General features: G+C 40.0%; 8 protein-coding genes across 16 annotated transcripts in view; 3 read left to right on the top strand and 5 right to left on the bottom strand.

Annotated features, from left to right (window-relative positions):
• si:dkey-71h2.2 (low density lipoprotein receptor adapter protein 1) overlaps positions 1-3,341 on the bottom strand; it is an 84,845-nt gene extending 81,504 nt beyond the window's left edge. For all 3 annotated transcript variants that reach the window (XM_061747096.1, XM_061747095.1, XM_061747094.1), the window contains exon 1: positions 3,087-3,341. In XM_061747096.1, the coding sequence (XP_061603080.1) occupies positions 3,087-3,171 (85 nt within the window). In that variant the 5' untranslated portion in view covers positions 3,172-3,341. The remainder of the gene's footprint in view (positions 1-3,086) is intronic.
• Positions 3,342-10,491: 7,150 nt separating this feature from the next.
• si:ch211-278j3.3 (E3 ubiquitin-protein ligase RNF19B) lies at positions 10,492-46,706 on the bottom strand. Of its 3 annotated transcripts, none has more exons than XM_061746652.1 (11): positions 46,410-46,706; positions 30,762-30,877; positions 30,311-30,616; positions 29,601-30,097; positions 26,732-26,937; positions 26,309-26,456; positions 23,737-23,899; positions 22,599-22,713; positions 13,085-13,216; positions 12,699-12,969; positions 10,492-12,107 (listed from the first exon to the last, which is right to left on the bottom strand). In XM_061746652.1, exons 3-11 carry the CDS (start codon positions 30,461-30,463, stop codon positions 11,831-11,833), a joined length of 1,962 nt encoding a protein of 653 aa, XP_061602636.1. In that variant the 5' UTR covers positions 30,464-30,616; positions 30,762-30,877; positions 46,410-46,706; the 3' UTR covers positions 10,492-11,830. The 3 variants fall into 3 exon arrangements, with proteins under 3 accessions (XP_061602636.1, XP_061602638.1, XP_061602637.1); XM_061746654.1 differs by having other exon boundaries at positions 12,699-12,948; XM_061746653.1 differs by lacking the exon at positions 46,410-46,706 and adding an exon at positions 44,814-44,880.
• A 9,292-nt stretch (positions 46,707-55,998) lies between these two features.
• znf513a (zinc finger protein 513a) lies at positions 55,999-66,683 on the top strand. 3 transcript variants are annotated; one of them, XM_061706892.1, is made up of 5 exons: positions 55,999-56,188; positions 59,128-59,237; positions 60,444-60,575; positions 63,056-63,841; positions 64,664-66,683. In XM_061706892.1, the coding sequence occupies exons 2-5, from the start codon at positions 59,198-59,200 to the stop codon at positions 65,605-65,607; spliced, it is 1,902 nt and encodes a 633-aa protein (XP_061562876.1). In that variant the 5' UTR covers positions 55,999-56,188; positions 59,128-59,197; the 3' UTR covers positions 65,608-66,683. The 3 variants fall into 3 exon arrangements, with proteins under 3 accessions (XP_061562876.1, XP_061562877.1, XP_061562878.1); XM_061706893.1 differs by lacking the exons at positions 55,999-56,188; positions 60,444-60,575; XM_061706894.1 differs by lacking the exons at positions 55,999-56,188; positions 59,128-59,237; positions 60,444-60,575 and adding an exon at positions 61,694-62,559.
• Positions 66,684-68,022: 1,339 nt separating this feature from the next.
• snx17 (sorting nexin 17) lies at positions 68,023-94,773 on the bottom strand. Its single transcript, XM_061747125.1, has 15 exons — positions 94,091-94,773; positions 88,013-88,087; positions 86,082-86,199; positions 84,648-84,712; positions 83,023-83,133; positions 81,920-82,010; positions 79,361-79,448; positions 75,220-75,289; positions 74,600-74,692; positions 74,175-74,378; positions 71,394-71,522; positions 70,954-71,031; positions 70,749-70,823; positions 70,136-70,177; positions 68,023-70,028 (listed from the first exon to the last, which is right to left on the bottom strand). The coding sequence occupies exons 1-15, from the start codon at positions 94,148-94,150 to the stop codon at positions 69,909-69,911; spliced, it is 1,419 nt and encodes a 472-aa protein (XP_061603109.1). The 5' UTR covers positions 94,151-94,773; the 3' UTR covers positions 68,023-69,908.
• Positions 94,774-96,673: 1,900 nt separating this feature from the next.
• atraid (all-trans retinoic acid-induced differentiation factor) lies at positions 96,674-100,593 on the top strand. Its single transcript, XM_061746753.1, has 7 exons — positions 96,674-96,801; positions 96,943-97,076; positions 97,936-98,004; positions 98,412-98,483; positions 99,267-99,388; positions 99,499-99,599; positions 99,696-100,593. The coding sequence occupies exons 1-7, from the start codon at positions 96,709-96,711 to the stop codon at positions 99,798-99,800; spliced, it is 696 nt and encodes a 231-aa protein (XP_061602737.1). The 5' UTR covers positions 96,674-96,708; the 3' UTR covers positions 99,801-100,593.
• A 375-nt stretch (positions 100,594-100,968) lies between these two features.
• Positions 100,969-105,830, bottom strand: eif2b4 (eukaryotic translation initiation factor 2B, subunit 4 delta). 2 transcript variants are annotated; one of them, XM_061707127.1, is made up of 13 exons: positions 105,705-105,830; positions 105,281-105,309; positions 105,008-105,188; positions 104,727-104,903; positions 104,529-104,611; positions 103,789-103,880; positions 103,549-103,663; positions 102,615-102,691; positions 102,365-102,467; positions 102,119-102,246; positions 101,718-101,895; positions 101,426-101,606; positions 100,969-101,282 (listed from the first exon to the last, which is right to left on the bottom strand). In XM_061707127.1, exons 1-13 carry the CDS (start codon positions 105,724-105,726, stop codon positions 101,083-101,085), a joined length of 1,566 nt encoding a protein of 521 aa, XP_061563111.1. In that variant the 5' UTR covers positions 105,727-105,830; the 3' UTR covers positions 100,969-101,082. The 2 variants fall into 2 exon arrangements, with proteins under 2 accessions (XP_061563111.1, XP_061563110.1); XM_061707126.1 differs by having other exon boundaries at positions 104,727-104,915; positions 105,705-105,829.
• A 7,687-nt stretch (positions 105,831-113,517) lies between these two features.
• On the top strand, positions 113,518-125,311 carry nme6 (NME/NM23 nucleoside diphosphate kinase 6). The gene is made up of 6 exons (XM_061746553.1): positions 113,518-113,560; positions 121,708-121,803; positions 123,397-123,499; positions 123,652-123,691; positions 124,433-124,593; positions 124,702-125,311. The coding sequence occupies exons 2-6, from the start codon at positions 121,711-121,713 to the stop codon at positions 124,845-124,847; spliced, it is 543 nt and encodes a 180-aa protein (XP_061602537.1). The 5' UTR covers positions 113,518-113,560; positions 121,708-121,710; the 3' UTR covers positions 124,848-125,311.
• On the bottom strand, positions 124,011-137,845 carry baalcb (BAALC binder of MAP3K1 and KLF4 b). Of its 2 annotated transcripts, XM_061746551.1 has the most exons (5): positions 137,673-137,845; positions 136,891-137,034; positions 134,865-135,086; positions 125,784-125,983; positions 124,011-125,541 (listed from the first exon to the last, which is right to left on the bottom strand). In XM_061746551.1, the coding sequence occupies exons 3-5, from the start codon at positions 135,043-135,045 to the stop codon at positions 125,377-125,379; spliced, it is 546 nt and encodes a 181-aa protein (XP_061602535.1). In that variant the 5' UTR covers positions 135,046-135,086; positions 136,891-137,034; positions 137,673-137,845; the 3' UTR covers positions 124,011-125,376. The 2 variants fall into 2 exon arrangements, with proteins under 2 accessions (XP_061602535.1, XP_061602536.1); XM_061746552.1 differs by lacking the exon at positions 136,891-137,034.
• Positions 137,846-143,314: the final 5,469 nt, after the last annotated feature.

Genomic DNA, 143,314 nt, shown 5'->3' with positions numbered 1-143,314 from the left:
TTGCTACGCAGCCGCTGCTCTTCTCCCCGGAGCAACGCTTTGTCTCCTCCCCTGCTACACGTCATTCAAGCAGCCAATCAGCGCAGAGCCTGTTTAACATAGCCCCCCCCATCCTCCGAATGAAGCACAGAAAAAGGCTTTAGAAGCGGTAAAACTAAAGACATCGCCCACAGGCTGAATTTCTGATTTATGTAGAAAAAACAAGCTTTAGATTGTTTTTAAGACATTCAAGGCCTGTTTAAAATATACATTAAAGGGGACATATTATGGCATTTAATGTATATTTTAAACAGGCCTTGAATGTCTTAAAAACAATCTAAAGCTTGTTTTTTCTACATAAATCAGAAATCCAGCCTGTGGGCCCTGTCACTAGTTTTACCGCTTCTAACCCCTTTTTCTGTGCTCCATTCTAAGGGAAGGGGGGGGTATGATAATGAGGCTCTGTGCTGATTGGCTCCCTGAATGACGTGTAGCAGGGGAGGAGCATAAACCTCGCTCCGCCAGAGCAGCCCGAGCCTGTAAATTATCACAACACTGAATTTTCACAAATGGCAACTTTATTGTTAAAAAAATAAAATATGAGTTGTATATAAATAACATTTATGCACTATTTCAGCCGGATCTGCCCGGCGGATGCTGAACGCTGGTCCAGCCTGGGACGTACCCCAGAAATCCCTGCTCCCAAAGCGGCTGGGAACCTGGACAATTTAGTCGGACGGACCGCGCTTTGGGAAAGGGGAAGTAGGCTGGAGCAGCGCGCATCACAGCGGCTTCAACCGGGGAATTTGACCGGTTCCAACCGGCCGGGACCGCAGGAACCGGCCTGGACTGGTAGCAGGGACTCCCGGGGACCGACCAGCGGAATTTCAGCCGGATCTGCCCGGCGGATGTTGCGCGCTGGCACTGCAACCCCACGGCGGGCGCACAGAGCGGCTCCGGGGCGCATCCTATGCGCATCGCCCGTTATCGGTGATCAAACCGACAGATTTGGCTGAAAATCTCGGAGGGTGAAGCTGGTCCAGCCTGGGACAGACCCCCGAGGACCCAGCTCCCAAACCACCCGGGAACCTGGATGATTTAACCCGGATCCGCTCCGCCGCGGCGCCGCGTCCGACTGGCTGAAGGAAGCACCGCTCCAGCCGGCGTAGAGAGCTGGTTGTGGGCGTGGTTTCAGCAGCGGAGGCTGAACCTATGGAAATGAGCGCCTATGGTGACGTCACCATAGGCGCAGATTCAGAATGGCTCAAAAAAAGGTCACGTGACACTGGAAGACTCAGTCAGGGGGGGGAGCAGACCCTGCAGAATTCCATGGTATTTTGTCTCCCCTGTGCTGGCAGGGTGAGGGGAGACCACTTTATATATGTTAAAACAAGAAAAAACTTGTTTTTCATAATAGGTCCCCTTTAAATGCAGTTCATGGCAGTAGCTCAGCAGGTCGAGTAGATGATTCTACAATTCTAGGTACGCCTGCGATAAAAAAAATTAAAAAAAACATATCAAATGCCGAAAGTGAGGAAATGTTTCACCTAAATAAGAAAAGAAAAAGTCAAATTTGAATGTGATGGCAGCAACACGTCTGAAAAAGTTGGGACATCTTATAATTTGGGAGACCTCAGTAGTGGAATGTTGGTGCTGTTCAGGATCCGAGCTGCTCAACGATCCTGGGACTTCTTTGTCATATTTTTTCATTTCATGATGCACCAAATGTTTTTAATCGGCGAAGAATCTGCACTGATGGCAGGGTAGATCAGCCCCTGGATTTATTTGTTCTAAAGAATATGCAATTTAGCATTATCTTGCTGAAAGATGCAAGGCCTTCCCTGTAAAAGAGGGTGTCTGAATGGAACCATACATTGTTGTAAAGCTTGTATAAGCCTTTTAGCATTGACATTTGTGGTGCAAGATGCCCATTCTATTGACACTATTGTGCCCCCTGTACCACCAGAGATAGCTTTTGAACTGACTCCTTTTTAGTCACGCGGATGTGGCATCCACGGTATCCAGAAGGAATTCCAGTTCTCAATTTGTCAGACAACTGAAAGGTTTTCTGCTTAGTGTCAGTCCATTTAAAATTAGCTTTGGCCCAGAGAAGACTGCAGTGTTTCTGGGTCATGTTCACATTTGGCTTCTTCTTTGCATGATGGAGTTTTAACCTGCATTTGTGAATGACATGGCCACCTGTGTTCTTAGACACGGATTTCCTGAAATATTCTCAAGATTATGCGCTGATTCCGATTAGAAGTAATGTTTGTTTTGATGCAGTGCCTTCTGAGGGCCTGAAGATCACATGCACATGCATGTGATCAAAAAGTTTTTTGTGGTCTACTTTTAGTAAAGGAACTTAAGGTTTTCCTTTTAATGCATGAGCTTAGAAATAAAGTTGTTGAATATTTTTATTACTTGCTGAAATGTTATATGAATGAGAGTAACTGTGTTCAATTAGCGTCTATCGATCACTAGCAGCACAATCAAATTGAATAAACATTGTATCGTGGCAATTTTGTAATAAAGAAACATCAAACCATCATCCAGTTCAAGTCATAATGGAATTTTTAATTCCTTTGTGTCTCTAAGAACTCAAATCAAGTGTCTGGTCTGCTGTCAATTAACCTAGTTAGTTGCCAGATGTTCCTCCAAGTGTTTCCTTATAGTATCACTTACTTTTCAAGCCTTTTGCTACACATGGCTGAACTTTTTTTTTTAGATGTGCTATTAATCACCTGATTCAAAATTAGCAAAACTTAATTGTAAGAAACAATCTGCAGAGGTTGCAGTTAGTCCACAACCTGCAGATCAATATCAAAACACTTACAGCCCACCGGCTTGTGGCTGTGGTTGATGCAGCAGCAGTGTCCTCCGTCTGAAGGCTGATTTATGGTTCCGCGTTACACCAACGCAAAACCTACGGCGTAGGGTACGCGGCGAATCGCACCGTACGTTGCGCGTCGCCGCGTACCCTACGCCGTAATCTGCGTCGATTTAACGCAGAGCCATAATTCAGGCTTCACGGAAAGCTCTACCGCTACATCTCCAAAAGTCTTGGCAACACTGCGACCGTTTCCAAATACAAGTGCAATCCCACTCACTCTCGTGCTTGGAGGCCCCCCACGTGTGCCGCGGGACCCCGGGGCTCTTGATGATCGCCCTGCCGGCAGATTTCAGAGCATCCATGTCGAGGTGTGTCCTCTCCCCGGCAGGTGGATCCCCCTCAGCCTCCGCAGCACAGGCAGACAGATATGCCAGTAGTCACAGGGAACAACCACAACAACAGTAACAAAAAGGTGATGTGAGAGGACACGGATATAAGTTCCCAGCGCGAGAGTCGCCGCCTCCTCCGTCCCCGCTGAAATGAGCAGCTGAGCAGCTCGGAGGACTCACTGCACCGGCTCTAAAGTTGAGGGCGTGTCCTCCTCACCTTCACCAGCCGTGCAGATGGCACTTAACGAAATAACAACAGCATAAATGACATAGAGAGCAATTACACACGTGAATCCATTCAGGCTTACACTGCTACTGCTACTTTATGCGTCCTGTGATGAAGCATTTGTTTTAATTATCCATTGTCGTCCATTTTCATAATTAGTTTTCTGATTTAAATTATGAATATGGTTTTTATATTTTAAAAAAGTGTACATTTTGTCGTTTTGAGCTTTGTATGATTATGAAGTACTGTACAACTAAACTGGTGGGTGCATATTATGTACATTGGCGCCCCCTAGTGTTTGCAAACTGGTATTGCAACCCAATATGCCACCGCACCCGTGTAGCCGGTGGTGGTTAACTTCTGCATCGTATATCTTTATTTATCCTTTATTTATCCAGGAAAGTCCCATTGAGATACAATATCTCTTCTGCCAGGGAGTCCTGGTCAAGATGGCAGCAGAAAAATAAATTCAGTTTCATATAAAAGAAAAATACATACAAGGAAAAGTAACTTTACAAAAAAAAATAAAAACATATCAAAACAAGAAACAAACAAACATAAAACATACAAGGATCAGAAAGCTAAAAAGAATTCATGACAAAGAATGACACTTGATTAAAAACAATGACATTGTTCTGTGAAAAATGATTTTAACATATGTTTGAACATGTTAAGAGAAGGTAAATATTTCAAGTTGAGTATGTGTTGTAGCTAATTCCAAGCTTGCGGTGCATAAAAGGAAAAGGCCGATTTACCCAACTTTGTTCGAGTGCTTGGGACCATGAGGAGAATTTTCTCTGATGATCTAGTGTTATAGCTACTAGAGTAATATTTTAATACATTGGATATGTACATATGTAGTTTACCCAGTAATGCTTTTGCAATAAATATTAACATATGTGATTTTCTCCTTAGACTCAGTGAAGTCCATTCAACCATTTGATACAAATTACAATGATGTGTATGTATATGATGTGTACGTATATCATGGATGACTGGACTCAAGCTGTTCAATTATCCAAATTTATTTTCATCCCCTTTCCCCGAAGATATCACAGAACAAAGAGCGTCACAATAATGTAAAATAAACATAAACACAAAAAATATCAGAATCAGAATCTGAATCATCTTTATTGGCCAAGTTTGAACATTGTCCAACAGGGAATTTGACTCCGGTTATTTCGCTCGCTGTACCCAGATTTAAAAATAGTAAACAGTAAATAAACAAATGTGGCACTTATTAACATATATACAATTAAAGAACTGAAAGGTGCAACAGTATGAGGTAGAAAAATGACGGCTCTAAGTAAAATAAAATAACATGTGTACAATTTTTTAAAAAGTGAAAGGTGAAGCAGAATGAGGCAGACATGATTGTTGCTGGAAGGTGCATTGTTACAGGATGTGATAGTTATTATAATTACTGCTAATATTGTTATTGCACGGTGATTGCATGGTGAAATATACATGGGAAATAGCCGGTGACATAAAATATTAAGATTAAAACAAATAAAATGTTAAATTAAAAGTACAAAATAAGAGCTCACCTTTCCCCGAAGACATTACAGAACAAAGAGGGAAGTTTTAGGCGGGACAGAGCCTTTTATAGGGGTGTTGCCCCCCCCCCCCTCTAAATAATGTACAAAAACAAAAACTCAGAAACTAAAGTTCCACCTGAGGAGAACTGTTGGGGGAATTCTTAATCGGTCAAATCAACCATTGTTACACCTGTTAAAAAATTGTGTACAAAATAGTGGTTTGCAGTTGCTGTTTGCAAACTGAGTATAGAAGCAGATGAGCAGTAAACTGCCCTATTTGATTTGCAAAAGCTGAGCTTTCTTCTGGAAACCTGCTACAGAGTATTATCATTCTCTAGAAGAGTATTATGTTTTACAGTGTAAAGACTTTAGGTAACAATGTAAGAATGTAAAAAAGTTAAATTAAAATGGAAATTGGTTGAGAAACTGTTGGATAGCAAAGTGTGGCTGAAACCTCCAGAGATCATCACAACTGCTTTACTGATGTCTTTCACCTGGTGACAACTTCAGCGATGACACCAACTGCATCAGCAGCAGCAGAACTCACAGGTAAGCTCTCTGCAGACAGCATGGACGGGATCTCTAAGTTCAGTTCATCATCTAGGGTGCAGAACTACTCCTCCAAAGCAATTTTTCCCAGATAATGCCATCTGTTTACGAGTAGGCTACTGCAAACACTCCTACGACACTTTTGTTGGTCTGTCTGAAGTTTTTAAGTCCAGTCCTGTATCATCTGAAATTCATGTAGAGATGCTAAAGTAAAAAACATACTGCTGCCACATCTTGAAAAATGATGTAACTCTGCTGTTTCCTTTGAATGTTCCATGATCATCCATCTCGCCTCTTGATCTCAGCTTTCACATGATTATCAACGTGGAAGAAAAATGCTCAAAACATTTTGGTTATCGGTTTCTCTTCTGCTAATCAGCATTTTAGATCTTCTTGTGGTCATTAGCTGGTTCTTTCTGCTGCTTCCACAGGTGAAGAACTTTCCGTTGTCATGGATACTCATCACAACAAATGTTGAAAAGTGTCAGAGTTACCAGAAGAAATCCTCCAGCCAGAACATCATCCAAACCAGCATGGGAAAATGATTCAAAAAAACATAGTTAGGCCTACATCATAAAAATGCTCAATAGAAAATATTAAAATACCAAGAAAGACACTGTTTGACAGTTACTGAACCAGGCTTTCACTTACCTTAACATGCCAGGTTGAAGTTTAGATGTTTTTTGTAGTTTTGATAGCTTATAATTATCTTTTATTTTGATTTATTTTCTTTATATACTGTACTGTATATAAAAGGGGTAACAAAAGCCTGGTGTATATTGTTGCCTCCCGCCATCAGTGAGGACATTTTGCCACCTGTTGGTCATTTTCTGTCACTGCAGCTCTTTGCTGGTCTGTCTCTAATCCACACTGTCTCTAATACCTGTCTGCTCCTCTTTTGGATGGCGTTCATTTCACCACTGCTTTGTACCACCAGCAGAAATTAAAGAAAGACAGACATAAGTTGAAAATAATTAAATAAATGAGATGCAAGAAATAAAGGTTGTAGTGCATTATGGTGGATTATTAAAATGCAGCAGTAAATGAAAAGGTTTTGAACCTTGACTTAAAACAACTGAGTTTCAGCTGCCGTGATGCATGGGAGTTTGTTCCACAGGTGAAGAGCATAAAAGCTGAATGCTGCCTCTCGAGTTTGCTTCCAATTCTGGGTACAGAAAGTAGGGGTGACCCTGGCGACCTGAAGGTTCTGGTTGGTTCATAATGGACCAGGAGATCAGAGATGTATTTTGGCCCGAGACCATTCAAAGATTTATAAACCAACAGCAGGATTTTAAAGTATATTCTGCGATAAACAGGAAGCCAGTATAAAAATGTAAGAACTGGAGTTATAATAATAATAATAATAATAATAATAATAATAATAATAATAATAATAATAATAATAATAATAATGATAATGAATTTAATTTATAATGCACTTTACATTCAATTAATCTCAAAGTGCTACAACATTCAAGGCAAGAAAATCAACACAAAGCAGCAGTATCATCACTAAAATGTAAAAAAGGTGACCATGGTGACTAGTTTAGTCTTGGGGGGTTTGAGGAGGTTGTTCTTGTTTGCTGAACGGGTGCGGGTGGGGGGTTGAGTATGGATCAGCTCCTTGAGGTAAGGGGGTGCGTTGCCATGGACACATTGGTAGGTTAACAGCGAGATTTTGTATTCTGTCCGGGAGGAGATGGGGAGCCAGTGTAGTGAGTGGAGGATGGGAGTGTGATGTGGTCGTATTTGCACACTCTCATCAGGATCCTAGCAGCACTGTTCTGAATGTATTAGAGCTTTTGAAGGCTCTTGCTTGGGATCCTGATGAGAAATGCATTGCAGTAATCGAGCCTGGAGGAGACGAAGGCATGGACCAATTTTTCAGCATCTTTCAGGGACAGGATGGGGCGGAGTTTGGCTATGTTTTTGAGGTGGAAGAAGGATGTTTGACATAGGTGTTTGATGTGGGCCTCATACTTGAGGTGGGGGTCCATTCTATCACCCAGCCAGGTTGGTGACTGCTGTCGACACCTGCAGTGGGCGGGGCTTCAAACTGCGCTGCAGAACTGGAGGGAACAGTGCATATAGCCTAGCCTACATATATATATATATATATATATATATATATATATATATATATATATATATATATATATATATATATATATATATATATATATATATATATATAGCTGCACATCTTCAGTTTCCTATTTCACCATGGATCACACTTTGGGAAGCCTTCTTTATATTTTAGCGTTATTTCCGCATAGATAAGAGTGAGTTTGATGCTCCTTAACAAGTTTGGTCCTGGATCAACAGCAACCGTCAGCTGGCCCCGGTGAAGCTGCAGTCTGTCTGCGGTGAACTCTGACACACCGGGTCGGAGCGGATTTGATAAAATAAGTGTGTTAGTGCACAGCTATGCTCATGTGCATGTGAATGAGTGTACGTTTGTGTGTACACGAAAGTACAATCTGCATTGATGGTTCTTGCTTCAGGAATCCCGGTCTGTGATTGGACGCTGCCTCGGCGTCGCCGCTGCTCATTTGCATAAAAGTTGAGATTTTTCAACTTCAAATTGACGCTCTGGACGCCTCCAACGCCCCCGACGTCTCCAATGCCTCTCGACGCGCGCTTTCATAGAAAATGAATGGCATTTATGACTCTGACGCCTGTGACGCTTCCAGTGTGAATCCATGGTAGGACACCCCGATTTCAGCAGCGCAGGTGCCAAAAAAAAGGACATCCCTAAAACTTCTAAAATGCATAGAAATGTATTTTTTTATGAAAAAACAAAATGCTTTGATTTAAAGTTTAAAGTGCTTTAATAGCATTGAACTTGCATGAGTGTACAGACAGCCAACCATACTAGCAACTGAAATAGCCTCCTATGCTATGTATGTCCACATCAGCTAAGATGTAGAATATAGCCTACAGGTGAAGAATATGGTGTAAAAGTTAATTTATTTCAATAATTCAACCTATAAAGTGAAACTAATACGTGTATATTACATAGTCTCATTACAGGCAAAGCAAGCTATGTTAAGCCTATATATGTATAGCCTATAATATATAATTTTGATGATTGAATTGTTTATTGATTTCATAATATATTCACATTTTTTATTTGGGGTTTTCATAAACTGTGAGCCATAATCACCGAAATTATAACAAATAAAGGCTTGAAATATCTCACTTTGCATGTAGTGGGAAATTATATATTTGTTTCACCTTAAGTTGAATTTACTACGAATTAAGTTTTGCAATATATTCAAATTTTCCGACCTTCCCCTGTATATTATGACATAAATAAATAAGAGCATAATATGTGTCTGTATTGGTTCAATACGGAACGCAGCTTTTAATTCCCAATTACGGAACAATTCCATATTTCAAGGGACGGGTGGCAACCCTAGTTACAGTAGTCCAGTCTACTGAAGATAAAAGCCTGGGCAAGTTTTGTAAGTCCTGCTGAGACATCAGTCCTTTAATCCTCAATAGGTTTTTTCGGTGATAATAGACTGACTTCACTACTGTCTTAATATGGCTGTTGAAATTCAAGTCTGAGCTAGCTGAGCTTAGCTATTGTTTAGCTTCACTGCTTTGAGCTCAGTGCTGACTTTTAATCGTTGCTCCTTGGCTCCAAACACTGTTATTTCTGTTTTGTCTTCATTCAACAGAAGAAAATTCTGGCACATCCACTCTTTAATTTGATCAATGTATGGATATGATTATAGTGCCCTGGTGAGATGGTTATATATAATTAGCATCACCATATATAATAGAAATAATAATTTTTGGAGCCAAGGAAGAAAGATTAAACGTCAGCACTCAGCTCAAAGCAGTAAAGCTACAAACAAATATCCAGGCCAGAAGTCGGGGAATGGTTCTGGACTCAGACCTGAATTTTAACAGCCACATTAAGACGGTAGGGAAGTCAGTCTATTATCACCTGAGTGACATATTGAGGATTAAAGGACTGATGTCTCAGCAGGACTTAGAACGCTGGACTTCTGTAACACTGTTGGGAACACTGCTGTTGGTTTATAAATCTCTGAATGGTCTCGGGTCAAAATACATCTCTGATCTCCTGGTCCATTATGAACCAACCAGAACCCTCAGGTCGTCAGGGTCACACCTACTTGCTGTACCCAGAGTCGGACCAAGCACGGTGACGCAGCATTCAGCTTTTATGCTCTTCGCCTTAGGAACAAACTCCCAGAATGCATCAGGGCTGCTGAAAATCTCCTTTGCTTTAACTCAAGGTTGAAAACCTTTTTATTTACTGCTGCATTTCAGTAATTTACCACAATGCACTGCAACCTTTTCATTTGTTTAATTCTTTTTAACTTATGTCCGTCTGTCTTTTGTTTGTGCTTTTGAACTTTTTACGTTTTTTACGCATAAAATAAAAAGGTTTGTGTAAAACACTTTGTTGTACATGAAATGTGCTATACAAATAAACTTGCCTTTCCTTGGGAGCACAGGACGAAGCTGCTGAATACTAAACAGGTTGTCATAATGCAGTTCACGCACAGGTTTTAAAAATCCAAGTGCTGCCATCCAGATGTCTTTTGGTTTTTTGGGAAGGTTACGCTTAACTGAGCAATGTTTTTTTCCAACTTCATTGTGAGGTATGGCTCTGTTGTATTAAAAAAATAACAAATGAAAAAATTGAAATCGCCAGTTAAAGCTAACAAAAGGTACCTGAGTTGATTTGGTAAAACTGTAATCAGTTCCTTAAGATCAAAAGGCATTACTGTGAGCATAGATGTGTAGGGACATTTTTCACATAACTTAATCAGTTTCACTTGGATTCATTCATTTTTCCCTTTCTTCTGTTTGTCTGCTCTGTAGTTTTTGTGGTCTAATAATCCCCTTAATTTTTATAATCCTTGAATACACAGGAATACGTCTCACGCCTCCAAAGAAATATAATTTTCCAGACAAGAACACAAGCATTGTCTCTGGATCCTTCAAGGTGAACTCTTTATTCAGTTTTTCTACATAACCCGACATAATTTCTCATTTCAAATCCAAGTTCACCTCACAGTTATTTAACACTCATGAAGCAAAGCAGTGCATGTACTTTATAGTCATGAATATCTCACAAAATTGTCTCCAGGGTTGTTTTTACAGTTTAGGCTGCGGTAGCATGCTGCTGTTGTAATTTCAGTGCTCTGTGACTACTTCAGAGAGACTTTAGTCTATATTTCAATGCTCTCAGCATGTGTTTTATTGTGGATGCACACCGATTTGTTGAATGTTGAAGCTTTCAAAGTTGAGACTGTGGCATCGCTTGCAATGTGGTCCTGCATCAGGGTGAGCATTTTTAACAAACTAAAGACACATCTCTCTCTAGGATTTAAAAAGAGACGTCCCCTCAAAAGCTGAAAGCTGCACTAGAACGATGCAAAACTTTTTATCCCCCACCAACTTTTTCCATGGAAGACTGTAGATCTGATTATAAGTTATAATTCCTGGTACTTGTAAGCCCTCTAGTCAACTTCATCCCTGCCACGTTGTCACAGAGCATGTCTAAGTCCAGTACATAACAGCAGCCACAGGTGTGCGCTTAAACTGTTTCGGGTTCATTTTCCATTGCATTTTTCTTTCACAAGAATAATCAAACAGTGCAGCATGCATCATCTGTTAAAGTTGCACAATTCATTTGTGAGCACTGCATCTTAAAAATCAAGGAAATTTTACTTCAGATAGAAAAAAAAATACTCCTGTTTTGCAGCATGGCTTGTGAAAGATTTTATATTACTTCACTGATAATACAGTTAATAGATTCTCAGTCTCCCCTTGCAAAACAGAAGAAATCACGCTTGCAATGGTCTCTTTAGTTGTGCAGGAGAGAAAGGAGGGAGGTAAGGTGGCTAAAACAAAACAACCGGATGAAGAGAGGGATTTAAGAAATAGATTTATAATTGGGGGAGAGCAAGGTAGTTTCAGAAAGGATTAAAAAAAAAAGGATAAAGAAAAGAAACAGTCTGAACTAGACAGCTATCATGCTCTCTCTCTTTCTGCCTAACAGTTCATAGCCCTCCAGTAATTTTATCATAGTCTTACGCTCATTCACACACAAACACACATTAATCTTTATCATTTTCTCTCTTCGGAACTGCATCTTCTTCAGGGGGTGGAGCTAGAAGGCATCTGGTGAGAGGGTCCGTCTTGGAAGCAGAAGGTCACCTTGGCTGATGATTCTCGTGGTCAGTCCCAGTGGCACGTCAGCTCACGGATTTCGGCGTCCCCCCCGAAACCCGGCCGAATCTTCAACCAAGTACAAAAGCTGCACTGCAGCACCTCATACGTCGACTATTTCGAAGACGTGGAGGACTGTCTCTTCGTCCGCTCCTGCAGGCCCTCCCGGTTTCTCTCTCCCCTCCTGCTCTCCCCGCTGTCTCCCTCTCCCCTCCCTTCTTTCCTCCAGTTCTGAGGCACACTGGTAGTCTTGGGAGTGCGATTTTCCCAGTGATTCTGCTGACAGGCTTCGGCTAGACAGGATGCTACTTAGGCTGGACTGGCGGGCACCTCTGGGATGGGTTTCAATTTCCACACGGACTTCAATATTAGTTCCTTCCCTGCAGTGAGAACGATGTATAGCAAGCAAGGCTATCAATACAGTGTCATGCTAAATACTTTTGTCCATGAAACAATAGAAGAACAAGATTTCTGACTAGGGCTGTGCGATTAATCGATTTTAAATCTAAATCGGATTTATTACCGGTAATCAAGACGATGTTAAAAAAAGGAAAATCGGAAAATCGATTTTCCTTTTTTTGCAACTGGCTGTATTACAGACAGAGCTCGTTTAGTCATCTTTGTTTGGTCAAGAAAATTGTAAATGTTGTCACTTTACTAAATTCAAGGAGGATTTACAGTATCTTTCAATTGCACTTCATTCCCAATAGGGACATTTTTTTGCTATTTTTCTTTAAAAATAAAGATAAAATATTTGAAACAATTTATTCCATTGTCTTTTGTAGTTTTACCAAAAAAATCTAAATCTAAATCGAAAATTGGGTTTTCAGAGAAAAAAAAATCGTGATTTTATTTTTGTCCAAAATCGCCCAGCCCTATTTCTGAGTAGTCCTTAATTAATTATGATGTAGTGAAAATAATGTCGGTAAGGAAACCTGGAGGAAAAAGGGGAAACTAGAGGAACCACTTACTTCAGAGTAGTTGCTTCTGTGTCATCAAGCTTGTTTTCAGGCACAATAACCACCTCGCAGTCAGACTGGCTGTCCTGCTGGGTGTAACCATGGCATTGTGTTGCTGCATCCGACGCCACATATTGATCGAGCTCTGGGGGCGTGGTGCTCGTACTTGGAAGGACACTGACTTCCTGCACATTAACTCTGACTTCCTGGACGCTGGTGTCACTGAGCGTTGGGTTGTTCTGACCCGTCCAGTGATCACTGACTACATGAGAGAATAGAAGATCTATAAGAGAAGTGGAAACTCCATCAGACCGGGCAGGAAGGGGGATTGAAAATCTCAGCTATAGAGTTCAATTATATTTTTGACGTAAAGAGCAGGTACTGAAAGTTGCACTCACAGCTGGCCAAGTCTTCGAGTTGGATTTTATGAACTTCAGGCGGCTCGCTCTGCGCTCGACACCAGCCGTTCCTACAGAGCGACATAGGAACGACCCCATAGACATAAGTCAGCATTAGAGGTACACCCACACCTGAAAGAAAACACAGAACCATTCGTAAGATATTTTTCATAATGATTTGCCAAGAGATTGTGCAAAAATATCCTTTCCTAGCCAGTCATCATTTATAACCACCAAATGATTTTCAGGGAAGGCTGGAGCATATCAAAGAACATACAAACTCTACATAGAAAACCCTCAGACAGGAACCTTCAAAGTTATGAGGCAACAGTACTATTCACCACACCACAATGCTCTTTATGATTTAGTATAATGTTCTTTAAATAGTTTAAAACAATCATGCTTTTCACTTATATAAAGCTTTGAAAGGGAAATGTTATGAAAAGAGTGCTTAAAAGTGTATGTTTAGGTGTCTGAAGTGAGTACCAAATAAACACTTTAAGATAACATAATCTTGTCTCTTTGGGACACAAAAGTCTGAAAATACATCATTCATTGAGCCTTCCACATTTACAGAGTGCTGTGACATCACAAACCCTGATAGGATTACAACTATCTAGCTTTCCAGTCTTTATCTTCAACCACTTTAACCCGTTTTCTGTACCTCACAAGTGAGTGGCACAAAGCTGCAACATACATGTCATAAGAGGCACAGAGGGGGCTGGAGCTAAGATGTTAACTCCAGTCCACCTTAAACTAGACCCTCCAGGAATCCGCGATGCCGTGATCGCGGAATTTTTCGCGGATTTCACGGCTGTCCGTGGATTTACAGACCTTCCGTGGATTTCAATGTCTGGTGCAGAAAAATCACTTTTACTGGGGTTAATATTGCATATGTCCGCGCTGAATATGCGAATTATGCGGGCTCGCTTGATTTCACCGCATCATCGCCGACATTTTCGCATAAAGTTTGGAAAAAGGGGGAAGTGTTGTGAGTGACATGTCGGGACGCCCGGTCGCGACGTACGGGACCCGCCCGGGGACCTCCGCACCCCTCGCAGAAACCGCCACCCCCCAAACAGCAGCTCTCACCCGCGGGGGTGAGAGGAAAAAGGGAGTGCAGCTTGCGCGGGGGGCGCGGCTGCCGGGGGACTCAGGATCCGCGCTGACCGCGTACCACTGCGCCTGCGAAGGCCGGCGGAGGCGGACTCACGTTCCCATCCACTTGGGGGATAGTGGCGGCGGACGCGTGGGGTGACGGAGCTCTGTCTCATCCCCTCGCTGTGCCGGTGCGCCCGGCAATCACCCGAGCACCGACCCGCGGGCTGGAGGGAGAGAGACGGCCGGCCGCCGGGCTGCGACCGCCCCTCTCCTCTCCACCCTCGCTCTCCTTTTTTTTTCTCTTACGACCTCAGATCAGACGAGACAGCCCACTGAATGTAAGAGGGAAGAGCTCAGCGCCGAATCCGCAACTTCCTGCATATTTCGCATATTTTGCAACTTTCCGCATATTCCACGACTTCCCGCATATTCCGCAACTTCCAGCATATTCCGCAATTTCACCGCATAAAAGCACATAAAAAGCACATTTAATCGCATAATCAATGATTTTAGCCCGCATAATCAATGATTTTAGCCCGCAGAATCAATGATTTTAGCCCGCATAATCAATGATTTTAGCCCGCAGAATCAAGGATTTTAGCCCGCAGAATCAAGGATTTTCTGGAGGGTCTATTAAACAAACTGCTATGGGCAGAGGTGTAAATATGCTTTTGTACCTGTGGTACTATAATGAAAAATATAAAAAAGGTTTCATTAACATTCCAGGAAGTTGTACAAAATTTAAAAAAGAGGCCTTTAAAGGTAGGTTAAAGGGGACCTATTATGGAGCTAGGTCCCATGTTTGATGTCATTCCATGTTTCTTTCAAATATCAACAGAAATTATATCATCTTGAAATCACTTACCCTGCCTTTAATGGGAAACATATAGTAGAATAAAACTGTCACTGAACACCATATTCTACAACCTTAACATAACTAAATAAAATCTTTTTGGCAAATATTTCATGCCTGCCAAATCTCCAGATTTTTCATCCTTAACACAAATACAAAATAACAGTACTTTCCTCAGATTTGACTGATGAGTCAGCGCAGTACAGCATTGATTACAGTCCTCCCACTGACTGTAAATTAATAGTTGTTTTAATGGATTTTCAAAGGGGAAATCAATTCATTTAGAAGAGCAGTGTACTGTGCCCCACAACATAAATCTTTTAGGTGCCGATACAGGGATTTGTAAAAACAAAAAGCTAAATCATTAATATTAGCACAGTAATATTAAGTAAACACAAGAGGGAGTCCTCCTTCTCTGACTGTGGACTGGATGCAGTGAAGCTACAGATAGATGTTGATCCAAAAAGGCTTAAGGTCAAGTGTACGTACTGTGTTTATATATATATATATATATATATATATATATATATATATATATATATATATATATATATATATATATATATATATTCTAATTTTAATCAGCCAATCACATGGCAACAACTCAATGAATGTAGACATGGGCAAGACAATCTGCTGCAGTTAAAACTGAGCATCAGAGTGGGAAAGAAAGGTGATTTAAGGGACTTTGAAGGTGGCACGGTCGTTGGTGCCAGAAGGGCTGGTCTGAGTATTTCAGAAACTGCTGATCTACAGTGATTTTCACACATAAGCATCTCCAGGGTTTACAGAGAATAGTCCAAAAAAGAAAAAATGTCCAGTGAGTGGCAGCTCAAATGCCTTGTTGATGCCAGAGGTCAGAGGAGAATGGCCAGACTGGTTCCAGCTGATAGAAAGGCAACAGTAACTGAAATAACCACTTGTTATAACCGAGGTATGCAGAAGAGCATCTCTGAACGCAGCAGCAGAAGACCACACCGGGTGCCACTCCTGTCAGCTAAGAACAGGAAACAGGCTACAATTCACACAGAATCACCAAAACTGGACAACGAAGATTGGAAAAACGTTGCCTGGTCTGATGAGTCTCGATTTCTGCTGCAACATGCGGATGGTAGGGCCAGAATTTGGCGTTAACAACATGAAAGCATGGATCCATCCTGCCTTGTATCAACGGTTCAGGCCGGTGGTGGTGGTGTAATGCTGTGGGGGATAATTTCCTGGCAGAATTTGGACCCATTAGTTGCGCATCGTGTCAACGTCACAGCGTACCTGAGTTTTGTTGCTAACCATGTCCATCCCTTTATGACCAGAGTGTACCATCTTCTGATGGCTACTTCCAGCAGGATAACGCGTCATGTCATAAAGCGTGAATCCTCACTGGTTTCTTGAACATGACAATGAGTTCACTACTTAAATGGCCTCCACGGTCACCAGATCTCAATCTAATAGAGCACCTTTAGGATGTGGTGGAACGGGAGATTCGCATCATGAATGTGCAGCCGACAAATCTGCAGCAACTGCATGATCCTATCATGTCAATATGGACCAAACTCTCTGAGGAATCTTTCCAACACCTTGTTGAATCTATGCCAGGAAGGATTAAGGCAGTTCTGAAGGCAAAAGGGGGTCCAACCTGGTACTAGCAAGGTGTACTTAATAAAGTGGCCGGTGAGTATATATATAAATATATTAATGACAACCAACGCAGCATTCTCAGTCTTGACAAAACATGTAATAAAGTAAAATAAATGATGGATTGCCCTGTCAAAATAAGAGATCAAAATGAATACAACATGGTTCTATCAAACAGTTGGATGTCAAATTTCCCTTTACAAATCTGATTTATACCCATTCTCTGTCAGAGCTGTCACAAAAATGCTTCTAAGCAGCCAGCAGCCTCGCTACGCCGTATGGTTATGCAACCCAGGACTGTGATAGGAATTTGTGAACACAAAGCAGATTGCCAACCGAACATCATTAGCACAGCGAGAACACTGGGCTACTATTGACTCAGCAATGGGGAGAAACCAGGGCAAGAGGATGAGCCAGCCAACCAAAAAATTCGCAGAAAGAGGGAGCAGCAAATGTGGTTGGTCTTTGTGTGTGTGTATGTGTTCGACAAAGAACACGTACACATACAGGAAGATGTGCCTGAAATATGAAAGCAATAAGACGATAAAAGCGAGAAGAAATGACAACAGGGATGTCAGAAAGAGGCTAAAAACGACAAATTTAAATACAAAGAAAACAAGGGCAAGGAGATAGAAGGCAGGGTAAGAGGTGAGGGAGAGTACAGTGCAGCTCAATGCGTGTGAGTCAAGGGAGGACCCATCAGTGTGTGGCACAGTGATGGTGCTGACACTGCAGAGGAAAGCTGAGAAGCTTCTAAAGCCTTCAGGATTATGTTACCTAAAGTAAAAAAAAAAAAGGAAGAGGCACGAGTCATCAAGATGGTACAGTACTTTGTACTGTGTGGTAAAGACATCAAATCATACGTTTGCACACAGAACTTAAGTCTGTGAGCATCTGAAGGGCTTTTATACTACAGCCTCACACACATTTTTGAATGAACAGTAAACATGCTTGTCCACTTTCATTTTGAAAGTGACATAATAACATTTAATCATCTAGCAGATACTTATGTCCAAACGGTCGCATTCCCATTATATCCATCGATCCATCCGTTTTCTATACCCGCTTTATCCTTTGCAGGGTCACGGGGGTCTGCTGGAGCCTATCCCAGCTAATTACAGGACAGTTCGCCAGTGTATCGCAGGGCCACATAGATACTGAAAGATCCACGTGTTCGTTAATCTGGTGCACCATAAGAAAACCAGTGAACAGAATCAAATGTTAATAAAAACTTTATTATATCATGCACAATATTTTTCAGCCGGAGGTACACTTTTCTCAAACCACAGATGTAGAAGAGAAATGCACACGGTGGTCATCAATTCAGTCCTATTTATACTGAAAAGGGAAGTGTTTTGTACGTTATAGGTGCGCATGGTGAACCTTATCTGTGAGGCCAGCTGCGGGGAAAGAAAGCTAAACATCTAACCCGACATGCCAACTCAGCAAGGATCTATATGACAACCAAAACTCGGAGAAAAACAGGATGGGACCCATCAATCTTTTTTTTTTTTTAAAAGGTTTTTTTGGGCTCTAGTGGCCCTTTATTGGAGATGCAGACTGGAAAGGGGTAGAGAGAGAGAATGGGGAAGACACGCAGCAAAGGTGCGTGGGCTGGATTCGAACCCGCGACCGCTGCAGGAGGAGGACTGTAGCCTCAGTATATGGCCCGCTGCTTAACCCACTGCGCCACCGAGCGGCCGGGACCCATCAATCTTAAAACATCCATTCCTCTTCACCGTCCTCACATAAAGAAGAACTCAGCTAAACAGTCTAGTCATAAAAACCAGGAGGTGGCCCTGCCCTGAGAGCAACCACCAGTGTAGAATCTTATAGAAAAACCCCTCATACCTTTAACAATTTCATAAAATTCTAACAATACACACAACCAGGCACACTCACTCACACCTATGGGCAATATCGAAACATCAATTAACCTACTATGCATGTTTTTGGACTATGGGAGGAAGCCGTGTACTATGGGAGTACCCAGAAGGGAACCCACACAAGCACGGGGAGAAAAAGCAAACTCCACACAAAAAGACCATCGCTGGGCCAGGGAGTTGAACCGGGAGCCTTCTTGCTGTGAGGAAACAGTGCTAACCACCGTGCTGCCCCCCATTATATTCTGAATGAATTAAAAATGAAAAAGTACGACCGCAAAGTCAGTGCAGAGTAGGTATGCAAGACATGTTTCTTTGAAAGACTATTAAGTGGAGAGAATGGCACCCTGCTCATTCAACCATTGATGAACTACAAATAACAATAGTTTGGTTTGAGGATGCTTTATGCTTGTAGAATCCTGAGAGGTCCAGAAGAAGGAAAAGCCTGTATGACTGAGTTTAGGCAGCTCTACAAGGACTTTGTTAAATACATCAGCGTGTTTGATTCTGGTAACCACAGGTAACAGGTGGAGGTCAATGAGTAATGGAGGGATGTGTCCTTGTTGGTTTATCAAACACCAGCCAAACAACCTAGTTCACTGTGCATGTAAAAATAAGACTATACAATTTAATGTAATATACAGTAACAACTCTGCACCCCTAGTGACACAAATATGAGTCTATGTTCTAGTGCAATATAACCGTGCTGCATCACACTTTTTGCCTGGTAACAGCTGGGACAGATTTCTGCTCCCTCATGACCTTGAAGAGGATGAAGCAGAAGTGAAAATGGATGGATGTAGCGTGCTAAGTGGCATGACTGAGAGACAGTTGCAGCGCGGTCAGAGAGGGACAACCGCTCATCGATCAATGCTCGTTTTCTAATAAATAGATAAAACACAACAACTAATAAAATAAAGTTAATGGCTGCTTTAATTAGCTGAGAGAGATCTTGTTTTTTGTAGTTTTTTGGGGGGAATAGCAAGCATTCTCGCGCCCTCAGAAGGAACAAAGGTAAGAAAATCACATTTTTTACTCATTAGGTTTTTGGAAATATATTATTCTGTATAACATCATAGTCATTTAAAGTATTTGTTTTAATTATAATTTAAAAACACAGTACCATATTTTCCGCACTATAGGGCGCACCTAAAAACCTTTAATTTTCTCAAAAACCAGCAGTGCACCTTATAATGCAGTGTGCCTTATATATGATCATTACGGTAATTGCTGTTACTGTAGTCAGGGGGATAGTGGGTACTGTAGTAGGTGTCGACAAAGTAACGGTGATAAAACCAGCAGGAATCGTCACAGACGTTCAAGACAACAGCAGTGACGCTGACTCGCATAATGGCGACTGTGACGAGACGGAGCCGGGACCATTGGATGCCGCACTCGCCCAGCTGTTGCATTCTGACACTGAAGAAGATTTCGAGGGATTCGAGGAATGGACTGGAAAAGTTCCCCTCCGCGTTTGTTTTGGGAGTGAACAAAGTTTTCAGAAAGCTGGTTTTTATTTTGTTAATAAAGTTCAATTTACAGTACTTTTCTTGTTGTTTTTTTTTGCATTTGCTGTAGCATTTTGTAGCGTTTTTTTGTAGCGCAGCTCCATCAGGTAGATAGGCCTACGTAACACAACCACAGCCACTATAGTATGGTATCTTACCGTATATTCTGTGCGTCTTATAATGCAGTGCGCCTTATATATGAAGATGGTTTTAAAATAGGCCATTTATTGAAGGTGCGCCTTATGTTGTGGAAAATACTGTATTTTAAAGTTTTAAATCAGTAGCACAGTAGTAGTAGTAGTTTGTTACTTTAATAGTGATACAATAGAGGGATCTCAATAGTTCAATCAACCTGTATATCTTTTATATGTTCTACCACTACCACTGGAGGAATGTTTTCTTTTTTTTCAAGCTAATGGCTAATGGTTGGGGAAAAAGTAGGTAAAGTATAAAGGAATACTTAAAAATCAGGAAAGAGATGACACCTATGACACCTCTGGGGGGGGGGGGGGGGGGGGGGGTTCTTACACTACCTCAGAGGAGTTTATATAAAACAATAGATTTATTTATAATATGATTAATTGACAGTCAGTTCAGCCAATGGCTAGCTGTTATCACTACCACATCCATAATCGCCATGCTACCCCACTTAGCGAAGCAACCAGGAGTTTGTACTAATCCAGACTCGGCTAAGCACAGCAGTATCTTTTGATTTTGCCAATGAATCAACATTTGACACGCAGTTAACTTCTGCTTCAGCTCTGTAGCTATTTCGACAGGGATCGGCTGAAAGAGCTGGTAGCCAGAGCTAACTTTGATTGACATATTGTGGGCGTGTTCCCGTCGGCTTTGCAATCAACATGGAGGCGCTCAGTACGAAGAAAAAAATGCTTCAAAACGGCTCCACAGAAATCAATGAGTCATTGGACTTAATGCTTTGTCCATTGTTTTTTTTTGGTCTATGGTTGAAAGTTAAAAACTCTCATAGCTCCATTCAGCAAAGTTTGACATCACCTGTCAATGGACAGGGGAGGCTTGAGTCTGAGTGTATGGTAACTTGAAACTGGTTTCAAGAGAAGAGTAGCCTGACAATTGAAGCCTTTACCTTTTTGAAATTGTAGGAACCACAATTAAGCCTGAAGTTTGAGGTTTAAAGTCTGCCTGCTGGTTCGATACATTGTGCATAGACTAAAGTTTCTATCAATGGGAGGTGTTAGCCAGGCTAATACTGAGCTATTTTAAAGTATGGTTATACTGACAAAGCACAGCAATTACCTAGTGTGACACAGACTGTGACTCGTATAACCTCCATTATTTTCTTGGTCTTGCAGCCTTTTTTCCCTATTTTTACTCTTCCATTCTAAACAACCTTATCCAACCCCCACCCCATCATTGCTAAATATATCAAACCTGTGGATTATTCAGCACCTCTCCCCAACATGCACCAGTCAGTATCAGAAAGATATTATCAGTGGAACGGCTGTAAATGGCTCTTTGTTAAGCCATATATTTTAGACCCCAAATCTGATCATGAAAGTGATGCACCAACTAAATCAGAGTAAATACTGGAGTGATTAATAAATTCATGTTGCAAAAAAAATTGGCATACACAGCGTCTTTTAAGCTAGGTGGCCAGTTTCTGGCCAACTTGCAGTTTCACAGGACCAGAGTGAAGCTCATGTTGGATCCAGAGGTCGGGCCTGTTCTGTGCTTGGGTTCCAATCAGCAAACGGAGATCTTGATGTCATAAAAATACGTTTTTAGAAAATTGGCTAAAATCTTTTGTTTAAAGCACTCTGAAACAGATTTATGGATTATTTTGTCAGCGGCATAGCAACTGAAATGCAACTGGATGATATATTAGACAACTGTATGATGATTAGACCCATTTGGATTAAAAGTATTTGGTTACAGAGTCTTCTTGGGTTTGAAATGGCCAAATCGCATGGTTTAATGTAATTTAGGCCCCAATTGGGAAAACTACGTGGGCCAAATATATGCCCATGAGGGATACAAGAAACGCCTGGGCTAAGAAAGGGACAAATTGTGTGGGTCCAATTTAGTTTTGGGAACATTTGCCTCAAATAAGAAAACGTACCAGTTCAGCCACACCTAAAAAAACTGGTTCAGACCCCACTCGTTTCCATATGGGTTCACACGGGCTAACATAGGTAGGGCCACCCTGGAAAACCAATTTTGCATCCCACTTTTAGCTGATATAAGGCCGAAGTATAGATGCTAGTTGAGATTCTGTGTGGTAGTGTGAAGACTATTCAGAAGTGCTGTTCCTACATTTAAGGAAATAATCTTGACTGAATATCATTTGCTTGAAAAAAAACCTTTAAATACGTTATATGACTAATTATCATTTTAAACATTGACTAATTATAATATTCAGCAGTTGAGAGCTCTTTGATGTCTGTCATTAAAGGCTCAAGGGCTCAGAGATATTAAAAAGACATTACTGAGGCAACACAAATCAACAAACCTTAATGACTTTGCCCTTATATGTCCAAATGTTTTCATCTGTTCCTTACCCACAGTGACAGCTGCTATGACCGGCGACACAAACACTGACATCATCACCCCGCTTGCCACAGTCAAGTAGTGCTTACTTCCTGAGATATTGTTTTTCTTACAACGACCATGGACCTGAAAGGTAATAAATAAAACATAAATTACATAATGGAAATTTCATTTGGCCCCTGTTGTTGTCCTCCATCAGCAACCACTTATTCACATCCATTAATGAGTGTGTTTTAGCAGGCGTGGGGGGAAAACGAGGCTCGATGTGAAGCCTGCGTGGGCCATCACAGTGTTGGGACACAAAAACAGACAAAGGAAATCAGACCTTTAATTTCAGGTGCATATTGTCCCAATAGAAATGTTGTTACTATCTAATTTAACTAACATGCAGGGCCGCCGCAAGGGGTGTGCGAACCGTGCAACCGCACGGGGCCTCGCGCCCCAAGGGGCCTCGCGCTATGGGCCGTTTTTTTTTTTTTTTTTTCAAAAAAAAATGTTTTCAATTTTTTTTTTTTTTTTTCGTTTTTGTTTTTCGTTTTTTCCCTTATAAATATCAACAGACACGTTCCATTACAGACCTAAATGTGTACTAGTCTGTGCATATCAATAAATATATGTGCAATGATGCGTGTGTCTGTTGTTCCATACAACTGATCAGACCAAGCGCAGACACAAGCTGCTCTGATCCAGACAGTGGAGTTGGAACAAACTGCCACACAATGTCGAGAGAACGAGACAGATTCAGAAAATTTCCATCAGGGGATGAAAAAAGAAAAAAACTAAAGAAAATGAAAGAGTTTAATGCCTCTCTGAAAGGCTCGTTTGATAAATTTGTTACAAAAATCACCGATCCGACAAGCAGCCGTGGGGCCCCGCGTCGAGGCAAGAGATGATGATGAGGCAGGGGAAGGTATCCAGTATTTTGCTAATTGGAGAGTTAAAATTGCACATATAGACACTCAATCCGACCCAAAAAACCCCAAAATTTTGGGAAATGGCGGGGGCCCCCCCCCCCCGCCATTTCGCACAGGGCCTCGCAAATCTCCCAGGCGGCTCTGCTAACATGCATTAGCTCAAGAGCTAAAACGACTCATTGTTAGTCTAATGTGAAATACATGAGATTCACTGACTGTAAATGTTGTCACTGACCTTGCGGCCCATGTAGATGGGTATGCCCACAATGATGACTGGGATGGCAATGCCCGCTATAAGCGAGATGACCACAGGTGCTCCGAGCAACATGCCCACCTGCCACAGTACCTTGCGGGTTTGAGACCATGGCTTCTTCCCCCAAAATGTACATCCTGAGGGACTGAGGCAGAGCAGAAACAACAGCAGAGCTTAGTAAAGAGTTCGATCTGTGCACACAGTTCTGGGGTAAATTGAGCCACTGTAAAATAATGTGTTACACTAACTAGATCCAATGCTATGTCAAAGCATTTGACTAAAACAGATCTGCTGAGGACAGCCAACAGTGTGATGAAGAATGCTATTTTCAGTCACTCTGTGAGTTCATTACGAGTCCCACTCAGTTCAGACCAGTGTTGTATCTGTGCAGTTTGGGTTTCGATGCCTAACACAGCTGCAAAGATATTGTTTTGAGAACAGCGTGTTATTTTGTCTAAAACCGACACGCTCTGTTCTGGTAAAACTGCTGTAGTAGCGACTCTGTGTGTCACTCCACCACCAACCCTGAGACGTACAGTACGTTTTGATCCTTCTGCATGCAAAAGACCTTTAAAAATTCACTATCTGGTGCAATATTGAAATATAAGTGTTTAACCGCGCCCACTGCTGCAGAGAAGCAGATGGGCATTAAAAATAGGCTGGAACTTAACGGGTTCATTCATTATTATTATATTATTCAGTCTTTACACCTAGTGGATAAAATGTATTTATGCTGAGGTATTAGATACCGTTTTCCAGTTTAAACCTTTGTCCTTTTGTTGTGAATAATAAGATAATAATGAAAGTTTGTTTCTGGTAGCTAACTTGTACCCAATGATCTGCCTTGTTTGTCTGGACTGATTCCATTTGCACCAAATGTTCACATGTTCGCTTGTCTTAAATGTCGCTGTAAGAAACATGGGAAAGTTTATTTAAATTTGTTCACAAAGAGCCAACACTGTTTCTGCCTCCAGTGCTGGAACACTTTTGTTTTCATATTAACTCCCAACGCCTCAGAGAGCACTTTAAATGACTAATGCTGTTTGGTCTTAATAGCACAACAATTAGCGTGTCGGAGCGGGATTGACAACATAAGGAGCAACAACAACACCTTCGAGCTATGCTCTTTCTCTCAGTATGCAGTAAATGGCACTTCATGATCCGGGCAGGAGAATTATTGTATTAAGATTGTACACTGCTACCCTGCCATGTGTCAAGCTTTGTAGACAGTTAACTATCATTTATAATATGAAAGGCCAACAGGGACGAGAGAAGATGGGGGAGTGTAGGGAGCTAATGCTTATACTACAAAAGGATCAACAAAAACACACTTTCCCAGCAGACAAAGAGAGATAAAAGAAATTCACATAAAACATGGACCAGGGTAAGAGGGAAACAGGAGTGCCAACTCTGTAGCAACTGTGGCAACAGGAGAGCAGGATGGAGAGGAAAAATGAGGATGCGGAGGGGGAAGAGGAAAATAAGTTGAGGAGGGTTACAAAGGGTGAGAAACAGTAAGATAAGTCAATAAAGTAGGAGAAAAAAGCAGAAAAACAAGACAGAGAAGGAGGAAGAATAAGAAAATAAGAAAATAAGAATTAGGCAGAGGAGAAGAGGAACCGGGAGGAAGAGGAAAAATGTAGAAAGAGAAGGAAAAGAAGGAGGAGGATGAAGAAATACAAAAAGAAGAGAAAGGTGGAGAAGGAGGAGGAACAGACTAATAAAATTAAGGAGAGGAGGAGGAGGACCATAATAAGAAAAGATAGAAAAGTACCATAACTGTAATTTAAATGGAGGTTCAAACTGAATTATTCTTAAAGCTTTTTGCAAAGATCGACTCTTTTTCACCTGTAAAAACGTCAATCAATTCCCATTATTTAAGTACAAAAACCATGACTGGGATCTGTGTTCTTTAATTTTACTGTTAAATCAGTTCACAAAACACAAACACAACAAAATGTGAAGTAAAACGAAAATGAAAAGGGAGAAAAAAGCAATGAAAAAATGCACCCCACGCACGATGCAAGTGAACTGGGGCCTACGAGTCTTTTAGTGTGTAATCTATCCTTTAACTACAGTACTTGGCAAAATGATTTACTATTGTTTTTTTCATCGATAATCAATAAGGATAAATAGACCAAAACCATATCCTTTTTGGAATGAAAATACTGCATACTGCTTACTGCGCAAATATTGCAGGGGAATGTTTGATGTTTGTGGTGAACGGCAGGGTCTCCTTTCACCATCTGTGTACCAACTTAATGACGTTTCAGCGTTGTTCATTTATCAGACTAACTCTCCAAAGCCTGGATATAATGTATTCTCTATCAGAAAATGAAGGAAAGCACTAAAATCTTCACACGTGTTGTGCAATGCTGAAATCATATAGTGTTCAGCTGTTTAGCCTGATAACTAACTTAATATTCAATTACAAGTACAGTCTCGGAACGAGAGTATGTGGGCTGTTTTGCTAAACATGGGTGACAGTATTGTGGGGTGTGTGTGACGTAAATGTCATGATCCTGATGTATGTGTCTGAGGGTGAACAGGACACCTGAGGTAGTGCACGTCGGTGATCTCCTGCATACACAGCCAGCAGAATTGACAGGCACATACAGTGCAGTTCATGCGGTTACAGCTGCCATCATTGGTCTTCATGATGTAGGCACCACAGCGAGGGCACGCTTTGATCTCCTCTGCATCTGCAGGAACAGTCATTAGAGAAGAGAAGATTGCTCAACATGTGTTTGTTAACAGTTTAACAATCTTCTCATTAAACCTTTCACCAAGTGAAGGTGAAGGATATTTTGATAAATGCTGATTAATATCATTAATACATTTTTTAAAAGAAACCTCAGATCTCCTGCACCAGGGGGCCATGCCTAACTCGCTCATACACCCTTGGCTGCAGTTTATTAATTAAACACTGCTCTAATCAGACACTGGAGAACAAAACAAATGTGGCCTTCAGCCGTACCTCCTCCGGGTTCTTCATTGAAGACGTACATTGCGGAGGCATCATTGCTGCCTGAGGTGTGGCGAGCACGCTGACGCCGGGCCTGGTCACAGGTTTGGTTAGGGTGCCACAGTTGCCGACAGTGGTAGCAGAACTCGGTGTCGCATCCATCGCGGCCACAACTCAGCTTTGGACACTCGGCGCAGCCATTAGCGATCACTGCATAGCTGGAGAGAGAAAGCGAAGTGATGCAATACTCCGTCCACTCACTCAATCCTTGCTGCGTCAACATGTTGATGCCGGTGCAAAGACTCAAAGGCTGTAGTTTGAAGTAAGAAGGTGATACTCAAAATCTGTGGACCCAATGCCGTTCCTCGGTGAGGAGTATTCAAAAGACTGTGATCAGTCAAATACTAATGGAACTTGGAGTGAGGGATTCCCATGACTGTGCCAAGTCTTTTAGGAATTACTTAAAAGCCCTACCTGGCTTTTTCCACTGGCTTCCCAGCCTTTTGTGGTTTTCAAGGTTTGACAGACTGAAACAGACTGAGGGGCCACACACATAAAAGAGGATAATTATACCGGCGTCACGATTCCGCTTCGGAGTCAGCCCAGATTTCAGGCGACTGTCTAATTCTCAAGCCAAGCTCATGCTCAGGATGAAGCATTTCCAGGTTTCATCTTTATCAAGAGATCAAAGAAGTCAGCGTTAAATGGATTATTTAGATCTTATAAAAACCTTTTTACAGTTTGTTCTGCAAAGATTTTGACAAGCTAAAAAAAAAAAGAACAAGCAGCAACAATTTCTCAGGCTGCTGATGTCATCCGAGTTAGTGAAAGGCTCCATTCACAGAAGATAAATTATAGTTTTAGCAACACTGAAGACGAAAACAATCATTCATATTTTACTGTCAGACTGTAAGATATATATATATTTTTTTTTAAAGTCTGGTTTAATTTCAAGGGGACTTAAAGACAGGGAACAATGCCCATTTTTGTGGATAAAAACCTGATAAACAGAACAAAGCCCACAGTATGGCTTTAATTCAGCAGAAATGTTAAGACAGGAATTAATATCAAATGTTTTTTCCTGGCATTCAGTGAAAGATTTATGTCTTTTAAAGAATTCCTTACTGATGCTTATTCAAAAACCATCTACAGTGGTGTGACATGTGCAGCAAAAACCATCGGAAAGTCTACACACAAAAGATAAAAGTGTGTGTGTGTGGATGCACTAAGCACAAAAACACACATTTTGTCACACATTTTCAGAGCCAAACTAATCTCCAGCTAAGCTTCAGTCACTAACACCTCGTGGAATGTCTGTTTGTTGGAAACCCGGAAACACAAAGACGGTAGCGAATTATATGTTTATATAATGGATCAGATCAAAATGGAAACTCCTAGCAATTCATGAATATGCACTTTAAATCTATATAAATCTGGAGTTTTAATATAACATAAGACCTCTTATGTCTTTGTATTTAATTCATGACTCCATCAGACCGATTGGCATATTGATTTTTTTCCCAGTCATTTATCATGACTGGGTGAGCGCTCACAGTCCAGGAGACAGTCTTCCATGGTGTACTGAACCCCGGTGCTTGTGTACCGTTGACCGCAAGCATTTCCTGAATAGATGCACTACAGCACGCACACACGTTAGGACTTCCCATAAACGGCCATATCTTCTTACCCAACTATGAACATTAAGGTCACGCAGCAGTGGATCAGTATCGAAGAAGGCTGCGATCCGCAGCAGAAACTATAAGGGTTTAAATAGAACATCTTGTTGTGTGGTTATCTGGGGCTGCTGTCAATAAGAAGAAAAAAAACTCTCCCTGAGTCTGGCAAAAAGGATTTCTTCCTGTATGATTTATGATGATGCGCAAGATCAATACTGTAATGAAATCATGTTGTAGCTGAGCCTCAAACTCAATCTCTTTACAACGAAGTGTAATCGAGGTTTTAAACAAAGTTACAGTGAAATGGTTCCAGAAATATTGGGCACATCACCAGTGATGCTTTCAACATATTCATATGTGAACGCTCCCTATGGCTTTAATTAAACATGTTTTTTCATGCTTTTTTTATTGTGGACTAAGACTAAGGATGAAAGGGAATAAAAAGCCTTGGCCAGACAGATAAGAAATAAGCCGACAGATATCCAGGGAACCATTAAGGAGACCATTGATCAGCAGTCTACCAATCTGGTCTTCATAAAAGCATGATCAGACAGAAACTGTTCTCTAGTGGCTCAAATTTGACAAAAAAGAATAATAGATAATAATAGCTAAGAATAATAGCTATAGAAAAAAAATCTTCTGATGAAACAAGGTTTTAACTATTGCCACTATATGGCTAAAATATCCAACAGGCCATGTTCATACCATTCCAACAGTCAAGCACGGAGGTGGCCGCATCATGTTGATGTATTTTTTGGGGGGGGGGGACAGTCAGGATAGAGACAAACATCAATGTAGAAATTATAGCAACCTAAAAACTGGAATTTTAACCAACCAGGTTAGAAGAGAAATAAGAATGAGAAAAACATTGTAAAAGTGTCCTGACCCTTTTATAACAACCAAGTATGACCAAATACAAAGTAAAGTGTGTGTAAATGTATGCAAATGGTAGTATAAAGTTTTAACACATTTAAAACACAGAATTTTTCTTTCATCAGAAAAAAACCTTTAGGAAATTACTGTACAATGGGCTGTTACTATATCACTCAAAGTGCCAACAAGAGATGTTTTTTTTTTTTTTTAATAAATTAAGACAATACCAAGGAGCTATTTTTGACTGGTTCATATCCCTGTTAAATCACCTCATCCGTTTAAAAATCATAGAAAGATAGAAGTGATAGGTAGGGATGTGGTTCAATTCTCACCTGCAGTCAGGCGCAGGACACCAGCGTGTATCAGGATCAGAAGCGAGAAACCGCCTCAGCTGATACTCCTCAAACCTCTCCAGCAGTGCCTGGTCATCCAGGATGGCACGAACATCCAGTGGCGCTAGCGTCTCAGGACACTGAGGGCATGCGATGCCCACCCTGCTCTCTGATATCTCGATGCGCAGGTACTGGCGGAGGCAGTCGGAACATGCCCTGTGGGAACAGGAAGTGAGTCGCGGGAAGTGGCAACGCGGTTGACTCAGCAGGCACAGCGGGCACTCTTCCAAGTGTTCATCCAATAGCTGCTCCTGGCTGGAGGATGAGAGGGACATGACGCCGGTGGAGCCGCTGCTGGCCCCGCCCACACATTGTCCTGCGGCTCCCTCGCTTTCGCCCACCGCGGCTGCTGCTGCTGCTGGTGGATCTCCTCCGTCTCCTCTTTCGGCTCCAGGGGCTCTTGATTCTCCAGCATCTTCTGCTGCAGCGCTGAGATTCTGAGAGGAGAGAACAGCATTAGATCACCATACGTTTCATTTGTATAAAATGACTAAGTATGATTAACGTGAGGAGCTCACGGCCAGGCTGCTGCTGGCAGCACAGACAACAATTTGAGAAAGGGACATTGGGTGGTATGAGCAGGAGCATGATACGATACCGATATAAATGTTATTGTCATATGTCAGTGGTAGTGGGAGCCTTGGGTTTACCTGCTCTGGATGCTCGCTCGGGGTTAGGGTTATAGCCACCTCCTCTTTGGGCCAGGCCTCCACAGGCCTCTCGGACTTTGGCTCCGATTTGGGCTTTCGACTGAAGAAGTTTAGGAAACTCAGGGGCCCCGTCTGCTGCTTGGGCCTCTTCATGGTCAAGAACGAGAACAGGAGACGCAGCAGAGGAAGTCAGCCCAACGACCATGAGAAGGATGCAGAAGCTTGAGTGCTTGTGTTTGTTTACGGGCAGATGAGCACGGTGAGAGCCCTCACAGCTCAGAGACTTGGAGCTGGATGGCTCTTGTGCTGTGTGAGGGAGGAAGAGTGGGAGAGATGGTGAGGGAGAGAATAAAGAAGAGGTAATCCCTGCCTGAGGGCAACATCACTTATTTACAGGCATTCTGAAGTCTGATCATGCAGTTTAGTCTGTTTTATTTCACTCTTCCTTTACTTTTCTGTTTCCTGTCCCACATCCACTGCAGTTCACACGGTGTAAAATGAATCCTTAGCTGTTGAACTGTCCATCAGCGTTGTAGGTCTCATTTCCACTGTCAGCAGTCCTTAAGCCTGAAACAAAAATTACATTACGAATTAATTAAAGATCGAGAACCAAGAATTATTGAGCCTGCATTGCCTCAGCGACAATGCACATTACATTTCAGGAGAACTTTTGTCCTTGTAAAGAGATCAAATTAATGCAATAAGTATTAGTTTTGAAAGCATAATCTGTCCAAACTTAAAACGCTTTTATATTTGAAATAGTTTTGCATGTTTTGCATGAAGGCATGCACAGGTCTCCTACTGTTAATTTGAAGGGCCCCTATTTAAAATCATCATACATAGTCTACTATATTTACATAATTTCTGTTTACTTTTATTATATTTTTACTAGAGGACATGCATGACCATTGATAAGGAGTTTTAGGTAGACCACCCTGAATCTTTAGGCGCTTTCCAGAGACCCAGAACATAACCCCAGAGCAATTATTACATAAACAATGGCCCTTTTAAGAGGGAAGAAACCTAGAGCAGGACCTGGCTCAAAAGGGGGGGACCCTCCTCCCAAAGGCCAGCCGGGTGGAGTAGGAAAAGGGAGATCAGACAGAGAGAATAAAGAACAGACAGAAGAGAGGCACAGATATATTGTCAAAGGTACAAAAGACAAGATATATTTGTATTCATTATCTGTGCGCAGCAGAAATAAGAGATTTATATTCATATTACTGATACATGGTTAGTTGGTGTATTACAGAAACAACTATATCATGTAGACAGCAGACACTGAGGTGGTCAGAGGGGGGGACTGCAGGTCAGCGTGGAGCTCTGGAAGCTCTGGCCTACAAACATGTATAGAAGAGAAAAGGAGGGGGTAGACCAGCACAACAAACTACAAGAATAATTGAGCGCAATTAAGATTTTGAGATACTTCTAATTAATAATTTTGGATTGAGCTGAAGAAAAGAAAGAGGAAGAAGATAGAAGGAGGGTGAGAGCAACGCTCAGTGGATCATGTTGGTGTCTCCCTGCAGCATATCGAAGACGAACCTGCTCTAGTCTTGTCCTGTAGCTGCAGCTATGACTACTGGCCCTAAGACACTAGCTATAAGCTGGAAGTTGGTTCCATAATAATGGTGCCTGATAGCAGAAGGCCCGCCCCTCCAGATCTACTTTTGGATACTCTAGGAACTACGAGTAAACCTGCACTCTGAGAACGGAGAGCTCTGCCAGGAACATAAAGTACTATTAGGTCTTGCAAGTATCGCAAAGCTAGGCCGTTTCGGACTTTATACGCAAGTAATAAAATTTAGAATTGGATTCTAAGTTTCACGGGGAGCCAATGGAGGGACGCTAACACTGGAGAGACGTGGTCTCTCTTGTTGATTCCTGTCAGCACTCACGCTGCTGCATTTTGGATCAGCTGGAGCCTATTCAGCAAATTACTTGGACATCCTGCTAATAACACATTACAGTAATCTAGTCTGGAAGATACAAACATGTGAATTAGTTTTTCATATCACTCTGGGAGAGGATGCTCATAAAAAATCCCTGTCTTACAAACCTGATTAATATGCTGTTCAAACGACAAATCCTGACCAAGTTTTCGCACAGTAGCACTGGAAGCCACCGCAACACCATCTATTCCCTTCCTATGGTGTTGGGGACCAAAAACAATAACCTCCGTTTCATCTGGATTTAGAGGCAAAAAGTTAGTGGACATCCAGCTCTTAATGTGTCTGACATGCATGAGTTGGCGTTTTAAATATATTGTCCAGCAAAAAAAAAAAAATCATACTCTGACAACCCTACTGAGTAGAACAGCAGCAACTGATCAAGTGAATGACCCTGTTCCCTGCATGGCTGGGTGGATAATTGCTCTTCTCTCTCTTGAATATTACTCCTTATTTGTGAAAAAGAAGTCACTTTGTCAAGTTAAATCTAAATGCGGAGGTACTGAAACAGACAATCCCCTGTAACCAATCTTGGATCTTTGTTGAGTGTGATAAAAGGAATCCGATTATGAATTTTTGCTGATCAACTGTTTTTGCTCTACAAAACGAAGGGGGAAGATCTCAGTAACTCAGTAACTGCTACTATCTGCCGCTGCTCTGTTGCCCCCTGCTTAAAAGTCTGGCATGGACCTGTGAAGGTTTTTGTAAACAGACCAAAACAGAGAAGCTGCTGATCTGCTGTTGACTCTGAGATACTGCCAGAAGTTTCCATAGGGATGAATTCTGACTGGCAGTTGAGGAGCTCTGACTGGCAGTTATGGGTTTCCACGGCCGTCTTAAGTCCGTCAAACGCAAAATGGAGTGAAACTTTATCTAAAACTGCAGCTACTTGAAGGGAAACTTTGTGGCCAAAATAAGGCTTTCTTGCACACATATTGGTGGGACATTTGTGTTTGAAAAGTAGAAACTGTCAACATTCTGGCAAGTTAAAAGATGTGTAAAACGTGGAAACTTTTCTTTTAAAGTATTTTTGGATCCTATGAGGTAGCTGGGCAACTTTCTCTCATCCAGAGGCTTCTGGCAAAGAAAAAAACAAACTACCAATCTGGTGCCTTACAGAGTTCCAGAGAGACAGAAGACAGAAAAACACGTTCATTTTAACCGCATTTCCACATCAAACTAGTTTGTCGAGAAAGAAAATCTCAGAAGAATACCTTTTTTTTTCTTATAGCACAATGTGGGATTGTTCTTGCACAGCAACCCCACTAATACATGTCTCAGGGCTGAACAATATATTAAAAATCTAGCAGCTTGTGCAATATCAATATCACAAAAACAACAAAAACTGCAAAAAACAGTTGTCTCATATTTTCCAAGTGCCATGTATTCTAAATGTCAATAATATATTTGACCAACCAGTTGAGCTGCTAATTTATAAGAAATTAGGATAAGGAGTGCTGCTGTTGCCATTGGTACAGGGTGCAATTTTTATTTATGTATTTATTGTTTTAAAAACATATTATTGTAGTAGAAATAATAATTCTCTCTCTCTCTCTCTCTCTCTCTCTCTCTCTCTCTCTCTCTCTCTCTCTCTCTCTCTCTCTCTCTCTCTCTCTCTCTCTCTCTTTTTTTCAGTGTTTTCATTGTCTAGTCCAGGGGTAGGCAAGCCTAGATTTAAATGTGTTTCTGCTTCATCAAACCCTGATACAAAGGACTGTGTCGTTAACAGACCTGTGCACACCTGGATGAGAAGCTGATGAGGACCGTTAATTAGAGTCAGGTGTGGTGTTGCAAGGACACATCTAAAACATGCAGGACTGTGGATCTCTAGGACCGGGGTTGCCTAGTCATTGTCAGAGATCAATTTGAGCTGCAAAGCAGAAAAACATTAACACTGTATGCTGCAGTATCAGTGTATTTCTCACATCACATATTGTCTTCACAACTTTCAACCGATATTGCATGTTTTAATTACATCGTACATACGTAAATTTTTTGGGAAAAGAGCTGATATTTTCAGATAAAATAACTTAGATCCTCCAATACGGCTCAACAAAAAAAAAAAAGAAAAACCTTGGAAAAAAAAAACAACTTTGTGCATTAAATATTTTTCTCAAAATGTATAACTTGTTTTGGCAAAGTTAATTCTCAGAAAAAACTATATTTTTCCCCTTAAAGCAGGTTAATAACCAATAACAGACTTAATACATTATTTGTAGCAAAAAACAGCTGTTAACACATTAAATCAGAAGCTGAGATACTGAAATATAAAAATGAAAATATCTAAAATTGCATCATTATTGCAGTCACAAGCAAACCTGATTCCCTCATTAAGGCATGTAATCAGCCACAGCTTGCTTCCGTTTGTTATTTGCAGTCATGTCCACTTTTGAGGATGCTTGATGAAGAAAAACAGCATATTTGCTGACCCAGTTTGCATTTTTATAAATGCTGTAAGATGAATTTTCCCTTTTGGCATTTAATTTTTAAGCCACGTTATAGCGATTTGTTACGTCTTCATCATCATCACTGTAGCAACAAAACAAAATCTTATCTCAGTAAATCTGATTCTTATAAATACATACATCATTAACATAAACTGTATATTAAGTCTCTTCATGTTTCTTGTTTGTTCCTCATGGTTTTAACCCAGGTTGAGGCCTAACTGAAAACATAATCATTACTAGAAACTAAACTAACAACTAAACTAAACTGACCCCTGTTCGATGTCACACATATGTGAAATACACTTTAAAATAAAACACAGAGATGTGATTTAGATTCCTGTCCCAGACTTGAACAGGAAGGAACAACCATGAGACCCAAACAGCAGGTGGATGGATGATAGTTGTGAGTGGATGACAGAAAGAACTGTGGGCACAGATGACTCATTCTGCCTTTATCACCGGGCCCAGACAGAGCAAAGAGAGCATGAGGTGATTCACAAAACCCCAGACCAATTAATACAACGGTCTCCATGGCATCGTATTAAGTCAGACAATAGAAAAGGGCATAATATGGGAGTTAATTAAAGACCGTCAAATATTTCAGGGTCCATGGTGTCATGTTGTGTAATTCTGTAATTACATACAAAAATAAGAGCTTTTTATATTTTTAAAATATCAAACAGTCTAGAATAACCAGATAAAAGGTATTTAAGTTATATGCTGAATTATTATATTAATAAGGAATCTGTAACTTGATGTGACTTTGCAGCACTTAACCTCCTGTTTGATAATAAAAAAATAAAAAATTAAAAAAAGAGCTGGGGCTGTATTTATATTGCAGTCATGAGGATATGCCAAAATGTCGATATAAATAGCAGGCCCTTCTAGGGGCAGCACATCATTACATATGGTACTTTGGGGGTAAAGCAAGGACATGCTTGGTCTTTCACAGTTGGCACGTAAACTGATGTTTATGGTCGATATTTCATATGCATGGTTGGACATACAGTATTTCTGCGTTGCGTTGTTTTCGTCTCACTAAACAACGACATACACAGGAGCAAACGACTAAACTAATATTTGAATCAATTGACAGTTAAAGTACTCTTAGCAAAAGCAGCGCTTGAGCCTTATGAAATGTGTCAGGGCAAATTAAAGTTTCTTCTTTCATAGAGGAGATGGAACAGTAACATAAACCAAAATGTTGGTTCAAGACCAAACAGGGATGACAAATGAGGTGATAGTTGTAATTTCAGCGGTAAGAGTCTTTGCTTTTATTGTATCGTCTCTCTAAAATCTTTGGACAGAGACGTGGCAGACCAGAGAAGTCTCTTTTAGACTTTTGGCACCAGCTTTCCATTTGAGGTCGGCTTACTCGAAACCTGACCGTCAGTTAAAAGCGTTTTCAGGTTCCCTGTTGTTTGTTCATAAACTGACACAGTCTGGTTTGCTAAGAACCTGCACCCATTCGTGCTAAATAAATGTTTTCTTCAGCAGGTTCTACGTAAATGTGCACATTCTCGCCAGTATGCTGTGGCCGCACACAGGCTCGGTGGTGCACATGCCAGATTTCACTTTCTGTAGACGCAGATCTACTGTGCACTCAAGCAACACGTCCTACAAGCGGATTCCAAGAAGTTGTTTTAATAAGAGTAACTACATGTTTGCGATGCCCGAAGTCGTCCTCATCCCGAGCTGAGTATAATTGCTGCCTTACGCGGCACCATCTGGAACGTTGTCGCTGGAAACTGTCTGGACAAGGGTAGATGTTTTCTAAATAAATTGCTGACCATCTGTCGGTCGCTGCCTGTCAAAAGCGAATCTCTGTACGATCAAAGACGAAATACCAGCATAACTAGCTGACGAGTTGGTTTCTTTCTTTCTCAGCCTTGACTGTCGATGTCTCTTTTTAGTTTATTTTTTTTCTAAAAATGGCATTCATGCTCAAGAACCTTAAGCGCTGGTCAGAGTTACGCCTACAGATTTGCTCAAAGGCTCCTCTGAGAAATCTTTATTTCACAAACATTTTGGGGGGGATAACTTGTTGTCAGTAGTGAAACTAATGTGAATCTCTCACAGAAACTTTGGCTAACAAGTAAAAAAGAAGTCCAAGCCCCGTGTATATCAATGCCTTCCTGACTAATTATCTCATATCTAACATATCTCACAAGGTGCATCCATTTGATTTTCCCCTGCATCTTATTCTGTGGGGACTTACTTTAAGAGATGCTCCAAGTTCATCTTTGCATACCAGAAATATCCCGTTCATATGGTCTACGGACACTGGTGCATATAGGCTCACATACCATACACGCAGTTATAGTCATATTATAGGCAGGGCCGCCGCAAGGGGTGTGCGAACCGTGCGACCACACGGGGCCTCGCGCTATGGGCCGTTTTTTTTTTTTCTTCGTTTTTTTTTCCTTCTTTCCCTTATGAATATCAACAGTCATGTTCCATTACAGACCTAAATGTGTACTAGTCTGTGCATATCAATAAATATATGTGCAATGATGTGCTTGCTGATTGATGTCGCTGCGCGTGTCTGTTGTTGATTACAACTGCGTCAGACCAAGCGCATTGACACAAGGTGCTCTGATCCAGACGGCTGGAGTGTGTAACAAACCGTCACACAATGTCGAGAGAATGAGACAGATTCAGGAAATTTCCATCACGGAATGAAAAAACAAAAAAAAAAAAAAAGAAAATGGAAGAGTTTGATGCCTCTCTGAAAGGCTCGTTTGATAAATTTGCTACAAAAATCACGGATCCGACCGGGTCTCAAGCAGCCGCGGGGCCCCGCGTCAAGGCAGTCGAGGCACGTGATATTTTTCGTTTTCATTTATTTAGCCTCTATAATTTGAGAAGATTACGACTTATATGCATAAGCATGTTGTTAATGTGTTAACTTATGCGGCGATTTTGTTTTGTGTAGAACTGGAATGAATCACACACCATATAATGTCAGTTGAGTTAGGCCCCTATGTCACTAATATATAAGTCGCTCTCAGTAACAGGCTGATTTGATTCATGTAAGATTATTTGTGTGTGAACAATGTTGTAATAAACAGGCATTACTATAAAAAATATCTTGACTTGTCATGTCTTGTCAATGCAATGCTTCATAATGAAACATGTGTATGTGTTTTGTATCCAGTATTTTGCTAATTGGAGAGTTAAAATTGACATATAGACACCCGATCCGACCCGAAAAACCCCAAATTTCGAGGGCCCCCCCCCCCCGGCCATTTCGCACAGGGCCTCGCAAATCTCCCAGACGGCCCTGATTATAGGGGGGTAATACCAAGTAACCCCTTACTGGTCTATAGGATTTAAGAAGGAAAGTTACAGCCATTTGCTGCTAATCATCAAGGTTTGATTTATTGATCATCATTAGGTGTGCGAATTTCTAAAAAAAGCAGATGGGGGTGGGGGGGTCATGCACATGACTAAAGCTATATTGAAACACAGATAGGTACATAGCTGTCTGCAGAATTCGGTGTTTTAACATAGAACCCAGTAGTTTTAAGCCAAGGTTTGATACTCTTGACAATACAGTATTTGGACAATCAATCAATTGCATAATCACTATGATTACTTGGCAAAATGGAGGATTGATGGGGGATAAAGATGTAAAGGGTTAAATTGTTCACATAAAATTTAGAAAAAAAGCAAATAAAACATCTCCAACGACAAAATTCTGGCTGTAAACGTGAAGAGGTGACTGTAAACTGAACTCACCTTTTATATAAATACTTCACTGAAGCTAATGTTCACGGAGACATGGCTGCACAAAAGGATTCAAGTGGCTGTACGGTCAGACTTATTCAAGGCTGCTATGTTTGATGAGGATTTGGGGGCTTCGGTTAATGGGATCACCTCAAGGTAGCAAGAGTATTTTTGGACCATTTATCCAGTTTTGGCCATGAAGCTCACGTCAAGTGTTCAGAGTAGCCACTCTGAGGCGTTTGAGCACGACCACCGATGGGATAAATGAGTCTAGGTACCTGAGTGTATTCAAGTTTTTCTTTTTCATGTACTTCCACTTCAGTTCCTTCTGCACTCCTGCTCCTAGCCAGTGCAGGCCATCCTTGGATTGCTACAGATCATCATTATGATCTTGGATTCAATCATGTATCACAATTCTGCTCCTGCAGAAATAAACTCCTGCATGATGGGATGCTGTTTGTCTGACAATAATACAAAACACAGTAAATGCTCCTGTTTAGGCTTGACTGATGTTGATCAAAACATGTAAATCAGAATAATCCCTGTAACCTCTTCAGCCTTACTGTCATGACCAACCATCCAGGCTAAAGCTGCACATCCACGTATATATCGAGAATTGTTAAGGTAAAGAAACATTACAACTTCTCTAGGGACCAATTTAATGATGACACAGAGGAAGGGACCGGGGAGAGAGGAGTCCTGTTGTCTTTTAATGTCATCCCTTAGAAAGCTCATGGGAGCACAGATGCTGCTCCTGAAGCCAGGGCCGATCCGCACTTCACAGATTAATGCTTTCTCCTTCTCATCGCTTTGTGCGTGTAGTTCGTTGGGGGGGGGGCCTGAATCTGTTCACACGGTCACATTTTTGTGTTTCCAAAGAGCAAATCCCTGAACTTTATTTACTACATTTATTCTTAGGTGAAAACGTGTTTCAGGTGAATGCAGGGGGGAGGTGCCACTGCTGCAATCCTCCACATCTGCTGCAGGCAAAGCTTCTTTTGCCACTGCACTTTCATCATCACACGGTACTGTATGTCTCTACTCAGTGAGGACAAAGAAAAGGTCTTGTATTGATCAGAGTCAAGCAGCTCAGCTCAACTATATAGCTGTGTAAACAGTGGCGACTTAAACGATTACAATCTTCTGGAGAGACAGTCCAAACACTGCATCGAGAATCTGCCGGAGCCCCTTTGGCGATACTTACTTACGCCCCTAATGTGCCTATCAACACTGGGACCAGTTTGGAGTTCACCCCAGTTGACCCTTCTGTCCCCGGTACTTCTTGATCTTCTCACGTTCCTTCTGTCTCCTTCTCCTGAACTGCTATCACTATGTCTGCTTAGGGCTTGGCAATATATCGAGATTTTAATATATATCGATATATTTTCAAACGCGATATGGTACGAGACAATATCGTTTATATCGATTTAAAAAAAAAAAAAATTATGATTTTGATATAGCTTATTTTGTGACAAATTGACTTGAATGTTTTATTTGAGATTTGCACAAATGTTTTGTTATTTGCGCAACTGTCAACCTCAGTGGAAAAGTCTGCCTGTTACTGTCTACATTGTATTAATTGCACAGGGTATTTTAATTTAATTGTTATGCAGGAAAGGGATATTTGTTTTATTTTATTCAAGAAGCATTTTTTATTCTATGCAGGCAGTTTATTTTTATTTAATTTGTTTTATACATTTTGATATTGTGCAGACCTCTGTTAATAAATGTACCTGTGTGACATTTGGCACGAGGCATTGTATTAAAACTGACTGTTTTTTTAAGGGTTTGCCTCAGAAAAAGATGAAGCTAACAGAGATGCTATGCTATAATGCTTTGGGGGAAACGCCAAATATAGCTTAGAAAAAATATCGATATATATCGAGTATCGCCACTGAGCTAGAAAATATCGAGATATGACTTTTGGTCCTTATCGCCCAGCCCTACTGACCAGCACCTGTTCCAGTTTAAGTCCCTGCTCTCAGCCGGCACTAGCACATAGCTGATGTTCCTGTAAGCTGCTGGAGGGACCGGTCAGTAAACCATCATCCCAGCTTGCATCTAAAACTCTGATCCTACCTGCTGCAGAGCGTCAGGGCATTTTTCGACATAGCCTGCACCTTCATCTATTACTCTGGAGCTCTGTTCTGATGCTGCTTTGATAGTTTTTTTTTGGCCTTTACTGGATATGCTGAAGTGAAGCATCAGCAGGAAAAAAGGAGAAAGTGACCCGGCCGGGTCCAAATCCAACCCTCTCCTGCTGCATTTCAGTCTTTGTTCATGAGGCAAATGCACTCCCAGATGAGCTGCAGAGGCACTGCAGTTAGAATATGTGCAACAGCTTAACAAGCAATACGCAGCCATCATCACGCCTTCGGCCTGTGGTGTTTGTACACAAATCAGCAACAGCTGTGTTTTCGGGACATTGCTGGCACCCCACGATCAACAGATTAGCGAGTTGTTGACCGCATGTTGTAATTTTTGCTCGTCTTGGCAGACTGCTTTGCTAAAACGTTGTGTCTCTGTCTGCGTTCAGATATGTGTGATGCTTGCTTATCAGCTGCAAAACTGTTTTTATCATGATTGCAGCCTTGTGCTTTTTTTTTTTTTTTCCTCATCTGAAACTAATATGACCCAAAACCCTTCCTCCTTCCAACTAAATCAATCCCTTTCAAAGAGAGCCTCTTGGATACAGAGCATAAATATTTCAATGAATCAGCTCTGTGAGAATACTAATTCTTCAGAGTGTACTGCCGGATTACAGAGTATTAAAGGACTAACGCACACACACACACACACACACAAAACATAGAGCTAAACACCCTTTATCCATGTGGAAACTCTAACCTGAAAAGAATAGTTCTAACAATGATCAAAGTTTTCAGAAGTTTTACTTGTAGTACAATTGTAGTACAGTTGCAAAACTACAAAGTGAACTCAAAAACAGAATGAATGAATATTTGAATGAAAAGTGCTCTATAAATAAAATCTATTATTATTATTATTATTATTAAAGACCCGCAAGCAAGCACCAAACACGGCCTGGCAAAACAACATGGAAGAGAAAATCTATTTAAGCTCTACACTTTAATAAGCCATTGTTTTTAGAATAAAAAAAATATTTATATAATTTATAATAAATTTCATTTTGATTGTCATGTTAAAGTGACACAACAGAACTTTTACTTCTTTGTCTTTAGCTCAGAGGGTCCCCCTATAGGCCTGGAGGTTAAACTGTTCTTACACAATTGTCCGAGATTCACGCTTCTAGTCTCTTTCTCTGTAACTCTCATTTTCTCTTCCATCATTACTTTTTTGGTTCTCTTAGACCACGTTCAGACCTTGCATTAATGTTCATCTTGAGAAATCACAAGTGGCCAGCAGTCATCGCGTTTTCACACGTGGCTTTACATTTTGTACTTTTGTATACATCTTGAGGGATCAGATCTCACTTCCTTGTGTCTATGTATATGCAAATACGCATGCATGTCATATTACTTTACAAATACCAAATCAGAGATGCACACAAAATAAAGAGAAAAAAAATCTGTTGAGGAAAACATAGAGCTAAACACCCTTTATCCATGTGGAAACTCTAACCTGAAAAGAATAGTTCTAACAATGATCAAAGTTTTCAGAAGTTTTACTTGTAGTACAATTGTAGTACAGTTGCAAAACTACAAAGTGAACTCAAAAACAGAAGCCGGACTATTTCAAAAAGAAAATGCGATTACGTTGAAATTAGCTCGAAATTATTATTTTTTTTTTTAAGAAAATAAGCCGCTTTGGTTGTAAAAGAGAAACTCCAGGTGGAGAAACTCTCCCCTTATTTTCCTCTTCAGTTATACTGTCATCTATCCATCCATCCATCCATCCATCCATCCATCCATCCATCCATCCATCCATCCATCCATCCATCCATCCATCCATCCATCCATCCATCCATCCATCCATCCATCCATCCATCCATCCATCCATCCATCCATCCATCCAAACAACAGAACCTTTCACCTAATCTCTGAGGATCCAGTCAACCTGCGGTGGAGCCTCATTTCAGCTACTTACATTTATAATCTTGTTCTTTTGTTAACCACAATTCATCACTGCAGTTGTGGATATGATTATAGAAGTACTAGTAAACAAAAAAAAACTTTCTTTTGGTTTAACTCGCTCTCCACCACAGACAAACTAACACTGGATACAAAACATTCCCATTCAGCCTGCTTTTGTCCTTGGAAACTGCAGAGTAATAGCAATGTAAATAATATGTTATCATCATCTGTCTCAACAGCATGTGGACAGCTGGAAGACAGAGTCTAGAGAAGGAGGTTGCCAAACTTAAACTTAATGTCTCACCTCTGCAGCTGCGAGGACAAACTCTTCACAACTCCCTTTTTAAACAAGTAAAGAGAGTGAGGCTGTGAAACGGCACTCCTGCGTACAATCACCTGCGAGACAGCACAGAAATAGAAGCGGCGGCCTCATCCCCCCGTCTTCATTCACAGCAGCGACGCCTCATTTTTAATTTATTTCTGGCAGAGCTGAAGAAAACTGATCCTTTAGCACACTGTTTCACTGGACATTATTATGTAATGGATTGGGACAGTGTATTTGCCATTTTCACTGTTCCTTTCAACATTATTCAACACGTTGATTCACACCAGTTTTCAAGAGCAATAAAAACATTGCATACACTGTTACTATACAAGTTTGTGAGATTGAAAGGGCCATTGATTTTAAATGTGGATCAGTTAGTGTAGTCTTCGTTGGCTTTTCGAGTACTTTTACTAACTCTATGAGGTTAAAATTCAAACTGTGGAATGGGAAAAACGATTATTGACAGACAAAAAAGACTGCTTTGCTGCCTCTTAACTAACAAAGCATATAAAGCTTCTACCGCTGACTGTTGGAAGCTGTTGGGACCTGCAAAGTGCAGCCGGTGGAGGAGATGTCACTTTTCCACGTTTACCATAAAGAGAAGACTTAACGGGTACAAATACAGACAGTTTCACACAAAGTGAAAACCACTCATACGCCACCAAAACAGGTTTAGTTCTGCAACAAGAATCTCCGGATGGATGACAACTCGTACCAGGATGACGGGATGGAGAAGGCCGGCTCGTGATCTGTGATGCGATGACACGGGCGTTCGTGGCCTCTATTTGCACTTGTCGCTTGTGTTTATATATGGTGTGAAAGAAAAAACAACTCAGGGGTTTTGGGTGATAAGAAAATGAACAGTTCTGCTGGTCCAGTGGTTATCTAAACTGGCCATCAGCTTGATCAAGCTGCAGCTCACTTGCTGGCAAGATGAAGGTATGTCTCTAAGTTTTTACATTTCTTAATTTTATTGATTTTGATTGATATTTATTGATATTTTTTTGTACCTGTTTTTAACTTGTTTAAATCTTGTAAGCACTCTGAGATTCTCTGAAGGAAAAGTGCTCTATAAATAAAATCTATTATTATTATTATTATTATTATTATTATTATTATTATTATTATTATTATTATTAAAGACCCGCAAGCAAGCACCAAACACGGCCTGGCAAAACAACACGGAAGAGAAAATCTATTTAAGCTCTAAACTTTAAGAAGCCATTGTTTTTAGAATAAAAATATATATATATATATATATATATATATATATATATATATATATATATATATATATATGATTTATAATAAATTTCATTTTGATCGTCATGTTAAAGTGACACAACAGAACTTTTACTTCTTTGTCTTTAGCTCAGAGGGTCCCCCTATAGGCCTGGAGGTTAAACTGTTCTTACACAATTGTCCGAGATTCACGCTTCTAGTCTCTTTCTCTGTAACTCTCATTTTCTCTTCCATCATTACTTTTTTGGTTCTCTTAGACCACGTTCAGACCTTGCATTAATGTTCATCTTGAGAAATCACAAGTGGCCAGCAGTCATCGCGTTTTCACACATGGCTTTAGATTTTGTACTCAAATACATCTTGAGGGATCAGATCTCACTTCCTTGTGTCTATGTATATGCAAATACGCATGCATGTCATATTACTTTACAAACACCAAATCATCAAATGCATAGTTTTAACTATCAAAGGGAACTGCTGAAAATATTTAAGTGTAACTTGCAGGAGAAAAAAAAGAAAGACGAAGCTGGAAATACTAAGACAAAGCAGATCTGCCACAAACTTTCCATACAAACCTCGTTCAACAAAAGCATATTTACTTTTCAAATTAGAGTTTATCTAATAGGCTACCAGGAGACCTTCATTGCATGCAATGATGCGCAAAATCAGGAGTTATGAGCTCAGCTGATGATGTTAGTTTAGCAGGCCAGACTGTGTTCAGACTAGAAGGAGGATGTGGACACAGGCGTCCCGGTTCACCTTCAAATGCGTCTTGAGTAACTGGATCTGAACCCATCTTGCATTAGCGTTGGCCACTTGTGGATTTCCTGGGATACATTTTAAAGCAAAGTCAGAACGGCGTCTTTGTCCCCTCCTGTCCACCGTCGCTGCGTGCCCTGAAGCAAGTCACAGTTTTCACAACAGACAACTGATGGGAGAACAGGAGAGTTATGATACCTCTGAAAAATAATCAAATATACTTTCAAATGAAAATAAAACTGAGAGATTAACATTTAAATGAATAACTAATTTGTGTCACTATAAGCTGAAAGTCTATGGTTAAATTCTCTTTGGAATCATGTTTGTCAAATAACAACATTTGTGGCAATATCAAAATATTTCCAGGCCAAATGTTGTACATGGAAGGAGAAGGACACAGAAGGAAAACTATAAATAACAATGGTAAAAGAAAAAAGACTTCTTATTAAAACATGTGTCTTGAACTAATGGCTGTTTTTGCACAAATACCCCCTCAAATGATATAATGTAACATTTTTATAATAAAATTCAATTGGGAGCTTGTGGCTGTATATTTTTACATAAGCCCAGTACCCCGTGCATGTACAGTATATTATTGCAAAGTACTTTGCAGCTTTGACCTCGTAAGTGCCCTGATGAAAGCTAAAAAGACAGCAGATGGGATTATTACACAATCTGAATTGTGCCCCAAAGCAGTTTCCCTTTCTTTGAAGTGCCAAGCAGGGAAAAAAATAAAAACTAAACAAACTAAATAATAAAAAAGAACAACAACAAAACCCAAAACAGGATGCATTTTCTTAATATTGCCCTCTGTGTGAACCGTACTATCTATCATATACGAACTTGGGAGGCATTTTCGAAGATGGTGATGATCATGTGACACCTGTTACCAAGCTGTTACATTGCAATTTCAAGCTTGATCTTGACTTCTTTTTCAGTAGAGGGAAATCCTGACGATACACCCTATGAAGTGATATCCCTCCACTGGACAGATGCCCGCATCGGCACTGCGGGTATCAGAGGGATGAGAGTGACCTCAGCCTGCTCACTCTGTCTTAGTGACGTCTGAAAGCCTAGAGTCTGTTTTACCATACACTGGACTGGAGGGAGGAAGAGAGGCTCGACAGGCTTATATTAACGTGGACTTTGTGGCTGTGGATTTTCATAATAGTGCTGTAGTCCATGAAAACTCACTGATCCATGTGAATAAATAGATATTAATTTAATCCACAGGCCTCTACACGCTACACATTAGGACTGTATTTGGAAATTAAATTGAGTTATAATAGTGCACGATTAAAAGTCGGGCTTGTGTCAAACTCAGCACTAAATTAAGATGTATTTCCACGGTTTCTCGCAGTAACATATTTGAATCATTTAAGGAGGAGGGGGTTTGTCCAGCGCATCAGTGTGCTATTACAGGGAGTGGCATGTTTAATAGGCTACGTAGTCGCATTCACCTCTGCCTCAGTGTATCCAACATGGACATGACTAAAAAAAAGAACATAAAAGCGCGTGAAAGCGCGTCGGAAAGAGCGCTCGGGCAGCAGATGCGGCGAACAATAATGAAAATCTATTGCGTAAACGGTGTCTTACCTCCCCGTGCAGCGGCGTCTCTTCGCAACGCACCAGCGACTAAAAGTGGCTCCTCCCCTCCAGGACCAAACAGGAGCAGAGAAATCTCCCCCTCCACCTCCTCCTCCTCTTCGGAGAGCATAAAGGATGGACAAATGTGCAAGAGGAGGGGGCGAGCTGAGCTGCTGGCGTGCTGGTCAGGAGATGCGCGCTGCGGGGCGCGGATGGATGGAGGAGGAGGAGAGGAAAGGAGAGGAGAGTAGGAGGAGAGGAGGAGAGAAGGAGGAGAGCCTTCAGCCGAGGCTGATGGTTTTGCTGCGTGCAGCCGCCTGTGGGGGGGGCACTGCAGCGACAGGAGCCAATGAAATGATGCAGGACAGGATCCCCTGCTCATGCACGCCCACTGCCACCAAAATATACTATTTCAACCGTTTTCAGATGTGGACCCAAACATGAATGAAAGCTGCAAGCAGCGATTCAATTTTCACCAATAAAAACCAAGGACTCAAAACCGAGACCGATGACACCACCCATGACTCTTTATGCAATAATATCACATGTGCAATAATATATATAAGATGTGCAATATCTGTCAATCTACCTCACAACACTCCACCTGCTTTTTTGCACTGTTTAACTGTATATACTGTTCATATCCTCTGTTTATACATATTTTATACGTATCTTTTTGTATTTTTTATATATTTTTTATTTCTGACTTTTCAGTCTTTTTACCCCTCCCCTATATGTGTGTACTGCTGACGACAAATAAGTTTCCCCACTGAGGGAGAAAATAAAGGATATCTTATCTTATCTTATTTTATGTCAAACCATTCAAAAGTTATGGCAGAAAATAGGATCTTTCAAATATGGACCAATTAGAAGATGGGGGCGCGCTTTTTGGCGTCTATTGTCGCCAAAGTAATGCTTTTGACTTTGGCGACTTTGGAGAAAAGCAATGCGTGTTGTTGCAAGATCGAGACGCACATTTTGATGTATAACACACCTGGGTGCACGTTACGGTTCGGACGAAGAAACGGCCGAAGAAATGGCATAGATTGCGCCAAAATTACACAGTTAATTCAGAATGGCCGACTTCCTGTTCGGTTTCGGCCATGGCGCCAAGAGACTTTCCTTTAAGTTGCGACATGATACAAGTGTGTACCGATTTTCGTGCATGTACGTCAAACCGTATTGCGGGGCTTGAGGCACAAAGTTTTCTAGGGGGCGCTGTTGAGCCGTTAGGCCACGCCTGTTCATGCAAACCATTAAAGGAGCATGAGGCTCCTTTTAAGAAATGAGACTCTCTAGCGCCACCCTTCACCACGACGGCCGTCGGGGGTACTGCAGCCAACAGCGAAGCCGGCACGGGAGAACGAGGAGAACGCGCATGCAGCGTCATTTGACGTCACATCCGCACATCCTGCCTCAATCCTGCCTCAAGCTCCTTTAAATATCACATTTTTCGCCAGGCCTGGCTTGCGTGTGTAATGGTGATAAAATACCTATTAGTTCTGATTGGCAAAGGCCCTTGGATTCATGATGTTGTAGCAGAAAAAAACGAACTAATATCATAATCCATCACTTTGTAAATAATGTTTAACTGTCGTTTTGCTCATCGTTTGTTAAGAAATGTCTTACCGTTGTTTTGCTCACCGAACGGGTTCTGATTGGTTGTGCCTGCACTGTGGCGGACACAATTATGGACCTTGCACCCATCAGGACTGCGACAAGACAAGTACGCCGCGCTGAAGCAGCTGCTCCTCCGCAGGTTCAGCCTTTCCGCCTCGGAGAGAGCGGACAGACTCCTCTCCCTGCCGGGCTTGGGTGAAAGGTCGGCGGTGGATCTGATGGACCAGATGTTTTTACTGCTGGGCCCGGACGATGGTGGATTCCTGTTTCCACATCTTTTCCTGCGCCAACTGCCGCCGCCCGTCCGCGCAGCGCTGGCGAACTCCAGCTGCCTTGCAACGATCGATGCAGTGACTTTTATGACTTTCCCGTGTGAGACTGGGGGATCTGGACCGCTAGCACGCGCTAGTTTTTCAGCAGCAGGTAACGTGTTCCAACGTCTGCTGGCAGATTTCCCGCGGCTGATTAAACCTGTCTTTTCCACCGCGACAACTAGGCACGGCGTCGAGCATTACATCACCACCGCAGGGCCCCCGGTTTTTGCGCGTGTTCGTCGTTTAGACACACAGAAGTTAGTCATTGCTAAAGAGGAGTTTGCCTCTATGGAGCGTTTAGGCATAGTTAGACGCTCCAAGAGCCCCTGGGCCTCACCCCTTCACATGGTGCCCAAGGCAGACGGTTCGCGGCGCCCCTGTGGGGATTTTCGCCGTCTTAACAACGTCACGGTGCACGACCGTTATCCAGTCCCACACATCCAGGATTTTTTCGCGCATTTAGCAGGGACAACCATCTTTTCAAAGGTGGATTTAGTATGCGGTTACCACCAGGTTCCCATGAGAGCAGAGGATGTGCCTAAGACCGCTGTAATTACCCCGTTTGGGCTTTTTGAATTTCTGCGCATGCCCTTTGGCCTGAAGGGGGCAGCGCAGACCTTTCAGAGGTTGATGGACTCTGTGTTGCGAGACCTCACGTTCGTGTTCATTTACCTCGATGACATTTTGGTGGCCAGTTCCTCAACAGAAGAGCATGTGGCACACCTCAAACTAGTCTTCCAGAGGTTAGATGAACACGGCCTTATTGTCAACCCGGCTAAGTGCCAGTTCGGCCTGCCAATTATTGATTTTTTAGGGCACCGGATTTCAGCTCAGGGTGCAGTTCCACTGCCGTCTAAGGTACAAGCGGTGGCAGAGTTTCCCCGCCTGGCCTCGGTTAAGGCGCTGCAGGAGTTTTTGGGTATGATTGATTTTTATAACCGTTTCCTCCCTCGCCCACCTCCTGCAGCCGCTTCATGGAGCCTTGCAAAAAATGAAAGGCTGTGACCCAGTGGACTGGACACCTGACCGCATCAGTGCCTTTGAGGGTGCTAAGTCTGCCCTGGCTAATGCAGTACTTTTAGCTCACCCATCACCTTCGGCGCCCATTTCTTTGACAACTGAGGCTTCGGACATAGCAGTAGGGGGAGTCGTAGAGCAACGGATGGCAGGAGTTTGGCAACCTCTTGCCTTTTTCAGCCGCAAACTACGTGACAGTGAGCGAAAGTATAGTGTCTTTGACCGTGAATTGTTGGCGCTGTACCTCGCCACCCGTAATTTTCGTTTTTTCTTGGAAGGCCTTCATTCACGGCATATGTAGACCATAAGCCGTTAATCTTCGCAATGTCTAAGGTGACAGAGCCGTGGTCCGCTTGCCAGCAGCGCCATCTAGCGTCCATTTCAGAGTTTACTACGGACATTAGGCATGTCGTGGGTAAAACAAACCTTGTGGCCAACTGCCTGTCACGCGCGCTTGTGTGCCCTGTAAACCTGGGAGTTGATTTTTCTGCTATGGCTGCTGACCAGGCCGATGACCAGGACATTGCGACTCTTAAGTCTGAGGGTCTCAGACTGGAGAACTTGGCGATGGAGGTCGGAGGTCCAGCTCTTCTCTGCGACGTCTCCACTGGTCGGCCCCGTCCGGTGGTCCCAGTTTCCTGGCGCCGGCGGGTTTTTGATTCCGTACATTCCCTTTCACACCCTGGCATCCGGGCGTCAGTGAAACTGGTTGGGGCCAAGTTTGTCTGGCCCGGCTTCCGCAGGGAGGTTAAAGAAGGACCGTTCCCGATTCCAGCCAGGCGGTTTGACCTTGACCACATCGACCTGGTGGGCCCTCTTCCTCCATCGCAGGGTTACATGCACCTCCTCACCATGGTGGACCGTACAACCAGGTGGCCCGAGGCAGTGCCCCTGTCATCTACAGGGTCAAAAGATGTGGTGCGTGCTTTTCTGGGTGCCTGGGTCTCACGTTTCGGTGTCCCGTCTGACATCACGTCTGACAGAGGCCCCCAGTTCATTTCAGAACTTTGGTCGTCGTTGGCAGAAGCTTTGGGAGTGCAGGTTCACCGTACTACTGCATACCACCCACAAGCTAATGGCCTTTGTGAACGTTTTCACAGGTCCCTCAAAGCAGCACTGCGTGCTGCGCTCTCTGATGGTAACTGGGTGGACCGCTTATCGTGGGTAATGCTCGGTTTGCGCACGGCCCGGAAAGAAGATTTGAATGCGTCGCCCGCAGAGCTCGTGTTTGGTCAGCCACTTCGTGTGCCAGGAGAATTTTTGCCTGAAAATTCGGCTCCGCAAATTCACCCAGCAAGCGGTCCCTTCGCATCAAATCGTTTTTTTGGCCCCGTGGCCCATTCACCACTGTTTTCCGCGAACATTCATCCCATCGGAGCTCAAGTCGGCTCGGTTTGTCTTCGTGCGGCATGATGCTCATCGTTCTCCTCTACGGCCTCCATACGACGGCCCCTTTAGAGTCCTCGAGAGAGGACCTAAGGTCTTTTTGCTAGACCTAGGTGGCCGCAAAGAGCACATTGCACTAGATAGGCTTAAACCCGCACACACTGTAGCGGATGAAGCTGTGGTCCCGGCCCAGGTCCCCCGTCGTGGACGCCCTCCTCTGAGACCTCCTGTCGCTGCTGCAAAGGATGGACGTTCTAATTTACCACCGAAGACTGTTGTTTTTTCCCCACAGCGTCCCGCTCACGGTGATGCTCCTGTGGTGGTACAGGAAGGACAGTGCAGCCGTTATGGTCGGCTGATTAAGCCACCAGTGAGGGACTGATGGGCCCTTCCAGGACAACCTTCTGGGTGTTCTGGGGGTGGCTGTGTGGCGGACACAATAACGGATCTCGCACCCATCAGGACTAGAGGGCTCGTTAATCAGCCGCTGATTAACGAGCATCGTGTCTGTGTGTCTGTTTCACCCCCCCCTTTACAGGTAAGAAATTGATATTATTTAGCACTGTGTATATATACTTTTATTTGTAAGAATACATGCAACAGTTAATATATATAGTATAGTTGTAATGACTTTGAGAGTGAGTTTTAAGCGTGAGAGTGAGATTTTATTTACCTGCGGACTTTTACTGGCTGTGCGTGCCTGTGTGTGTGTGTGTGTGTGTGTGTGTGTGTGTGTGTATGTGTGTGTGTGTGTGTGTGTGTGTGTGTGTGCGTGTGCGTGTGCGTGTGCGTGTGCGTGTGTGTGTGTGTGTGTGTGTGTGTGTGAAAGAGATTTGCTGTTAGACAATGTTTTATCCTGTTATGAAAAATGTGATGTTTAAGAAATATATGTTTGAAAAATTTGATGTTTAAGAAATATATGTTTGAAAAAATGTTTGAAATGTATGTTTGAAAAAAAAGCAATACAGAACTGGACGCTGATTAACGAGCATCGTGTCTGTGTGTCTGTTTCACACCCCCCTTTACAGGGGTATAACACGTGCAACATTTGGTGACTTTTGGGGCACGTTTAGGGGGGCAAAAAGGCCATAATTTCGTTGAAAGAAAAACGAGAGAAAAAAAAAAAAGGCCTTCGCACTGTTAATGCTCGGGCCCTAATTACACCTACAATATAATGTGGAACCACTAGCTGAAATCAATGACATGCACATACACAATAAAGCCAATATGACATTTATGTTATTTTGTGTAATTATACATTCCAATGTTTGAATATTCTCCATATAATAATGCTGAAGCTGTTTCAACTTTAGGGAACCACTTTTTGTTTTCAGTTTTGCGTACTTGGCATCCTCCGCTCCTCAGCTGAGCTGGAATGCTTTCTGAAAAACTTGAAGGAGTTCCCAGAAATCCTTAGTATTTGTTGGCTGCTGTTCTTTTAACCTGTGGTCAAATTCATCCAAAACCATCTTTAGTTGGATTTAGGTCATGTTATTGTGGTGGCGAGGCTATCTGATGCAGAACTTCTTCACTCTCCCTCCCTGTCATTGCCTGGAAGTGTGTTTTTGGGTCATTGTTCTTTGGAAAGCAACTCAACGTTCCACTTTGTACAGTTCCATATGATGACATGTTTGTGCAGAGAGCATTATGATGGTGACACTGCTTAAAAGCGTCTTCATTTTTAAAAAAAATACAAAGACGACAGATAAGATTACAGTTTGAAACAAAAACGTATGAGTATCGGGGACTCTTGGAACGACATTCCAGTTTACGTGGGATCAGAGATGGAAGTAGTAGTATAAGTGAGAATCTAAACTGGTAAACTATATGTATATGTATATGTATATGTATATGTATATGTATATATATATATATATATATATATATATATATATATATATATATATATATATATATATATATATATATATATATATATATATATATATATATATATATATTTTAAGCTTCACAACAGGGTTTCATGTGTGTTATGTTAAAATGTGGATGCTTCTTGTAGCTTATTGTTCTGCAGTATAGAGAAAACTTAAAATAAAGAAAAACTATAAGTGTCAAAACTTTAAAAGGATGGCTAAATCCAATCTATTTCTAGTTATGCTATTTTGTCTTGTGTATCCTATTTTATGAATGAAGAGAGATTTCCAATTTCTTTTTAATGTTATATTTATGATATCACAGACAATGAATCTTGACCAGTAATCTAGGACCAGGTCACGATTGCTTATCTTGGCTTGCTTATGACGTAAATTCATACTGGCTTATCACGTAAAATCATAAGCCAGTACATGTTTATGGTTTAAAGTAAAGGTGAGTACAGTATTTTGATCAGCCTGTTATCATAATACTTTACTCAACTTTGTGAAAATGAGATGACAACCAATGGTTTCACAAAATAATGAGATAATAGTCCTATTTATGTATCTTTTCCAAAAGACCTATCCCTCATGTTGATTTCAAAACACTTGCAGTCTCATTACAACGGTATTATAATTTTATAAAACCCTACATGGATAAAGGTTTTAATGTGAGATTTAAAAAGGAAACATTAGGGCTTTACTGTGAATGACTGGCATACCTATTTATTTGGCATGTAATTACTCTGTACAAGCTGTTTTTAACTACAAGATTATAGTATCTTCTTTGTATCCAGTAGCCCAAGACAATATAAACATTTTTTTTATCAATTAGCCTAGTTAAATTAAAAAAAAAAAAAAGCCTTGACTTTGTCTACATAGTTAAATGAAGCAGCCAAACTATATGCTTAAGTCACAGATATAGGTCCACTTTGTAACAAATTCAGTCAAAACTGCTAATTTCAGCCACTTATTCACTCGAGAACTACAACTACAATAAGCCAGTGAGGTAAAACAACCGGAATCGGAAACAGCTAACAGAAAACGCAGACAACTGTCAGTCAAGAATCACCCCGCCAGGAACAAGGACACATCCGGTGGACGCACAAGACCTTCAAAATAAAAACAGTGCGCTTCAGGCCCTCATCATTGTAACCTCCATCAGTGTTTTTTTGTTTGGTTTTGTTTTTTTTTGTTGTTGTTTTAGATTTTGGTTTTTCTTCTCCTTATTTCATTTTCATTTTCATTTTCATTTTTTATTGATTCCGATCATGGAAATATGCAAACAAAAAAAAAAACTAACAAGTAAAATGACAACACAATCAAAAGCATATTCCATAACCAGAAAGGAGCAGGAAGAAGAAAATCTTATTATACCTGCCCCTCCCTCAAAACAAAATTGAACAATAATAACAGATGGTCTGCACAATTACTTAGTTAATATCACAAAGAAAGAAAAACAAAAAAATCTAAGATAGATTGTCCGTCTCCATACGCATATATTATAAATTCAGGTTTTACTTTTAAGATACTGGAAGCAGAGCTGATAAGAGATAGTTAAGGCTGTTTATTTCCTCATAAAAAGCCAAATGTGAAACCTATGTTTCTTCAAATAAATGTGCAGGACTGGAAATAAAGGTTTTTCTGTTCAAAAATATGTTATTAATCTCCAAAGGGAAATTGATTAAACAGTCCAAGTGGAGTAGGAGGGCTGGTAACTTACTATTTTTGGTTTCTCAATAAAAACTTGCTGAGCCAGTGTGTTGTGAGCAATTCTGCAGCCATCTTGGTTGACTTGAGTCTAATAGGGTCTAAACACTACATCATGCCATTAAGCCTGTCCACACCCTTTTGCAATCGGTTTGGTATATGCTGTACCAGTGGAAATAGACGTGAATAGGAGAAGTACACGACCTATTCCACAACAAATAATTTCAATTAAATATTCAGGTATGGCTGGTCAGGCTAGCTCAGGTGTGTAACTCATTTCCTTCTGTGCAACAGAAACAATGTTGAGAATGTTTAAGCATATAGTTTGCAAGAAAAAAAATTACAAGTGATTAATTTTATTGAAAAAACTGGATATGGATAAATGTGGTCTTTAAATAAAAAGTAACAAATTATCCAATTATAAACAAATAAAAAAAGTGTATCTTAGTTACTAAAACCTTACTGCTGGTCTACAAAGCACTGAATGGTCTTGGACCAAAATACATGCTTGATCTGTTAGTTTATGAAGCTTTTTTTTTTTTTTACAATCTTCCCTACAAAGTACTGCTTCTTACCTGTATGTCATTCAATGTTATATGAGTTAAAAAAGGTCTCCAATGTAAACAAGTGTAATGCTTTCTTGGAATAATGCCTTTTAGTTGACTTTGTATCAGCGAATCTGTACTGTCATGAAACTGTACCTGATCCTATGCAATTCTTCTAATAATTTCTTCAATCAATCAATCAATCCCAGACCCCTGAGGTTCATCTGGATCTGGTTTGTTGTGGTTCCCAAGAACCAGAACCAAGCAAGGTGAGGCAGCGTTCAGTTATTCTGCTCCTCACCGGTGGAACAAACTTCCTGTAGACCTGAGGTCTGCTCCAACTGTCAGCTCCTTTAAATCAGGCCTAAAAACATTACTGGTTTACTGAAGCGTACTCTTACATTAAATACTTACCTGCTGTACTTTACTGCCATTACTTTTTTAACAACTTGTGCTTTTTATTATTTTACCTCTTTTCTTATTTTATTTCATTTTATTTGTTATTTAAGCATACTCTTAAATTAAATACTTTTTGAAAACCTTTTGAAAAGTTATGGATAAGCCCTGAATACAGGCATTGTGACGTAGAATTGTCAAAATGGTTTGATTCACCGCACGAATCGGCACCGATTACTTTCTAATACTGTATTTGACCTGGTCTTTGTACGTTTTGACCATATAGAAACGTAATTCTCGTCATTTGTGTGAAATAAGACCTGGAAACAGCAATGTGGCATAGAGTTGTCAAATTGGTTTAATTCACTGTACGAATTGTTACAAATTACTTTTGTAATACTGTATTTGACCCGGTCTTTGTACGTTTTGACCGTATAGAAACGTAATTCTTGCCATTTTAAGAATGTGATGTACCTCTACCTCTACTGGCCTTACTTTTTAACAACTTGTGCTTTATATTATTTTACCTTATTTTACTCTTTTCTTATCATTTTATTTCATTGTATTTGTTATTTACTGTTTAATTGTGTCTTGCCGCTTTTAATGTTGATGTAAAGCACTTTGAATTACCTTGTGTTGAATTGTGCTGTACAAATAAACTTACCTTGCCTTAAAGATTGTGCTTTTATTGTGAAATGCATCAGCCGGAAACAACGTTATTGTTGTTACCAGTCGATCCCGGACGAGTCACAAAATCAATTAAGTTATGAAAAATATCGTTAATTGCCTTTCTTTGTCGCCGCAGCTCATGAAGAAATGGCGGATCTCCAGACGTCGGACGTTTGAAGATAAACACGTCCCATCTAATGGGGGATTTCCCGACGATAAAACAGCTCTTTATGGACAGGAACGTTCAGGTTTCACTGGTGAGTTAGCTCGGCGGCTACAGTGACATTAGCTGCGGGGCTAATTACCATTTCAGTCATTACTATATCCTCATCAAGGGGTGTTTTTATCACAACTGGATGCGCCAAGGTGCAGTTTTCACGTGTATAGTTGACGTTTCTCGTGGTATTGTGCCGCTGGGCTACGGTAGATCAGGGCATTTGAAGTTAATTCGCCTCTGGACTAATGATTTGTTCAGCTGCTACACCACAGCTACGTTAGCCATGCTGCTAAAGCAGATTAATGTCCTTTGTTCTTACATTTACCATCACACCTCTATCTCCCCATGGTGGTTATCTCTTCTACATAAAGTCATGTCTGTTATTAAGTTGAACTGCTAGAGTCTGTTAGTAACGCTGTTATCTGTCCCGTTTATAATGGGATTAATACAATCTGTAGGAAATACTGAAATATCTTCAGTATTTTTAGATCTAGGTATAAAAACACCACTTTCACTGACAGTCATTCTTTTGAGTTTACTTTGTTTTTTCATAAACCATCTTTGAGTTACATTTATTGCATGAAAATTAAGGGAAAAGGCAGCCTGTCAGTATTTATTTGAAAGTATCATCAAAATTAAAGGGCTGTGTTTTATGCAGAACCTCATTTTTCATGTGCTCCAGTTTGCATAATGAGCATTGATTAATTGAAGAATTTATTAGAGGAATTGCATAGGATCAGGTACAGTTTCATGACAGTACAGATTCGCTGATACAAAGTCAACTAAAAGGCATTATTCCAAGAAAGCATTACACTTGTTTACATTGGAGACCTTTTTTAAACTCATATAATATTGAATGACATACAGGTAAGAAGCAGTACTTTGTAGGGAAGATTGTAAAAAAAAAAAAAAAAAAGAAAAAGGGGGGAATTACTGTTATTTTGCACCGAGAGAGACTAAAAGGTGATGAGACAAATAGAATAAGCTAGGTAATACAAAACAAAAGCAGAAACAATAATCAGAAGGAACCGCGGGATGTGCAGTAGAGGCTTTGATTATTCCCAGTTACGAGTAGCAGCCTCCTGTAGGTGACTTTTTAGGGCAGACTTGAAGGAGATTAGGGATTTGCTCTCTTTTATGGCTGTCGGTAAGGAATTCCACATGTTGGTAATATAGGATGCAAACGAATTTGAACCTTTCTTGGAGTTGTGTAGCAATACTACACTTTTACAAAAAAAAAGGTCAAATTTATTTTTCCACTATGTTAGGGGTTATTCAGCGGTACTAGCTCCATGCAGTCAACCAGCTTCCTTAACTTGCAAGTTGTAGGTTTATGGCAACATCCTCTGAATGCAAAACTGTCGTTTGGAATCAACGTCATGCTTTTTGTGATAAAATAGAAAAGTAAAGAGTGGAATAGACCGGAATGCCTTTGTCTCATTGAAATGACAAGAACTGCCTCTCATGCACATTCAATAAGTGCTGTCTTTAAAATAATGCTCTAAAACAAATTAAAAATAAAATGCCATTAAAAAGCTTAGAATGTCATAGAACAAATTGAAAATGTTTATGAAAAATAGGCCAGACAAAAGTGCAATGTACAGTTTTTGCACAATAGTACGGTTATAACGCATACAATGATTCAGACCTGCTGGGATGATACCAGGGGGATGGGGAGTGGTTGATGGGAGTCTATAACAGTAATGGCTGCCTGATAGTGGCTGCTTATGAGTCTGGAAGTGTCAGTCTTTGAAGCTCTGCAGAGCCGACCAGATGGCAGTAAAGAGAGCAGTTGATGATGCGGGTGTCTAACATCCTTCACAACGTTGCCGGTCCTGCTGTGACAGCGAGGCCTGTAGATTTCCTCCAGCAGGCAAGTCCAGAGATTTTTTTTGTACTGTCCTTTGTCTTTTGGAAATTTGAGGTTTTCACCAGCTTGGACACCCAAGAACTGAAAGCTGGACACCCCCTCCACCTGGTTTTGCCTAATATCTATAATCTACATCTCTGAAGGCATTGTCTTTGGCCTTTGGGATGAGCCCCATCTTTCTTGTAGTATACTGTTCGTCCGGTGAGCAGATGTGCAATTACAGGTGAAGAGGGAGTAAAATAAGGTACTCTGATATTATAGGTCCTTGTGGTACTCTGGTGCTCAGGGTCAAAGTTGGGGAGATGTTGGAGCCCGGTGCCATGGTTTTTTTGGCAGTCAGGAAGTTATTACCCAGAGACATACAGTAGTTGTTTGCTGACACCCAGCTGTAGCATTTTTTTGTGATCATCCACCAAACGCATTCTTACATAGGATGCTTTCAGTGGATGATAAAGGACAGTGTTTATGGCATCTTCTGTGGATGTATTTGTATGCATGCATACTTGTGTGGGTCTAGGATGGGGGGAAGTTTGGATTTAAAGCTGCCCCCAGAACAAGACTTTCAAAGCGTTTGACTATGATGGGCTTGAGTGGGACTGGTCTGTAACTGCTTAAATTATGAAAAAATTACAATAATAATGGAGGAATATTCTACAACTTTGCTCTCTTGTAAATTTCCTATTTTATCTAAGGCCCTGAAAAATCCCCAAACACTTTTCAAGTTTGTATGTAAATATCATCAATCAATAGTTGGTAATTCCAAACAATAGCTATTATTTATTTCCAGGTAAAATAAACAAGTTGTCACTGATTGTATTTCCTGGCTATAGGTGTCAGTGTTTTAACATTTTTGAATAATTTATGATGTTTTTTTTTTTAATAAAAAATGCTAGTTCCCCATAAATTCTAACTTTTGTATACCGCATAACTAAACCACATTAAAAAATAAGCAAGATGGAGGTAGATTTAAAACCAATGAAGATGGTTGCAGAGCCAGTTCTGCTCTTTTGTTATTGTTTTTCATAGGTTTGTTTACATTTAGCAGAAATAATCTTTTACCTGTAATCTCTTCGTTACGTTTATTAAAATATGACTTATCTTTTGAACAGGTGAGAATGAGCTGATGGTTGTAGTAGTCTCCAAGAAGACGCTGGAAAAAAGAGAGCGGCTGACCGGAAGATGCCAAGAAAAAAACAGCAGAATCCACAGCCAGTCAAGTGTAAGTATTCAGAGAACTTTTATTACTTCGTAATTGATTCGTAACATCAAACAATTTTGTCATTGAACATATTTTAACACGTACCACAGGAGTTGAGGCTGAATAGATTCAGATTAAATATCTGTCAACTCTGTCCCAGTTGTTTGCAACTTGTCCCCTCCTTTACCGCTCACATCTGGACTCCAGCTGTTGCCGCGTCCAAATGTGAAATGTTTTACATAAATCATACACACAATTGGAATATAGTGATTAATGCAGGAATGTCACTTCTGCATTCACTCAGTTACATTTTTGGATCCTGAAATTAAATTCTACAATTTACAAAGTAAACCGATATGAGAATGTGATATATGAGCTGTGTTACTGCATATTGTTCTTTTTAGTGTCTGTGTAAAATCAAATGATGTACTTGTTATTTGTTGCCCTCTGCCAATGTCAAAATGATGCATCAACATGTCCAGTAAATCATAACAAGATGTGTTTCAGTAATAGTCATTTAATTGAACGGTGCACGTTATGATTGGAGGAAAGGAAAGCATCCCACACAGACTTGTCCAAAAATGAAATTGCCAGTAGATGGTAGTAAAACGCTGGTAGTTTGGCATCCACCAGAAAGGGCTCCAAGAATCACGTCCTTGAAGTGCCCTGAAAATGAATTGAAGACTGACAGCTGTATGAAGGTTGTTTGGATTCCATCAAGCTTCAGAGACCGAGTTATAACTTCAGGCGCCATTAGCTCTAGCTAAATTAAAAGAGCTCCAGCTGTTGGCTATTAGCTCTTCATTTTTGTTCGATGATGTTATAGTGTAGGAAATCCAAGCTGTCCTCTCTTTGCATTTGGTGCCATTTCCAAATAAAATAGTGTTAAATCTTCAAAACCTAAATCAAAACTACTAACTCAAAACATTCATATTTATTGAAATGTTGTTTATGCCACTTCTGAGATTAGAAAGTGTCATTATTAATCATATATCACATTATTGCTGATAATAATTCTTGCACAAAGCATACATTTTAAGAGTCATTTAGAGAAAAAAAGACATCAAGATTGCATTTTAATTTTGTATATCTTGCCAACATGCACACATAATTGCAGTTACTTCAGGATTTATTTACTGTCTTCACTTTGTGACTGCATATTTATATTTGTTAAATAAATAAATAAAAGATACTAGTCATTAAATGTTTGATTTTTTGTGACCATAGTGGATTCTGAAGATGGTGTAGCCATTGAAGCTCCAGGAAACCTCCCTTTAGACACTGACTTCCTTCTAGGACAAGACCTTGAGTTTGGTGATCCTGTTCAGGACAAGATTCTAGGCCTGGAAAAGTTCTCAGGTTTGTAATCAAGTCGAGTGCAACCAAACCTACTGATGTTTTGAAAAGTAGGCTGTCAAAAACAATTTGGATCACTCACTGATTTTAATTGTGGAAAAAGAGTTAGTGTTTGGTTTGACCTGTGGCTTCCTGTCCAGCTGTGACGGCTTCCATTGGTTGCTTTACACTCTGCAGTGTTTCAAAGTAGCTTACTAATGCATTCCATGAAAAGTTTTTATTAGGGAATTTTTGTCATTTATTTTTTCAGCATGAAATTGAGAGGCGCATTGCTTGTGATTTTTTTTTTTCCAAAGTAAAGCCTTGTCTTTCATGTACAGCAGCTGCAGTAGGAGTAGTAGCTTGCATGGATTGAACCCCTAAAAACTTCCACATGTAGAAGTTTTTCTCCCCATCCAAATAGTGTCCTCATGTTTTAAAGCCACTCTATGTAGCAATAACCCTTCTGACTACATAGAGGCGTACAGATCTGGTATGTTGGTAAAATCGCCACTAACAGTGAGTGGGAACATCCGTCTTGCCTTGTACAGTAATACCACTTTGCCCAACTGGGGGTGTGGTATTGCTACACGGAGTGGCATTAGAAAGCCATTTAGCAGGTGTCATTTAGCACATTAATACCATTTTTCTCCACCCACCATCCAACAGTTATTGCAAGTTACCCTTCTGATAAATTGCAAGTCAGTTTACGAGAATGGTAATGTGCTCTGACCAAATGAGCCCCTGTCAGTTAGAGGAAATTATTACAAACAATGGTGCTGTTTTGCTACTCAACTTTGTCCTGTGGAGCCCATTTGTGTGGTTAGTGATAGTAATTTGAAGTCAGTCAACAAACGGATGTAGGTGACTGATTGCTAGATGGTGATTTATTTGGACAAAAGTTGCTTAGCCTCACAATATGTATGCAATATATAGATGTCCTACTGCATGCACATTATAGCCCATCTCAGCTGATGTGTCCTATTGGTTTGTTGAGTAGCAGTGAAACCCAATAGTCTTGAGGGATTTTGTGAGTATTGTAAACTTTGAAAACTTGACTCCTTTTTTTCTATGATTGGCTGTTTGGAGGTCAAGTTTGGGACAAAAAGCATCTCCGTTTTCTGGTGTGAAATGTTCATTTAATTTATGTTCATTAACATTCAGTTTTGCTTTATTACACAAGATCTTGTCTTATTCTCTGCATTGACTGTTATACAACAGATGGAATGGAAAGATCATATAGTTTTGTACATTTGGGAAGAGCTGAATGAACTAATTTGCTTACATTCCATGGTTTGTACCACCTTTGTTTGATTTGCTAGTATCAGTTCTGTCTTTAGTTTATGTCTGGGACAAAGTGTAGCCTCGTGATGTTGCAGGGGAGAGACTGAACAACTGGCTCTTATTTCCCAGCACGGCTCTTTGTCAGACTGAGTGATCTGAAAAATGGAAAAGCAGAAAGAGGAACCGAGACCAATGTTATATAAGGGTCATAAAAATAGGACCATTACCATCAAGGACACCATTATAAGAAGGCATTTATTCATCATCATCATCATCATCATCATCATCATCATCATCATCATCATCATCATCAGCCTCTGCTGCCACTATCATCATCATCATCATCATCATCATCATCATCAGCCTCTGCTGCCACTACCGCACTGCCATTATCGTTTTCCCGTCATCATCATCATCATCATCATCATCATCATCATCTTGTACCCTCATCATCATCAGAAGCAGCCGCCTCACCATTAAAGTCATCATCATTATCATTAGGCTCTGTAATCATCCATGAGGGGTTTCTATGTGAGCCGGGATAAAAGGGCAGTCCTGGCTCTTGCTTTCCTCACATTGTGCCTCGGCGCCGGTGAAGGAGCAGCCAGACAGCCCTGCCTGCAGAAGTCTTGAAGCTTTTCTTTCTCCTTTCAGGGGAAAAAAACTCCATCTTTTTGTCTTTTCAATGTCTGAAAATCTTAGATTTGGCCTTACCCGTAGCACCGTGAGTATCAGCTCTTACGCTCTCTAAAATGTGTGTTATATTTTAAGAAAAGAGAAATGCTGTTTTGAAGCTGCATCATTGAGTGCAATACAGTTGAAGGGACATTTGCTGTACCTGTTGTTTTTTATTTATTTAAAAAAAATTGTTCGACATTGTGGCTTATTTAAAAGGTACCTTTTGAAGTGCTTTTGCGCCTTCAGGTGCCTCTTTTCATCCAGATCATAAGAATCATCTTTTGTTTGCTTGAATGGAAGGACACATGTTTTACATAAACTTAACAAATTGTCTATGAAGACTAAAATTGGATGAATCACTTTTTTTTTTTTTCCCCCCCGCAGCACTTATATCATTTTCAAAAATGGTTCATTATATTAACAAATAATTATGTTGTTATAGATGATATTTTACTGCATTTCCACCTGTGTGTATGTGATTAGGCATCCAGTCTGTTAACATAAATGTTAAGAAGAATCCCTCTGTTCTCTTTCCTGCACAGAAGTAGTTTCTGAGATTGGTTTCTCTGCGTATCCTCTGGGTGATGAGGAGAGTTCTGCCTACAGTCAGCTCAGCATGGAAAGCGAAACGGACAACGTGCACCGAACAACTGACACTGAGAGGGAAGAAGAAGGCGGAGCAACCCATTCCGAGCACAGTTTTCCAGCTTACCTTTCCTGCAGAGGTTGCGGACAGCTCCGGGACGAACCTCTTGGACCTGGCATAGACCTGGTTGGTCCATACTGCCTTCGGTGTTGCAAAGCCTCCAGGGAGGCCAAAAGTACAGACATGTGTTCATCTTTTGGGAGCATGAGTGGGATTCGCTCAGACTCTCAGACTCGTGATGACATGGAGCTTGATTGTGAGGAGTTGGGAAATGATGTGGATGATAAGGCTCTGGCGGGTGAGGACAAATCAAACAAGCAGCATACGTGTCATCTCTGTGGCTTCACGTCGCGCTACGCCAACCACGTGAAGCGTCACATGAAAACTCACAACGGGGAGAAGCCCTTTAACTGCCTCTTGTGCACTTACGCCTCAGCGCAGCTGGTGAACCTGCAGAGGCACCTGCGCATTCATACGGGGGAAAAACCGTACAAGTGCGATAGCTGCACTTTTGCATGCAGTTCTCTTGGCAACCTGAAGAGGCACCAGCGCATGCATATGCTCACTGCTGGAGCAGCACAGGAGGCCTCACCAAGGCCGCCCACTGGCCAGACCAGCCTGAACAGCCTGAAGAGACCTTTGAGCGGGCAGAGGCCTAATGAGGAAGCGTCTGCTGCTTCAGGTAAGGCTACTTGTCATTTCTTATACTTTGGTATAGGGCTGTTCGATTAATCGATTTTAAATCGTAATCGCGATTATGTAATTAGAACGATGTTAAAACGTGAAAATCGTAAAATCGATTTTTCACTTTTTTTTTTACCTTGTCTGCACACATATTAATGATTGATGATTGACTCTTAATACCTGCGACAAGTGCCCCATCGGAGAGGCTCTTTAGTGTAGGAGGGGGCGTTGTAACATGCCACCGGGCATCCCTCAAGCCAGATGTGGTAGACCGGCTCGTGTTCCTTGCAAAAAACTTGCAAATGTGAATAGCAAATGTAATGACTGACATCACACACCTCCTTCATGGGTTGCATTATTAATGCATTAAGACCCAGTTTAGTTTAATTAGAAAATGTCTTTGTTTTATTTAATTGGAAATATAACTTACTGTATGTTTGCAAGTGCTGATTTGCTGATTTTTTTTTTTCAGAGATAAAACTTTATATTTTATTATATTTTTTAAAACTTTTTTTCAACTTATTTTACAAAGTTTTGCACTTTATTCATTCATTTTTGGTTTAATAAGAGCAAAGTTTGCACTTAAAGCCCAATGGGGCAAATGTTCAATAAAAAAACAGCATATTTGAAATCATTTCTTTGCCTTTTGTCAATTCACAAAATAATCGTAATCGAAAATTGGATTTTGAGAGAAAAAAATCGAGATTTTATTTTTGGGCAAAATCGAACAGCCCTACTTTGGTACCATATAAATGATTAAATATAGCTTTTATCAGTCACAAAATGTATATATAACACTTGTAATCTTTTTGAATCTCAGAGATTACAAGACCATCATCCAACCTGAGTTTGGGAGCCCAGAACAGTGATTACGTATCAGCCTTTGCTGGGTTAAAGGGAACCTCTCCACCGCCCATACCTGCCTCTAACCCAGCTCCTGGCCACCACTCTCCACCGCTGCCGGAGATGACGAGCAGCAGTAGCAGCAGGGCCCCCAGAGGCAGCGTAGCGGACGGCGCTGCTCTCCCACCTTCACTTTTTCCTTTTACTTGCCGATTGTGTGGCATCGTCCTGGAAGACGAGGACGGCTCCTCAGCCCAGATCTGTGCCAAGTGTACCCTTGAAATGTTAACGAAAGACTCGTCGTCGTCTCCCAATAGTCCCGGGGAGCGCAGCGACAAGGTTTACACTTGTGCTTCGTGCCCTTTCCTCACACATTACCCTAACCACCTGGCACGCCACATGAAAACTCACAGCGGCGAGAAACCGTACAAGTGCCCACAGTGCGACTACGCCTCAGCGCACTTCGACAACCTCAAGCGGCACCACCGGGTGCACACAGGAGAGAAACCTTACAAGTGCCATTTGTGCGATTACGCTTGCGGGAACTTGGCCAACCTAAAGCGGCACCAGCGGGTGCACTCGGGCGCCAAACCCTTCCAGTGTGCCGTATGCAACTACAGCTGCAACCAGAGCATGAACCTGAAGCGACACATGCTTCGACACACCGGGGAGAAGCCGTACAAATGTCAGGAGTGCGGCTACACCACCGGCCACTGGGACAACTACAAGAGGCACCAGAAGAAACACGGCCTGGCCACGGACGGCTGGGTCAAGGTTCCCATGACTGGTAATGACGACGAGGAAGATGTGAGGAAGAGGATGGAGGCTCACAGAAAAGATCCAAGGGTTGTTGATATGCAGTATATGCCGAGAGAGGGGGGGGCAGCCCTGCACTCATGCTACAAACATGAAATTGCATAAACTGTAACTCAGCAAAACTAAGCTACCAGCATTTTTTATTTTATTTTTTTATTTTCAGAGCATTCATAGTCTCGACGTGTGTCTTCAGTTACTGTCAGATGTCTTGAGGCTGCTAATAGTTCATCTGTAGAACCTCGCACAATTATGGAAATTCTGTTCTGAAAACTTTCAGAAGTCTTTTCACTGTCTTGTCGTGTGAAGTGTAAAATGCCAGGCTGCTTATCTTGTCAACATTTCATTCTCACACTACATGGCATGTTTTCATTCTGGAAAAGGAAGAGGCAACCAAGTATTTCTGATCCCACGGAACTGATGCACAAATGTCACCAGGCGCTGCACCGTGTAGCTTCAGGAACATTTGAGCATTTTTTTTAAAACAAAGTCACCTGATTGATTGTTCTTGCCTTTTGCCCACAGAATTTTCCCAACATTGCTTGTTCTATTATATTCATTTAAACTACTTCTGGAATGAGCGGTTTTCACCATTTCCCAGACTATAAAGTGCAGCTGTAAGCAGTCTTGGATCCTTGAGTAGACCACATTGTGCTTTGATAGCTGTAGCCTTCAGTCTGATAAGGATATGCCTTCCGATCAATGTATGTACTAATATCCAAGTGCTGCTTCTTGGCACGTGAAATCCTTTTGTCTTTATAAACATATCAGTACAATGAACAAGATACCCCTTAGTTAAATTACTGCCTAGGATTTAAACTGTTATCATTTTGGCCCAAATCCTCAGGACATGAAAGTATTGATTTGTGATGTTTAAAAGTTTACAAAAAAAAAAGATTTCATATTTTAACACTAAAAATTTGCATGGCAAAGCATGCTGATAGACGGTTTTCAGCCTTGATGTGATGAAAGAAAAAGCACAGCCACACGCTGCTCCACTTTGGCAGATTTGGTGAAAGTGAAAAATCTTAACCCTTTTTTTTTTTTTCTCTATTCAAGTGACTTAAAAAGTTTCACAGAAATACTTCCGCATAATTTTAAAGGGAGTGTATTAACCACCTCTGTCTTGTCAATCTCATTTAATATTGGCGGTGAAATGAGCCCTTCTTCGATTTTGAAAAAGAAAAAAAGCATTGATATTGAAATTGTTGCCAATACACTGCCAGAGGTGGATTTTACTTTAATGTGTGACGTGTCATGTCGGTGCCACGGTGGGAAGAACAAGCGCTGTGATTTAAATGTACTCTTTGTGAATGACTATTGTCGCGAGTGAGACGTCCTCCGGGTTGACAACTCGCTGTGTTACAATACATTGATCCAATCATTTAGTACAGACATCTAAGTGGCCATTCATGTCTTTATGCAGTGTCTCGTAAATGCCTTAAGGGAGAAGTTTGAAATAAACACTTGGAATTCATGTCCCTGAATGTCAGACGTCTGTTTTTCCTTAATAAAATCTGTGTGATATTTTAAAACTCCTTGATGTAGCAACGCCGCTTCTGCCCTCATGGGGGCGACACGTCTGCTGTTGACAAAAGATCCCCTGCAAATGTTCATGGGTGGGGACCGTCTGGCACGTCTTGTAATTTCTCCCACTCGAGCTGGACTTTGTTGCGTCTTATGCAAGGAGCAACCTTTTTTTTTTTTTTGTTAACCAAGAGACAACTGTTAGCAGTGCGTGGGAATAAGTTTAGCAAAGTAGCCACTGGTTGAAGACTCACCGGGGCTGACCAGACTCTAGTTCATTGGCTTCTGCATCTGTATTTTATGTCAGGACTCTTCCAGGTTGACTAATCAGACTACTTGCTGACATCTTTCTAAACTCAAACATGTATGTCCCCATAAGACTATGGATGTCTTCAATTTCCTTTCTGAGCACCACAAAACTCCAAAAGTGCAATTAAACGGTCCAGTGTTGAAGGAACATGTAATTGGCAACTACTAGGGATGGGCGGTATGGACTAAAAAATGTATCACGATAATTTCCGGAATTTATCCCGATAACGATAAAAAAAATACCAATTCAACTCCACCTTTTCAACTATAAATCTATCTCGCTCTCAGATCTGCCATGTTTGTTACACAAAAACGTAATCAACAGGAATTTATCCTTTTTCTTTCAGGCTCATTTCCTTCCTTTCCTCCTGCTCTCTCCTTCCTTCCTCTTTTCTCCCTTCCTTCTCTCCTTTCCTTCCTTCCTTCTTCCCTTCCTCCTTTCTACCTTCCTTCCTTCACATACGTTGTGCGTGGATTTAACACAGAACCATAAATCAGCTTTACACAAAAACGTCAACGGGAATGTATTTTTACCGCGAGATGACAAATTCTTACCGTGGGGAATTCTTTTGACGGTTTATCGTGAACGGTAAAATATCACCCATTCCTAGTAACAACACTGTAAGAGTAATAGAATAGAATAGCTGGACAAAAGTGACTGAAGTGGGACCATTAACAAGCACATGATCACTGAATTTCAGAGTTTATTTCAGCATCATAAACAAAGCAGACGATCCGACCACTAAAAATCAAAATGAAAATTAGTGGAATGAATCAAGTCAGTACAATATTTATGAAATTTGACATTTACTTCAAAAATGATGCTGATGAGAATCTGCACTTGAGTCAAGGTGTAATTTGGCACCTACACATCTACTAACACCCAGGATCTCGCAGCACTGTGTACTTGGTATTGATGGGAATAAACGTGGTAGTGTCCACATCAGTCTCTAACATAGAAGCAAATGAACTAAGAACCACAGCAGTGAAAGAACAGGTCATATAAGTTGAGAACATTGTAGTCGTGGCTACAAGTGAGTTTAAAGCAGTTGATAGGTTGGCACTGATTTACATTTACAGTAGAAGCTTCAAAAAGCATCAAACAGAGGCTATTTAAAATAGGTCAGGCTAACAGCAATACAATGGAATTACATGTTTTCTAAAACAGGATATGTTGATATTGTTGCCTACACTCCATGAATTTTGTTCACTCCAGCAATCGTGATCACATTGGCCACTTCAAAAGCACCTTTTCTAAATAAATCCTCTGAGATGATTGGCACAATGTACAAACAAATTACAAGGAACCGCAGCCCCCCAAAGAACGACCCCCAAAACACCGTCGCTTTCCCACAAAGAACATGACAAAGAAAATTAGATGACAAATTTGTAAACACTTTCCATTTGAACTAAAAAGTCCCCTCAATATTATGTAAACATGATAAATGTTGGTCCTCTTAAACTTTGTTCCATACAGCTTAGATTACATTTGATCTATTTGATTACAATAAGCTATGATGATAAACATATTAGTAAATGTTCAGAAATGCTTAATTGCATGTACAGAATATAAAAAGTGACATTATCATAATTTTGTTTATTTTGTGCAAAATGCTGTAGTAAACTATAATTTGGCATTAATGAGAAACTTAAAAATATGTTTAAAAAAAAAAAAAAAATCATAGATGAATCTACAAAGCCCCCTGGGGAAAGAAAAAAGTCTTCATGCAACATTTTAAGTCGTGCTCGATCTTCCACTCAAACATTCATCTCATTTCTACCTGTAATACTGTGCAAAATGATGGGTTCAGCAAGTGCAAGCAGCTCAAACCAAATCAGCCTTTCATCAAGTTCTGCAACTTAAAAAAAAAAAAAAAAAAAAAAAACTGGATGATGCAAATGTTTAGTTTCAACCCAGGCTAGATGGCAAGATTACTCCATGAGGAAAAAAAGAAAAGAAAAATAAAGTTAAGGCACCAGACCACTTCTGAAAGCAGATCGAGTGATACCTCCTCTGACATGACTTCAAAACATCACTGAAGACTAACTTGGCACATGAGTAACATGATAAAAAGAACATTATAAAAACATGTTTTGGTACTTAGCCAAACCAGACACTGATCATCTACAAGCGGTGGCTCTGAATGATCTAAAATTGTGAGAGAAAATCTGAACGCATTTGCTGGAATTCACTGGATTGTTCCGAGCTCTTCTTATCCCCGTTACATCACTAGTGACAGGTCGAACTAAACATTTGGCTCTCTGGTTGGAGATGAACATGCAGCCGCTCAAGGAAGAATCCAGGCTTTCTTCATGTAGCTCAATAAAATAGGAACAAAGTTTAAAACATGATGATTGCAGCTAAAGTACAAATCGACATGAGCCGTCAAATGTCTAAAAGAACAGAAGGACACAGTCAAAGATTACTCGGGAGCTTAAGGCAGCAATTTCTCCAGGAAGAAGCTACAATATTGCAGAAGTGGAAGCCTGGGGAGGACCGCTCGGCTCGGCTCAGCTCAGCTAGTAATTTATGTTAACAGTTGAATAAAAGGGGTGCAAGGTGAATCGCGTTGTTACAGGTCGTCGTCCCCGATTCCCTCGAAAGCGTAGTTGCCGTGGAAATCGTTGCCGCTGATATCGTTCGCCGAGTTGGAAGCGCTGATCCCTCTCAGAGACACCGAGTTCAGCTTGGTCTAAATGGAATAATCGATGGTGTCGTTAACAGAGAAGGATCATCTTACCCCATCGGTTTGTTCTGTGATGGATTTTTGAACACAAAGTAAAAGGAAAATCTACTCACTGAGAGTTTGACAACTTGTTCACGGTTTGGGTCAGGTGAGTCCTGCAACCAAAACAAAGGGCAAAAAACAGTCAAACTTGCCCCACTCCTGAAATCTGCAGCAAAAGTGATGTTTAACAGTCAAATTACCTCCTATTTTAAATTAATATACAGTATGGTGTAGGTTTGCAATCATGAGAATACGCTACAGATGCCAAGTATAACACTATAATTAAAAGATTTACTACTTCGTGAGTTTTTGTAATTCAGAAGAGTGGGCAAATAAAAGGTGCAGAAGTGAAAGATGCTGGCTGCTCAGTTTCTGTTCTCATAAACCTCAGTCGACTGTGTGAAAATAATTCAACACCACTTTGAATGCCAAGGCTGCAAGGAAATGCTGGATAGATTTATCATCTTTCACAAAGGACAATACTAAAGGAGACACAAATGGAGGCATTCACGCTGCGTTTCCATTTAGAGGAATTGATCAGCTCTGATGGCGGTTCCCACTCAAATGCTTTCAGGTCATTTCAACCCAGTTGAATATTTTCCGAAGCAAAAATTATTTGCAAGACAAGAGGCAAGTCAATTGCAAAGGGAGGATGAAAATGTGGCCTGCCATCTCATTTCTCACCAGTAGGGGGGGAGATTTCACAGCTTGCTGACTGTCAGACCGGTGGATGGACCCGTTGTGTCGCTTCCTCAGCATCTGCAATGTGACGGAAGACGAAAAACAAAACAATTTCATTAGTATTACTATATTTTTTGATTAAAACTTAAAAACTGTCAAATAAAACAGAGTAAATTCCCAAACATTAAACAACGTGGTAAACACAAACCTTTTTGATGCTGCCACCTGACTTCTTTACCATTAATTCATCCACCATAGACTGAAGGCAGATGCTCATCATGATAGCCTGAAATCACAAACACAGATCTTCTGCATGGGTACAGCTGTAGTTACACACTTTTAAAAATGCATGACTGTCACCGTAATGAAGGCAATTGCAGCAACTAATTAACATGCCCGACTAATTGCTGGCTGTCTCATTTAGATTTTTAATGACCTCAATAATGAGTCACGACAATTTATTTATGAGGTAAACAGATGAGTAAAGGGGTTTAGAACAAAAAAATAAAGAATTTAAGATTCACAATGTAAAGAGACACTCTAAATCTGTAATTTATGTATAACCCCCCCCCCCAAAAAAAAAGCACCAAAATAAGAGCGATCTGCTTTCATTGTGACTCCAGGCCGAGTTGGTCTGTGGCCTCTTACCTGCTGGCTGGTGATGGTGACCCACTGGAGCCGATCCTTGCTCATCAGATACTCGAAGGCAAGCTCCAGCTTGACCTCACATTTGGCAGAACTGCAGGGATTGTTTGTACCGTTGGATATTGGGACTTGCTGCAATGTCAGACAAAAGATAAAGAAAGAAATGCTTTATAACTTGTCCGCCTGTAGCAGGATATTCTAACGCATTATTGTTCAAATTCACTCCACATGGAGTCAATTTCATGGTAATATTTCTTTCTTCCACCGAACAATGACTGGACGAAGCATGTTTTAACAGAAAACATTCATATATTGGAGCTTTTCTGCACAAAACAGTAAAAAGGATAAACGATTCATGTACGAATGATTCAAAAATAGAATTGTTCGGTCAGACTGGCCCTTAGTTTGTTTGGAGAAGTAAAAAAACATCGTACCAACTGGTGGTGGTCTGGGACTGCTTCTAAAATTGGCAGAAGTGGACTGTAAATTCTTCTGTCCAAACCCCAAACAATCAGCAAAACAATTGGAAAGAAACTTTAGTGTTCCAACAAGTAAAATGAGTCCAAACACGCATAGCAGCTGGTTGTGGAAGAGATAAAGCAAACAATAATCAAGCCCGACTTCTCCCCTCTCAAACAATATGCCAGCTGTAATAAAAGGCCGGGTCCTTGCAGGAAAACAAAGAGGCCAAATAGATTTCTACCCCGAAAACTGTTGGTCGAGGTGCAACTTCCTGAGGCCCTTTCCACCGGTTTATGTGTAGATGTTTTTCATATGTACATCTATGTATTTTTACCTACGATTTTACGATATCCAAAACAAGCAAAACATTTTTTTTTAATTTTGAACAAAAAGAGAAGATCAAAAGATTTGAATAAAAGTCTCATTTACTTGTTTTACTCCTTTAGGATTCAAGTTAAATGCATTTTCTAATGTTTCTGCGAGTGCATTTTTTTTTTTAAGTTAAGAGAATTTTCTAATTTCCTGAAAAGCATTCAAGGTGCATTCTTGGGCAGAAGATAAATTCATCTTCTACATGAGACTGGGGGACGATCTAAGCAGCTGGATCAATTTTTCTATCCTGCATCGGCTCTCCTTCGGCTCCATTCTTGAGCCACTGCGACAAAAAAATTACGGGCGGCTAAATCTTAAGTCGACACATTCCATCAGATTAACGTGGACGCAAGAAATAATTACACAGAGACAGAATTTTAAATGCATTCAAAAATGTGTTAAGCTCTGAGACACAAACGGCTCCCTTTTTTCCCCCCATTTGTAGAAGCTGGAAGGTCATTTCCTTTGAGCCTGAAACGAACTGTACCTCCCCGAGCTAAACCACACACAAAGATAACATTCAAGTGAAATACAGGCAAAACAAAGATCTAATACACACACAACACACACACACTGTTTATAAGTGTTCTTCCGGATGTAATTTGAGATGCAGCTATGAGGGGGGTTGCAGTGCTGCACTAAATGAGATGCTTTGAATATTTTGTTAGACAGGAAAGGCCTCATTAAAATGACTGACCTCTGAGAGCGAGCTCGGGAATTAATCACTCGGGTGGGCAGCGCTGGCGCTCACTCTGGAATCAGGCATGCCAAGATGCATTTCAATTTGTGTTACTATGCGTCTAGAACTCTGTGCAAATTGACTTTTGGAGAATCATAAAATTTATGACAATGACTAAGCTGCTCAAGCATTAATCCATCACAAATGCGGGCTGGTTTGACCATCCAAGTTTAAATAAAGACTTGATGGCAACTATTCATCTTTGAAATGACAGCTGAAATGATGTGGGCACAACTTAGTGCTTTTCTGAACACAAATTATTCAGGGTTTTTTTTTTTGGTTTATTTGTTTTCTGAGGCAATTTTGAGTGTAGTATGACATCTGACAATACATTTATACTCGATTTCTGTCAAGGAGGGTCCAAATGGAAGCTGTGACCAGTGGAGATGGCTGTGAACGAGAAGAGTACTGGCTCTTGATCCAAAGCAACCAGTCAAACATGGCTGCTAATCAAAGTGGAATACTTCACTGCTGCTCTGAAGGATATGAAAGCATCAAAGCTATGATATGATATCGGACAGGACGGACTGAAGTCTAAAAACATATTCCTGATTGACAGTTTTAGTCATATGGTCTCACTTTGGTTCCTGCATTCCGCTAGAACAGAGGACCATCAGCTGGGAAGATATCAAACATCTGGTGATGACTGCGTCAATAAAATGCCAGACGCCGACTCCTAAAGGTTTGAAATATTGACTAAAACGATACCGTTTGACAATCTATGCATATAATTGACAGTTGTTGACACTGACATTTGTTGAAATGGCAAACAAATACTCATCATGCCAAATTACATGTGGAGTGAGATGTGGCGCTTCTATGTAAGATCCATTGTTATATTTTGAGTGGAAGACATCCAAAAAATTGGCCTGAAGTGCACATGGAGAAGGAAGCACTGAAACTTTGTGGGACTGGATTATTTCCTTGCTAACCGTTTCAGAAATGTTGAATCAATACGACTTATCCTTGTGTTTGGGTAATCGATGGTTCTGTGGAGGTCAGTGCATTTAGTCAGAAGTTTAGAACGTTTAAGTAGTGATGCAGTAGTGAGGGGAGTTCTCTAAACAAGCTGTCAAAGAAGAGCAGGAGCTCTTGTAGGCACCTCCATTTCTCCTGGTGAAGATTATTTCAGCACTTCAGAGCTAAAAAAAAAAAAGCTAATTCATCCACCGTCACCGTCTTGCACACAAAGGCACACTTCTCTCACTTACAGAAGACGTGACTCGCCAGCACCTCATGCGCGTGACTTTGAAGCTCCCCTCCTTCATCTGCTCATTGGGCAGCTTGACGTGGAAATTGAGCTCGTTGTTGCCAGCACTGACGATGACCTGGCAACCCTTTTCAGGGAAGTCGGTCACGCACGGGTCAAACTTGATGTAGCCGTAATATTTCAGAGTCTGACCTAGATGGATGAACTAGACACAAAGCACATGCAAACAATTTTTCAGATGCATCTCTTTTAAAAAAAAGAAAACAATAAAACCCTGCAGAAAAACTGGGTAAACTGTATGACAGGATGCAGCACAGGCACCATTTTCTATAGACTGTAGATTTATTCCTGGACAAAGAAAATGGAACTGGATTCAAGGGAGACACTGTAGCAGCAGAATCATCCAGAAAAGGTGTGCCTGCTTACCTCTTTCTTGGAGCCTTTCTCCTGCAGTGACTTAAGCTGCCGGTGCTGGTCTTTGCTGACGAGGATCCATCCTCGCTCAATGTCAGACACTGTCTGGTGAAGCAAAAAAGAGAGGGTCAAGTTCATCTTTCTGCACAGATGAACACAATTTTGAAAGTCCCTCACTTGGTGGGAAAGGTGATTAAAAAAAAAAAAGGGCAGGTCAGTTAATTACAGAGAGGCATGCAGACATGCTAGCAGACCTTTTTACTTCACAGGCAACCCTCAGCACTTTCAGATCCTAATCCAATTTGCAGAAAACTGATTAATTCAACAGACCAGGTATTGCGGCAAAGGAAACCTGCTATTATTAGGATCAAAGGAGGAACATTGAGATAAGGAGGATTCAAGGTGTTGCAAAGTCAAAACAAGCCGATTCAATATCAGATAATGGGGGATGCAGGAAATGAACAGAAGTTACTGACGGGCCAAGAAAGAAGAAGTTAGGTATTTAATTTCTGCCCATACAAATGAGGCTTGCAACTGTTAAAACATAAGCCATTCAATATGTCAGCAATCAAGTGTTATGGGAGCATGTCTAAAAAGAAATCTGTTTATTAGACTGGATCTGTCATTCTTACCTGTGCGTAAAGCAGATTCAAGCCAACTCTGTTCTCCATTACATCACTATCATATGACAAGTCCCAGTAACTGTTGGGAAGAAACACAAAAAACAAAACACAATCAGTCTCAAGGACGTTGAATCTTGACTGGGGCTGCAACGATTCCTCGAGTAACTCCACTACAAAAAAAATCATCGAGGAATTTCCTCTGCCTCGAAGCCTCGTTCCTCGCAGGAAACGAAAGTAATAAGAGGAAGAGACAGAAGATGTCGAAGGTGTGGGATCATTTTAAATTAAAAATGAAAGTCCTGGTCCACGTTGTGTAAGACTCTTGTTCCAAGTCCCGGTGCACACCCAACATTTCTCTTTAAACGTGTTGGTTCTGAATGTGAAGTTGCACAGTTTAAAAGGCAGTGTTTATTTTGTTTTTGAGTGGGAAACAATTTAATTTATTTTTATTTATTTTATGTCTCAGGAAAAGTTAAGTTTAAAGTAATTGTATTGGTTTTTATTGGAGAATTTAAAAAACGGTTTACTAGTTTGCATAATATGTAAATGTAATATGCAAATAAATGTCAATTATTCTTATAAAAATAAAAAAAGGTTGTTTTTATTAAGTGATATGTCTTCTTTTCTATTGTATATTTATAAATGGGATTTAATTAAGCAAAAGTACGTTTTATCCGATTAATCGATTGAATATTCGATAGAATAATAGATTACCAAAATATTCTATAGCTGCAGACCCAACTCTTAAACTAAAATCAACACAATAACACGGCGGCGGCCGGCGGCGGCCATCATCATCATCATCATCATCATCATCATCATCATCATCGCTACCTCATACGATCAGATACGATTTAGGAAGAACAGGAGATAAGGTAACAATTGGGATTATTATTCTGAAATTTTATTCTGCTGACTAAGAACAGCTCATTATGTATGGTCCAGTAAAAAGGTAGGCCTGTCCCTGAATAGGAGCTTCACCTCAATGATGGGAATCATCTTTGGTGTAGCTGGAAGGTAAGCAAATTCTTTAATAAAACAACAACAAACATATAGACGCCTCATTGAAACAGAAGACTTTAGAAACTAGTTTATATGGGCCAAAATGTATTGGATATATATATAAAAGCTCTTTAGCCTCTAGAAACCAAAACAAAACTGACGAACAGGGTTTACTGAGTTGATAGACGGCATCGTCATTTTGAATGATTTATCAACGTCTGGCTGTTGGTGTGAATATTTCAGAGAAACTTGAAAAGCAGAAGTTAGCAGTGAGCCATTTTTGTTTTTTAAATCTACTTTTGCGCTTCAACAAAATCCTCATGCTGTTCTATTTAGCTATTTAAAATATGTTACAAAAGATAGAGCCCCTTTCAGAACAAAAGAAAGGAGGAAAAAGGGAAGTAGAAAGAGTTTGTAGCATTAGTTTTGTTTTTCGATTTTTCCACATCAAGATTAACTAACTGTCCTGCAGACTCTGCTGACACATAATCTTTGATATGAATGTTCCCTATACTTAGAAAAAAAGTAATTGTGGATTCCTCTCAAAAATAATGAAAAGTATAGCAATTCACATTTTGTGGATTCAGACCAATGTCTGCCATTTGTTCATTTAAAGACAAATGAGCTTTTTGATCCACTTCGACCTCATCCCTCCTCGTAATCTCATACAGTTGGGGGTCTGTTTTTCCTCCTCCTCAACTTGTTCGTTCTTTCCCCGCTCCCCTTCGCTGTGAAACTAGGTCAGCAGTACGGAGACTTTACTTGAGGGAGAAAAAGTAAACATCCTGTGTACCTCTAAAGTCAGCAGGAGGCAGGCTGACGAAACAGACGCACGAGGAAGTCTTGTGCTGTCGAATGAAGCGGACAGGGAATCTCTGAAATCTGCTTCCATAGTGTATGTTTCTAACATGTGATGCTTGATGGCACTTTTAATCATTTATACGATTCATATATATATATATATATATATATATATATATATATATATATATATATATATATATATATATATATATATATATATATATATGCTAAAATATATTAAACCAGATTTTTTTCAAAATGTAAATTTAAAGACATCAAGACCCAATTATGACAATAACCGTAGATGTTATAATGTACACAAAGCAATGTGGGGAATTTAGAAATAAAAAATGTCATCTAAAACATTGAGCATTCTTATTCATCAGATTTTAACCTCTAATCCTCTAATAAGACTTTTTTTTTTTTTTAAATATCACAATATGCCTAACAGGATTTAGCCTGAGTAAAGAACTGATTAACTTTACAAAATGTACCAGCTCCTATCGTTTCCATTTAATGTCAAATTAGAGATATTAGGCTGTCAGTAGACAGGATGGTTGAGTACATTTTGGTAACCTGAGGACTAACTTACAACTAAATAAAAGATGGGCTGTTCAGTATACAATTTAGGTCAAATTGGGGCTGCAGTCCAAAATTATTGGATTCCCATATAAAAAAAAAAAAAAAAAAAAAAGAAGATTGAACTATATATTTAACTATATCCAAAAACAAAGTAGTACATGTTAAATACAAAGCAGAAAAACTATCTGCATCTACCAGCAGTTACATTTAATCTGCAGCCCAGCACGAGTCTGTGGCCACTCAGTCGTCTCCACAGCAGATTCATCACGTGTGTTTTGTTAGAGTATAAAAAAAACTCAGGCTGCTAAAAGTTTACATCATGCGTTCCAAATTTCACTCTTTTTACCATAAAAATGTGCACTACGTATTATTATTATTTTTTTTTTTTTTTACCTTGTCTGCACACATATTAAATGGTTGATACCATGCTGACAATGACCCCCCCCCCCTCCAGAACTAAGTATCCTTGTTAAATTTATTTATTAAATGTTGAATGTGCAGTGTCTACAGTGTTATTAAAACCGTGAGGCGGGGAGTACCGGGCCACGTGGGACAATGTCCCCTACGCCCCCGATCCCCCGCCCCTTCGCCTACGTGCGTATGAATCGTGTAGGGGGCGCCGGAGGGGGAGCGGAGGCCGAAGCTAGGAGGCTGGGCCAGTAAAGCCGGCCCTGGAAAGGCGCCCACGCTCCTCCGCTGGCCATCCAAGTTGACGGGGGCCGGCCCTCCAAGCCGGGCCAGGGCCCCACCGTACCTCCATGGGAGAGACCTCCTGAGAATGACTCCACCGTGCCCGCCCGCCCGCTTTGCGATACATAAGGCAGTGAGAACCAGGTGTATCCGGTTAGATTCCATTTGAATATCTCCCAAGTGACCTAATATACATATTGTGGGGCCCACTGGGATTCTGTAGTTGATCCATGTGGATAAATCCTCACAAATCTCCGTACCGGTGTACAGAACCATAGAGCATGCATATAATTATCATGGGTGTTCTCTGTGCACTGTGAGCAAATGTTAGAGTTGACAAAGCCCATCTGGAACATCCTTTGTCCTGTATAATGTATTCTATGAAGAACTTTGTACTGTATAAGTTGTAAGTTTGGGTTCTTAGTCATAGTGAAAGTGTAAACATATTTGTGACCAAGAAATCTGGTCGGTGTTAAGAGAGATCTGCCTCCCATTTTGATATCGGAAGAGATACTGAATTATCTATTTTGGACACTAACCTGTAAAGTTTTGATAACAACTTTAGAGTGCTTAGGTTCAATAATTCTATTATCCTGGCGGGAAGTTGCAGGTCCAATTGGTTAAGTTTATATTTTTTATTTATTATGGCCTTAAGTTGTTGGTATTCTAAAAATGTATTACTGCTAATTACATATTGAACAGTAAGTGTATTAAAAAGGTACAAACTGTCCTCCTATGATTACATGCTGTAGATACCGTATTCCTTGGTCTCTCCATTGAGCAAAGTTTACCATCTTTTTATCATTTTTCAGGATATCTGGGTTGTTCCATATGGGTGTACGGTTACATGGGAAAAAGTGAAATTTTAGCTACTTTAAGGAATTCCCACCAGGCTACGTATTATTAAAGTATGCAATTTGGAACAACAGGATCGATTTGCATCACTATATAATCTCCAACTTCTCTTTGATTAAAGCCAAACACTAAACAGAGCCACGGCAAAGAAAGCAGGAAAGTCTTACTTCTGTACAGGATTTTATAAAGAATGTGGTGGATGAGAGGCGGCGGGTACCTTTTCCGTAAGATTATGTGAAACTCAGAGCTCCGCAAGCTGGTAATGGATACGTAGGGCAGCTCAAACTCCTGCAGTTTCCGCACAACTAAGAGGGAAAACAGAAAATGCCAACAATAAAGGACAATGACGGTAATGGAAAGACAGCTTCTGGAGATACCCCAGCAGGGAAAAGGCTTGTGAGTATTCAAATCTTAAGAGGTTCCATCATTTGCAGCCCCTAGGAGAATCTCAGGTGTCAACTCTTGTTGTGGTTACACATTTAACCATAAATTTGGTCAACACCTGGGCAGCACTTTGGCTTAACCTGCTAGGTCAGCAAAAGCATGTTTACTTTGTTCATGGGAGGAGAAGTTTGTACGGGAAACAAATGTTGGTTACCGTGATGTTGGATGCGCCTGCTGGAAAACTGAATATTTAAATGACGTGAAAACCTTTTAAGCAATAAAGCAAAATAGAAGGATGCAATCTTCCAAAGTAAATGTGAGTATAAACACTGGTTTCCATGGAGACCTTCAGGAACACTGCAGCCTGTCAGCCTTCTGAATTTTTCTAGCCATCTTGTTATATCGGTCTCCCCGTCATCGGTGGTGTGTGAGCCAGCATACTGCTCATATTCAACTCATCTCCCCTCTCTTTTGTACCACGCAGATCTTCAGACTGAAACCATGGAATGAAAAATATGCCTGCAATGTTTGAAGACTGCTCAAAGGTCACCAGGCTTTTTCTTTTTGCCTTGATATAGATGTAGTTTTCATTTGTTACCAAATATTCACAAATCAAGTGCACATTTTCAGCAACTTCATGTACTGAGGAAGTCATAAATGACACCAAACCCGCTCAGATACACCGCAGCTCTGCTGAAGAGGGGTCAGCTTTTAAAACTCAACCAGCTAACAATCAAGCTGTGTCGTAGCGGTATTATGGGAAATCAGAAAAAAAAAAACATCTGTTATTTACTAGGGGTGTAACAATATATCGTGCCACGAAATTTCGCGATACAAAAATGTCTAGTAACGCGCATCCGACCGCGACCGCAGCCGGACCGCGGCCGGACCGCGCGGACCAAAATCTTCCTCCGCTCATAAGAAACTAGTCCCGTTTTGCAGTCCCGTTTTGAGGTCTGAACCTTTACTTATGTAAGTCTGGTGTAGAGTTAAGCCTTACCTTATTAAATTAAACCTTTTTGGGGTCGTGAGTAGGATAAACACGGAGACAACTTCTTCTAAGTTCCAGTGTACTTCAATGTCCGCTCAACAGCGTAGGATTTTAGAACATCAACACAGCACCTAGTGCTGTATCACTCCGCCCAATCTAAAACTGACTAATCACTACAGATAAACTGACTAGTGTCATTATAGTCCCTGATTTACAGAATATAAAGAATATATTTATAAAATAATGAACCCTGAATTAACAAAATAACCTTCTTAACAAAAATAAATCTCCTCTTACACTTATAAGGTGAGCATGAATCAATCTTTTTTATGATGTAAAATTGTATGTATTTATTTACTTGTATTTATTTATTTAATTTTAGTTGTTAAATTTCTGGAAAAGAAAAAAGTCAAATCATACATGAGAGAAAGTATTCAGTTTGTGGCAAAATATTTGTACTTGTATGAAACTGAAGATGCATAATGTAAACCTGACATTTACTTTTAGTTCAGTTTGTGAAAAATGGTTGGCCTGTCTTTGTCTTTAAAACTTAAACAGTTATAAAGCATTACAAACTGTAACAATAGGGCAAATGCATAGCATTGTTTTGTATTTTGTGTCTTTCAAATAAAAGACCATTTCTTCATGACTACCTCAGTCAAGGTTGTTAAAAAAATACTGCTATAATATCGTATCGTATCGTTATCGTGACCTCAATATCGTGTATCGTACCGTATCGTGAGATTAGTGTATCGTTACACCCCTATTATTTACATTCCCTAGCAAGAGTCGGTAGAAACTCCATGCTAAAAGCTTGAAGCTACACCTCAAAGTTTTAGCAGAAATCCATTTAAAAGTGGTACTCAGCAGAAGTTGAAGAATTTAATCTTGTTTCAACCTGTTTTCTGTTTGTCAGAACTATTTCTTCTTCACGGTCTGTGTGTTTTAATAATAGTCATTGACTGACTTGATAAAGAATGAAAACATGAACTGTTTTTTCTTCCAAACAGTTCAGTGTTCTGGACATTTAATGTTGGTTGGTTATCTGACACTTTCAGTTGAAACTAAAAAGACACCGAGGGAGAATGTCCCGAGGTTTATGGGAAACACAAATAAATGATTACCTTAATCAGTGGTAGCGATTAGTGTTAATGAATTACTAACCTTATTGATATTTGGAACAAATGATACTGAAATTACTTATTGGCACAACAATAATAACTCCCTGCTGTAATTGATCGGTTATGACTCCTTACTTTAATTGTTTCACCCATCTTTGTTCACCAATATTTAACATGTTCAAAACATTGAATTCAAGTCATTATACTTTGCAGTATTATGGAAAAAAAGGCATCAGTAATTGTTTTTCCATTTGGTGCAACTGTATGACTTTGAACTTACATGTTAGATTTCCATCCACACCTTCACGGACCAAGAAAAGACTGAAATATCCAACAAGTTCATCTGGGAGGTCAAGCTTTGTTGCAACAGCCTTCGTAAAAATATAAAAAGAGTGAGAATTGAGCTTTACAGCAAAAAGAACAATCCAGAGTTAAATAAACTGTAAGGATATTATTACTTTCATTTTAACGTCTGTAATTAAACTGTTTGGAAACCCAGATCCTGCAAGTATGAATACAACTGTTGACGTTTTGTAAGACAAAGCTAAAAACACTGGGAAGCAGAAAAATAACACACTGCTTTAAGACCTGCTGATGTGAGCAGAGGTCAAGTGTGGTTAAACTTTCACGAAAGGCCACAAGATGCCAAGATTGACAAAGGACATTATGATGAAATACCAGCATGTTTACTGTTGTGCTATTTTAGAGCTACTGTGTGTTTTTATGGTCAGGGAAGTGAAGAGGCGGCGCAGATCCACTAAAGAAAAACCTAAGTCACGATCCTGTTCTGATCCGGACTGGGAAAAAGTTCAGTTGAACGTATGTGTTTAATTCATCCACACATTTCATGTTTTTGTGTTTTATCATGGATGCTTAGGTTTAATCGTGCCGAGTCGGTTTCAATTCATGTCAGCTTGTTGTGTGCTCTTGGTTCAGGTAGATCCAAGCAGCACAGACTTCATTAAGTCCTTCAGGTTTTACTTTGTCTAGAAAGATTTATATAAATAAACACAGCTCAATGTGATTTATGTTCTGTGGCGGATTACATTTCACGAGGGAGTCTACAGCAATATTGCTTGCCTGAAGCAAGTCATCTGTCAGATCTTTTATGAAGAGTGGAGCTCAAAGGCCTCCGGTTATGGAGACAAATACTGCTGAGGTAGATAACTAACTGAGGGAAAACTGATGATGTCAGATGATGTTCAGTCTATCAGGAGATCTACCTCATCTTTGGAGTCAATCTGCACTACATACCCATGTGTAAACAGACACTTCTAATTATCTTTCGTGATATAAATTTCATTACAAATATTAACCAAAGGCAGAGTTTTGAAACTGGAATTAAAGCATGTTCTCGGTGACAGAGTGCAGCCAGGCACTTACATCGAGAACATCCTCAGTCTGGTCTGAGGTAAGAATGTTGACCGTGACCTTCTGGCCGTTGGAGAGGCTGATGTCTAAAGCCACTTCTTCTGTGGGAATTTGCTGGGTCTCCTGTGGGAACAACACAAAACAAAAGAGGCTTCGATTCAGCTCGACTGTTTTCATTCCTATCATTCAGCAGCCAAACCACACCAAGCCCAATGAGCGGAAGTGATGTGGGCGGGTCAAAGTCCGTGTCAAGTTTTAGCCCAGTTAAAAAAAAACAACACAAAGGAAACAAGAAAAACAGTTTCACTTTTCATAAAAGAAGTTTATATCTTAATGCAAGGGGGGGGAAAGGAGGTCAAGAGTTACAGTTATTCAAAAAGGCCTGAGACATCACAAGAGAATGATGAAGTTCAGTAACTGAAGCTAATTGCATTTTTAGCCACCTTTTAAAAGTACAAACTTGTGATTCGCATTAAGACAGTTCTTTCCACATTCAAGCTCCAAAGGCAGATCATTTTCTTTTTATAAAAGCTTATTGTCAAACTTGCAACCCTTTCTAAGATGACTAATAGCTAGTGCAAATGCATCCCGTCAATTCTTATACATCTCTCAGCTCACATGGAAATATACAACGTGCATTTATCCCATCTTTCCACTTATACAATTGTTTTTCTTTCAGTCCATCTTTTATCTCAAACGATGGAGCAAAAGTACACATATATCAATAACCAATAAGGAAGGAAAATAACCTACGGTAAGATTCCAAATCCAATGAAAATGTGAAACTTGTAGTAGCTTCTGAGCATATAATAAGAAACTAGAAATGTTGATGTGGATACCTCCTGCTTCTCCTGCCTCCAGGCAGTCTTTCATCTCCTGGTTAAATCATCTCTCATCCTCTGTGTTCCCTCAGTGGGGGTTCTTGAGAGACAAGGCGCTCCTCTTAAAGGGCATATGAAATGTCTACAGTGGGTGGTAAGCCATATCCTTTTCTGCACCTGCAGTGCTTGCTGAATTTTTGAGGATGTGCACAAAATGCCAACTATAACGTGCTGCAAAGAGAGAAGAGGAGGGCAGACTGGCTGCGAGGTGGCAACAGACAGCTGAATCTATCCCTGGGGGTGATTTATAGGCCTTCTGGCATCGCAGGTCCCACCCCGTGTGACTGACCAATCAACCTTTCAACCTGAAACAAAGTCTTTGACACACAATCTATTTTAAAAAGAGGTTTTGCTGCTGGGCAACAAGCTTTTTGGCAGACCTCACTGTGAATGAATCATCAAGAAGGCTCACCCTTCTTTTTAATGACATAATGGTTCGAAATGTTCCAGCTTGAGCACTCAATTGAATGACGCTGAGACATTTGCCCAGATGTTGCTTCAGCTTCATGTTCAGTGTCATCATACTGCAGTTGGCAGGCTACTTACAAGTTGACATGACAATAAGTCAGGACAAGAATAGAGCTCTCATAAACTGTGACAAACCATAAGAGAACTGCCCCTTTGCCACAATCCAAAAAGTAATTACTAGTGAGGCAAAAAAGAAGTGCCTCAGCACTTCACTCCTACAAGTCATCCTTGCCTCCTCGCCAGCCTGTTGGGGATGGTAATGAAGGTAAGAAGAAAATAAACACCAACCTGCTGTGCTTTCCTTAAGAAGCTGTTGAACAACTCGCTGCTTCCGAGCAAAGGATGCTGACGAACTGTAAAACAAGTATTAAAGACCAATGAGAGACACATAAAAGGAATGCCATGTCGAAATATCTCTCAGTGAGAGTCCTGCAGAGATACGCTGGGTGTGGAAGTGATAACTCAGCAGTTAGTTGTCGTTTTCTTGAGGTCATTTTAGCTGGAGTTCCTTCCCCATTTCCTCTCTAGTCACAAGTCCTTTTATGCAGTCGAATTTAGTGCTCGTTAAACAGGTTACACCTTTTAAGTCTTGTTAAGCAGTTTTCTGGGACAGGTTCAGTTACCAGATCCCCCACAATGGAGTTCTCAGATTTGGCAAATACAGGAAAACATGAACAGCTTTGTTTGGTTTGTTACAAGCTCATATGACTAATATACGGGCTGCGAGTGCCAGCCTGTAAACTATTGTTGTTTTACTGTACAAATTAGTCTGACCATCTGACGGCACTTGACCCATCTATGTCAGAACAGATTGTGTTTGTGGCACTTGGTTTTCCATACACATGTAAAAAGCCGTGACGTAACCGAGCGAACTTGTGGCCAAGAACACCCCGTGTGCGTATGCTCCCAGACTATGAGCAAATACATACTCGAACAACGCTTCCTTGTTCTGCTGCAACTGCCAGAGCTGAAGAGGATTGAAACAAACGCTGCACGTTGCTGCCAGTTCCAGTTTGTCATCCGTGTGTGCAGCAAGTTCACCCCTTAACCAGGTTACAGAATTTGGACAAGATGCCAAAATGTGATATTTCAAATGGGGACCCAAGTTCTTAACAAGATGCAAGACTTGAAAAAGAAACCTTTCCATCCTTTTTTTTTTTTTTTTCCAAGCCACAGGGTATGTTTACCAAAATAAAAAGAACCAGATTTCTTCCTCTTAGTATAAACACCACAAACACAAATTCTTGTTTACAGTCAGCAGTCGGTTTTATTTCAGCAAGTAAATCAAGTAAAGCTTTGAATAGTATCTCATCAAAATAAAATTCAAAAGTCATGAAACTTTTGAAATCCACACCAGGTATGAGATACAGAGTCTGGGTTTTTTTTTTCCCTCCATCTTTACATCTCTGTCAAATGAACGTGTGTATCAGTGTCCCAGATCTGTCTGTGCTCAGAGCATCAGTTCACTTATCTTTAAGGGGCATGAAAGGACTATTATGGCTGGACCCGACAGACAAAAGGCCAACTCATGCAAGAGATTGCTATTTAAAATAAGTTTGTGCTTAAAAGATACACATTTTCAAAGCATATTAGATTTTATTTCGCCTATTGGAGCTTACCGAGTTAAAATAGGGCAAAACAGGTTGGAAGCATTACCTACAGCTGGGCTTTCACTTCAACCAGAAACGGGATAAAGAAGTCCATTCAGTATGAGTAACTCACCGGCCTGCATGTATTTCTCAAGCTGTTCTCGTCTCTGCTCCACCTCAGCGGGGGTCAAGGTGAAGATCTTCTTTGGGGGGAAAGCAGGCACCACGTTGCTGCCATATTCTTTCTTTATCTGTTAGTGGAAACCATAATTAGAAAGGTTCAAAAGAGTGGTTGCAGGATTTACAGTGACTATAAGCTAAACTGCTCTGCTTTTCACAATGAACAGAAACCACCTGAGAGGACGTTGGCCAAATTCATGTTTTAATAGAAAGACATTTGAATCAATACCGACTTTAGTACAGACTGTCAGTGTCTTCAGTGAAGGAGCAGTGGTACAGTCAGGCTGTATGAGATGAATCACAGGTTTATTTTAAGCCCCGTTTCAACGATGATCTGGTGAAGTTTCCGTGCATACCACACACACACACGCACGTACACACATCTGGAACCTTGAAGGTCTAGTCATTCCAAGTTTACTTTGTGTTCCAGCCTCCGAACTCATTTCTTTCCATTTTCTATCTGAGCCGTTGCTTTGAACTGTGGAAGTCTTAAAAACTATGACCTCACAAATCCAGCATCATACATGAAAACAGATTGGATTTTAAGCTTGACGTCACATCAGTCAAAGGCTGTACACTGCACTCAGAGGATTTCACTGGTGCCCCCCCCCCCCCCCCTTGCTCTATAAAAAAAAAAAAAAACAACCACCCAGGGCCTGCACGTATGGCATGCTGAAGGCAGACTTTAGTGAGTGCTTGAAGAAGAGAAGTGATTTTCACCCCAAGAGTCTGACCTTTGGTATTTTCACTTCAGTTTGGCAGAGGTAGCACTGGTCACACATACAAATTTGCAGACATAGCTGCAAACACCAAGCATAAATATGAGCTCATGCAGGTTCTTTTTAGTAAAATTTCCCCCTTTTTTACCGCTTCCTTTAAACAGTCTGAATCTAGACGAGGTGTAGCTCTTTAGTAAATATCTCTATGACAGAAGACAAGGTTTGTTTCCGGATTTTTCCCAACATTTACTGAGCAAAGTGTTTGTTTCATAATCACTTGAGTGTTTTGGGGTCATGCATGCATCACAGGGAGCCCTTCAGGATTGATGCTTAAAGATCTGAATAGATCGCGCACGCGCGCACACATACACACGCGCGCACGCACACACACACACAGTTGCCAGGCAACAGCAACTGTCAGACTGGATGGTACAGACTTGAGGATAAAGAAGTTTGCTTATGTCTTAATTTGTATAAACAGAAGACTGGATGCCTCCTTAAGGTTGTTTTGTATCCCGCGGCAAACATTTCAAAGCACAATGTGCTCACAGATAAAGAGCGAATAACCTGATCAGTCATTTGCAAGTGTAGCAAAATTTGTTGCCAATAGATAATGTATAAGAAGCATTTTCTTGCATGTTAATTTTCCAACCACTGCAATGCAGAAAACAAGCACAATGCTGACTACTCAATTTGTTCAATAACAAGTCTAAGACAAAATAGCTCTGGGTCTGTGTAAAGCTCCACTGAGGCGGAAAGAACACATACACTCAGCACCAGGCAATTCAACACTTTCCAACAACTTTTCTTTTTCAGATTAAGTTCCTTTCCCCAGCAGGTGAAGTACAACCCTGGCCAAGAACATTCCTTCCATGTCAAACACCCCGCTCCAAGCTTCTCTGTAACTCTGCTATTTTACAGGCAATAGTTTTGTAGTAAGGAGAATTATAAAAAAAAAAAAAAAAAAAGAAGAAAAGAAAAGGAAAGGAAAGGCCCTTTGAGCCATAATGGCCATGATTCAAAGTGATGGGAGGCTGCCGTATCAACGATACGGGTCAGACTCATGAAAGGTCACGTCGTCTCCTCTCAGAATTCAGAGTGCCTCGTACAGACCTGTGCTTTCGACTGAACTGAGTTGAATATATTATGTTGCCTGAAGCCTCACCTGTTCATGGAGGCCGAGAAGTTGACTGTAGCGTACCCGACAGTGCAGCACACCGTTGACGTGGATGTTGTAGGCCTGTAGGTAAGAGAGAGCACAAAATAAATATAATCAGACTGCATATCAGATGTTTATAAACTCATATGGCGAAGAAGCTTAAACATGTAATAGACCTAAAAACACAACATAAAAACTAGGGGTGTAACGGTACATGTATTTGTATTGAACCGTTCGGTATGGCGTGTTCGGTTCAGAACGGAGGCGTACCGAACAAGTTTGCACACGGACATATTAAGTAGAGGACCGCACGTTGTGGAGCAGAGCGCTGCTGCAGCTGCAGCAGGCAGTTGCGCTCACACCGAGAAACAACAAGCAACAGTTGTAGCCGACCAAATCCGCTCCGACCCGGTGTGTCTGTGATCAGCGCTGACAGACTGCAGCTTCGCCTGAATTATGGTTCTGCGTTAAATTGACGGCGTAGGGTCGCGGTGCGGTGTGCGTCGTTGCGTACCCTACGCCGTCGGTTCTGCGTTGGTGTGACGCGGAACCATAAATCAGCCAATCAGTGAGAAATGGCTCGCTGGGTTGATGTTGATCTGCGACAAAGAGCATCAAACTCACTCTTATCTACGCGGAAATAACGCTAAAATATAAAGAAGGCGTCCCAAAGTGTGATCTATGGTGAAATAGGAAAATTAAGATGTGTACGCTATATGTGTAGGCTGTTCCCTTCAGTTCTGCACCGCAGGTTGAAACCCCGCCCCGCTGCAGGCACTGACGCTTTCAGCGTGAACGCAATAAAAGTAAATTATTTATAAATGTTATTTAATCTGAGCAACAACTTTAAACTGTTCAGTGTTGCAACTGTTCAATTTTGCACATCAGGGAGATATTTTTTTTAAGTCTGAGCCAATGTTATTTTGTGTGTGTGTAATAAACAACTAGCACGTTTATATTTTGCATTTTGTTTTCTTACTGTACCGAAAATGAACTGAACCGTGACCTCCAAACCGAGGTACGTACCGAACCGAGATTTTTGTGTACCGTTACACCCCTAATAAAAACACATATTACAAAATCACAAACTTCTTCTAATGCTTTTGCACTGGCCAACACAGAAATAAAATCACAACTCCTTGACATCCTGCACCTTGAGTTTCACAACCAATTTCCCCCACAACTCTGAACACCTTAAATGGTGTTCACCTTATGACATCTCACTCTGTTTCAATTAATTTGACCAACTACGTTATGAGTGAACTGCATTCAATCATATCTAACTAGTTTACAAAGGGGAAAACAGATCATGCTGCACATTTCTACTCGCATCACTTTCTCCCTGCTCTCAGCAGATGTCACAAGAAAAATTATCACTTATGACATGTTAAACCCTCTCCCTGAGAAATTAACAGGAGCCATCTCTGGGTGCTTGTCCAGAAAACCACTACGAGGAATTGGCAACCAAACAAAAGCTTTTGTTTATGTCTAGAGCCTGCTGCAGAAAGCAAATCGATTTTTTTGTCGTCACTAAATCATAACAGCAAGATTTTGTCCAAATGCTATATCACTCAAAACACTTAAACGATAACCTTGATGTCTAGATACGCCTCACTTTTAAATTTAGATACCAATTAGTCACTGACAATACTTGCTCATTTACTTTCTAAGGAATATAATCTCCTCTGGGAGCTGCAGTTAAGTATTGTCCATCTCAATTAAAGCAACATTACAGAGTTAAAACAACCACAGCTCTACTTAATAGTATGGTTACGGTAACTGTATCCACGCAATCACTTCAGTGAGAAGACATTAAGTGTCATCAGTTTTAAAAACAGCAATTTACTCTAACTCAGGCTGGCTTTCCAAAGTACTAACATTAATTGTACTACTCCTGAAACACATATTTTCATCTATTCACATGGTTTTGGTTCTTGATTAAAGTTTACACTCCTTACAATCGAACAGACCTCGAGTTGTTTTACCTCAAGAATGTTCCTTTAATATTTATAGTCAACATGGTGGCTCACCTGGCAAAACAACAGGAGTTGTGAGAACTTTTGACTACAACAATGAATTTCCATTTTTGCTTCTAGTTGTTTTTGCAAAACTCTCCACTGACCAATGAGATGACAGCAAAAAGAAAATGAGAAAAAAAAGGGCAAATTTCTAGATGGAGAGTGGATGGCTGAAAGATGAGTGTGGGCAGTGTCAAGGCAGGAAGGAAGAACGAGTGAGTGGAAAAATATATCCCCCTGTTTTCGTAACGCAGTTCAGGTCTGCGACAGTTCAAGGGCCACATGTGTTTCCTTGCACAGACTGACATAGAACAACTCACTAAGTAAATAAATAAATAAAGCTACAACCTTTGATGTATATCTCCCTCAGGTCAAACATATTTTAGCTTGGTAATCATCCAGCTGGGATTGAAATGTCATTCCAAACAAGTTTCACCAGTTTTTTGCAACTGAGACAGTGTCAATGTGCAGGTGTTTACTTCCTTTCATGTGCCAGATAAAAATCAGTTTATCACTTTTACGTTACACGCTAAAGACTCTATCTCTCAAATCTATTTGATCCTGTGTTTACACATTTAGCTCAATGCTTGTGGAAGCTATTACTGGCATGAGTAATAACTAGACTCTTTCTAGATCTATGAGGCAAATGCAAACTACAAGTCAAAACGTAGTTCTCATCCGGAGTCACCATCCTTTACAACAAACACCCATGTGTGTCACTAGTTTACACCCTCAAAAACATTATGAGTAATCCTGTAAAAGTCATGCAAGACAGAGATAAAAAGGTACATCCACCAGAAAACAGGAAGTGTGAAGAAGGATTGGTCAATGCCAGAATAGGAATACTGACACAAAATAAATAAATGCACCCCTTGTTTTTCTAAAATGCCCTCTGCAAGCCCTGCAGTTTCTGTGGCCAACTGGTTCCAATGTGCGCAGCCTTTCTCTGAGTATTAGAGTCGAGCGAAGCTCTTTCCTACGGGCTGGTTACAGGAAGGTCACAATGACAGTTGCAGGACTGCCAGCTGAAAGAGCAAAAACCGCTGCTAAAATTCCCACAGCAAGGCAAGCTTTAAACGGCTCCTGCTAGAGAGAAGTCAAGGATGTCACCCAAAGCGCTGAATTTATAAATGTACTGAATAGTGTTTGGAGAAGAACAATATGAGGAGGAAATTACAGATACTAACAAAATAGCATTTCTAAATTGCTGAAATAGTGCAATATAAACATATCCAGAACAGTTTGTGTTCTTTTTATGCCCTTTTCAGTCCATTTCCTCATTACTTCAAAACTAATGAAGCAGAAAAGGTCTGGAGTTGATATCAAGTATTGAGTTTGCATTTGGCAGTTATTTGACCAGAACTGCCAGCATAAACTCTGAGGAGATCTCAATGCAAGTGAAGTAGGCCATCATTTACTTAACTATGCAAATCTATAAAAAGGATCACAAAACTTTAGGTGAGACTAAAATCAACAGTTTAGTAAATTCTGAAAAACAAAAAGAACTTGTGAGCTCAATAACATCAAAAGGATAATCAAGGAATAGTTTCCATGGTGTAAAGCACTGGTAACACTATGGTAATCAGATTTGTTGAACAGATGAAACCAAGAAAAACTAGTATCAGAATGAAGTGAAGTGAAAAGTCTGGAGAAGGAAAAGAACGACATGATCCAAAACATACAACACCATGTGTAATACACAGTTGAGGTTGTGTTATGGTATGGGCAGTTATTGATGTCACTGGAACAGGCTCACTGGTGTCTATTGCTGATGTGACAACTGATGGAAGCAGCAAAGTGAATACTAAAGTGCGTGGAGCAATACTCTCTGATCACATTCAGCCAAATGCTCCGACATTGACTGGACGGAGCTCAACACTGCAGATGGATAATGAGCCAGAACATACACAGACTACAGAGCAGCTCAACACCTTTTGAACACAAAGAAATTGAATATTCTTCATCGCCCAAGTGAGTTGCTTGGTTTCAAGCTGACAGAGCATGCTTCTGAGTTACTGCAGACAAAAGGGAAGGAAGAAAAGCCTTCAAACAAGCAGCAAGCTTGGAAAAGCCTCATCAGGGAGACCTTGGAATCTGGTGATGTCTATGGACTCCAGGCTTCAGGCAGTTACTGACAGCAGAGGGTTTTCATGCAAGTATTAAATATGTTACTACTTACAATTATGGCACGCTGTCTGAATATGTTTTAATAGCTTAAAAATGAAAGTACTTTGCTTATATTGGCTGTAATTTCCAACTGGTAAATTCTTTTTTTTTTTGTGCAAATCCGACACTTCTTGATTGATTCTTGTGTCAAATCCATTTTGGCAGCCCATGAAATACTTCTGGACCAACAAGCACCTCTTTAGAAAAATATTCGGTATTCTTTATTTTTAGCAAGCATTTAGCAAAATTACAGATGTAGTCCATACATGGTACTTATCATGTTACTTAATAAGTGAACTTATAATTAGAATTATAGTCTCCAGAATAATTCCATCCAGTCATATGTAATGAATGTATTATTCAATACTACCTGGCAGAAATTAGTACATTAAAAACTGCTCTTTCGTGGATTGCCAGGAAAACCTGTAAAACTTCCACAAGAGCTTAAAATTGTTTCAATTTGTAATCCTTTACTGTACTTCATCTTAAACAAGCTTAATAATGAATATACTTAGAGCACAACTTTGCTTGGTGTCAGGAAGAACTGACAATTCATCAAACCAAAGTTGAAGGATAGAGAAGTTAGGAAGCAGACAGAAATTAGATTTTATATATATATATATATATATATATATATATATATATGCATGCAGTTGATTTTTCTTTAAACAACAAGGACTATTGCAATTCCACCTCGGCAAAGCCTAAAGCTTAGTAAGGACTCAAACTGACCCAAACCTTTACAACAAAAGAGTCTCTGTAAGGGGCTGCACCAGTCTACAGTTTATCCTGGTGACATGAACAGTCAACACCAAAATACTGTACTCCATAAGTCCAATAACAGAGCAGCATTTTAAGGGCATAACATTATGTTGTGATGGTGTATGGTGATTATAACCAGACTCATATTAAAACACAAATAAAGAAAACAGGGTGTGTTTGGAGGAAGTTGAGCAAAAGCCATTTCAGTCATTAAGCCACAAGGAACTCAACTTACACTGATTGTAATTCCTCAAAAACAACAACGTCTTCATATGAACCACTGATACACGTCAGTATTTTGTCTATAACGCAGGGGCGTCAATTCAGTATGGCAGGGTATGGCAGCCGCCACACCTTGGCTTCAAGGGAAAATGTAAATGTTTGTTTTTTTAATACATTTATGGAATTACTCTGTGTCTATTTGTATTGATTATTCTATTACTTAATACATATAGAATAACTACAAATGCAAATCAGAACAACATGATCGATTTCACTAGTTATTATACACTGCAAAAACTGAAAATCTTAACAAGAATATTTATCTTATTTCTAGTTAAAATGTCTAATTTTTAGTCAAAAAAAATCTCATTTCATTTAAGACAAGACTCAAAAACAACCATTTTCACCTGTTTCAAGTAGATTTTCACTTAAAATAAGTGGAAAAATCTGCCAGTGGAACAATATTTTTTTGCTTGTAATGAGAAGATAAATCTTGTCCCACTGGCAGATTTTTCTACTTATTTCAAGTGAAAATTTACTTGAAACAGGTGAACATGATGACTCTTGTTTTAAGTGTAATGAGATTTTTTTGACTAAAAATTAGACATTTTAACTCGAAATAAGACAAATATTCCTTTTTTTTTTAGTTTTTGCAGTGAGCGAGACTGCATTTGAAAAAGTTCCAATTTTCTTGACCACACAGATAAGCTACATAGACTTCTGTGATGAGTATTTGCTGGATGTGTTGATTGATACTCTAGTTAAGTTCTGTGACTCGTAACCTTGCCATACCTTAGCTTCCACTGAATTGACGCCACTGCTATAACGTGAAATAAAAGCCTACAGTAAAACTGAAACTCGTGCTGCAGAAGCGAACAATGACACAAATGAACATAAAGGCGGTTTTCATGCTCACCACGTAGGTTGAACCGTTTTCTCCCGAGCGGACCTCCGTTTCTGGTATGGAGAAATGCATGTTATCTGCTCACACGGATCCTGGAGTGCGTGTAGGAGGTGATGGAGAAGGAGACACCAGTTTCCCCCACAAAGTCCACTGCAGTGTCTGCGGAGGGAGAGGAGGCGGCGGTGCCACGAAAGTCCGACTAAAAGCTCTGCTAAAACACGACACAGTTTGTGTCCGTGCCCAGTTTCGCACTGAACTTATCCCACGTCAGTGTTCAACTTTTCTCTCTGCTGTTCCTGCAGCAGCCATGTTGCAAGTGTTAAAAAAGCAGTTACACCTTTTCGCCCAACATGCGTACTTCGATTAAAACAGAAGGAAAAAAACAACAAAAAACAAAAACTTAAAACCACCTACTGCCGAGAAGCAAGTTTTAAAGTAATTCAATTCAGTCACACCACCAGGTGAAGTTTCGGGATAAAAAGGTGCAGCTGGTTCCTACAATCCTCACAGCGTCGCATGACCGATGAAGAACCTTGTGAAAAATGTGTGAAGGGGGACAATTGTACTTGCTTTGATTTTTTTTTTTTTTTTTTTTTTCAGTCTACGCAGAGAAAGAGACTACGCATTGGTTAAACGGAATAAATATCGTCGAAAGTGTAGATGTGTCATAACAGCCGAGCCGCTCTGTGCTCGCGTCTCTACTGCTGGCCCTTCAAGCAGCATTGCAACAATCCTCCTGGGCGAAACCACTGCAGCCTCCCGGCGGGGGTGCCTGCTCTTCACGCCTACAAAATACATTATCACCCACTCACTACCTACGTGAGGTAGTTGTCTAATATTTAAATATATTAAGTATGTATATGATTCAAATATACCAGAGGCAACACATGCCCCTATTGTTTAAATCCTGCGGAATGATTTCATGGGATTACCCCCCTAATTTGAGACGACCCGAAGTGACAGTTAAAGCGCAATTAAAATTCATAACTATACACATTTTTTAGATTTGCACTTGTTTTTTTCCTTTATATGTAGATAATTTGAAGGCTGTTATATCTGATTTGATTAATATAATTATTCTCATGGGTAAATATCATATTCACTGCTGTAAGTGGAGAAATGGTAAACCCTCCTTTGATTGGTTTTTAAATTATTTTAAATTGTTCTTTTTGTCCCTCAAAAAAATTGATTCCAGCAAAATGGCTAAAAAGATTTGTGACGACATATCTTGTTTTTTGCTTTTGTGATTCATGCCTCAGACCTTGCTCCTATTTTGTTATGGTTTTTGTTTTGCCTGAATTTGAAAATATATGCAAATGTTTTTACTTGCATTTTAAAATAACAACCCCTTTTTGTTTGTTTTGCTTTGTTTCATTTCTACATATATATATATATATATATATATATATATATATATATATATATATATATATATGTATATATATATATATATATATATATATATATATATATATATATATATATATATATATATATATATATATATATACATATATATATATATATATATATATATATATATATATATACATATATATATATATATATATATATATATATATATATTTTTTTTTTTGTACATGGCTTATACTTGATGACAACATTCCACTTCATGTTTAAAATGTATTAATGTCCTTACGAGAAAATGTTATGATACTGTGTTATTGTATGTTCAAAAAAAAAAAAACTTCCTGCCATTATTCACAACAATTTTGGATAAATATTAAAAACTGGTTATCCTTAAAATTGAAGTTTCCTTATCTAAACATTTCCCACATCTCATTATATATAGACAATCAAAGCTCGTCCAACTCTAATATCATAAATATTGTCATACTTTTAGCCAAATATCACATCCACTGTAGTAAATGGAGAGGTAACACACCCTCTTTTTCCTGTTTTATGAATTAATTTAAATTGTATTATTCAGCATTACTCAGACTAAAAGACTGGAAGGCAGCTAGGATGATCTCTTACATGATTTCTAAATCACTACTCCTCTAAGCTACTCTCATTGTGTGGTTTAGCTCCTCTCATTTTCTTTTGGTTTGGTCTTATGTCATTATCATTGCACTTGCCCATTTAATTTATATTTAAACAATTATATGCCCCCTAGTCCCTTTTCTTTCTTGTTTTGTGTATTTATGTTGTTTTGTTTTTGTTATTGTTCTTCATGTAGCATTACAAAGAAGAATTTGAAGTAGACTTGTGTTTCCTCTACGAGAGTTTGTATTTTTGTATTGTATTGGTGTCTTTGTTAATAAAGAAAGTTAAAAAAAAAAAAACATTTTCTAGATTTAAAGTGGATTTTCAGCAAATATTCTCTTTCCTTTTTTATGCTCCAATTTAAGTAATGAGCAATTTCTCAGGGCAAAAAATGATTTGTGTCAGAATTCAACCTATAGCTTTGCATTAACTGCATAATCAAGTATTTAAATACACGATACTTTCCTTTTATCTACTTCTAAAAAGTGCTTAAAATCCCTGTTTTTGTTGAATATATGAAATCTTCGTCTTTATGCGTAGATGAAGCGCAAATAAAACCGTTTGAACCAACTTCCGGTCACATGGCCGGCAACAGTGAGATCATGTGACCTCAGTCGATAAACATGAGAGCTGTTTACAACTGGATAAAACCTATAACACTTCTTTTCTTGTTTAATACATGTTTTCACGCAAGTTACCAACTGACTGAAACTCAGGTAAGGCCACAATTTAACACTGTAACCAACAATAGTGTTTGATCAAATATGTAAATATTGTAACATTAACGGCAATGATGGGTAGTAATTGCCTATTTTTGTTTAATGCGGTTTTTTATTGATAATATTTGTAATTTGTAGCTATGTAGTCGCTGTGACGGAGCTCTCCTCAACAACACCGAAGTGGGTCATTTTTGTTATTCATCCGCTGGACGGATACACGGCCGGTGCTGTCTGAGCAACGACAACACAAGCGACCATGAACGCATCATCGGGTAAAGACTTCAGTGTTGCTTTCACACTTTATCGGAAACATCGCAGTTAATTTTAAACAGATTTGTTCTTTCATCTTTTTTTTAACAACAAAAGTAATTGTGTAGACTAGCCTCATACATTTATAAGCACCTTCCTTGATAACCATGTCTGCCTCACTCTGCTGCACCCCTCACTTTGTATTTCTTTGTATAATTTGTATAATCTTTTTGTATTTTTTTTTGTATAATTGTCTTGTAAAATTGTAAATAGGTTATTTTTATTTTATTTTTTATTTTTATACAGAACTGTCCCTTTTCTTTTCTTTTCTTTCTCTACCTCAAACTTCTGCACCTTAAATGTTTATTCTGTTTTTTCTGTATCATAGAAATTCCACATTTGTTTTATTGTTTATTTTACTACCAAAGAGCGAAATTACCGGAGTCAAATTCCTTGTTGGACAATGTTCGAACCTGGCCAATAAAGCTGATTCAGAACAATGCAGAACAATCAAACCTAAAAAAAAGGATTGAAGTAAAATATATTCTGCTTCTACAAAAATGTATTTATTTAATGTTGTTGCATATTGTTTATTTGATTTTACACGTCACTTGTGTTTGGCGAGATGAACCCTTGAATTTCATTGTTTAGAAGGGGTGTGATGGATGTTTTGGGTAAATGTAAATGAAAAACTTTCCAAAAACTTAAGAAAATGTATTAAAATAAAAAGCTTATAATACTGAAAGTAGAGGTTGGGTAAACCACTAACATGGGAGACCTTATAATCCTGGCACAGATTATTCTCCCACTGCTTTGAAACAGTTAATTCTTCATTTTACCAACTCTGCCTTTGGTGTTTCATCATTGTTTTTCCTTTGTCAGGTTGGATCTATCTAATTGTTCATTAACTCGTGTAGAGGATCTTGAAGACGCATATACAGTTGTAATGATGTAAGTACCTTAAATACAGTGTCACTGTTATTTTTTTATTTTTTGTAAAAGAAAGACTGAAAGAGGCCCCTGCCTGGACAATTTGCTAGGACTGTGAGTGATAGTGAGGTCATGTTGGAGGCAACGCACAAAAAGGGCTCTCATCACTGCTGCAGATTGTGAAACGAGTTTGTTTCACAAACAATGTAATGCACTGCTGCACTCAGGAAAACAACTGTGTTGTATGCAGGCAGTTGCTCAGAAGGATCTTTGGACTGATAACATTCTAGACTGCAGATTTTTCTGTTTACAGCAGCCAGTGAGTTTAATCCCTTTTACAGTGAAGTACTTAAACCTTGCTGTTTCTTATAATGTGTTTTTCTTAACTTCTGTGGACTTCTAAAATGTTTTTTACACTTTTATTACAGAGACCTCTCACTCAATCCTATTGTCAACATGAGTGATACAACATTTCAAGGATTTCGTGACCTAAATTACATGTAAGTATCTGTTGTTAATCTAAATGATGGTGGATTCTTACCAGGTTAAAGAGGGTTGATGAATGTTTTTCATCACTGGCATTTGCCAACAGCTGAGAATATCTATCCAATTAAAGGTGGGGTAAGTGGTTTTCACATTGATGTTTTGTGTCAGATATCAATAGATGTGGTATCACCCAGAAATCCCTTACCCTGCCTTTAACAGGCAGTTACTGTTACTGTACATATTATATTACTGCACTATATATGCTTAAATTAAGCAATTTTGTGCATCATTTGTCATTTTTTAAACTGTTTTACGAGGAGGAATAAAGAAAACCAGCTCAACATTTCAACAAATACAGGAAACACAAACTGGCAACTTAGACCATCAGCTTTGCTGATTTTTGAAAAAACCTCATGTCGGTTGACCTGCTATAAAGCAGATTTGTCCTTCACTGACATCTTTTCAGGATTGCCTGGATGTCATCAGATTCACAAAGATTCTTTGACAATATCACCCTAAATTTATCTTTAAAAAGTAATGGCTCTTGTGACCAAGTGGGAGATTCCCCTCACATCTTTGAAGAATTTCATGAACCCGTGACTTCTGGTTGATTATTGCTTTTTCTGCACAACATGGTCATCAGGTCATCAGAGTATGTGTTGGAGTCCAGATACAGAGGTCATAGTGCTTCACAGATGATCATTCATCAGTGTGAATGCTCATCGTTATGATTATAGTTCTTGCTGTTTATGGCCATTGGGCGTTACTTCTTTAATTTGATTTTTATGCCTCTTTAGGATTTTGCCACAAAAGATACTTTGTCCAGGGGGAAACACTTTTTGGGAAAAAGTGAACGTCACAAAGGGAAATCGTGTTTGTCAAGGCCAAAAAAATACTTGCAACCAGACTGGACAGCTATGTAAGAGCCTGCATACATTTTTTACTGTTATGAATAACATCTAATGCATCTAAAAAATGATAGTCTTATAATACATTGTTTTTTTTCTGGCAATGATTGGGAATTCCCAGCTATGAACTGTCCAGAAAACTCCCTCTGCACCCCCTATGGCCCCGGCTTCTTCGAGTGCAGCTGTGCTGAAAGCTTCCACGGATACAAGTGTCTTCGAGTGGTCAGTTCTGAAAGCAGCTTTACATGTCTCATTCTTATATTATCTATAAAGTTTAACATGAACCATTAAAAAAAACATCTTTTGAATTATGTACAGGGGGAGTTCCCAACTGTGACAGTGTTTGGGCCTCTCGCAGCGTCTACAGTCGTGGTCTCCGTCCTGCTGTGGGTCACCCAGAGACGTAAGGCCAAATCCCTCTGAAGCTCATCTGCTGTCGACTGCTTTTAATCACGCTGAAACTGAATCTCCTGAAAGGGACAAAGCTGACAGAGGCTAGACAGGCCTCTAAAATATTTTTGAATTTTACAACTTTTTATTTAAGAGAAATATATACACAACTGACCTTCTTTTTAAGTTTGTGCAATTTTAGTAAAAAAGACTTGCTTCACTTTTAAAATGTTCCCCTATCATGTTCTGCTAAAAATGTCCACCATTATCTGTTTAGTGCTGTTGACGGTTACCAAATAGTGACTTCTGCAGAGATCTGTGCCACGTAAGTGCTGAGAGTTTGCAGCTTTATACAAATACTGACTGTCATTGAGTGTTTTAAAGTATTTAAGTTACTGCATGTTGAACATGTATTTTGCTGTGAGCAAAGATCATTTGTTACAATAGTGAACTACCTAAACTGCAGGTTTGGCTGCACTTTAATGGAAAATGTAGTTAGTGTAGTTCTAAAGTAATTTGTTTTAAATAAAGTGGGACACTTAGTTTAACCGTGGTTCATTTTCAGCAAATCAGTGAATCATTGTGGAGTCCATGAACATGTTTGTTCATGTCTTTTTAAAACTTCATCACATTGTGTGAAATATTGTTGTTTGACTCCAAAACATGGTCATCTCTTTTGGTCAGGGTTCCAATAAAGATTTTAAGATGTAGACCGGTTGTTGTTTTTTCAGACCCTCACACTGTGCAAAATTTACAGTGACCTATTTTTTTAATTCATTGTTTTGGTGCACTTTTGCACAAATGTATTCAAACTCTGATATATAATCTCATGTTTACTTAACTATCAGAAAATTAATGCAGTTGAAATTTGCAATAAATAAAAAAAAAAAAACTTTCGGCTTTTTACCTCTTTGGATCTAAGACTAAAACCTGAGATTAAAATAAAAGCTGAAGCACACAAGTATCATCTGCTGATTGAGAACACACTACTATAGCTAATGAATTTATGAGTGTTTTAAACTATCCCTCAGATGTCCATGTTCCAACTGTAGCTACAAAACACATGTAAACTTGTGGTAGCTGACTACAACGGTGTGCTGTTGAGATGGATCGACCGCCATTCAAATACCAACATGTTACCTTTTACCAGTATTTAAAACAAATAAAAACAACACTTCTGTAAAAACACACACAGACGCCATTTAAAAAAAAGCTTATGCCATTTCAGATATACATTTATTGCATGCTAAAAGCACGGTATTGTGTGTTGTGTGCAATCATTCATGCACACAAACTGATGCGTGATGGAGCTTGTTTACTGGTCCACGTTTTTGACTCGCAGCACCACAGGAACCGAGGTGCATGGGATCATTCCCAGATCTGTGATGACTAGATCCACGAAATCAGGCGGCGTCACATCGTACACTAAGTTAAGCAGGCCGAGAGAGGGCACTTGCTGCCAGTCCTCCAGCGTGGTCTTACCTTTACGGGTCACAATAAGGTCATCCGGGTCATCTGGAAAGAAAAGGTAAGGATTAACTGGCAGCTCTTACAGTTTACTAATGCATCAAACAATAAAACTGAACTGAAGGGGTCAGTGACTGATTTTGTTTCCATAGAAACTGACACATAAAATATTAAGTGTGTATTTTCCATACCAAGTTCATTGGATACGAAAGAATCTGTCTGCACCCTCTCACAGAACTTGTAGGTCTCGCAACACACCAGCACAGGCACATTAAAGGCTTTGGCCACCAGAGCTATCTGGGAAGTCCCCACACGGGACATGACGTAACCATTTGCCAGTAGCGCATGAGCGCCAAGAAAAACCTTTGATACCTAAAAGAGAATCAAGAAATAATCTGTTTATAATTATAGCTATTTTATGGCCTGAAAGTACTCCGGCGCAATATCAGTGACTTGTTCACGCTGTACTGGCTTCATTATCACCTCTGGAAGGATGTAGGAGACGGCTGAGATCAGAACGTAGGTGCAGCTGATGCCTCTCTGGACCAGACGCCTCAGGGTCTCCCGGCCTTCCAGCCGAGGCCTGCTGTCCACCACTATGACGCGGAACTTCCTGTTTTTGTCAAAGGCCTCACACAGGATGTGGTTGACTAGCGAGGAGCTGACGGGAAGGACGAAGGAAGAGAAAAGATAGACGTGGTGATGATGGATGGAAATGTGGAAGGAAGTAGAGTTTTACAGGCGAGACAAAAGAACAGGGAAGAGAAAGTAAGTAACTAAAAAGAATGTTTCTGGACACACAAAGGTTGCACTATTTAAACACAAACAATTATGCAATAATTCATGACAAGAAAACCCAGATTAAACAGCTTTAAATGACCTACCATCCATAAACCAGGATGACATCACCATCGCTGATCTTTTCTATGGAGGACTCGGCAATAGCTTTAGCAGCAAGAATTATTTTTTCATTAATGTACCACTCGATGCAGATGAGCAGCTTTTTCTTTGCCTAAAAAGAGACAACAGAATGCTTGATTAAGAGTTTTGTGTCACAAACATGTATTGTGTGTGGATTAGGCACATTTTGAGTAAATGTTGCTGTATTTCAGTTTTAGAAAATCACTCACCTCTTCTTCCTTGCATTGGCTTGGTATATTAGAGATCTCTTTCTTGATGTATTTGATTGCGTTACCCATGCTGGCTGACAGGGGGCGACACTGATTCAAAAAACTATTTTAAAAAAAGGAACAAAAAGAAATAAATCTTTTTGTTAAACCTATAAATATAATAGCTACATTATACAGTTACTGCTTCAGTTCTGGTTAAGTCATAGTAATGCAATGATTCTTGACTAAAACTGGAACTCCTATCTTTTACCTGATATAAGGTTTCAGCTTGTTGACCAAGTCTCTTGAAAGCTCCTCATTTGGAGGTGTAGTGTAGTCCCATATCACCTGAGGAAATATAAAACCACATTATTTTAAATAGTTGTTTTGTTTCCCTTTAATTTGTCCTCAAACAAATAAAATATTTGCTGTCAAGCTTATGTTATCATGGTGTAATTGTATACCACTTTAAATGCAAGTGACAAAACCAAGTAAGAGAAAAAACCCTTTTTTCACAGGTTTCTGACACGTTGAGGCAGTGCAATACAGCAAACAAAAAAACGAGCAAAGACAGGGACCTGCAGTGTCTTTCTATGTAAAATGTTCATTATGAAAGTTGTGAATTTCTTCCCATAAATCACCTTAACTATTGCATAATAAAAGCTACTCAGGACCGTTTCTTAAGTTAGCTGACATCGGCTTGAATGATCACAAATACATTTGAAACTTCTCTTTTCTTTAATTTATAAAGCACATTTTCATTTGGATTCTATGAACTGCTTTACAATGCATTTTTCATTCAAACACACTCATACAAGGCCTGTAACATATTCAGTTTTTATACAGCAGTGCTTTGTTTCTAAAATCAGACCCTGATGAGCAAATCAAGGAGCAACGTGGGATTCGCTATGCCAACCTTTAACCTACTTTACCTACTGTTCATTAGAATCAATATTGATACTCACGTATTTGTTACTTTTAATATCTTATGTTGATACTTTTTTCTCTGTTGGTTTTGTACTTTTTTTTTTTATGAAAGCGGTATTTCTTAAATTTCATTGCGCTTCTGATGGGACAATGACAATAAAATAATTCTGATTCCAGTAGATTTAATTATTTATGTACCAATACAAACATGGGAGGGGAAGAGCAAGAGGACAGTAAAGCAGTAAAAATGAACGGCTGACACGTGACGGTACAGTTACCTGTTTGAAGGCATGCAGCAGGGCAATGGAGCGAGCATTGGATCCTGCCACGATGCCTTGTGAATACTGGAGGCCCAGTCGAACGATAGCAGGATGAATCACTGTGGAAGGAATGCTACAATCACAAGAAAACATTAAAGGGCAATTAATTAAATTATTGGTGGTTTGAAAAGATTATGATTTGGTTTGAGCAATATAGAAAAACGATTCCAAAATGATTATGAAAAGCAGCGAGCTTACCTGAGTTGCTGTGTTAAAGGAGCTTTGCGGCTGTACTGGTGGAGATGAGAAAACAGGCTCACTTTGTAGCCGTAGTCCAACCGGAGTGGGATCTGAAATGTACAACATGGTGCCAAATGTTCAATGGACTCAACTGAGGTCTTAACAAAGAGTCACGGCGCAAAATACACAGAAAATAACACAAAATGATGACTGTGAGACTAAGAAGACACCTTTTTCAACTTTTACCAAAAGTGATTGCCTTTGATCTCAAACTGATTCCCCTGCACTTCAGGTACCTTGGCGTTGAAACGTCATCAGTGTTGTAGTCGTGTGATTCAAACGAAACATGTATAGTAAAATAAACACGCCATTGATGTACAGTTCCACTTCCATCTTCACGAAGCACACAGTAAGATTACACTCCTCTCACTAACTATATAAAGCAATGATGGTGTCAGACTGCAAACGTTAAAAGGTTAGCAAACAAAATGGGACTACAAAAATGTTAAAAGCACAAGTTTTGTAAATCCTGACCTCGACTACTTATACCTTTTTAGCAGCAATATGCCCTGGCGTCTGAAAGAAATGTTAGATACAGTTACATGCAGTTCTGATTGACAGCAACAGATTGGGAGGTGTCAATGTTTATTTCAGAGTTAGTGGATGTTAAATCACCAAAGGAGCAATTAAGTGCTGTAAGGTAACATTCTTAAATTATTCTATTTATGACTGTTCTGAAAACGTGTGTAATGTCCAACCTGTTGTCTTTCCAACTTCTTGGCCAGTTTCTTCAAAACATCTGGATTATCCACCTGAATGTGTTCTGGGAGCCTCTTCACCACTAAAAACACAAAGAAGCAGATTTTTACAACAAGACCCTGAGGAGCAAAGACCTTTTAGTTTGGGTGCTGCCAAAACAACTTAAACAGGCCAACGCATGAACTGGCTTACAGCACCTGGTTGCAGGTCACTGGGCGGTGCTTTCGGTTTGCCCGTGGCAGACTGTTGTCCTGACTCCCCTTTCTTCTGCTTGCTGGACCTCTCAGACTCTTGCCGAGCTCTTCTTTCAGCTTTCAGCTCAGCTTTACTCTTCGCTTGGGACTCGGATGCAGGCACGGAGATCGGCGCAGGCACTGCTGGGGGAGCTGTCATACTCAAATTTTAGTTTATCATAACATTTATATTCCACATATTATCCAAAGAAAAAGAAAGGGTGCCTTGTTGAAATAAACCGCACCTTTTTGTGTTGTGGATTGCGTTGAAGACTGGGTTGTGGCAGCACTCGGACTGACTGGCGACTTTTCTTTCTCGCTTTCTTGTGAAGCCTTGCCATCTTGTTTCTCTTTGTGCTTTTTCTGCTGTTTCTTCTCTTTCCTCAGCCGCTGCTTCTCCTCTTTGGTCAGCTCTTTGCCTTCATTCTGTTAAAGCACAACCAAATCAACAATCTTAAACCTTCTGCAACACTGTAGCAAATTTCAAGGAAGAAATAAAAACAAAAAAAAACACTGACCTTTGCTCGTTCAATTTCATCTTTCCCACCTGTAAGAGGAGTGGTGGATGAAAACATGATTAATCCAGTGATAGTAGGATGAGCAGGAGAACAGATGATGCACTAAACTTCCTCACTTAAAAATGCCATAATACCAGTCACAAAAGCAGCTTCTTTATATTATCATCGTTAAAAACACGCAAATTTAGTGCACTGTTCGTTTTAAAAACTACTCAAAAAATGATGCAACACCATCACACCGTTCAACTACACTGAGCTAACAGCTAACACTCGCATGTGGAATTAAACATCGCTCCAAGCAAAAACTGGGACTCTCCAACCAAGAATAATAAGGACAGCATTATTCTTTGTCACGGCATGCTAAAAGAAACTAAAGCAGTTGTAAATGACATAAAGCGCAGCTGTTAAAGTCTCTCAAACTCACCTGTCACTCCACTCTCAGCCATCTTTACGACGCCGCTTCACTTCCTCTGCTGCTGCAGGAACCGACGGAACATAAACTCACAGCGCCCCCTTTGGACGAAAGACGCAGTGGCGCGACAACGTCATTTTCCACTTCATAACGGTAGATCAGGACTGCAATAAAATAAAATAAAATAAAATAAAATAAAATAAAATAAAATAAAATAAAATAAAATAAAATAAAATAAAATAAAATAAAATAAAATAAAATAAAATAAAATAAAATAAAATAAAATAAAATAAAATAAAATAAAATAAAATAAAATAAAATAAAATAAAATAAAATAAAATAAAATAAAATAAAGATATTGTTACTCTACAAATGTCTACAACAAAGGTCAGGTGCATTTACGACGTCATTGTAAATGAGGGCTCGCCCTCAATGATTTTCGAGTTTAAATAAAGCTATTTAAGAACTGGATCTCAATAGTATAAAAATAATAGTATAATAATATAAATAATAATAGTATTTTTTTTAAAGTGTGAAATAATTAGTATAAAAATAGAAATAAGTCAATATTATTCACAAAAATAAAATTAAATAACATTTATTGTCATTCTGCAAATGTGTAGAACAAAAGTCAAGCATTTAAGACCTGGAGGTCAATGGTATAAATATGAAATGGTTTTCATAACATTTTTTTGCAGCTGTGTGGGACAGTGAAACAACTTGACTCTGAACTGAATGTACTCATAATGAATACATAGAGTGACTGAAAATAAAATTTCAATCACATTTATGCTTCACACAGATTTGTTTCCTTCTGTTTCTTGGAAGATTTTACAATTTGTAATTGTCTTCAATGTTCTGTCAAAGTCATTTACAAATGTTACTTAAGTTTAAAAAAAGAAAGAAAAACATTGATACTCTCTTGCTCTGGGTTATGAGAAATATCGAAACATTTTCAAGTTCAGACAAAAAAGGTGAACATATTCAGGACAATGTCCTTTAAAGAAATAGTATCTAATGCAGAATAATGTCCATTTTTAATATTATTCTGCTCTGTATTATATCATTTGATGATGATCACTTATGTATAAATGCAAAAGTATTTGCTGTGGTTGAATGAGTATAGAACTGTCTTATCCAACAGCAGTTAAAGATATTTTCTTTCTGCAGATCATTTTCTTCACATGATGTTAAATCACAAACTTTATTATCCCTTCTAATGTAAAATCACTATTCCAAACTTTGCACAGCACCAACTACTTTCTCCAGTTCAGCGTTAAACAGCTACACCTTTTCTTTCCTGTAAAGTCCTTTTCCCTTCAGACCAACCAGAACAAACATAATTCCTTTAGTTGAGAAAAACAAACTTTCCAACCTTATTTTTAATCTTCTTTGATATTATCACTTTATCTCTTTAAAATGTGTTTTGTTGTTACATTATATATCCTGAGGACAATGGAAATGCCAGAACAGTGGATGGAGTAATCATGGAAGTTGCTGTTCTTCTCTTTCATGCAGAGATAAAATCATCCGTAACATCAGACCATCTTTCTATCAACCAGTCTGAGAGATAAATAAGTGGAGCACATGTTAATCCTCTGTTTACAGTAAGGAGGTTATGTGAGCCACCGCGAGCTACTTCGATAAAAAATAAATGTCCACAAGTTTTCTAAGCAATTAGCAAAGTACTGTAGGTGTTTTTTTCTGTTTGCTCATTTGTTTCTTTGTTGTTTGTTGTTTTTAACAATCATTTAGTTACCCAGCTTATAATTAAATTTGCACACATCATTCAAATAAATGTAGAGGACAAAAAAGTGGAGTAAGGTATTGAGAGGTGTGTAAACACTAAAGTCAATAAATTCCACCAATGCCTGTTTCATACATATTCATTTCAACATCACGGGGGTGAAGGTTGGTGGGGGACCGGACTTGTATGGTTGTGGGTGTATATCTGTGTATATATGTATGTGGAAACGCCTGTACAGTATCTATACATATATGAACAGAAACAACTACAAGTATATATGTATGCTTTAAAGTGTGTATAAATATATTTGAGTAAGAATATTTGTAATGAATAAGATTGTACATGGGTGTATATAAATTCACATCGTAAATAATGTATGCTTTTATGTATAGATGAATACAGGGACTCAGGGTAAATAACTCTAACTATTAATTTGTGCAACCTTTAACTCTGTCAAGTTTTTTCTTTTCTTTCATATTAAACAACGAGGGTCCAACTGGAAAAAATGATATTGGGTAGGAGTTCATACGTTTTTTACTTCATCCTACTACTTTTTCAAGCATAACACATTTGCTATTACATTTATTAATTCTCGTCTACTTTGTTTACAATGGTACATTTATTATTAAGTGATTATTATTGTTCTTTTTTATGTTATTGATTTATTGTTCTGTTTTTTTATTTATTTATTTCTTTATTGTGTGCTTATGTTTGAAATAAAAAATATCAATCAAAACAAAAAAAAAACATTACTCTTCAGATTTTACGTTTGTATCTACTTTTCTTTATTTTGCAGTCTTCTCTGGACTACATGACTGCTTTCTAAGGGGTAACAGTACGGTCATATTTCCTTTAAAGTGCTGAATGCTGAGTAATTGTAAGCTGTATTTTAAGTGCAGACGCTCCTCTGCTCCTTTTGGGATCAGATTTCCTTCATGTGTTGAGATGTCAGTGTTTTTCCGTGTACTATTTTTATAAGCTTTTATTAGCTTGAAGGGAGCAGTTACATTTCACAGATTCAAGTGTAAAGTAAATGTATATGCAGTACTGATTGCTCAAAAACGTTGTTTAATTGTTTGGATCATGACAATTTCTTTCACAGGGAACCATCAAAATGCAGGGCTGGGCCGGAGGAACTTATGAACATCTTGAATGCTTGCATGCGTTGGTGCTATCCATGGTACTGAATTCTCTGGACTGGATCCAGGGGGTTCTGTCAGACTGGTAGCCACATGTCCTGTAAGTCTTATGATATAAATCTGTCATCCCTGGTAACAGTCAACACAACTGCACTGCTTTTCTTACTGGATCATTTGCTAAATTCTGATTTACTGCCCTCTAAGCCTTATAATTGAATGACCAGGGAAAAAGACCTCTGGACTTAGCAGATAGGCCGGTGACTAAATTTATCTACATATCAACATAAATAGATTCTATTATGGGACAGAGACAGATGGGTCTGATCATTGTGGATGTAGGAAAATTGGGTCCATAGCATTTTAAAAGAATGTGAGCAAAAAAGAGATAATGCGATATATGAAGTTAACACTGTACTTATTATGTCATTATTCCTTTATTTTACTTTATTTTTTCACAGGAAACAGACAATACAAAAAGAGAGAACACAATAGACAAACTCTAGATAATCGATGTATTTCACCTCATGAACCTCAAGAGTAAACACCATTACTGATCCCAACAGACTTTTCTTAGTTAAATTAAAAAAAAAAAATTACGCCATGACGTCACTGTGTCTCAATGCTGACAGAATTCACGACGCAGTAGCTGGTTGAAGGGGACCAAACCTCTCTGAAACACCTGACTTGGTTCCGTTTGACCAGCGACAGCAAGGCGAGTTGCTTCAGCTGCAAGAGAGAGCAAGAGAGCAGGAACGGGCATGTGGTGAGGAAGAGGAGTGAAGAGAAGTAAAGAGATGAAAATGGAGAGTGGGATGTTAATTCCTCTTCTGTTGCTACCGGATAAAGCAAACACAGCATCATAAGTGAGTCAGACACCTACACAGAGCGTGTGTGTGTGTTGCCTACTATATCGTTATTTTTTTAGAGGTTTGGGAACCCTGACAGCCTGTGACATCTCCTCACTTCCTTCCAAAATCAGCCTACATGTGCGAACTTTCACCCTCAGTGATGGCCTTGCATCTCTGCCCTCCCTCCCCTCTTCCTTTTTTGAGCTCTGCGGTTGCTATAACGGGTGACAGCTGTGGTCTGTCAATCCTGCTTGACTGTCAGCAGTTGGAGCTGGGGCAGGAATTTTTCGAGAAGTCCCTGAGACCCTATCGGTGGCCCTGGGAGTAATGCTAACTGTACACGTGCCTGAGTTGAAGGAGAGGGAACAGACCTCTCACCTGTTGTCCTGCCACACACACGCACGCACACACACACACACGCACACACACACACATACTCATGAACTCTGACAACCCCCTCCCATCTCATAAAACAGACAGAGACTCACTCAGGGGATAGTGATGAATAAAAGTCAGGATTGAGAAAGCTTAAAAACCTTAAAAGTTTAAATAAGAAAAAAAAAAGAATCAGGTGAAATTGATGGTCAAGCTCCCTCGAAACCACACACTTCCTTACATTCCATAAGTGGTGTATTAATATGGGGATATAAGGAAGCATGTCGTTACAAGGGGCAACAACTGGATCCAGGGCTCCTCGGACACAAAGCACCCTTTCACAGCCACGGATGAAGAGTAGCGGGAACAACTGGCTAAATAATGGTTAACTGTGACCAAGTAAGAGGAGAGGAGGTCAGGAAACACGTGAGGGCATAATCACAAAAAGTCATTTCATAAAGACAAAAAGTTCAAGTTCTCTCTTGAGCAAGAAGAAGGAGCACTGTTCTCAGGATGAAATATAAACAATGTTGAGTTAAGATCCTGTTAAATACCAGTGCATTCAGCTCTCTGATGCCAGTGTGAAGATGATAAAGATGATGGGCTGTGTTTAGGGAAATCTGCAGACAAAAGGTCACATTCTATTTCATTTCCTGAATGTGATGCCACAATAGTTTATTTTTTTTTAACCCAAAAGTTGTGTAATATAATCACAAAATATATACAAATAATCCAGGAAAAAATGGCTTAAAACATTTTTTTAAAGGTTTTACTTACTTTCACTTGGTTCTGCCTCCTCTTCCAGTTTTTTTTTTTTTTTTTTTTTTTTTTTTTAAGATGGCAGAGACGAGGTGAAGGGCTGAGTCTTTGGGATTATCTGTGGTGACATATTTGACTGAACTAACCACTGCTACGCCGACCAGCTCCAAGGCAAATGGCCATGAAGAAAACCGACCCATCTACTTAGATTTCCCTTCTTCGGGACAAATCTCAAGGCACAAAAATTCCTCATCCTTTCCTGTGTCACACCTCAGGTTCCCCTCAGCTGACAGAGGTGTCGGGCTCTGCCACGTTGTGTTGTTTCTTTTTTAATAAAATGGAGGGAAATCAGCTAACAACTGGTCTGACACCTGACTGTGTTCACCCTGAGCTACAAGTTAAAGAAACTCGAGCAATAAGATGCACAAAGACTTCCAGTCAATCTGCTGTAGATTTAGGGGTGGAGAAATTAAGGTGGAGAAATAAATCTGTTTCTGTTGAAAAAAAAACTGCATATTATAGATTTAGATTTAAAAACAGGATTTAATACACTTCTATATATAAATAATTATAAGTCAGACCAACCTTACTCTTTTTCTCTGAAGCTGTTCTTTGCTTTTTTCCCCCCACCCAGCTCATCTCTAACTAACCCTCCACCCGCTGAGCACCGCTCTCCTGCATCTGCATCCAACCATCCTCCTCAGTATCTGGCTGGTGAATTGTGCCGGCAACAGGCCTTGCAGGCCGGCCTTTTCTATACCCGGCAGGAGCGGCCCCCCTCCGATGCGGCCTCCCACCTGTTGGTGTCCTTTAGAAGCCCCGGGCCTCTCTTGCGCCTCCTGTCCGGCCCAATCAGGGCCCTGACAGGGGGGAGCCAGCCTGTGAAATCACACCTCTCAGCTGTTCACACTGGGCTTGAGACACCCTACACCCATGCAGCTCCTCTGTTCAGCCCCCCCCCCCCCCACCCCGACCCCCTCTCCGCCCCGCCTCACCCCTGCCTCTATTTTACACCGAATGTCAATGGCTCCTTTTTGGAGGAGGTAGAAAGAGACGAAACAAGAAAGCAACTGCACGATGGGCGTGTTTTAATGGGTTTTTGGGGGTACCATCGGAACAGCAGTCACAGCAGGCCGGAGACGCAGCTGAGGCCAAGTGTGACTTTTATCCTGCCTCAGCGTACTATTCACAGTTTACAAAAAAAAAGAAAGAAAAAAAGGCTTCATTGTAATCAAAGGCATAAAAATGGCACAAATGTATCATTTTATATCACGATAATATGACTTTTATGGGTAGGTCATGTTGTCACAGCTCTATCAGTAAAGATGGTAAATCATTTCACTAATTGCAGAGTTCACTTCCATCCACAAATCAAAAGCTGTGGCATGTGAGGGCCAAGCAATAATTTATCCACTTTCCATAAAATGATGACATCAAATTTGATTTGATTTGATTTGATCTTTATTCATCTTGAACAAAACAATAAAAAAAAAACACACCATACATCAACAACAATAATAAAGCACAACCACTTTTGTTCAAGAAGGGACAGGAAGAAGCAAATGCTTATCTAGTCCGGCCCCTTCTTGCAATCTAAGAATATCCGATATATAAAAGAATAATAATAGCAATAACAATAATAATTATAATAACAACAATAATACATATATACAGTATATACCCTTCTTCTTGACATATAAAAGTATGTCAATATAAAAGTAATTAAAAGACAAGTGAGTCAATAATAAAAGTAGCTAAAACGAAAGGCATCAAGCACAGTAGAGAAGAAAAAAAGTAAATGAAAAAAAAACAAACAAAAACAATCACCATAATAAAAGTAGCTAAAAAAGAAAGAAAAAGCATCATGCACAGAAGAAAATAAGACAATGCAAAAAAATTAAATAAAAAATCATGGTCATTATAACATCAATTGTTGGTAGTTCAGTATGAGAATCTGCTTATAGCAGATTCTCATACTGAACTACAAATCAATACTGAATGTAAATGTGTTCAAAGAAAACCCTGAGCTAGACAACAAAATCCACTAAAGGAATATGCATGCCTGTGCGTGTTCTCAGAAAACACCAAAAAGGGAAATCCTGAGCTCTAAAGCATTTGGATGACCATACGGTTATTACCAATATTATATGGAGCGAGCGCTGGGGTTCATTTTCCTCTGCAGCAAGCACAAGCCGCTCCACTAAGGTCAACACCTGTGTTCTAAAATCAGCAGCAGGGTTGGGTGTGATTGGAACCCGTGCCTCATTCACAGAAAGCTCCAGCTCAGAGAGCAGGGCTTATATTGAAACCTAATGCTGACGCTATTTTCGAGGCACTCGTCCTCCACAAATAGCATCCCTGCCACATCTTTTGTAGCTCCCATTTTTCTCCCCGCCACAGGATGTTGGCTAAATTTGACAGTTGTTCAATATTTCCCGTGGCCCCCGGCCAGGGTGTATCACAAATGCAACATTTCCACTAATGTCCGCTATGCGCGGAGGCCTTGCTAGTTATATCTGGTCGCTGGGAATATCAGGTGTCTTCTGTTGTTGAGTGGATTCTTGGTCGCCGCGACGGACACGTCGCCCCTCTCACATGGGACAACTGATCACCGTCACACAGTCACTTGAGGGCCTCTCGTCTCATCATCTGATCCCCCTTCATCAACTCACTCCGTGCTTTTGTTTCCCCCTGTTTTCAGGTCTAGTGATCATTTACAAATTTGAATCGGCTCCTCGGCATGACGAGAGTCCTTCTCGAGAACAATTAAGCCAGAACGAGAGAAGGACATCACGGCAGTCGAGCGGCTGAGCTTCTCAACAAACCGAGCCAATGGGGGCTATTTTTATCCCGTGTTCACATACCGGGGCCCCCCGTTTTGCTAATCACTTTGTTCCCGTCTGTAATGTCCACCTGCCCTGTCTCAATGTCCAATTGCTTCTGGGGAGGTCACAACACACTTCCACTGGCATGAGGAAATAAAGTCCCTCAGGATAACAGGTAGGAGTTGGACTGACTCACCTCAGAGTGCTTTCTTCAACAGTGGATAGCAAAGGAATTCTCTGGTATAAATAAACCGGCAGCTGACGGCAGACCAGGACCTGCACATGCACGAGTAGGACCACCTCGCAAATTAACCCCATCTTCTGACAGGAAACTCCCTGCCGGAGTGTTAACATTATAGGTCACTTTAAATGAGGACGTAAGGTGTTAAGATGTTAAAGAGAGGGATTATGCTCTCAAATGATGTCAAAATGTCGGTTAGAGGGAGAATATTGCAATCCGTGTACCTTTATCTGAAACTGAACCACTGAGCAACATGAAATAAGACAATTTGAATAAGCAAAGAACAGCAACACCTTCTGCAACACACTAATAAGAGTAGATGAGCTCATAATTCTAACCAAGACGAGACGGGACCCTGGAGCTGACTCATTACGTGGCTTTGGCATTAATGCCACTCTCTGTCCTTCCCTGGGCACGCCAGTTGCCAGGACTGAGGTTGACACAGCTGCTGAAGGCAGCACAGTCCCGTGTGGTCGGGCAGTGGAGCTGAAAGGTCAAAGGTCAGCGGCATTCAGGCGAACAGAGAGAACAGGTGATGGAGAGGTGAGGCAGACTGGCTCACGGGACTCGGAGGGGACAGAGGTCATTAGATTGAGGGCTGAACTTGGACAGGTTAGCGAATGAGCTCACGCGCCCACCGAGGTAGAGGTTTTATACGTGAAATACAATTTATGATCCAGAAACGGAGAGGACCCCCAAGGAGGACAAAAACAAAGGCCTGAATGAACAAGAAAAAGTAAAGTAAAACAAATGTGACACAGCATCATGACTAAGATACAAAAGCAACAAAAGAAACACAATATATATGTGTGTGTGTGTAAAGAAACACAAATTAGCTCCAAAAAAGCAAGCACAGGTTTTATTTTTTAATGCAAAAGGAAAAAAAGGCACAAAAAAATCAAAATGAATCAATATTTGACACATCACTACCAAGACTATATGTAAACAACTTAAATAAAAATAAACTATAAAATGAGGGGGGAAGTCATGATACTCAGACTAGTTGAAAAATCACACAAAATAAAATGTATCTTTAAATAAATTATCCCAAAAAAGGGATAAAACCACCATAACCAGGCTGCCAAAAGGGAATTCAATGACCAGTTAGGTAACCCTCAGCAACAGACTCAGTAGGAAAATCAGATTCAACTTGTTGCTGTATGTCAAACCCGAATGAAAGGAAACACTAGCTGTGTCAGTGAAGGAGCCTGCTCTCAGTTACAACACATTTTCTGTTTAGATCAGTTTTAATGAGGCATCCTCATCTGGCTTGCGTCCAACACTGAAGCCCCAAAAGGTGTCGAAACAGGAAACGAAACCCTGACTTTTCTCACCAGTGGAACAGACGGGACATGAAAGGCCTCTGGCTGTCACTCCGGAGCTGGCGGCGTCCACATTGACCCCGCTGTGATGGTCAGGGGGTCGGCGAGCTGCAGGATGCTGCACCGCTCTGCACTCCAGCACAGAGCAGGAATTATGAATTATTCTTCAGTCCGTCAAGTGGCCTCTTATTAAATACCATGATTTCATGTTTACTGACAGCAGAATGTTGGTCTCCTTTGAATTTAGACTTTTTATTATATTTTGGAGTGAATTATTGACGGTTTTACTTCAATATATCTGCTGTATTTGAACACTTGAGTTAGCAGAAAGATATTAAACGACCAATTACTGACATAATATTGAATGACATTTACTTTAACTGATATATTTGACACAAATATAATATAAGGGGGTGATTTCAAACTTTTTTAAAACTCTGATGTTTTACAGCACAAAAATCAGCCTAACAGTTCGCTCAGTTTTTGCTTGAACTTATTGTTGAACCATAACTTTTCCTTTGCCTGTTAATCATCTCACGAACTTTAAGGGCTATTGTGTGTGTGTGTTTATAAAGATGTAAATAAATGACTTCAAACCAGCTCCAACTCCAGCACTTACAACTACAACATGCCGGTTACACAGCGGCAAGGCACGAAGGCAGTCCATAATGCTTTACCAAGACACCGACGTGGAAAAAGATTAAAAAAAAGAACATAAGAATGCAAAAACTAAATACATGATAGAATCACAGAGCATACATTTGGACAGAAAGAAGAATAAAACACATAAAATACACAAGTAAGAGCGGTGCAGTCACATCAGACTAAACAAAGACATGGGAAAACAACAGTTTAACGTTAAAGGTGTCCGTAGTTGGAGCTCAGTTAAGATCAACAGGAAAGTTTATTCCATGTGTGTGCACCAAAGAAGTTAAATGCATTTTTACTCTGTTTGGTTCAAACTCACTGTTCTACCCGCTGACTGCCTCCTAAAGATCTCAGAGCCCAACTTGGTCTATATTCTACGAGAATATCAGAATGTTTTCGGATCCCATATTGTATATTGATTTGTAAACTAGCAACACCGTTTTTAAGTCTGTTCTGTAGGTGACTGGTGGATCTCAGAGCAGGAGCGTTGTGCTGTTGTCCTGGTTCTTGGTGCCTTGTTCTTGAACTCTTTTATTTTAATTTGTTTAATCGGTTTTTTGGGGGGAAGATCTGACAGAAGAGCATTACAGTCATCAGGTCTGCTGGAGATGAAGGCGTAGATGAGCTTCTCTAAATCTGCTCTCAACATCAGATCCCTGACTCTTGATGTTTCCTTTCGTTCTGCCTGATCTCAGGCTTATGTTCTTATATGGCATTTGCCCCCTGTGCCGGGGGCTCCAGGGTATAGAGATGTTTTTGTTACAGCCTTGATTGGACTGCTGAAGCTCAGTGATGCTTTATTACTAGTTTAAGGACAGGACTATTACTTTTACATTAATAATTCATATTTTCCATCTTTTCGTGGGTTTTCTTATTTTTCACAAGTGCTTTGGTTCTTCATTCACCACTTCAGCTCTCTAAGGCAGTGGACCTTACCTGGTCTGGCTTTGGAACCTACCATCACTCCTCAGTGACAAGTCGTGACTCAGGTTGAGGAAAATTTGAAACTCCTCTGATTTATATATTGAAAATGTGGTCCAGTTTAAACCTCAGATTGTACCGAATATCAGTGCGTTCATGTACAAACATGAAAAAAGGTTCAACGGCTGAGAAGTTACCAAAAAGACTCAAAAATATCTAGCTTTACCCGAGAGCCTGGGAACCAGTACTCGAGTTGTAAAAAAAAATCTGGGGGGGTGGTGGATTTTATCATATGGGGACAGATAATTTGTGCTGATTACAAATAATGTAATATATTACAAATAATAGCACTGACCAAAACACCTGTAGAAATACTGCAGGAATGACATAGCAGCAGTTAAATGCAGCCTTCTGTAAGCTTTAAATATCCACTGGGCTTACATCAAATACATCAAAACACAAAAATAAAAAACAGTTTTCTGAACTTATCAATATGACTCTGTCCTTCACAGGATAAGTAAAATGGATCACTGCAAAAACTCAAAATCTTAACAAGAATATTTGTCTTATTTCTAGTTAAAATGTCTTATTTTAGTAAAAATAATCTCATTACACTTAAAACAAGACTCATCACTGGAAAAAAAAAACATTTTTCACTTGTTTCAAGTATATTTTCACTTGAAATAAGTAGAAAAATCTGCCAATGGAACAAGATTTTTTTGCTTGTAATAAGAAGATAAATCTTGTCCCACTGGCAGATTTTCCTACTTGAAAATTGTCAAATAAGTTATTTTTCTGGTCTTATTTTTCTGGTGATGACTCTAAATGTTGAAATAGCAGTAAAACCACATTCATTGATGAAATGACATAAGGGATGAAAAGGGGGGATGGCAGTTTTGCAGGGGGGATGATTTTGACCATTTTTATTTCAGGGGGGATGCCATCCCCCTTCATCCCCCCTCAACTCGAGTAATGCTGGGAACCACAACTGGGTGCCAACCCAGCAGTTGAGTATCTCTGCTTTAAGGCACAAATCATCGCCATGTGTTCAAACATAATGCATAAATGTAAACATTCACATATATTTTACACCAGTTTTTGCAGAACGTTTGTCTCCTATCAAAGTACCTGCTCCCTCATCTATGTTTCATGGACGTACATCCAGGTTTCCTGTGGCTTTTGGTTAAAGAAAGACCCATCTGAATGTCCACGTGTCGGTTGTGAGTCAGTTGGATATCAGACTACAAAGAGGAACGACAACTGCAGACCCCAGCAGCAGCAGCAGCAGCAGCAGCAGCAGCGGTGGAGATGGTGGAGCTCATTGTGGCCGCAGACTAGGGTTGCCACGCGCCCCGTAAAATACGGAATTGTCCTTTATTTGAGAAAAAATGTTGCGTCCCGTATTGAACTAATACGGGACGCGATTTGTCCCGTATTTTCATTAATTTTTACACCATATTCTAGTTGAATTATTGAAATAAATTAACTTTTACACCATATTCTAGTTGAATTATTGAAATAAGTTAACTTTTACACCATATTCTAGTTGAATTATTGAAATAAGTTAACTTTTACACCATATTCTAGTTGAATTATTGAAATAAATTAACTTTTACACCATATTCTAGTTGAATTATTGAAATAAATTAACTTTTACACCTTATTCTAGTTGAATTATTTAAATAAATTAACTTTTACACCATATTTTTCACCTGTAGCTATATTATACATCTGGGCTGATGTGGACATACGTAGCATAGGAGGCTATTTCAGTTGCTATATGGTTGTCTGTCTCTACAGTCATGAAAGTTCAATGCTATTAAAGCACTTTAAACTTTAAATCAAAGCATTTTGTTTTTCATATAAAATAAACACATTTTTATTCAGTTTAGAAGTTTTAGGGCTTTTTTTTTGGCTCCTGCGCTGCTGAAATCAGGGCGTCCCTTATTTCTATTTCTGAAAGGTGGCAACCCTACCGCAGACAGTGGAGGATGAATCAGCTGGGGAGGTGCTACGCTACATTTAGTGATGGTTCTGTTGGCCATTTTATGGTTAAACAGTGCTTGGTGTTATTTTAAAATACTGGAACAACAGGAGTTCATGTCTGTGTGAATAAAGGAATCACTGTGTGAATCAGGAAACTGGGAGAGCAGTGATTATCTCTTTGGTGATTTGTTGAACTGGCCCATGGAAATATAAAGGCTTGAATCTGACGTGGTCTAGATGGGTTGAAACGTTAACTGTGTCCCAACATCTCCTGAACCTGACATCCAGTGTGAGTTACGGGTCCTGTTCTGCTCAATAATACTTAACCGCCATTTAAGACCACATGACTGGACCATGCACAATATGCAATTAGGCTATTTGTCATCATGTGACGTTAAGTTCTACGGTTGTCTTCGTCCCTCTGCCATCTGAGGTCTTATGTCAACAGTGAACCGAGTCCACGGAGAACAATGGAGAGTTGTTTGAATCCCTCAGTGAGTAACTGTAGTCACCATCATTACTGCTGCCATGTGTTCATCCCCATCACTCATGTGGGGCAGTTAGTTTAACCACAGAACAAGTGACATTAAACTTAAAGTTACAGATCCATTTCTCTCCGACTGAACTCAATATCTGAAATTCACTTCAGCTTTGTATGATGCGTGTGACGTTACAATGACCCAAATGCCACAGGGTTTATATTTCCTACAAGTAAATGTACAAAAGTGAGTCCGCTGCAGCTCCCCGACCACCCCGGCACGTCCTCTCGTCCTCTCCATCCCCCTCACAGGGGGTAACAGCTGTGGTTTCGCCCCGAGTCACATGACACGGGCAGGTGGAAGAAACCTATGCAGGACATCCACCCCCAGCTTCTCTCTTCTTGTCTCTCTGAATGTCAAACTACACACACACACACGCACGCACAATTTGCCCTGTTCAAGGGTGTGGCCATTTTGCATTGCTGGAATGTGCTCTGTGTTTGTAACTCACACTGTACGTCTGATCTGACCCACACTGGTGAAATTCCACAGACACAATTCTCTCTGGTTGCAGCTCCTGCTCGTGGTCTCCCCCGAGACTTTCAGCTGCTGGACTGACCCTCATCCCCCACCATACACGTTTAAAGGGTGTGAATTGTTTAATAAGACACCCTGCAGCTCTGACACTCAGGGATACTCCACTCTAAAGTATAGTCTGTTAATATTTCATAAACTTGTATGTTAGGCCACTGGTTTCCGGCAGAACCACTCCCCCCATGACAGCTAATCTGGGCTACTTTTGGCACTAATGGCTCAGTTACAACACTGGGAGGTGATGTGTGGGCCAGATGTATCCCAGAGTTCATGGACTGGGTCAAACTTGGGTTTCGGCGTGTGTTTTATGAGTCAGATGTTGCCTAGATTTCAAGAGCTACTTTTGACATGGGATATGTTAAGAGTTGTGAGAGTCAGGTGTGGTCCAAAGGCCCAAAGAAATGTAAAATATAAGAAAGGAAGGTGGATAGCTACTCACCTTGAGTCAATGCCGATCAAAGCTAAAATGTTTTAGCCAAACAGTTTTTGCTCCCTGGGTGTGGACCATATTTACTATATTGTTGGTACATTATGGTGGTAGGTTAGAAAAACACATGAACTGGTATTGAATGGCTGTGTAATGCAGAAGCTGGAACTGTGCTTTCTCTGAGACTGGTTTCTTTGTTAAATTCTTTGTAATTAAGCAGTAAACTGGAATTCAAGAGTTTAAAAAAAATATAAATGGTATCTATTAGTAAAAATATATTTGTATTTAATAAGACATTGTTCTCTTTCTTTCATGTTCTTTTTTTTTTTTTTAAGATTTTGTGGCACTAGTGGCCTTTATTGGTAAAGTAGGTGGCCAGGAAACAGGTGGATGGGTGGGTGGGTGGGGGCAGACCATGGGGCACACAGCAAAGAGTGACCTGTTGCGACTCGAGCCTCCGCTGTCTGCTCGAGGGCAACAGCCTCTGTGAGTGAAGCCCACTCAGCCCACCGAGCTGTCCAGGCCCTGTGCTTTGTTAAACATTATAATTTTTTCCCTCAAGATGCTCTTGATCTGAAAGGACTGGCAAGACACTACCAGTTAAAGTACTTATTTTATTTTTGGCCATGTGGAAATATTTCAATTCAGCTTTGTGAAGGCAGCACTCGTAAATGTTTATAGTCTTTACGTACCAGCAAGTTTTACTGCCGCACTGTAAAACTGCGCTTTGACAGATAAATTGTTAATCTTGTAAAAAAGTAGTCGATAATTTATCTGACCACTTCAACTTTAAAATAGCACAAATAAATCAGTATTTCATCCTAAACCTTATTTTTCCCCACAATGTTTTATGGTCAAAAGTGTATGTTGTAAAATGTTAAACCCATTTCATTTTTTTTGGCTTTTTATAAAGATATTAAGTCACCACTGTTTCATCATTCAAAAATAAATAAGATACTCTGCAGCTCTGACAAAATAAGATAAAAGCTATTAAAATCTTTTAAATTGTGCTGGTACATTAAGGTTTTCATCTAAGCATTTCTTTAAAATATTTAAATTAATTATTTGGATGTATTTTTTCTACTTATATTGTTTCTGTCATATACCTTTTCTGTATTAGACATGTTTTATGTATTTTAGTACAAGTGCGCAATGGAGAAAGAAAGAAAGAAAGAAAGAAAGAAAGAAAGAAAGAAAGAAAGAAAGAAAGAAAGAAAGAAAGAAAGAAAGAAAGAAAGAAAGAAAGAAAGAAAGAAAGAAAGAAAGAAAGAAAGAAAGAAAGAAAGAAAGAAAGAAAGAAAGAAAGAAAGAAAGAAAGAAAGAAAGAAAAATAAATATACTTTCTTTCACCGCGGGAACGTGTATCTTCAGTTTCTGTTGCCGGGGACAGTTTACAGAAACGGACCAGGAAAGATGGGAAGGTTGAGCCTGGAATATTTTTTAACGTTATTGTCTTATTTTGGATTTACTACAAATCCCTATATAACTTGAATTATTTTGACAGTTTTATTTTTTATTTGAAAACAGCAGACTGTTAAACAGGCGTCAGCGGCGGTCGTTGCTGTTTCCTGTGGTACAAACCGACCACTGTCTCAGACAGCAACAACTGTGGTCTGTTATTTGATGATTAACATGGACATGGCTGTTTGTTTTAGTGTATTTTTAAATGTTTAAATATTTAATATGTTATCCTTTCTTTTTCAGACGATGTTGCTGACGGGCTCTCGTCTGTCCAGAGTGCTGCAGCTCACCCTGGCGGTGATCAAGCCCGACGCTGCTGCCCACCCGCTCATATTACAGGTGAATACTCACCTGTTACACACTCATGATCTGACCCGGTACAGCAGTTGTTACGCCAGTTATCAACGCGGAACCATAAATCAGCCTTTACTCGGAGTTTATTGTTGTTTTCAACAGAACTGCTTTTTATTTAAAGTTGTCTCTAACGTCCCCGTCTTTGTAAATAAACCCCCTCAACACCTTAGTCAGAGGTGTCAACAGTATTCACATTCATTACTCAGGTAGAAGTATAGATACTAGAGTTTAAAAATACTTCTGTAGAAGTTGAAGTATCAACTCAAGTTTTTTACTCAAGTAAAAGTATAAAAGTACTGGTTTCAAAACTACTTAAAGTATAAAAGTAAAAGTAATGTAAGGGGGAAAAAAGCCATTGAAATGAATGCATCTTAGTATAATGTAAATATATTAAAGAACCATATATGTGTACTATTGAGCATCAACATGTGTTTCAGAGAGCAGGAGATATGATGACTAGTTGCCTATAAGTATTGTAATGGTGCAAAAAGTCAAACTTCAGAGGCATGTTATCATTTATCCTAACCTTTATTGGAATGTACATCCAAGTTTAGTTGCAGGAATCTGAGGGCAACGGATGTAAGAACAAAACTGGACAAGAACATCTGTGCCACAACCACAACCAAATTCACTCTATCCGGATGGAGCAATTTAACTGGATAGTTTTTTTTTTTTTAAAGGCCGAAATGAAATAAAGTAACAAGGCTGTTTTTAAAATGTAAGGAGTAAAAAGTACAGATAATTGCCTGAAAATGTAAGGAGTAAAAGTAAAAAGTCGTCTGAAAAATAATTACTCCAGTGAAGTATAGATAACCAAAATTTCTACTTAAGTAAGGTAACAAAGTATTTGTACTTCGTTACTTGACACCTCTGACCTTAATAATGCAGTCCAGTGCGTTGGGAAGTGTTTAAACACTAACAATGATATGAAAGTGTTGTTTTGAATTGTATTACATTGTGAAGATACTCAGATTACCGTGCCTCTCATAAAATGTACTCAAACATATGACTCTACATTATAAATAATCATTTTATTTAAATGTCCACATTTGATGTCAATCCCAAGAGAGCTGCAGAGTTTGCTACCTTTAGTATAATAATATGCTGTTTTTTTCTTTTTTTTTTTTTAGTTTATAAGATATATATATATATATATATATATATATATATATATATATATATATATTTGATTGCTCATTCATTATTTTTTTTTACTGGTTTCAAAACTGGTGCCTATTCATTGACATCACTTTCTTTCATTGCATTTATTGTATTTAAAAAAAAGGTACAGCTTATTTTCTTTGTAGATTCAAAGACTTCAAGGGTTAAATTAATGAAAACTCGGTCGTACATTAAGGTCATGTTTCACTTCTCATAATTCACATGTAATTTGAAAGCACGGAGTAATTACTTTTAGCATCAGAAAACTGGTTTCGATTTGGAATGACAGAGAAAAACTTCCTTATACTTAAAAAAAAAAAAGCACAGAATAACCTTTACCGGTACATACATGGGATCCAGATATACTTGGATGTAAATGGAAAAAATAGGACAAGTGATCATTTTCTTCTCTTTTAGACTCTTCACCAGAGAATTCTGGACAACAACTTCATCATTGTCAGATGCAAAGACCTCGTTTTTAGACGGCAAGACTCTGAGAGCTTTTATGCCGAACATTCAGGTGTGGACACAACTCATCTGTATTCAGATCTGACAAAAATAAGAAAACTTCCCTAAAATGCTGCTAAAATGTCAACTCTCTGAGAGAAACAGCACGTTCAGTTCATTATTTAAGGTTTGTTAAATATTGAATGGAGTTACTTTGTCTTTCAGAGCGATTCTTCTATCAAAGACTAGTTGAATTCATGTCAAGGTAAGCTTCCAGACCAGCACCGTATGTTTTAAGATTGAAGTTTTCATCCCAGTGACTCCTCACTGATGGTTTTATGGCCGTCTTTGAAGGCTTGTCAAGCTTCTGAGTTTTTAATGTCTGCCCAAAGACATCTGGCAAATATCATTCATGTTATTTAGAAATGACAGATGTAAAAATATGGAAAAAATGTAATTGTTATCCCCTACGTTCAAGCACCACTCTACATCTTCAGATGAATGTTTTTCATGATATGTTAGGAAACGATAAACAGGGACATTTCCCGAACTCACCAAGCCGACACAGAAACACTCTTGTCTCTTCATGGTTCTCATGTTTCACGCCTAGCAAGTCACCAATATCTACCTGAAACTTCACAGCAGGAGTCTGAGCAGTTGGCATGAAGCCATGTTTGGCACTACATCCCAGAGCAATTGGCTGAAAATAATTATGTATGAACCAACGAGTCTCAGCCTTTCAAACCCAGTGGGGCAGTTTATGATTACATTGTCTTTTTTTTCTCTAGCGACAGCAGTGCAACAGCAACCGTTTTCAGCAGGCTTCTGTTATAATTGGAAGACGCGTCCGTAGAGTCAGCCAGTCGTCGTTTAGTGAAAGCTGAGAAACTGATAGCTGTGCCCGCTGGATTTTTATGTAGCAATGAAATGTCCTCTCTAGTAGCCCTCGAGTGAATACCTGAAACCTTTTTAGAAAAGTCAATTTTTGCCCCTTTTTTCCTTCTAGTGGTCCGATGCGAGCCTACATTTTAGCCAGGGAGGATGCGATACGACACTGGAGGGAACTGATGGGACCAACCAAAGTGTTCAGAGCCAGATACACGTCACCTGATTCCCTTAGAGCCCAGTTCGGGCTCACAGACACAAGAAACACGACTCACGGCTCAGGTAGGAAATGTTGAGTTGCATTCATGGACCAATGATTCATAAAAGTCTTAAACTATAGAGAGATCTTTAACTGTGCTAAAACTGTTTACCATCATCTCTTTCCCCCAGATTCTCTAGAGTCAGCTCAAAGAGAGATACGTTTCTTCTTCCCTGATTTTAAAGCAGAGGAGTGGATGAAGAAGGAGGAGCCCTTGTTCAGATCAGGAAACATGCGCTACGACCATCAGCACCAGATCCACACATTTTCACCGTAGAGCAGCTCCCAGATGTGTCCAAATCTTCAGGTCCACGAGAGTTTAAAGACTGTTGAGCTGGCAGAGAAAGTGTTTGTGTTCTGAAAACTGATCTTCCTTGAGCGGATCACGTGAAGTCATTTAAAGCAACGCCATAAAATGTTAGTTTATTTAATAAAAACACAAACGCACACAACGCCGGATAAGCTGTGAATATTGTTTTGTGCAAATCAACATGATGACGTAATCCTCCTCAGTTGCCTTCCCTTTCCTGAGCGTTGCTGTGTTTTAATGGCAAACAACAAAACTGACATAAACACACTGTTATATTCAGTAAAGCCTGTTGTGAAATAGTTACTCTAATAACTATGAAGTATCATAGCTTGTATTTTTCTGACCAAATCGATGTTTTCCACGTCACCCTCTCATACCACACAGTGTAAAATACAACATGTTCTGAATTGAAACTTCTTCTCCACCCACAATGAACCCGTTGCATTCATTCGTGTCACAGTCGTCTTTGTCGGGCTTCTCCCAGTCTCTCTTGCATTCAAGCGTTTTGCGTCGCCACCTGTTTGAGCGCCTCCACGGGTTTCATCACCTCGTAGGTCGTGAGGGACTTCTTCACCTTGCCGTTCTTGTCCACCTGGTGGATGCTCTGCGTCACGGTGATGGTCACCTGCTTGGTCGACATCCGATTGTCCTGCCACTTTGTCTGTTCGAGGAGAAGAATTTTGAGAATCGGGAAAACCTTGAAGAAAAACTATTTCTCCCACTCTCACTCTCAGGTTTCAAAAAGTAAAAATATGAAAAGAAAAAAAAGTATGAAAAGATAATTGCTTTCACTTCCAAAACAAACGCATGAGTGCGACATGAATGTAAAGATGGATAAGTGTTGCTTTGTAAGTTAGTTTTAAGAAAAGAAAGGCAGGAAAACATCTTGCTAAACCGGCTTACAATCTCTTCGGTGTGCAGGACACTTCTGCGGTGCACTGTGGTGCCAGATGAGGGTAGAAGCCCATCCTGCTGAGGGCTGGCCAGTATTGATGGCGGGCTGCTGGGTTTCACATCATTGAGACTGGCTTCAGATATGGCTGAGCAAACCTTCAGGTACGCCTGAGCCGGAGGAGGGAGGCTGTCTTCAAAGAAATCTGGAACTGCAGCAAGGATAATTGTTGAAACACAATTGTAATGCTGGTTTGTTGAGCTGCTTGAGGTTCATTTAGTGAGATTATTTCAAACCCAGGCAGCAGCACGCCTGAACTCCTAATTTACCTGGTATAACATGAGCAGAGGGAACAGATCCCTGAGATGGTAACTACCTGCCCTTTTTGTTTTTTTCAAAGGATACGGCTCAAGCATAGCCAGATAAATTATCATAAACAGGAAATTCATCGATCAATTTTTTAATTATAAAGCAAATATTAATGAGAGATGTAAAATTAGTAACGAACAAAGATGCTGTGGGAGGAACTGCATCTGCGTTCAGACAAAGAAGTAGCTTCAACAAAACTATTTTTGGCTTTGGAAGATCACATTACTTTAATCTACTTTTTTTATAAACTGTAATAAGAATTTCAAAATAATATAACTATAAAGCCTTCTCAGTCCCAGAGCACATGAGCGGATGACTGCAGCAGGTACAGTTTATCTGCTTTGAGTCTGATTTTTATTTGGTGTAATGAGAGCCACTGTAATTTATGAATAAAAAGCCCTTGGTCACTTTCTGTGTATGGTCACATTCTGGTAATGAGCAGCAGGGCAGCACAGCAGTATCTGATGAAACTCCAGGAGAGATTTAAAGGTAGGGTAAGAGATTTCTGGAAACTCCTTCCTCACCCCTCCCAAGAAAACGTAGCCCAACACCAGCTCTCCCTAGCCATTCCCCCACTTCATTCACAGGAGATCCTTGATTGGTGATTGGCTGGAACAAATGTTTGGTACGTTTTAAGAGGGTGGGCTGCTCCCCACCCTGTGTAGGCGTGTTTCCACTAGTTCCGGGTAGATTTTTTTTGGGGCCGTTTCCGTGTGTTTCCGTGGGCTTCGGAAACCTTTATGGGGCCAAAAAATGGCCCTGTAGTAGGAGAGGGATGTTTTTCAGCCTCGATGGGCTACCTAGTGGGCAGTCTCTGCTGATTGGGTATTCCAAAAGCAGAAAATTACGTTCTCATTACGTTCTCGCGTGAACTTAAATCATGTGCCCACAAATCATTTAAGCATTTGGACCACAGAAATTTTTCTACGAATACATTTGATGCAGTTGGAGATTACAAGAAAAAAACGATGGATGGACCGATGACTCGGTTCAGGTCTTGCTGTCATATTATTACTACTACTACTACTGTCATTTAGCAGAAGACTCAGACTCACCATGGAGTAATTAGGGTTAAGGGCCTTGCTCAGGGGCCCAAGGTGGTTCATCTTGGTTGCCATTCTGGGGCTTGAACCTGGGTTCACCAGACCCAAGCCCATCACTCTGGTGGCAGCTAATGGGGATCCAATTAAATAAACAAGTAAACCTCTGTAGCCACTAGACTACCACCCCCCTGTATATTACACCAATATAATATCCGGGGGGGGGGGGCATCGGTTGTTTACGTGTTTCTTATTTTCATTTTTCTGCTGGCCGTTTGTGAACTGCAAAAAATGAGCATTACTGCCACCTGGTGGTCGGCGGCGCTATTTTTTTCAGTCAAAGGTTCACGTGTGGTGTTACAGTGTAGTGGAAACACGCCGGCTGAAGAGGCCGGAGAGACGGTCGGCCCTGTTAGGGTTCCTGTCTGGCCGGTTTACCTGGAACTCCCGCTTGTGGAAACACGCCTATTGTTTCCAGTTTATGGAACCAGAGCTGTTAGACAGGGTCAATTTTCACAAAATCAGAACCCCGAAGGCATTTTGTGAATATTTATAATATACAACATTTCTAGGGGTATTAAAGGGTGCTGAATCCAAATCTGCTGTATATGAAGCTCAAAAATGTCCCAAAATGCCTCAAAATTGAGAAATCCAACATGGCCGCCACTGCCAGGCTGAAATCTATTTTTCAGTATATCTTTTTGACTAAACAAGGTACAAACATGAATTAAAAGTGCTTTTGTAAGTTTTCCTACATGGGCAATTCGATGCCATATTCAGAATTGAGATGTAATGTGAAGAAACTGCTTATATATTGCAAAAATAGTTGTTTTTAACTATGAATAATTACTCAATTATTATTATTATTATTAGGCTACTTTTACTTACTTTGTATTTTGTTTTGAGGTAAAATGTATCAAATGTGCTGGAATGGAACCTTTGCCATCCCCAATATCACCCCACCCCCCCAGCTAACAGGTAAAGTCATGTCCAGTGTATATTTTGATAATGTGACATGTTTTATGTAGTTTCAATAATTGCAGTATATATTTTTAGCATTTTTGATCACTAAAAGAAGCCTAACTAGCTAATGTTAGCCAGCTAGTTGCTGGGATTAGCTAACGTTAGTGGCTAGCTAACATTACTGGCTCCATGAGCTAGCTAAATAAATACTTATCGATGTCTTAGACTTTGCATTCGTATTCTAAGAAAACTCACTCTTTCTTGTAGGAATTAGTCAATTGGCGACAGAAACCATGGCTGAAGCAATAGATTATACCCAAGAAAGCTTAATGTCCTCGGACCCACAGTTATGCATCATTGTTCAGATGGCTGTGTGAAACAGTCTGCTGCTACAGTCCGCTCTGTGATTCCTCTTTGGTGCAGGTACTATATTGGTCATTGCCTTGGGGATATTGAGGGTTTCTGACTTGGAGTAAAGATCAATTCCTTCAAGGGGATCACCTTCAGGTGGACCACTTTGCCAGGCGGCCACTTGAGTGGCATGGAATGTCCCTTTTCCGTCCAGAGTGTATTCGTTGATGTCAACATTGTCCGCTGAGAAATTAAAAAAGCGACCCTTTATCAAATTTTGTGGAACAACGGCACCATCATCACCCAGGATTTCCAAGGTCATCTTAGCCAGTGCAGTGTCAAGTTTGATTACCTCACGGTAACTCATAACATGACCTGCCTGGTGAAACATGTTCACCAACTCCTTCCAACGTGTAGCTTGATGAAGGGTACTAGCCAGTCCTATGTGCTTCGGAGTGAGGAACTTGTCTCCACTAGCTGTGTACATAAGATCCTGTGCAATGCTGAGGATCTTCGGCAGGAGGGTCCCCCCTTTTGATCCTGGTCCTGCTCAAGGTTTCTTCCCTCCTAAAGGGGAGTTTTTCTTGCCACTGTTTGGCTTAAGGTTTTTCTCCCACTATGGGAGTTTTTACCTGCCATTGTTTATATAATAATTGCTCGGGGTTTATGTTTATGTTTATGTTCATGTTCTGGATCTCTGGAAAGCGTCTAGAGACAACATCTGTTGTATTAGACGCTATATAAATAAAATTGAATTGAATTGAATTAAGCTGTCGTTTGGCTGTGTTATTATCATAATCTTCAACGTCATCCCCCAGCAGGCGCTGACCACCTAGTAACAAGTTGAGGAACATGTACAGACTGTTGGGTATGCTGTCTATTGCTCTGTTTTCACTGATGTCTATCCCCTCTGGTTTTGGATGTGAGATCATATCTCTTCGGATCTGCAATGCCACATGGACCATGTTCAGGAACATATCTTGATCCTTATGTCCTCAAGACGATCAGCTATTAGTTCCTTGAAGGACTTTCTTTGGCTTAGAAATCTAGATGGTATATCTAATTGAGCCTCATTATCTAGTGTAGAGTACCTGTCCCACACATGTACAAGATCCAGAATATCCGCTTGCTTTGCTGATTGTTCAAGTTCTTGGCAGATCCACTCTAATGGCATTTCCGTGCTCGGAAGTGACTCCATGCGTTTGGTCCTACGTTCAAACCTGTTTTTGCAAGTCATGTGATAACTTCCTTCTGCAGCTATAAGATCATTTACTCAAGCTAGTCGCACTCTTAAGAATGAATCACACGTTGCTGCTTGTAGGATTCTGCTGCTGACTTTCATTTCTTGTATGAGATGTAGTTTTTCTTTCTGATCTTGGTGGCAAAAGATACACTGCTTCCAATCTATTGGAGGTATTTTGCTCCGTAGACTAACATTTTGCGGAGTTGGGGTGGATGCAGACGAACTTTGTTTGGTATCTTTTTTCGATTCTGCCTTCAATTTCCTTTCTATTTCACGTTTATTCATGTATTTTGCTCGGCAGTTCCTATGCCATAAGAATTGCTGAGGCAACTCTCCTTGAAGTATCTCAGTAAGTCGATTGGTTGCATCTCGGAAATTGTCATGATGTAATTTCATCCGGAGTTGTCTTATAGTGTCAGCTGACTGGAGGCCATCCTTACTAATTGTCATGAGATTTTGCTTATTGTCTTCCTGGCATATGATGCATAACTGTGGGTCCAAGGACATTAAACTTTCTTGGGTATAATCTATTGCTTCAGCCACGGTTTCTGTCGCCGATTGACTAATTCAGACCTACAAGAAAGAGTGAGTTTTCTTAGAATACGAATGCAAAGTCTAAGACATCGATATGTATTTATTTAGCTAGCTCATGGAGCCAGTAATGTTAGCTAGCCACTAACGTTAGCTAATCCCAGCAACTAGCTGGCTAACATTAGCTAGTTAGGCTTCTTTTAGTGATCAAAAATGCTAAAAATATATACTGCAATTATTGAAACTACATAAAACATGTCACATTATCAAAATATACACTGGACATGACTTTACCTGTTAGCTGTCTCATGTTTCCGATCAGCCGTTCTGAGAAGTGTGAGAAAAGCTAAGCTTGGGGGGTGGGGTGATATTGGGGATGGCAAAGGTTCCATTCCAGCACATTTGATACATTTTACCTCAAAACAAAATACAAAGTAAGTAAAAGTAGCCTAATAATAATAATAATAATTGAGTAATTATTCATAGTTAAAAACAACTATTTTTGCAATATATAAGCAGTTTCTTCACATTACATCTCAATTCTGAATATGGCATCGAATTGCACATGTAGGAAAACCAAAAGCACTTTTAATTCATGTTTGTACCTTGTTTAGTCAAAAAGATATACTGAAAAATAGATTTCAGCCTGGCAGTGGCGGCCATGTTGGATTTCTCAATTTTGAAGCATTTTGGGACATTTTTGAGCTTCATATACAGCAGATTTGGATTCAGCACCCTTTAATACCCCTAGAAATGTTGTATATTATAAATATTCACAAAATGCCTTCAGCACTTTAAATAAGCACATTTTCAGAAATTCTGCCTAGACTATGTGTATAAAAAACAGTTTTGTTGTTGTTTTTAAAACAGCATACTCACAAGATGGGGAGCAGCAGATGCTGAACAGATATTTACTGAAAGTGACATAAGGTGTTCTGAGATAGTCACTGCGTAGAATCACTTACCCTGCCTTTAAAATGCAGATTGAGCTTTTAATGATGTTTATTAGTAAGGAAAACCGGCCTAGTGGTACATCAGCAAATGCATCTTGACCATCTCACTTCCTACAAATCTGCCATCAACACAGCCAGGTCCACCTACTATTCCCATATCATTAACTCTGCTGACAGCAACACCCAGACTTTATTCTCAACTGTCAACAAACTCCTGAAACCAGCTGAAACTCCCTCTCATCTCATCTCCACCTCACAGTGTCAAGGGTTTCTGGACTTTTTCAATTCAAAAATTGTCAAAATCCACCAGCAACTGACTATTCCTGCACCAACGCAACCCACCTTCTCCCAGTGGAACACCCTGGATCCTCCACCCTCCAACTGCCTGTCCACATTTCAACTCCCATCTGTTGAAAGTATTAATAGATTCATCAAAGCATCCAAGAACTCTACCTGCCCTCTTGATCCTCTCTCCACTGCCTTAATTAAAGCCTGTCTGCCAACAGTCTCACCCATTATAACTGCCATAGTTCACTCCTCCCTTTCCACTGCTACTGTTCCACCATCATTGGAGACTGCTTCCATCACTCCCATTCTTAAAAAACCTGGTTTAGATCCAATTGACCACAATAACTATCGGCCCATTTCCAACCTCCCATTCATCTCTAAGATTCTGGAAAAGGCAGTAGCAACCCACCTCCAGAACCACCTGCACAATAATAGTCTCTTTGAACCATTCCAGTCTGGTTTCCGCCCAAAACACAGCACAAAAACTGCCTTAATCAAGATTACCAATGACCTCCTCCTGGTAGCAGATTCTGGCCTTCTCACCATCCTCATCCTCCTCGACCTCAGTGGATTGATAACATCTCCCAATCCATACTCCTGGAAGGCCTGGCTGGCACTGGGGTCTCTGGTACTGCAATAAATGGGTTCACCTCATATCTCTCTGACAGGAAACAGTTTGTTCAAGGGAAAAATGTACACTCCCAACCATCACCCATCACACATGGTGTTCCACAAGGATCAGTGCTCGGACCGCTTCCCCTCATCATATACATCCTCCCCCTTGATAACATCCTCCGCCACTTTGGAATCCAGTTTCACTGCGACGCTGATGACACCATCAACATCTGGATGACAAATAACTTTCTCAAGTTAAATGGAAATAAAAGCAAAGTCCTTCTCGTCGGCACAAGGTCCACACTCACCAAAACTCACCCCTTCAATATCTCCATTGATGGTCACCCGGTCCACATCTCCTCTCAAGTTAAAAGCCTCGGTGTCATACTGGACAGTGTTCTCTCTTTTCCCCCCCACATCAGTAACATTACCCGTACTGCCTTCATGCCTCTACGCAACATCCCCAGAATCCGCCCATCTCTCACCCATCACAACACCCAGGTCTTGGTCCACGCACTTGTCACCTCACGCATTGATTACTGCAATTCAATTCTCACTGGTCTCCCCAACAAACTTCTCCACCGTCTCCAAATCATCCAGAACTCTGCTGCCAGAGTCACCACCCGTACAAAATCCACTGACCACCTCACCCTCATCCTCATTCAGCTCCACTGGCTACCTGTCCACCACCAATATAAAGTTCTTCTCCTCACATTTAAAGCTCTCCATAACCTGGTCCCTCAATACCTGTCAGACCTTCTCCACCCATACACCCCCACCCGTGCTCTACGCTCCTACTCAGCTGCTCTCCTGTCTGTACCCAAATTTAAACTGACCACTATGGGTGGCAGAGCCTTCAGCTGCTCTGCACCCAGACTCTGGAATTCTCTCCCCCCCTGCATCCGTCACATTGACTCCATTGGACAATTTAAATCACATCTTAAAACCCATCTGTTCAGACTTGCCTATCCAGTTTAATTTTCTGTATTTTATTTTATTTCCTGTTGTATTATTTGTATTTTATTTATTTTTTAATGTAGTATTATTCATATTTTCTATGTTTTTTACTGTAAGGTGTCCTTGGGTGCTAAGAAAAGGCGCCAACAAATAAAATCTATTATTATTAATATTATTTACATATCTCATCATCTCTTAGCAATGACTGAATATCTGACTTATGAAATAAAAAGAGAGTATATAGCTTATGTAATAACCCAAATCAGCCGGATACAGAAAAGTTTAGAGGGAGGGAAAAAAAATAGGATAAAGCTTTTTCGATAACATCTGAGTCCACGGTTTTTACACAAAGGTTAAACCACTTTTTGAAACAGTCTGCTAATTAATCTACCCCATCGTGCAAATGTTTTATGCCATCCCTGTGGAGCTGAACTCATTTTATTTTTACAATCAGATGAAGGCTCGTCGTCGACCTTCAATCACCAACATCTGTTGCCATGAGAACAAAGTCCTGCTTGAGTGCAGGGGCTTTTGATGTAGCTGATTATGTCCATTTACTGGTTCATCTTCCCAAAGCCTCAAAGAAAACACGCCCACAGTTATGGGCTAAAAAACAAATGAACGAAGAAAAATATAGAAACCATTTAGAATCAGAATCCGAATAAAACTTTATTGCCAAGTCAGACATATTCAGACAAGAGAACTTGACTCCGGTTAACACCGATTTAAAGCTGATGCTCTCTCTCTGTGGCATTTCCCTCCGTTAGCGTGTGACTGGCTGCAGCAGCAGGGCACCACTGCAGTCTTCTTTTTTTCAGTATTTTTGCTTGAAATGTGCTTCTTGTTTAAATCAGCTGCCAATATTCCCAGAAATTGACATTCTCGGACCGCCATAACCAAAATCAGCATTCACTCAGCTTGTTAAATAAATACGATCTGAGGCCTACAGTTAAAGTTAATGGCAATACAGTTAGAAGAAGATTGAACCAGTATGGCTCATTTAAAAGATTTGCCAAGAGGAAGGCTCTTCTCTCATGGGAACAATGTCCTTAGACCAGATGAGACCAGCGTGGACATGTTTGACTGTTACACACATCACCACATTTCTTTAAAAAACACTGGATACACAATATCAGCGCACAGGCACAATTCAAACTGTCAATAACCAGGGAAAGGGAATGATTTGGGAATATGTTTTTGGAGCCTCTGAGTTCCCAGGAACTCTGTTACATACAGAATTATTCCAGAGTTAAAGCAACTTGGGTTGTGCAACTGAACAACGATCCCAATCACACGCGAAAATCTATACAAGGATTACAAAAAAAAGGAAAGAAATTGAGGCGTTGCAATAACCCAAAGTCCAGACCACAACTGGAATAAAATGCTCAGGTGTTACCGTTTTAGTTTAAACTGTTGCTTTAACAACATAATACATTCTGAGTGTACTTGTGGTTGTGTGAATACAAGTCATTTTATATGTTGTAGTACATTTTACATTGTATTTATTTCATTTTGAAACCTGTTAAGGATCAGATGATTTTTTTAATAATATTGGGACACATAAAACCTTACAATAGAAATCCTCTTAAACTTTTTTTCATGGACTGCACGTAAAAAAGAACACGTTTAAATGCACCACGTTTTGCAAACAGAACTGTATACTAATATGAGTTTTAGCAATATGTCATTTGCTTGGAGGTTAAATTGGTGGTTGTTCTATAATCAGATTGGATAAGTAGTTATTTTTCCATGCACTCAACCGTAAATTGGTGTTCTTCTTACCAGGGGAGATTGTTTTCTCAGAGGTGTAGCCGGCCTCGGACTCGTCAGAGGGGATGCTCTGGATGGATGACAGGGGGATGTCCCCGTCTGTGCTCGTCAGCCACGTGGACTCCGTCTCTTTGGTCCAGCTCTCCAGGTAACGAGGCTCCAGAGCATCGGTTCTGCTCCCCCCGCAGCCCATAGCGCTGCCTCTGCAGGGCCCCTTCACTTCCCAGCTTAACTCTTCAGAGCCAGCAAAGACAGACAAAAGGGTTCAAGTTTAATCTTGGGGAGCTGACACTGACAGGCTCATTTACTTTTTGCACAACTAAGAAATTATGAATATAAATGAAGAATATTGCACCTTTTACATAGTATTTATTTCCCTTTTTTTTCCCCTTTCAAAATCATAATAAAAATGATCTGCCCATATGATAGTCATGTGGACAATACTAAGTATCCCCTCGGCTACCGCAGGATTTAAAAAGGTTAAGTTGCAGCCCAGTGCTGCTAAATCAATAGTGCTTGATCGTCAGCAGGTCTGCAGACCTCTATAAAAACAGATGTTAATATATGTGTTAACACAATGCCAAGAGGGAAAGACACAAACAATGGTCTTGAAGAAGTAACGGCTGCTGCACATCAATCTAAGGTTTACAGGGGTGCACACAAACTGGTACTCGAGGGCTAGTCTACTGCATGTTTTAGATGTTTCCCTGCATCAACACAACCCTGATAGACAAAGCTGTGTCACCAAAAGAGTTGTGTAAACCTTGATGACATGTTGATGACGACCAGTGATTAGAATCAGGTGTGTTGAAGATGGGGAAACATCTAAAACATGCAGTAGACTGGCCCTCGAGTACCGGCTTGTGTGCACCCTTGTTTATAAATTCATTTCGAAACAACATGGAGTTCAACGTTCTGCAATGAGAACGATGATTCAAAAGTGGAAAACGTTCAAGAGATTCAATTCAATTATAATTTTACATTCAGTTATAAGAAGACTGCACTGGAAGAATAGTTGAGGTCTGCAAAACTCCATCTGATTAAAGCATGACACTCCTGAAATAACGTGTTGTTTGGCTTGAATACAGAGTGTGACTAGCGTGGCTTTGACTGGCGAAAACCAAACAAAGCAATTCGGTTAACACCCGTCCTGCTGCGAGGTGGAGGGGGAATAATCTGAGGTTGTTTTGAAGCCACAGTACCTGGAAACCTTATTTCATTGACTCAACCAAGGACTCCTCTGCATACCCGGGTTTCCTAGAGGCCTGACTGGCGCCTAAAGCTCGGTCAAAGTTGGGTCATGCAGCAGGACCATGAAAATGAATATAGAAGCTAATTCCAATTAAAACGGTTTAAAAAGCGAATTTTTTGGAATCTACACTTAAATATTTACTTATATCTCTCAAATGTAGGGATGGGCGGTATGGACTAAAAAATGTATCACGATAATTTCTGGCATTTATCCCGATAACGATAAAAATGACGATAAAAAAAATACCAATTCAACTCCATCTTTGTAACTATAAATCTATCACCACATTCAGTATTTGGAGCCCCCAAAACACTGCTCTAAAAGAATACTAAATGCTACTAAACGTCATCAATGGGAATTTATCTTTCTTTCTTTCTTTCTTTCTTTCTTTCTTTCTTTCTTTCTTTCTTTCTTTCTTTCTTTCTTTCTTTCTTTCTTTCAGGCTCAAATCCTTCCTTCCTTCCTTCCTTCCTTCCTTCCTTCCTTCCTTCCTTCCTTCCTTCCTTCCTTCCTTCCTTCCTTCCTTCCTTCCTTCCTTCCTTCCTTCCTTCCTTCCTTCCTTCCTTCCTTCCTTCCTTCCTTCCTTCCTTCCTTCCCGTACGTTGTGCGTGGATTTAATGCAGAACCATAAATCAGTTTTACACAAAAACGTCATCAATGGGAATTTATCGTTTTTACCGCGAGATGACAAATTCTTATCGTGAGGAATTTTTTTGACGGTATATCGTGAACGGTAAAATATCGCCCATTCCTACTCAAATGTCAACATGAATGTTCAATACTTACAGCTTTCCAGTAGTTGAAGAAACTGAGAGCCTTCATAAGCTTAATCTCAAGATGTCTTTATCATTCAAAGAGAAGATGAAGCAGTCCTGCTGGTGTTTGATGTTAACTCAGATATGTTCCTCCGGAAGTGATGACTTTCACCATCTTCTTCCGGTCAAGCAGGTCAGGGAAACCATATTACGCAGAGACAGTGGATTATCAACTATTCTTTGATTTGTATTTGATATTTTTTCTTAAAGACGGACTATATGAAGTACATCCTCTTCTCTATCTAGAGACCTGCTATAAGTGGATCAATCCACCCCTTAACATGATCTCTGCCACACTTAAATTTGCAGATCAAGTGGGTTTCCTTATAAATTGGATACAAATACATTCGTATTGTAATGCTGACACTGATCTGATCACAGGCCTAGTCTGGATAATTATATGGCTCGGTTCACTTCTTTAATCCCCTTTATCAGGATGATTAGGCTCCAACCAGTGTTTCCACATGTGTAACATCAGTGTTGCTGCTGCTGGTGTGAAAAAAAAACAACAACCAACCCAAAACAAAACAAAATCCCCCACAATGTCTCCAATAATCCACGCAACTGTAAAAACCGCTGTAAACTGCGTGCTTTAAACGCACCGCTGTCATCTCCGCGGGCGGTGAAAAAACACCAGTCACAGCGGCAAAATTATTAAAATAAAAGCTAATAAACGAGCATAACGGACCTACAATAGGATGACAAACCATGCAGCAAGCAGAAACAGCTGAATGAAAGAGGACAGATGCTTACAGATGGAGGAAGTCAGTGTTTTTCTCTCGCCGCGGTGATCTTGCTGCGCGTCGACTGCCACTCAGAACATGTTAATATTAAATTAAACCTCCTCATAGAGATAACAGTCGCTGCACCGGCCGGTAAATGTTCAATCATCGGTCCTCTTGTCATACAGAAGAAGGGGTATCCGTCTGTCCTTACATTTAATAAAAAAAGAATTAGCGCAGCTGTTGCTAGGTGATTTTCACGTGGTGCGGCAAAAATACTGTGAATTTATACTGGATGTTTAGTCTGTAAGGGATTGGAGAGAAGTGATATTCAACATAACATCCTTGCAAAGTAAAGTAGCCTACGCATAAAACGAACTTTTAATTTCATAATTTATGTTTGATAGGAAGGCATACAGTGGCTTCTTAATAATTTGTGAATAAGCATGTGTTATTAAGTTTTTTGCTATATTATCGTTATATCAAGGCTCCAACCCGCGCCCAAGTATATGTAGCAATGTCACTTCTGACCAAGTGGTGGCAGCACAACACAAGAATGTTCGAGGCTGTTTCTGGGTTCCAAGTTTGGACACGTGTATTTCATACTTAGCAGGTACAACTCGAGAAAATACGACGGAGTATTAGGGCCAAACTAAGAAAAAAAAAAAAGGAAAAAACGAAAATAAAGTCATAATAATATGAGAATAAAGTCGTAAAATTACGAGAATAAAGTCGTAATATTAAATATATTATAAATACATAAATATAACTTCACAAGATGCTCAATATTCAACATTTTAACACACTCTTCCTGTTAAGAGTTCTCATAAATTAACACTTTATTCTCATAATATGACGACTTTATTCTTGTAATGTTACGACTTTATTCTCATAATATTATTACTTTATTCTCATAATATTATGACTTTATTCTCGTAATATTATGACTTTATTCTCGTAATATTATGACTTTATTCTCGTAATATTATGACTTTATTCTCGCAATATTACGGCTTTATTCTCGTAATATTACGAATTTATTCTCGTAATGTTACGACTTTATTCTCGTAATATTAAGATTTTATTCTCGTAATATTACGACTTTATTCTATTACGACTTTATTCTCGCAATATTATGACTTTATTGTCGTAATTTTACAACTTTATTCTCGTAATGTTATGACATTATTCTATTACTACTTTATTCTCGTAATTTTACGACTTTATTCTCATTATATTATGACTTTATTCTCGTAATATCCATTTTTTTTTGTCTTAATTTGGCCCTAATACTCCGTCGTAAGAAAATGACCTTCAGAAGACGTAAATACATTTCGAGTCTTTGGAATGGCAGTGTTGTCGTAGGGTGACCTGCATTCAATATATATAGTTAAAATGAGCTTAAAATAAACACTATCAGCATTAATATGACTTAGAATGGACTCCTCCGGCAAAAGTGTTTATAATGTTATATTTTAAATGTGTTCTATGATTTGGTACTTCACTTCATGTTATAACCTAAATAAAGTTTGGTGAATAGAGATAAAAAACACCACAGACTATAAGAAAAGGACGGGACAAACCCCCTGTGACATCACCCATAGGTTTTCTTTTTTGTTTTGTTTGACTGGATGACACTATAATGGAAAGAACCCTAGCCCAAACAACATATTTAATATGCTTGTTCTGACTGTACAAAACAATGGATGAATTATTAAGTCACGTGACCCATTGGTTTCTGAATAGGAGTTTTGAAGCCTTTATATTTTTTTTTCAGCTTTCTTCAGCTATATTTTCTTCGTTCGGGGGCCGAGCTAGTAGCTACATTGCTCAGGAAGCTGACGGTGCACATGCCCACCACATTTCAAAGTTAGCTGAAGCTACCAGCTCCTAGAGTGGAACCCTGCCAAAATATCTTTAGAGCTGCTGGGAGACGTTTACAACCAAATATACCATTAAACATCTTGAGTGGCAGTGGAGTGGTAGTCTAGTGGCTACTGAGGTGGGCTTGCGTCTGGAGAATCCAGGTTCAAGATGAAGCCCCTGAGAAAGACCCACACGGGTGTTTGTTCTCTCAGATGTAAATTGCTTTGGTTGACAGTATTAGTAGAGTCAACAGCGAAATCAAATTACTGCTGCGTTTAACCTACGCTGGGTTGGTACAAACTGCTGGTTGCTTCGCTAAACACGGTAGCGTGATGATTACAGATAATGACTAGCTATTGATTGAGCTGACTGCCAATCAATCTTATTAGAAATACATTTAATGCTTTAGAGAACTTCTACAAAACATTACAAAAACATGTATCCCCTCAGAGTTGTAATGGATTTGACAAACGATTGAGACACAACCTAGTTAAACTTTTTTGAACCAGGCTGAGAACATGTGTATTTCTGTTCTAAAGTTGTTTTTAACACGGAAGTCAATGGATATTGACTCACTTTTCTAGCCAGCATCTAGCGCCAGTTTGGAACGACAGCAAATTTTAGTTTCGTATGAGCCTCAAAACGGAAGTTAAACGGTTGCTGCTTGGTTCTGACCAGCAATAAGGTCTGGAAACTGGCATGAACACACTCACCATAGCTCATTTAACTGATGTTAGCTTTTTTTAAATCTTGAGTGGCTCAGTTAATGGTCAGCTGTGATGCTAACTAATGTTACCTTACATTCTTTCTGATCAAATTTGTCCCAACATTCTCATTTCAGATATCGTTTTCAGCATGAGAAAGCTGAAAGGACCTGCAGATGCTCATACTCATTAACTAGTGGTCCAGTTTTAGTAACCTTGGCATGTTTCTGAAACGATTGGAGGCAAAGGTTGTTTGACTGGAGGATTTTGCTGTTACAAGAAGTAGAAGCTGTTGAGCTAGAGTCAGTCAGGCCAGTGTATTCAACAGAGGGCGCTGTTAGCTGTTACAGGCAACTTTGTTAAACCTCACCCCCTATCTAAAACCGCTCGCAGTGGTGTCTTAGTACAGATAATAGCACAACAAGCCATTATCTTTAAAATGAGATGCTCTGTTAGACCTTTATTCACAGCTTAGAGATGTCAGCCAACCATTAACCATTGCCAACCTTCAATCAAAAGACAATGCCTCTAATCATACATTTGTGTCTTTATAAAATTTTACCTTATGAGATACATTCACATTCCCCGTGCAGTTGCCATAGATGTGAAATCTAGCTATGGAGACGCAAACTAATTTTTGTTTATTTCTGCTGCAGAGATGGACATTATAATATGGGGGCTAATGGAGATTGACCCACTTTTGGAGGCAGCCCCTTATGGAACATTGACAAACTTTTATCTTGACTTCCTGGATTGTACAGAGTGTTTTGAACCGGTGCTGAATAAATATGCTTTAATATGAGTTCATCTTTAGTGTTTCTCAATATTTCTTATTAAGAGTTTTTCCATATAATTTTTCTTTATTATTCTCTCGATAATCACTCAAAAAATAAATTAATTAAAGGCAACACTTGTGAAATTTTATTTTTAACACATTCTAAAATGCTACTATTGAAAAATTTCAGTCAGTCATTTTATGATGTTTGAAACCTCCAAGAAAGTTCATCGCTTTCCCCACCAGGGGGCGATGCCAGCACACCTCCTGAGACGAAACAGCAGCTCTGGCTCAGTTTGGTCGAGCTGCCACAAAGAAATGTCATATAAAAGTAGAAGTTCCAGGAGTTTAATTATGAATATCCTTGGTTGTAAGTCTCTGCAAAACTTCACATAAGAGTCACTGCACACTGACAAAAGTGATGATGCTTATATGTAAGCAAACAATGTTTATCATCTATGGTTTTTATTGCTAGGAGCATGTCAGAGGATGTAAATTATTCAGTGTTAATGGCAAATTTATGCAAAAATAACTTGATATAAAAAGGGGATGAGTGATAAGAGTGGGTGGTGAGAGGAAGTGGCATTGATATAATCTTATTGTTTACCCCTGAGCTTTTTTTTTTTTTTTTAGTGTAATATGTCAACAAAAACCTTCTTAGCTGTTAAAATACAACTCGAGGACAGCCATGCGGTGGTAAAATTCGCTTCATCACAAAGCAGCTGCTTCTTTGTCAAAAGTGCATTTTATTGATTGCTTGCGAAGCTTCCTCACTTGGCAGCGAGTTGCACATTCATCACACTTCTCCGCAGCCGTGATTTCCTCAAAGTGCTGAAGGAACAATAAACAGCATCCCTCTTCGTGCTTTATTGCAGAGCCAGTGTATGAAAAGTACAGCTGCACTGACGGAGAGGTCCGCTCTTTCCCTGATGTAAACCAAACGGAAAAATTATGCAGCCGGAGAAATAGAGAGAGCTCAAGCTGTACGATCAATTCATTAATACCGAAGCTTAGAGCTTGTTCTTGTCATCAGCCTGTCAGAGAAAAGATTGAACGTGCAGGTGGATACAAACTAGCTAATTAGGGATGGCCAATTTAAATGAATGCACCACTTTTCACGTCTCTGTCAACCTGCCAAGACGTCAATACATGTACTACATGCACAAAACTGTAGAAATAGAAGTGAAAATTCATTATTAACAAACTTTAATGGGCAATCCATAACGGAAATGTGGAAAATGTGTGAGAACCCTCTTTCCAAATTTATCACCAGATTTCCCACTCATCACTAACACCTTCTTAACTAGCAACAAACTCCTGCCTTCTGCAGCGCTGTATTCTTCAAATTTAAACATGCCAAAACTGAAACTTAGGGGTAAATCCACAAAGAACAGATTGCGCCCGCAAATAGCGCTGTGAATTGCGCTGCTTTAGCGCCCGCAATTTGCCCTGCTTTAAGGTCCTATTCACAAAAGATTTTGCTCTAATGATATACCGGAGCAAACACGCCCATAAAGTTTTGCGGCTGAGTGCAATTTGCACTTGTCTGAGTGAGCGGAGCTGTTTCCAGTGTTCTCCATATTTCAGCACACAGATTGGTCCATAATGAAAACTGCAGAAATAAAAAAAAAAGTCGAGCCACAGTGCCACTGAATTTCACTGAGATCTGAGATCTAGATGTTGAGGATGAGGTGGAGGACAGGAAAACGACATTATTTGGTGGTCACAGTAAAAGTAGAAAAATAAATAATATAAAATAAAGCGAGTGAGTAGCAGAACGCCGTTGCTGTGCGGAACGCCGTGAGTGCCCCGGCGCAACAGGGGGGGCATGTCCCCCCGTCTTTTCAAAATCATGTTTTTGTCCCCCCCACTTTTTACAGTTTAAAAACTAACGGTAGGATCAGCCATTAACTGCAAATCACACCCTGTGAGAAGGGCCCGGCAGACCCGCTTCACCCCCCGCTCCCCCTCCTCCTCTCCCGTCTCCCCTCAGAGCTGCTCAGGGCGGGTTTATGGTTCTGCGTCACCAACGCAGAGCCTACGGCGTAGGTGCGCGTCGCCGTGTACCCTACGCCGTAGGCTCTGCGTTGGTGACGCGGAACCATAATTTAGGCTTACACCCGCACGTAAAGGTTTCACGCGCGTAAAACTCATTATATATATAAAAAAATCTGTGTCCCTTTAGGGAAGAAATGAGGGGCTCCGTGGAGCCCCTAAACGCTCTAGGAAGCCCCTCATTTGTTTTGTCCTAAAGCAGTGGAGGAGGTTCCCGGCGTGTCACCGCAGGTGCAGCAGCACCAGCAGAGTCCTGACTGACGCTTCAAACAC

The sequence above is a fragment of the Cololabis saira genome, chromosome 18 (assembly GCF_033807715.1).
Source record: "Cololabis saira isolate AMF1-May2022 chromosome 18, fColSai1.1, whole genome shotgun sequence".
In the NCBI taxonomy this organism is placed as follows: domain Eukaryota; kingdom Metazoa; phylum Chordata; class Actinopteri; order Beloniformes; family Belonidae; genus Cololabis; species Cololabis saira.
This window is presented reverse-complemented; position numbering and strand designations above follow the sequence as displayed.

Bases quoted from the DNA above. Each gene is read 5' to 3' on its own strand.
- atraid (XM_061746753.1), top strand. From the start codon at position 96,709: ATGAGAGCTGTTTACAACTGGATAAAACCTATAACACTTCTTTTCTTG. The intron at 97,077-97,935 runs GTAAAGACTTCA...TTCCTTTGTCAG, and splicing joins GACCATGAACGCATCATCGG to GTTGGATCTATCTAATTGTT. The intron at 99,600-99,695 runs GTCAGTTCTGAA...AATTATGTACAG, and splicing joins GATACAAGTGTCTTCGAGTG to GGGGAGTTCCCAACTGTGAC.
- znf513a (XM_061706892.1), top strand. From the start codon at position 59,198: ATGCCAAGAAAAAAACAGCAGAATCCACAGCCAGTCAAGT. The intron at 59,238-60,443 runs GTAAGTATTCAG...TTGTGACCATAG, and splicing joins GAATCCACAGCCAGTCAAGT to TGGATTCTGAAGATGGTGTA. The intron at 60,576-63,055 runs GTTTGTAATCAA...TTTCCTGCACAG, and splicing joins AGGCCTGGAAAAGTTCTCAG to AAGTAGTTTCTGAGATTGGT.
- snx17 (XM_061747125.1), bottom strand. From the start codon at position 94,150: ATGCATTTCTCCATACCAGAAACGGAGGTCCGCTCGGGAGAAAACGGT. The intron at 75,290-79,360 runs GTACCCGCCGCC...TCTTCCCAACAG, and splicing joins CACATAATCTTACGGAAAAG to TTACTGGGACTTGTCATATG. The intron at 70,029-70,135 runs GTGAGTAGATTT...TATTCCATTTAG, and splicing joins AACAAGTTGTCAAACTCTCA to ACCAAGCTGAACTCGGTGTC.
- baalcb (XM_061746551.1), bottom strand. From the start codon at position 135,045: ATGGGCTGCGGGGGGAGCAGAACCGATGCTCTGGAGCCTCGTTACCTG. The intron at 125,984-134,864 runs GTAAGAAGAACA...TCCTTGCTGCAG, and splicing joins TGAGAAAACAATCTCCCCTG to TTCCAGATTTCTTTGAAGAC. The intron at 125,542-125,783 runs GTAAGCCGGTTT...CTCCTCGAACAG, and splicing joins TCCTGCACACCGAAGAGATT to ACAAAGTGGCAGGACAATCG.
- eif2b4 (XM_061707126.1), bottom strand. From the start codon at position 105,726: ATGGCTGAGAGTGGAGTGACAG. The intron at 105,189-105,280 runs GTCAGTGTTTTT...GTGCTTTAACAG, and splicing joins ATGAAATTGAACGAGCAAAG to AATGAAGGCAAAGAGCTGAC. The intron at 104,916-105,007 runs GTGCGGTTTATT...TGAGTATGACAG, and splicing joins GCAATCCACAACACAAAAAG to CTCCCCCAGCAGTGCCTGCG.
- nme6 (XM_061746553.1), top strand. From the start codon at position 121,711: ATGTTGCTGACGGGCTCTCGTCTGTCCAGAGTGCTGCAGCTCACCCTG. The intron at 121,804-123,396 runs GTGAATACTCAC...CTTCTCTTTTAG, and splicing joins CCCACCCGCTCATATTACAG to ACTCTTCACCAGAGAATTCT. The intron at 123,692-124,432 runs GTAAGCTTCCAG...TTTTCCTTCTAG, and splicing joins CTAGTTGAATTCATGTCAAG to TGGTCCGATGCGAGCCTACA.
- si:ch211-278j3.3 (XM_061746652.1), bottom strand. From the start codon at position 30,463: ATGAAGAGGCCCAAGCAGCAGACGGGGCCCCTGAGTTTCCTAAACTTC. The intron at 26,457-26,731 runs GTACGGCTGAAG...CTGTTCCTGCAG, and splicing joins CAATGAAGAACCCGGAGGAG to ATGCAGAGGAGATCAAAGCG. The intron at 13,217-22,598 runs GTAAGGAACAGA...GTTTTCTTTCAG, and splicing joins CATAGCAGCTGTCACTGTGG to GTGTGGGTGTACCTCTAATG.